This window comes from Cyanistes caeruleus, chromosome 1 (genome assembly GCF_971803275.1).
Source record: "Cyanistes caeruleus chromosome 1, bCyaCae1.hap1.1, whole genome shotgun sequence".
Classification (NCBI taxonomy): Eukaryota; Metazoa; Chordata; class Aves; order Passeriformes; family Paridae; genus Cyanistes; species Cyanistes caeruleus.
Genome location: NC_141701.1, coordinates 104,710,836 through 104,839,240, shown reverse-complemented (window position 1 = coordinate 104,839,240; position 128,405 = coordinate 104,710,836). Strand labels below are relative to the sequence as shown.

Sequence of the window (128,405 nt, the reverse complement as noted above, 5' to 3'; positions counted from 1 at the left end):
AGTGTCTCTTCAACCTTTCAGGTGATCAAACACCTCTACCAGCACCTTTGGATTATATAGATGAGTCAGGGGGCACATGAGGCTCCTATGGCTGGTGCTACAGAGCAGTCAGGAATTAAACAGGGGATTAATGGGGTTCCCATAATCTGTACAAACATGCAAGAATGTAAAACTGGCTTTCTCTGAGTGCTTTGTGCATTTTGATCTGTTACTAATTTTTCCATCTGCCTGCTCTACCCTCATGGGACCTCCAGCTCCCTGGCCCTTCTTCCTGCTGTACTGTTCTCTAGTTAAGCACTGATTTTTAGGCTGTGCCATGTGGGGTTGTGTCCACCATGAAATTGCAAGTGTTTGGGCCCAGCACCAGGGTAGGAAGGTGAGGACAGAGGAGGAGAGCAGGACAGAAGGTTGAGTTTCACTCCTGGCACTGGTGCAGATGCTGTGCCTCCAATGACACATTTTCTCCCTTGCCTTGCTGGGAGATGCTCAGCAGTGTTTCTGGGAAGGAAGATGTGGCTCCAGGGATGTCTGGGGCCCAGGATCCACGGGGAAAATGGGAACAATGGGGAAATGAACTGCAATTCCGGCAATGCTCAGTAGCAGCTCAAAAGCAGCAGATTTTCCTTTTCACACGGCTGCAGATACAATGTGTGCCTTTCCTTTTGCTAACTGTAAAACAAACAGGGAAAGAAACAAACATTGGGGATTTTACTGATTCTCAGTTCAACTCTGCATTTTCCAGTGGAAGCATATATAATTCCCAGAATTTGTAACCAGCTGTACTGCTGTCTACTATTTTCAATTTCCTTCCCATGATGTGGAGGTGCACCTTGCAGGTGTGCTTTCATCTATTCCTTAAAGTAGCTGAATATATCTCACTGTAAATTAGCCAGACTTTTTTCAATTTGTCTTTTGGAAATGATCTGTAGTCTTTTATGTGTGGCCCTTAGCTGCAAAACCCTCTTAAATCTCTGTCAAATAGGTAATAATGAAGATAATACATTTTTATGCAGCGTGGACCTTCTGACTGCAGCTCACAGTTATCTCTTACCCTCCCTTGTTCCTGCAGCACATTGAGCTGTCAATCATCAAATGACCTGAAGAGGAAAAAGGGAGACAAAGAAGCTGAGGAAAATTCTGGTACTTGGGTGAAAGTAGCTACATTTAGCCAAGAGACATCTAATAAACATTGCTGCAAAATGTGCTTAATGGCAAACTAAATTGGCAGTATATGCTTAATTTGCATCTACTAAAACTGATGTCTTCCAGAGACACAGCCCTGCATTGAAAACTTCACAGGCAGCAGAATGTCCCTTTTTTAGCTGTCTGGACAGGTGTGCAGCTACACCCTTATCCACTCATCCATCTCACAACCTCAGTGTCCCCTTGGACATGGTGGATGCTGTGGTGCCTGTGGAGAGCAGCCAGTGCACGTGCTCTGTGCACATCTCCACGGGGTCTGGGCACCTGTGCTGCCTTCACCTGATGTTGCAGCTGGGAGAGGCTCCAAAGGGGCTGTGTAGGACTCAACAGCTATGAGAGTAGAGTAATCATTGGTGTTGACCAGCTGGTGGCTGCTGAGGACTGCAGCTGCCAAAGTCAGCTGAGGGCTGCTGTGTGTGGGTGAGTTTTGGGGCTTTGACAAAAGCATGAGGCAGACAGACGCTGACAGAGATGATGAGAACAAGCATGGATGTGCCTGTTTCTGATAGAACATGGTTTTTCAGAGGTATTGCAACTGGGCTGCATTTCCAAGCACCAGACTCAAGACAGTCTTATCTTAGAGCTGTCCAAGAAGGACTTTTGCAGGACTTCCTTTGGCCAGTGAGTGAGGCAAGTGAGGGGTATTGCAACATCCGAGAACAGGTTGTTTGTTTTGGCTCAAGTTAAAGTTAAAGCCCTACTGTTAGTATGAAGGGTTACCCCACATCTTTCATGTCCTGTTGGGAATTTCACTGAAGAAGCTGTATTTCTGTGAAGATGAGCTGACCACAGAGCACTTCAGACCCTGTGTTGTGATGGATGCTCATTTTCTGAGTGTTCACAGGAGTTAAAGATCCTCTTCAAGCCCCACACAAGTCCTGTGTTGGAATTACCCTCTGTTATCTAAATCAACCTGAAGCTCTCTTGACAGGTTCCAGAAATAACTTGAAGTCCACATCTGGTCAGTGAAAATGAAGATCAGTAGTTTCAGTCTCTAGGTCTCTGTAAGATACACCAGTGAGACTTATATTTCTCTTCTCAAAGTGTCATATAAAATATTTTTCATTCATGTGCAATATTTAATATATAACTCACTCTTTGTACATATGCCAGTGACCCTTTAGGTTCCCAAAACTGAAATGTATCTTCTTTTTCTGACAATGTGTGCTGCTGTTGGTACCCTATTTTAGCATCGTAGGATTCTTCTGAAGGCTTGGGTCAGTGGAAAATCTGATTTCTGTGTTAAGAAATCACTTGAAATTAAGAAAGCAAGTGATGTGAAAGTGCACACATTATTTCATGGGCATGAAAACAGAGGAGGAAAATATTAGCTCACACTTTGAGCCTTGTAGAGCAGTCTGCCTGTGGTTTCCTTCTCTTTGCTCATGAACCTGACTCATCTGTGAGTACAAAGTTAATTACTGTCTTTATATGGACAAGCCTCAGATCAATCTCTCTGTAACAGACCCATCTGTTTGTGTCCAAATGAAATTTCAGCCTGTCTGGCATTTCCTCTCGATGTGTCACCCCCGGCTCCAGTTCAAGAAAGCTGAAACTCAGCTGTTCATCCTTCATCACAACTCTTAGCTGTTATCAACAATCTCTTTTGGGGCAGCTCTGCTGTTTGGTAGGTTGCCCGTGTCTTCTATTTTTCCAAATATTTTGAGTTTTCTGTTTGTTCTTTCCATCTTCACACTTAGAATATACTTCTTAAGCATCCAGAAAAGTGATCTTTAACCTTTTGTTGAATCTCCTAAAAAACCTCTTTTTTTAGGAGACCAAAAAAACATCTCAAAAAACCAACCAAACAACAAAAAGCAGTCAAGAACCTCATGAATAACTAAAATTTCTTGTGCTTGCTTTCCTAAGCTGATGGTCAGATTATTCAGATTTTTTTTCTGAAATTTGCTTATATTGCTATTTAAGCAAGAACCTGGCACTTGTAAAAGCAGTGTGATTTGGAATGGAGAACAATTCCATAATTTTCACTATAAATTTAACTACTGTTTAGATAGAAAGAGATTTATTCCTTCAAAGGCCTCTCATGGCAAAAATCCAAGGGCAACAAAAGCACAACATCAGAGTGGAGAAAACACCAGTCCCCCATCTGAAATCAGTCCTTCATTTATCCCTGCATTTATCTGTGATTTGGCATCCTTCTCTGGCTGGGCAAGGGAGCTCTGCAGTTGTATTAGATCTGTGTCGCGTGCCTCTGAATTTGTATGTTTTATCCTTGTATGGGGCTTTGTGGCCACAGCTACAATTTGCAAAGATCAGTGTTTTCTAATTCACTAATTTGCTTGTTGCTGTTTCCATGGTGCTCTCATTTGGCAGGCAGGGAGCCCCCTTAACAAGTGCACTGAAGTCAAGCTGGAATTAATTTCTGCTTCTCTCCGTTTCCTTTCCTTACCACTCCAGCGGTGAGGTGTGGAAAGGACCAGCAGAAGTATTTCTTCCAGTTTGATGGGAAGTAACTGAAGCTGGAACTGGGGCACTCCTGTCCTCAGCAGCACATCCTGTCCCCCATCCTGCAGCAAGCATGTCCTGGGGCAAGAAGGAGGGTGAACCTTCCCTCGCTGACCTAACCCTGATGGATGAACCCTGCTGATGGAGAGGGAAGGCACAGCAGAGGTGGCAAGAAATGCATCAGTTAGGCATGGCAGGAAGGTGTGATGTTGACCTGGGAAACAAAGAGGTGCTCCTGTGAGCACAGGCTCAGGGCAGGAAGAAGACACAAGCCCCTGCCACCAAGGTGTGTCACTGCATCTTCCAGGCCTGATGTGGTTCCCCATGAGCCTATGGAAAGGTAACCTGGTTAAGAAACCTGTTTCATTCCTACTCTTGGTGTCAGGGCATTTGCATACCCCTTGCAAAGGTTATTTTATTAAAACATGAACCGTTAAGCAGACTGCAACAGATCTAAATCCTTGTGGTTTCATCCCGACCACTATGTGTGCTTTTCCTCAAGTACTATTTGCTCTGTTTCCTCATCAACCTTTTTTTTTCCTTTTTTTTAAAACCTGAAAATACAATTTATTTTTTTCAATCAAACTTATAAATTCACTTCTGTGGTATACTGCCACAGTGTCCTCGCTCTCAAAACTTCAGGTATGGGCAGAATCTGGCTGGAATGCTGTCCAATGGAAAAGAATAGCAGAACCAAGGCAGTGATCATTCCCTTTCACTCAGCACTGGTGAGGCCTCACTTTGAATTCTGTATGCATTTCTGGGTCCTCACCACAAGAAAGATGCCGAAGTGCTGGAGCATGTCCAGAGGAGGGCAACAGAACTGGGGGAGAGTCTGGAGAAAAAGTCTGATGGGGAGTGGCTGAGAGAGCTGGGGTCGTTTAGCCTGGAGAAAAGGAAACTCAGGACAACCTTATTGCTCTCTGAAAATACTTGAAAGAAGGCAGTAGCGAGGTGAGGCTCTGTCTCTTCTCCCAAGTAACAAGCAACAAGACAACAGGACAGGCAGCTTGAGGAAATAGCCCAAGTTGCACCTGGTTAAGATTGGATATTAGGACAATTTTCTTCACTGAGAGGGTGCTCAGACATTGGAGCTAGCTGCCCAGGGAAGAGGTAGAATTGCCATCCCTGAAGGTGTTCAGTAAATGCCTAGCTGTGGTACTTAGGGACATGGTTTAGTGGTGGGTTAATGGTTGGCCTCGATGATCTTAGAGATCTTTTGCTACCTTAATAATTCTACAACTCTGTGATCTCTCAGCTTCATGTTGCTGCTTGCTGTCGGCACAGAATTCACAGCTGGTTTATCAAGTTTCTGTCCAGGTGACAAGTGTTCACATCCAAAGCAATTTGAACTGACTTTAACAGTGAGATTTTGTGACATGGTATTAGATGCTTTGCAAAATCACTGTATATTATAGTTTTTCTTCTGCCATATTTAATACAATTGTCTTTCATATTCCTTTGTATCGACTCTCTTCAGTATTCTGTTTGCCTTGTGTCTTCCTTTCTCTCCTTCCATTTTTCTGAGACTTGCCTTGTGGTTATTCTAAGTGTGGGATTCTCTGCCTCTCCCTTCTGCCTCCCTCACTTAAAAAAATCAAATAATAATGATTCATAATAATATTATGCTTCAACATATTTACTTGGTTAATAAATATATTAAGAAAATTTATTAAATACAGAGAACATGTTGCTAAGTCAACTCCACATCTTGTAGCACAATATTTAATTATGTAAATAATCACCCCACAAATAGTCCCTTTGGGTTCAACAGCAGTACATGGACAAGGGAGGATTTCTTATTAAACATTCAAAATTGGGTCCAATGCACAACATAATGAGACTATATTATGGTAATGATGCCTGCCAAGGTAAAAATAGGAGAGGCAGATGGTAGAGGAGAGAAAAATGCTGAATATTTATCCCATTAACAGTGTGAACCAGTTTGAGTCTTAAAATGAGGGCAGGGAGAGGCAGCATTGTAAATCCTTTTCCTTGGAGGATCAGTTTCAGCTCTCTTGGTCATTAATGATCATTAATTCCATTAGCAGCTGTATTTCCACTTCTGTTATGAATAATACCACATGAATACTTACTGTACAGGTTCCTATTTTCAGTTTAGTTCCTATGATTATTTCTATATTCTAATTCCATGCACTTCTATTTAAAAAAAACAAATGAACAGTGCAGGTAACTAAAGCCTCCCACTAAGAAGCTAGCAGTATAGCCCTTTCTCTTGTAAATTTGATTTTCTTGACAGCAATCTCCATTCTACAGCTCCTGTCTTGGACAGAATTCCTTTGGGAGGTGAAGAGTCAGAGAATGACAACTCTTCAGAATTTTCAGATCTTTTAAGATCTCACTGAAATGGGATTTGTGAAGTTTATGTGATCCTCACTTGATATTTTGGGTTTGTCAGTGTAACTCTGTGAGTAACATGGTCTGCCGTCTAGCCAAGGTAATTAGCTCTCTCTACAGGGAATGGATAGGAAACTTTGAAATCCAAGCTTTAAGCAGAGTGCAGGATCAGTGTGAAAAGGAGCAGTGGGGATATATTATTTCACTGGACTGTATTACTTCAGAAAGCATCAAATAAACTGATAGTGAAAAACACAAGACTGACAATTGGGTAACCTCATGGTATCCAGAGCTCAGATAGAGAAGCGCAAGAATATTGCCTTGTTTTCTTTCATGTCTTCATGACCACTCAAATTCTTGGTTCTTCTTCCTGTTATCCCTTTTAAAGTGAGTCTTCACCCACCCTTCTTCAAGAACTTCAGTGACCTGTGGTTATTGAAGGACTACATTGTCTTGTGCTGCAAAATGGGGAAAATCTTACCTCTTCTGGTTTCTACCCACCACTCCTGGTCAGCTCTTATCTTTCAGCAATCCAAGTGGCTGCACTGTGGCAGAAGCCTCTGACAGAACATCTTTCAGGTTTCCTTTCACAATGGGTTTATAACCCATTTCCAATGGGTCTATAACCTTTATAGATTTTGCTGAAGATTCAGCTGGTATAAGACCTGTTAAAGACAGGATATCCAATCCTGTGCTGTGCTTTAAATCACTCTTCTCAGGCAGTCACAATGCCTGAGAAGAGTCAGTGTGAAAATTTTACCAGGATTTTGTCTGAGCTGAAGAATGATAAATTGAAAGGGAGGATAGTTAATAGGTGTTAGGAGCATTGCAACAATAATTAGAAATACTAGAAGCCCTGTGCAATATAAATTAATTGACTCTACACAAAAGATTGCTTTTTAATCAAATTGCTTTTGATTCACTATGTTTAAAAATGTACTATGTAGCAAAAGGTGCGAATCTGATCATTGTAAAAGTACCATAAATATCTTTCATTCAGTTCTTGAAAGCCGATCAGTTTCCTTAAGTGTTCTCATCTTATCTCAGGAAGATAAGGGTTTCCATGTATTTTTTTATCTCTTGTTCTGTAAAATCTGTAGATTTTCTTTTCATTTATGCAGATGCAGTTCTACTGCAGTCAGAAAGGCTGCATTTTATTCATAAGTATAAAATAGTTGCATTAAATGCAATTGATAATAAATGAAAGCTTATTTCATGCCCTGTTTCCTTTAGCTTACACTCCCCTCTCTATGGTGAAATCATTTCTTGACTGCACACAGATTGTAAATATCTAATATATTCTGCACACACTTTCAGGGATGTAGTTGTTTTTTTCCAAAAGCATTTTAGGGAAAGCAGGAATGTAATTAGATGTCCAGTTTGATTGTGACTGAGTGACCTTAAGTGATCAAACTTTACAGCACCAAATGTCTGTAAAAGACTAACTAGACCTAAATTAGTCTTTCTCTGAGACCTTTTCTGCCAAGATTAGTCTTAGAGTGAGCATTCATTTGTTCCTCATCATGTGAAAACTTATGTGCTTTCTCCATAGAAGAGGCTGATAATGTTGTGGTCCACAACAAGGCATGAAGTTTGGCTCCCTGATAGGATCTGGGAAACTGGAGACTTGGAAACTTTGAGGTGAATTGCTGGTTTAGAATTTTTTTCAATGCCTTGGTCATTTGAGACATCACTTTGTCTCCCTTGTTTTTTTTTTTTTTTTAATTTCCTTTAGTCTCCCTCCCTTCTCTTACATAAAAGCAAAGGAGAAGGGTCAACAAAGGGATATGGCTCAGTTTCTCTATGAGGCAGGTTGGATTAACAGGAGAAATGAAAGAGCTTTGTTCCTTGTTCATCCTTTTCATAAACAGCAGAAAATTAAATCACACGTATTCTTGGTTTTCAATAGCCAAAGCTGAAATGATAGATTTCCATCAGGCTTAGTTTGTTTACTGGTGCACAGGCCACAGTGTTTGGAGGTCATGTTGCCAACAGACTTTGCCTTAAAACTGATGAATATCTCACACTCCTGCTTCTTTACGGTGAAGAGATGGAAAATCAGCATTTGAATTGAACAATGTCTTGTATTTCAAGTAACCCTACCCTGCAGAGAGTTTCTTGTCTGTATTTCAACAGCCAGCAGGGCTGATTATTATTACTGAAGGCTGCTGAGACAGCTAAGTGTTTGTGGATGTGCTCCTGCTTGTCAGAATGAAAGAAGAGGACCATGTTCAGCTCCCATTTATCTAGGCCTGTACTATGGCTCAGAGTGACAGGGATGCAACTGAGATACTTGGATTAATAAAATAAGAGGGTGCCAGCACCAAGTCACTGAGGATAGAAGACTATGATGCTGAACAAATTTAAACAAATGTTAAGATCTGAGGAGAGATGCAGGCAGGTTCTCATGATCCATGTATGACCCATGGCATGAGCTGAGCACATAAAGAAAATTCATGTTATAGATCCCAAATTCACTGTTTACTTAGTACATGGCAGCATGCTAAATGTTTATTTGTTGTTTCTATGCAAACATGGGATAGAGCACGCTGGTGCAAGCCCATATGATCCTAGTCTATTTGGAGTTAGTCCGGGGTCTCCAAGTACTATGAATAAAGCACGTTAAATACAATTTCTGTCTAATTTTTTTTGCTGTTGTCCCATGGTCTTTAATAGCATTAGACTAATTTGTGCTATCTCCTATAATGGACAATGAAGTGTATTTATGGGTAGAAAAGCAGTCCTAGTTTAACTTCCCTTCCCTGAATGCAGCATTCATTCTTCTTCCCTTTCAGGACTGAAGAACAAAGGGCTGGCAGCAGCTTCTTGCTGATGTCAGAGTTCACAATAGTTATGTCTGCAGCCCAGTGAGGCAAGTTTTTTGTTCCATTTGTACAACTGAAGAGAAATCCCAGCTACTAAGGAAAGGCAAGGTAATGTTTTAATTATTTTTATTTTATATTCAGAAACCCCTCAGTTAATAGAAACATCAGTGTAGGTACTGCAAACTGAGCTAATGTGATAAGGGAGATACAAGACATGATAAACATGGTAACTCACAATGATCTTGTTTCCAGTCATGTTTCAAAGATTTCTGTTTCTGTGAACCTGAAAAGACACCTATCCTTTCAGAGGCTTTGGGTAAAAGTCTGGTCATGATGCCATAAATGTGTGGGTGCTTCAGGGAACCAACACAATTCAAAGGACAGACATTAAAACACATTTTTAACTATGTGGGACCTGCTTCCCCATTCCCATATGTTTAGTAGATCAATATTAGCTCCTCTACAGTCAATAGAGCTTACTGATTTAAAACTGCTGTGTGCATGTTCTTAATGATTCATAGTTTTGAATCCTGGCCAGTTCTATAATTCAACCCTCACAAAGGCAAACAACCTCCTGCCAATCTGCCCTTTCTTCTCTCATCCTGTTGTTTGTTAGGCATCTGTAGCCCATTAGCTGGCTTACTATGGTATTAATAAGTGATATAATTATTCATAGCCAGATCTGCTGATAAGAAATCGAATGCTCTGGTAAACAACTGACTACTTTTTTTCCGTGACATCAACAACAAAGTCAGGGTACTGGAAAAAGGATAATTCCCAGGACCATGCTGAAAGATTGCTTAGTTATGTAGAAGATGAGAGAAGCTGCTTTCAAAACACTGATCAGGAATGTTCTGTGTCATTTCCAGCAGACACCTGCCACTGTGTCTTCTGCTCCCACCAGTGACATTTAAACTCATATGGCTGATCACTCCATGCCAGGTCTGGCCATCAAGGGAACCTGTCTTATCCCACCATCTTTTCCTCCATAAAACCAAACCAGTGCCTGAGGGTACAGAAAAGCACAAGTGGCTATTGGATTAATTTGTGGTACTTCCCTCCAACGCCAGTCTTGCAAGTGCTTGCTGCCCCTCCCTGGCTAGGAGAGTGCAATTTTGGGGAGCTTTTTGCATATTACAGGACTGGCTGAACAGGTGTCTGTCAGCACCCAGGGCTGCTTCTCACTGCTGCTGACTCATGTGCCAGTCACCTCGGCATGGGCACAATCCCCACAGTTAGAATATGTGTGGTTTGCAATATGTGTGTGGGTTATATTAGATGTGCTTTACATTACTGTGATTTCTCTGGCTCTGTTAGGGTTGCTCTGATGCCCTGTGTGGCATAAAACCCTTCCCCTCCTCCCCTTCCTCTCCCAGACTGTTTGACTATTAAGTGGTTTTGAGGCTGAGATCAACTGTGGTTAGAGAATTGAAAACTCTGGTTAATGATGTAAAAGCTTGGGCAGCTCTTCTTGACAAAATAAGTGTCATTTTTAATGCCTAAAATCATTTAAACTCCTTGTTCCTTTTTCCTCTTTGAATATTCTGAATAGAATACTTTGAATACCCTGAATACTTACAAGGGTACACCTCTCAGTGATTGAATTCCATTATATGTTCCAGGCTAATAACAATGATTTTCAATGATAATTCAGAGGTTAAGTTCTGACATGACCCTTATGCTGTCTTTCACATTTCCCTTGTTATTCCTTGCAGTGTTACTGCTTTTTTGAGGCTAGTAGCTTCTGTGCAGAATGAAGATAGTTTTCTAAGTCTTCTTTTTGTCAAACTCTATCATTCTTCTGGCATGTTGTCCAATCAATCAGTTACCCTTGCTCCTCAAAACATTTCAGAAAAATCTGAATTTTTCTCATCTTTTAGGTCTTGTTGCTTTTTATTTCTTTGGCTGAAAGAACTTGTCACTGGCCTTGCTTTCTGAAAGCAATGACAGCAGGTGAAAAAAATTACTCAGAAACAATCTTTTTGATGAGTTTCTGAGTAGCTGTCTTGCTGAAAGTAATTTTTGATGTGTCTGACATAATTTTTTTATGCCTTTTCCAGCACTAGGTTTTTCAGCACCTAAATTACGACTTGTTCTGTAGCTAGTATTCAACTTTTCTGTGTTGCCTGCACAGGTAACACAATCTCCCTTACAGCAAGTCACATATTTATTTTTAAAATGTCTTCTAGGATCTTTTATTAAATCCTTAGAACTTCCTGCTGAAACTTCTTTTGTGCTGGGTGGGAAACCTGTAGAACTTCTGCTCTTTTCAGTGAGTTCCAGGACGTGACTGTCCTGATCTGAAGGTCAGTGTCTAAAGGTCTGCCTGGCAGAGATCTTGTTTCTGTGGGCTGTCAGAACACAGCATGTTCAAATGGGTCTGTTTACAGGTGATTCACCTCCTTGTGAGTTTCTCTTGTCATGATTTTCCAAAATGATTAGAGCTGTATTTGCTTAGTGCTGAGATGGAACCTCAGCATCAACATTAGCAATTCTTAATACAACTTCCGTTGAACAGAGATACTCTGAAAACGTCTCTCTCCCAATCCTGACCATCCTAGATCTTAACCTGCTATCTTCAGCACAGAATTTTTATGTGTGTAACATAAAAATTGAAAATTAAAGAATAAGAGGAAATCTAGAATAGTGGCTTATATGCTTTAATTTGTTACATGGTTTTTTCTACCAGTTTCTGTTTTTCTGTCTTGTAATGCCAGCAAATGCATCCATTATTAGAAAACAAGAGAGAGTGTTTAGCAAAGAACAGTTTTTCACATTGTTGCACTAGAGTTCCTCCATAAACAGAGACAGGGATTTGATGGTGTCCTTGGGCTAGCACGCTTTTTTCTCAGAATGCATTTTCTCACACAAAAGTGACTTGGAAACTCGTTCTTCTCTAATGACAATCTATACAATACCACCCTCATTCTGGCTGTAACATCTTCTTGGGTGAGCATATATGAACTTCACTGGGTACAGGATGTTTTTCTTTAAGGAATACATATGAAGGCATTCACCTTAAACATTCTAATTATTAGCAGTGATGTTCCATTAATATATCTCTTCTTGTATTGAAATTTTTAAGTTTTTCCCAAAATGCATGGATCTCCATCTCTTCCTTCTATGCCTCTTCCATCACACCTGTTTTGAAAAATAAATTTCTTAATCTGTCTTGTTTAACCTGCTCTTTAATTCTTTTCAAACTTAAAAAAAAGGCAATGAGAGGTCAGATTCCATTCTCTGTGGGAGTCTTTCAAGACTCTCAAGTCATCAAGAGAAGCAGGATTAGGACCTGTTTGGTCTGAGCCATGAGCTTTTGCCAATTAAAACTTTTGCCTACACAGAACCCCAATGGCACCTCTGGGACTTGATTCAATGGGGATGAAGGCCATCATATTAAAATTAAGGATGGAGCACAAATATTTAATCTATTCCTCTGGGATTCTACTCTTCAGGATAACAGAGGCTACTGTCAGCATTCTTTCACTCCCAGTTGTTTCAAGAGTGATCAAAGCTGAAGTGCCATGTGCACTTGCTGAAACAAAGATGTAACCTGCTCTGTTGGCTTTCCTGCCATATTGATTTAACAGAAGATGTCTGTCAAGTGGGAGGGTGAGTGGGTGGGCCAACACAAGATGGCTTTCCTGGGCTCATGTATCCTGGCATTTCTGAGAAGGGTTTTAGCAGCTCATTTCTGAGTATGGAAAACAAGACAGAATAAAAGGGCAGGTAGCAGGCCCAGTGAAAGGCTAAGGATAACAAACAATACATGAGTTGCCTGGATTTAGGTTTCAATGTTGTGGCAATTTGGGCATGAAAGCTTACAGGCTCTTACAATAACATCTGATTATTTTTTTTTGCTAGAAGGATGTTTATGTTCTGGAAAAGCCATTATGAAGTTATTGTTTTATTTTAATTTAATTTTAAACCATCCACCCTTTTATAGCATCAGTCTCTGCATCTTACTACTGAGTGATAGTCATTTGGGGGAAAAAAAGAGGTCTGATAATTAATTTAGTTTTGTATGTTTATCTACAGAGCCTCTACAGCAGCATGAAATTTGAGAGGACTGCTCCTTCTCTTTGCTTGCCTTCCAATTGCCAAACATGTCATCTCTTCTGTTCCCCAAAGGAAGCAGCAGAGGTGGTAAGTCGTGCTCTTCTCAGCTTATGCACTGTGCTCTGCTTGTGTATTCCATTCAGTACGAAATACTGGAAGTAAAAAAAAAGTCTTTGCCTAAAAAATGGGCAAAGTTTGCACAAATATTTGTTAGTTGTAAGCAGTGCTTGAAGTCACATAATGCCCTAAGAAACCCCACCTGACAAATACTAAGCTCATAGGAAGAACATTGAAACAAATGTTCAAGTGAGATTATTCAGTAAAAAAACTCAAGAAAACAATCCATCAAAAACAACAGAAATAATTTATGCTGATACATGTACCACAGAGGGGGACAAAGCTGTACTGCAGCTTTCCTCCCAAAGGAAGGCATGTGGCTGGGCTTGGACCCACTACATGCAGAGCAAACAGGAGGTTTTCTGGGTGGGAGTGGGCTGTAGTGTGGAGACCTGAATCACAGGGGTGTTGCTGTGGGTGTTTGTCCTCACAGGATCCAGGTGGGCAGAGGTGGCTGGTGGTCTGACTGTTTGTCAGAAGACTGAAGACAAGTGGGTGCTGGAAAACATGCAAGGGTTTGGTTCTCAAGTACCAGCATACCTGCACTTGATAGCAGTTGGCCTCACACTGCACTTACAGCTATTTGACTCTTCCCTTAGGATATGAGAAACATAAAGCGTGTCCACAGCCCACTGCCAGGGGCTGCATGTCAGGCTGAAATTTATCCTGAGACATCTCATTTGTATGCTCCAGCCCTGTCTGTCTATTGAATTATTTATTCCTTTGGCTTTTCCCCTTTAATTTCACTTTTCAGAAGCTCAATTTTCTCTAGCTATCATTCTGTATCATGAGTCATGCCCCATATACTGAGCAGTAATAGTGCATGCAAAGAGAATTGTACCAGCAAAGATATCTGAAGAAAACAGTTTTTGGAAAGTGGAATCTGCCATGTTGCAGCAGAGTTAGTTTCAAGTTCCCAATCTTAATGAAATTGCTACCTGAACATTTTTTTTCCTAGATTTATTACCAGTTCATGAGAATGTGATCTGTGTGATTACAGCAGCCTTAAATGACATCAGAGATCATTGCAGAACAATTCCTCTCTGGAGCCAGCAGGACTGTAATTAGTATAATGTCCACTAAATGACAGGCAATGTGTGAACCTCAGTCACAGCTGCTTTGGGTGTTATCAGTCTTTCAAGACTTAGAATGAGTCAAGTCATGCATAAATGGTGTTTATCTTTGCATTGCAAATATGTCTGAGAGCTTATTATGAGCCTCTCCAATTTCCTCAGACTGATGGTGTAGATCAGCCTGGTTCTGCGTGCTCTAGCCCTGGAGCTGAGCAGGATATTTATGCAAAAAATGATTTGTGCACCAAATACTGAACTTTGAATAGAAGTCATCAATGATTTATCAAAATTGGCCTTTTATTCAACAGGAATTAAAAAGTCATGACTGGATTCTTCATGCATGTAGCAGAGGAATCTCTTGTCAGCTCCAAGAGTTGGGTGGACACCTTTTTATTAAGCCATCCATCACAACTCAAAGGGGATTCTTCCAGTTGCCTTTTTTTTTTTTTAAATGAATGTGAAAGGGAGAGTAATGACTGATTTATCTGGAAACCACCACTCCAGAACCAAAGTCTGCTCTAAGAGGTAACTTCCAAGAGGCCCTGATCTTTAATGGTTGCATGCCAGGATTCACTAAGAGATGAACATTTGGGGCCAGAGAAGTTGAAAGGTTAGTCTTCTGCCCTAGTTTAAAGACTGGGAGTTATTCAGTAATAGCATGGAGAGAAATTCTGACAATATGACTGTCTCTGAAATAAAATCTTAGTCCCTTTTCCTCCTTTCTTCTAGATACAAACCCTTCATAGTCAGCTGATGATATTTATGAATTTATAATAAATTTTCTTCCTGGAAACTTTTCCCTTTCTCAGGTTTCCTCTGAGATCAAAGGGTTTTTATGGCAGCTGCTCCAATGGCAAATTTGGATTGTGACAGCAGGATAGTGTGTTTTCCCTGTGTTGTACTAGACCTTGGCTGAAAACTCAAATAGTCTCAACAGGGAAGAGTAGCAGACCTTGGAAATAGACACCATATAACCCTGTAGCCCCTACATCATCTTTAAACATCAAAGTAGATAAGAAACAGCATCCACTGCCATATCAATTTTTTTTTCTAATGCTATTTTCTTATAGAAATGGCAATTTGTAGTAGCTGAAGTTGGGATTTTTTGAGCTTCCAACTCAGAATATGCCATCAGGAAAATTTTTGTATTTTGCATACATATGGTACATGAAATTTATGTTGTAGAGAATATACTGAGATTAATGAAGAGCTGAAAGTAACCCATGTGAAAACTGATTGCAGTTAAAATATTGAATGTTGATAAAGTCTTATTTCCCAAAGACTTTTATCAATGCAGCTGTTTTTTTTGCTGAACATGGTAAAAACCATTTCATCCCCAGTTGTTCTTAACATAAAACTTTTCAGAGGAAAGGCCTCACAGGAATCTGTTCAGTATTTTTAGATTGTGGGCAGGTTTTATTGTGTTGTGTTGGCTCTTCAAAGCAGTCTATTTCCTCAGTGCTTTTGGCACCTCCTTCAGAAAGGACATAAAAGCTGAAGGTGTTACAGTCATTTTGTCTGCCCAGTAGAAAACCTCTCTGCGTGTCTGCAGCAATTCTGGGAGAGGTGAGTGGTCAGCAGGAGCTTCCCAGTGAGTCCTTTACACAGAGGAAAGCTTGTGTGAAGAGAAGAATGGTGGAATTCTTGGCAGCTGTGCCAGAAGCACAGGATGAATAAAACCAGCAGAAGATAAAATGAGCTCACACAACTCAGCAGCTGCATCATTCCAGGATACATACCTGCAGTGTCTCTAGAGTCTAAATGGGAAAACTTTGTCACAGATGTGCACAATGAAATCATGGCCTGAAATGTTCTTTGGGAGCCTGAAAAGTGCTGTGGTTTGGCTCCCACTGCTTCATCTGTGTAGTACTGACACAGCTAACATAAGGAGGAAAGGCAGAGACAGAGGTCTCCAGCTGAATAATCTAAAACAATAAATAAACTGAGATTATCACTATAAAATTTTTCTCTATTCTTTCACTGTTTTTCCTTTTCACCTTATAACTAATTTTCTGCCTTCCATCTTTATCAGCTAAAATTTCTCACTCAATTTTTCTTAATAGCAGTCCAAATCTGTTGCCTATCACCTGCTACTTACTTTAGAATGAAGAATCTGTCCCCATTTTACTCATTTCAATTAATTGTCATGCTTTAATGATCTTCTCCAATCCTCTCTAACCCCAAGGCACCTCCTATCTGCTGTCTTGATAGGTGATTAATGACTTTCCATTCTTGGAACGAATGTGAAAGACAAAAGAGAAATAAGACAACCAAGAAAAGACTCTCTTTTTTAGCCTTTCTTTCACCTCAATCATTTCAGGAAGGAAGACAAGAAGGCTAATAAATGTTTCACTCTTCTTCAAGGAACATCAGCTCTGTCAGATCCCAGTGTCAATTACCTGAAAAACATTTTAATGAGGGAACACAGCTTAAAAAGATAAAGTTCTTTTCTCTTACCACTTCTGTGGCTGTTGACACTGTTAACACCACCTTCCTTTAAGCTGTTATGTTGCTCCTCAAAATTCAGACAAGCCTAAGAATAAGAGCAACACTTTTTGTGGATGTAACTTTAATTCAGTCTACAGTGATTTATAGGGCACCAATTGCTGCCCAGTGTCTGTTTTGTGGTAACCCTTTGAACGTAAGAGGTACAAGACTTAAAGTGCTTTACAGTCTGAACTCACCTTGTCCCATGTTTAATGGATTTTTATCACCCTTGTCCACTTGTTCTCAGCTGTGAGTAACATGGATGAATACAGATCCAGACTTCACACATAATACAACTGTTGTTGTGATATTCCATGCAGGAAGCAGGGGATTAAATTGATCCATAAAGTCTTCTTGCTTCCCTTCATCTTCTCCAGGGCAACACTGAGCACTCAAACACATCCTGCATATTTGAGTGATGAACTGTCATGCTGGGCACTTTTTCAAGGGCTTGACTGTGATTTGACTATCACTTGTGGCTTTTACACACTTGAAGGCTCCTTGTGCCATTCCCTCCATGGTGAGAGCCTTCATTCCTCAGTGCCACATAATCTGACCAGGTGAATGTCAGCTGGGCCCTCCTTTCTACAATAACCTCAAATCCATAGTTAACTAGATTATTCTCAGCCTGCAGCTCAGTAGAGACTCACCATTCTTCAGCAGCTCTGTGCAAAGCTGAGGATTCTGTTTTCAGAATAAGGGACTTGTAGTGACATAATTGATTTGAGACAGATTCTCAGGAAGCAGGAATGGCATATTTACTTTATTTCAGAGTCATTTATGCCCCTGTTTACAGTTCCTGCTGGAACTCACACCATTTGAGGGAAGACTTGAGTACAGCTTTGGCATCACCTAAGTTACTTGGTTTTACTTAAGTCAGTTCATTTAATATTAGTCTGTATCTGGTGTGCCAAGGGGTAGATCACATAAGCAGGTTAGGTAATAGAGCAATAAACCCTAAAAGTAACATCTGTCTCATCCTGCTCAGGCTCTCAGATGATAATTACATCACCTGCTACTTAGTTCATTAGCACTGTCAGCTCTTCCTTCCTTTGCTCCCAAGACAGTGGGGCTTGGGGAGGGCAAGGCACTTACCCCACCTGTGTTTGACTTTCCACTAAGCAGATGTTGAATCTTTATCTTTTCAGGGAGAGACTCAAAAGCTACAACATTGCATTAGATGCTACTCTATCTACTTGCCAGGACTTCGCTTGACTGGTTGGTCTGAGACCAAAGCCACAGTGATATTGCTTAAAAGGTGAAATCTGACCTGCAAAAGGGTGATGTCTTTAAAAGCTGGCTGTGAAAGTGGTATTACTCAGCAGGGCATCATCCTGTGCAAAGACCACTACCTGGTGATGCCTGCCTTCAGAACCGACCTTTAGGGGCTGAGGATGTGGCTTAGTCTGGAGGTGGAACCTGGAATCCTTTTACAAGAAGGAGAGCAAAAGTGATGCTGATCCAGCAGGCAGAAGAGCTCACTCACAGAGACAGTGCTGAAGGCAGGAGGCTCCTTTGATGCCTCTGGCCTGCTGCAGATTGTTTCATTAATTGCTATCATTAAATGTGACTTAGTGAGCTGACTCTATGAGGGGTGTAATTGGAGCACTGAAGCAGGAAGACTTCTTAAAGAGCACTTAAAACTCAAGAAATTAAGGTGCTTCCTTCTCAATTATCAGACCTCATGTAAGTGAAGTCTGAGGGGTGAGTACAGTGCAGTCAGATGAAGAAATGTATGTCTGCTCCAGCATCTGGTCTCAGCTCATGTTTTGTGGTGATTGGGTTTGTGTCTTGGGGGCTGCATTATGCAGAGAAGCAGACTGTATTTTTAGAGCCTTTACTAATGTCACATGAGCCAACATAAAGGCCACAGGGATTTTTGCAAAAACAAGCTATGGCATCATGACTGTGCATACAATATGGACAACCCAGGTGCTGCCTGACCCCAGACTCTGAAGTGGTGCTCTCTGCACAACTAACATTTACCCTACACTCCAGCCCTACTGCAGGGTAGCTGAGACCTAGCCTAAGAAAAAAGCTTCATTGTCTGCATGAAGCATTCTGTAGGTACAGGAATGAGCAGCCTTTTATTTGAACAAAGTGCATGTAAGTGTGCAGGATACAGAAGCTGTCCCTGTTAACACTTCATGCAGGCTTGCCTGTCCCACTGCTGTCCTGGCACCTGGGTGGACGATCAGCGCAGGTTCTTTGTGGTGTCTCTGGTGTCTTTAGAGAGCAGAGCCTTGCAAGTGATGTGGAGGATAGCACTGCTCTTGGTGCTGAAGTCTCCAGGAAGAAATGTCTCCCAGTCTGGGTATGTGGGAACTTCTGCACTCCTAAGGAAAACTCTAATAAATGCCTCAGTGTCAACAAAGATTTATGTAATAGGAGTTAAACAAATGTTCTGTTCTTTCCATGAAGCACCTGTGAGTTAGTTTCAGGATGTCACTAAAGCAGACTTGCCTGCCAGTTGTACTAATAATGTGTATTGCAGTAAGTTCTAGAAGCCACAGGACTGTATGTATCTACAGAAAAACTATAGCAGGCTGTTTAAAAGCTGCAGGTATAGGATGAGGAGTAAGAGTAAGCTATTAATTTTGTCTTGGAACCATTTAGTGTATTTACCATTCTATTCACATGGTAAAATGCTACATACTGTATAAATACCAATAACACCACTAGGGATATGATCATAATCCCCCAAATTAAATAATTCAGCTTCCCAGTACTCAACTAGAGTCTACTTATGTTTAGGTGGTGTACTGTGGAGTGTTAGAAAGCCCACACGACACTATGCTGCCTTGCAGAGGGATGAATTGCAAACCAGGTGGCTGTGCTGGCCATATTCAGCCCTGGCTGAGATACAGGTGCAACAGTGGGGCTGGATGATGTAGCTTGGATAATATACACAGAAAGCACCACCTGTGGTAGGAGGGGAAAAACCCAGGTGGGGAGACCTTTGCAAGACTGAGATGAAAGACAAGGCAACAGCTGATTAGGTTGTGGACGTGAGTTAAAGAGCATGCAAGAAAGGTTTTTATTCACTTTGCATTCCTTGAGCCAAGATGTGGCAATACAGAGTGATAAAGAATGTGGTTGGGCTAGAACCAGAAGTTATTTTTTCATGTTTAGTATGGCTCATGCAGTACTTGGGCTTAGAGACACAGACTTGTTCCAAAGGCTCAAAATTAAGATAATTTTCCCTGTTCCATCCTTCATCACATGGAAGTAGACCATGTCCATCCCCTGTGCTAGTGGGGATGGGGCTCACAGCAGGCCCAAAGCCCTTTGTAAGAGGCTTTTTCAAGCAGTTCACAGATGGGAAAACTGCTGAGCCAGGACAATGCCAGACTTGCCCTTTTTGGGACAACTAGCTTGACAGAAAACATTTAACAGAGCAGATGCATTGGATGGGCCTGAAAGGCTTCTCCTGGCAGGACAGAGTGAGACTCAGTGGGTGTAAAATGAGGATGGCTGGTAAGAAAAGTGCTGCAAGCTGCCCCGACAGAGAAGGACCAGGAGCAGAAGAGGTGAGTGACCCCTCTCAGGGAGGCACAAAGAACCACCATGTTTTGCAGTGCAGTTTGCAACACTGTTGGGGCATGCAAGAAGGCCAGACTCCAAGGCTTTGGGCTGAAATATGGAGTGGCTGGCTCTGCTGGCATGGAGTAGGCAGTCTGGAAAGAACCCAAAGGTCTTCTTTGCAGTTGTGCCCACGTTCCTGCAGTGCTGCCCTTGGAAAAGAGCAAGGGGTGGCATCTGCTGCCATGGCCACCCAAACTGGGCCTGCTAGGGGAAGAGGGCTACATGGAACAGAAAACACACACTGAAGGGTTTGCTTCTGTAGCACTGCCGCACTACTTCTGTTAAACATTGAATTTTACCCACAGCTAAGTCTCTTTTTTTCCTGTTTGTGATGCAAAGCTGAAACAACCCCCACGGTCTCTCAGTTTTGTGTTGTCAGCCTCTGACCCTGTCAGCTGGCAAACTGTTGGTAGCATAGTAATTATCCAGACATTGATTTACTTCATTCTAATTAAGGTAGGTTTAGGTGTGCTTCTCATGGTGTGCATGTGTGACTGATTAGCACTTTTTAAAGCCTCCTGGCTTCCTCTCCTTCAGGTGTCCCAGGAGAAGTTATTCTTTACTTTCAATATCTCATTATTGTGAGGCGCTGGGTCAAAGCAGTATGATTTACATGATGTTCTGACAGTGTTTTCAGGCTGCCAATTTGTATGTGCCATGCAGTCCTCTCTTTGCCTGATGAGCAACGTGCACTTCAGAGCGGTGGGCATCTAGACTCTGCTCCATGTATTGTGTTATTTCCACTTCAGCTGTTGCAATTCTGGCTTTATATATTATATACATTGTCTAATACAGACAAAACTTTTAGACTTTGTCCATCTAGCTGCCTGTCTCAGTACTTATTGGGCACCATCCACTACTGTAACTCAGTGCTGAGCACAGTAAGATAAGGAAAAGTTCAGTCATGGCAGACTTTTTAAGAGCATGTACTATTGCAATTGGATTGGTGTTAATCTATGTAAGATATACCTACATATTTATGCATGTGTTTCTTGTATGTACATGAACAAAATGAGAAATTAATTTAAGCTCATTTGATTGAAAAAAGGATATTAATGTAGGCAAGTGCTGTGCAGAGTTTCTTGGGCCACTCAAGAGATGGATGTACATGATGACCTGCAGAAGTCCTACTAAAGTTTTCCTGGGCCTCTTTTGTACCAACTGTGCCAAGTGTTCGTTCTCCAGGCACATAACAGTTTTCTATATAAAGGATGGTTTTAAAAATAACTCTCATGTACCTCTTAGATCCAGATGCTCTTTTTAGCCGTGGAAAACTCAACATTGTGATGACATGTATTCCCACTGGGGAAAATATTTATTCTCCTTGCATTGCAAAATGTAGTGTGCAAAATCTGGATGATAATTTGGGACCACATTTATTATGAAATGCCTCAAATATGAAATTAAACACTTGTATTGGTCTGATCCTATTTGTAGTAGAGCAAAGTACAGAAGGAGTATACATGGGAATATCATTCACACTCCTTCCTCCTTATATTTTATGTGTTCTATTTAGGAAGTGACCCTTACCCACCAGCCAGTAAAGGAAATTCTATGAAAAGCGGAAAAAATGCACCTCTTTTCTCATTTCTAATAATAATCATGAGCAGTACCTTCAGAGGTATGGTAAAAAGGTACAAGATGTGGTAGTCAGGTGTTATCTGGTACAGATATAAATAGATCAGACAAATGACATCATAGGTTTTTTGGGAGAACAGTAACACTGACGAGCCTTTTGCATTTTACTGATGAACTTTAGTCCCTATGGCATTCAAGGGTTCTTTTGAACTTTGGATTTAAATGGGATAAGATTGATATGGCATACTGCATTTATTCAGCATCCTTTATGGAAAGAAAGATGTCTTTTAAATGCTCAATAAATCAGACTTGTCTGCACATATTTAAAATAAATGAGTTGGGTTCATTTTACAAAGACATCTGTCTAGTTCCATTTTAGAAAACCTACATGGTCTCCAGTGGCTTCTTTAGGAGGTTGCAGCTCTTCCAAATCCCTCATGACACTTTCTGGCAACCCTGTGCATGTTCCTCTGATGACACTGAGTGCTATATTTAGTCAATTGAATGTTGACAAATAATTAGAAAAAAGGGCTGTAAGCAATTCTAAGGTATCTAATGTTTGTAGCCGTAAGTGAAGTAATTTCCCCGGGGCAATGAAGCTCAACAGCGTTGTGCTGCAGCACTCTTCTCCAGATGGAGCCACTGAGTCAAAATGGCCAAGTGCAGGAAGAGGTCATAATAAACTGTGATATTGTGTTATTTACTGATGGGAGAATATTATGATTTTGGCAGCTCATAATTCATGTTGGTCAGCTCTTGCTAGCACAGAGGAAAATATTCTATAGGCAGTTTTATGCTGTGATGAGATGTTGAATGGCTAAAACTACTTTCTGATATGCCAGAAACAAGTGTTCAGTGTGGCCCCACCACAAAACTTCCCCCTGAGTCTACGTGTTACATACAATGCAGAAACACGTTTGGTTTGATAAGTGTGGCAAATGCAAATGCTGTAAATTTTAAATGGAAATGCTCAGTAACATCTGTTGCTGATGGATTTAGTGACTCTTCTTCAAGGTGGGTAACCAAAAATTCCATAGTCTTATGCAAAAAGCCATGACACATACACTTCTCTTCTCCTTCCAACCATCACATAGTCTTTATTAAGCAGAATATTAAATTAAATCTGAGCAGCATTTATCTTCTAAAATTCAATTTTTCTGAACATATGTCAGATAAAATCCATTCCATCTTCTGTCTGATTTTTAACTGCTTGCTAACACAGTACCTATTGCAAACTGCATATGGTAGTAAAAAAAGTGATGAGATACTTGTCTGGATTCAGAGTAAGGCATCCAAAATAAATTTGAGTAAAATGACCTTAATTTAGCAAAGTACTTCAGCTTTAAGCATGGAAATAGCCAATGAATCACATGCTTAAAGTAAGACTCATGTACGATATGTACCTCTTGCTAAATTAGGCATAAATTACATCTACATATTGAATGGCAGCAAAAGCCCAGTAAAAAGACAAAACCAACCAACCAACCAACCAAAACCACAAAGAAAAGATAAACATGAAAGCTTTGGTTCAGAAGCAATAGTTTCTCAGATGTAATGCAGTCCACATAAGGCCTGTTTTGTTTTTACTCAGTCACTTTATTATTTATTGCTCAGTATCAAAAGGAATAAAACTGACATTGATTAAAGGCCATTGTGATTTGTAGGTAATATTCATATAATTCTTTGAATAATATGATGCACATTGTAAGGATAAATCAAAGTCATAGCAGGTGGAAAAAGGGGGGAATCACAGTATGATGCAATCATGTAAACAATAGCACATATATATAGATTAATAGAGATTTCCTTTTGTCCACTTGACAGGCCTGATCAAAAGTAGCAAATATTTTAGTTGTAACAAACAGTCGAGTTTTTCCTTTGAATGGGTGAATATATATTAAAAAAATAATCTTATAAAGCAGAGTGGATTAATATGTCTCTACTACTTTTCCTCTTGATCCTTAAGGATTATCAGAATCCTCTCCCACTGAGTTTATTGTTAACTTATGAAAATGAGCTGAACAAATGTTGTTTGAAGTGGGAAAAAAACCCCTGCTAATATTCCCACAGAAGATATGAAATCAGATACTTTTGATCAGCCAGGAGTTGTTAATAATCAGTATGGACTGGTTGCATTACAAAGGTCCATGTTTCAGCATCTGGCAGCCCTGCAACTTCCTCTGCAACTAAATGATGCAAAAGAGCTGCAAAATATGTATCTGAGAGGCTGAAGACCAATCTTCTCTGAGAACTTCTGGCCAAGTGTAGAGTTCACTTGGATTTTACAGTGCTTTGAGCAAGATCAGCTTTTCAAATAGGGCAACTCAGCTACTGAGACCTGGGCTATGCAGCACAGATTCAACCTGACTCAATATATGGGAACAGGACCAGTAGCTGCTTTTTTAAGAAAGGGCATCAGCTTTGCAAAGGCCTATACTAGCCTGGCATGCAGTATCAGGATTTAGGACACCAATTTGTGGTTAGTCACAGAAAAGACAGGCATTCAGTTTCAAGCTAGTCAAAGAAGGCATGAATTCAGCAGGGAGCTTTAGGATAGGGCTTAATCTCTATGTCATAATACATGCTAAGCTGTTTAAGTGTATTTGGTGCAATTACATCCAATTAAATACTTGGAAATTAGGTTCTCTGTCTTCAAATATCATAGGGCTCCTGCTCTACAACATAATTGGCACTGACTGACTTGTGTAATTCAGTCAGGACTCACAGGTCCCACAGAGTGCTCCCCAGTACTGCAAGGTTCTTGTGCCCAGAACACATTTGAAGATGGAGGCTTATAAGGACAAAACATGGATGTTTGCACAGTCTCACTAGCATGGAAAAGACACAAAGGATGATCATGGTGGTTTATGCCAAGGCAAAATTTACATCGGTGTATCTACTGCTGAATCTGCAAAACTTCTATTTAGAAAATGGAGAAGAGAGCTTTGGTGTGTGAATACACCATGAGGCTACTCAGTGCCTTTCTGTCATGAGTTCTGCATTGTGATAATTACAGACCTCAGTCCTGTGTGCAGCCTGTCCTTTCCTAACATTTTCAGCCTTCCAGTGGGTTATATAACTGTTTTATTTTTTATAAATAGGATTAATATATAAAATGTTTTAAGTGCAATAAACACAGAAAAAATATAAAATGTTTCAAGCCTGTGGCTGTCTCCCAGCACTTTACCCATTTTCTGTATCATCAGATAAGGGTGAAGGAAACACAGGGTGATGCTTCCAAGCAGACTTGTGAATCCAAGTACCAGAAATTTTTGACCTTTGAGAGCAGCCAAAACACACCCAACATACGCTGAGAGCTTTTGTTCATATACAGAGGAAACAAAGGACACACAAATTCGCTACTCTTTCCTATGGGAAGATTGCACAGAAAGAGAAAGTTGCCAGCTTCCAGGGCACAGTGCATTTCTCGAACTGACATTCACACGGTGTCTCCAAACTGATTTGTTATGAGACTAAACAACAGGACTAAATGATTAAACTCGGTTGGTATTGGGGACAAAACTGTAGAACCACAGCCACACTTTACTACAAGCATTGGACTGTAGTACAAGGACAGTTTGAACGGTATTTTCCCCCCACCCCCAAAACACACACTTCAAACAAGAAAGCAGTCCAACAGTTTTCTAAGACACAAGAACAGGATGCCAGTTTAGTCCTTCAGAACAAGCTGTCTGTCTCCATCAGGGCTGTAGCAGCCATCTTGCGCCCGAAATCAGCCCAGGCTTTGTTTTTCTCCCTCCCTTACCTTATTCCTGTTCGAATCCGAGGACCTTTCATTTCCCAGGTGGTTTCTGACTACATTTTCTTTCAAACATTCAACTTTTCATATTTTTTGTGTTGCTGTGGCAGTCTAAATGTCTTTTTCTTCATGTTGTTGCAGTTTTCTCACTATTTCCCTGAACATCTGCAAGACAGCCCATCTGGGTTGACACAGTGTGAGATGAGGCAGACAGGCATTGCCAACAAAGGGCTCCCACTGCAGTGAGTGGGCTGTTGGAATCAGATGTTTTCTAAGACATCTGTGGGGACAAAGCCTTTCTTCTTCCCGCTGTATACCTTGATAAAGCCATCGTGTTCCTTTTCAGAAGTCACACAAATCTGAATATAAAAAAGGTATGAAAACGTTAAACTCTTTGCCGTGATCAAAGAGACAAATTATGCCAGGGTATTTATCAGGCAGGTTAGACATCCTGCTGGTTACTTCCATAAGTAGAACAATCCCTATTGGACTCTCACTGCTTTGATAAGAATCTCAAACTCACACATTTAGAGAGTTATCTTTCCCCCATCTCCCTGAAGCGCCACATAAGCATGAGAGATATCAAAATTGTTAAGAACTTTGTGGTGGATAAAAGATTCTGAAACTTGAGTTTTGACTTCAGTGTACTGTAATGATCAGTGTAGCTGTCTCTGCATGAGAGAAATGGGTATTTCAGATCACAAGCTATCTGACTCCCTCAACGCCTGGTGATGAAAAATAATTGTGAGTCACTTGTAGCAGCTGACCCTAATGCAAGCATATTCTCTTTTGCTTGTTAAGGAGCCTGGGTACTTCTGAGACAGGCAGTGGATTATGTTATTTACTCAGCCCTCGCACCTGCAGATGTCTGTTTTGGATACCAAAATGTGTGACCCGAATCCAGCTCTCTGAAAGTGTTTCCATAACACCTACTCCATAAGGAAGCAGTCGTGAAATCATGTGGTCTTTATAATAGCACAAACATTAGATTGTGGTAAAGGTTTTCATTTCCTCCTGACCTTTGTGTCTCAGGTATTTCCACTTTAAGGAAACATCTTCTTAAGGAATCATCTTCTTGAAACATCTGGAAAAGGCCGAGCCATTTGAAAGCCTAGTAGCACAGGCACTTTAGACTGGGCACAGCACCACACCAAATAAAGACTTGTTTTCAAAAGTCTGTGCCAAAGAACTATATATTTCCTACTAGTCAAACAATGTTAAAATATGGCTGGAAAACTGACGGTCCTATTGAGACCACTCCACGGACTGATTTCTCATGATGTCAGTGCCAGCCCTCTATCTGAACTAACACTCATCTCTGTCTGATAAGTATTTACAATGTTTATTTACAATAATTCAGAGAATATGAAATGAACAAAAATAGCTCTAAAGTGTTCCTGGATAAATCCATTTCAGCATGACTATTATGGGTGACACCTAAATACCACTTCTTAATTCCAGGCCAGCTTGTCCTGCTGTTGCATACATAAAATTTATTAGCAGCACTGATGCTGCCAGAAGGAAATGAAAGGTTATGAGAAGGAGGTGAAGCTGCTTAATATTTACCACCTCTAGTATTTGGAAATAGGGTGGTGCACTGTACCTGCAAACAAAATCTTGGAAAGTAAATGGACTCATTAATTTTCTTACTTATCCTGCCTACTCAACACTAACTGAATTGGATCCCTGGGGCAGAATGGCTGAGCACACCAACAGGGCTGACATGCAATTAGAAAGAATAATGTATTATTGTTTGGGCTAAATCACATGGTAAGCGTGGGAGAGGTCTAGAATTGATGCTGTCTGGTTCAATTGATGCTGTTGAAAAACAGCCAAGCTCATTTATATAATGAATCCCCAGCGCAGCATCAGCTTCCTCCACTGTCATATCACCGTTCAAAACAGAGAGGTGCAAAGCATGTGGACAGAAAAAGGTGTTTCTAACTACTGTTACATGTTGGTCTCTGAGAAAGAAATGATGAGAGAAAAAGCCTACAAGGAAACCAAGACTAAGGGTAGTCAAGTATGGAAGACAATCCAAGTCTGGGAAATAGCATTAGCTAAAAGTTCCCCTTCTCAGCTGATCCCTACTGCCATGAGCCTTTGCAGCTTTCCATAACTAGTTGGTTAAAAGGTGTGATTCACTACATCATTGTGTTTTTCTCCTGAAGATGATGAAGGCTGAAGATGTCTGAAAGACATCTAGCTTTTTGATAGGACGCCTAAAATAATTACGTATCCAGCAGGTCTACATTTCTCACTAACCCTGACACATTTTTTTTCCTTGAATCTTCCAGTGCTGTGCAGATCATATTGGAAGAACAGAGTGGTTTTCCCTGTTGTCTTGTATTGTCAGCAGAATGATTTGTGGATAAAAGAAAAATACTGAGTTTTCTGAGCACTGTTTGTTTTTGGAGTGAAAAATATGGTGGATTTCTTCTTTTTTCAGTGGTGTGGGGTATTATTTTTCTTGTTCTTTTGAGTGCTCCTTGATAACAGTGAGAGTGCTCTGCTACAGCAATAACTTTAGATCTTCTCTGGGCATGAAGAGTACAATGCGTTATGTGAGAACTCTCACTCTACCAATATATAGATCTGAATTCTCCCAAATTCCCGCTGAAATTCTCTCATACTAAGACACTAAGCCTTGAATGTGCGACACCCCACATGGCAGAGTTCTTTCCCACTAACTTCCAAGGAAGGGTAGGTCTCAGGAACAGGGTAAGCTTGGCCACAATATGCCACACTTTGATAATCCTGTGTGACTCAGGAGGTCTCCTGGGTCTGTGGCAGCTGCTGGAACTTTGCAAAACCCTGGAGCTGCTTCAAATTCTGCAGTTTTCAGAGAAGACTGAATAAAACACCGGCCACTTTTGCTCTCATCTATTTCCACTTTTGCTCTCATATCCTTTTATTTATGCTGCCAAGGATTTCACCCACAAGTTGTAGCCAGGAGATTCAGCTCTTGATTTTCTTGCATGGGTGTAATTTCAGAGTAATCCCAGATGAGGACATGGTAGCATCCAGAGCTTTGGATTTCACCCAATGAATCAGGTGTTGTTGAGGATTAGCCCTGATGAGAGATGGCAAAGATTAAGGTTGTGAAGGCATGAGGAGCCACAGGGACAGACAGGTGGCCATGGTGGTTTTCTGGATAAAGCTGGAAACTGTTTAAAGTGTCAACTACTCAGGCTGGGATGTTTTGAGTGGCAGGCTGCTGGCCAGACTAGAAAAGTGAGCCAGAGAAACCACTCTCCAGTGAATTTGGTAGGAACACAAAGGGGGACAGTTGAGATTTTCCCCCTGCACTCTGGCTCAAGAGATTAGTAGTGAGTAAGCCACAGGACAAGAAACCACATCTCAGGCTATTTCTCACTCAACAAGTTATCTTCAGAATTATCTGAAAGTAGGATCTATCATTATAAAGTTACTTCCCCATTCTTTCATCTCATTTTCTTTAAAAAATAGTCAAAACACTAAAAAACTCAAACATTCAGATTGTGACTGTTGTCTGAACTTGACAATGGCCGCCCTGAGAATTTTTTATCTGTCAGTCAGCCCTGAGCAGGTGGGGGAGATGAGCAATTAGGAAATTGTCCTTTGACCTGCATGGTCTTTCCTGTTCTTCTAAATCCTATGCTTTGAATTTGGGCTTAAATGGCCAGTTCTCTTTGGGAGTAATTTTGAACTTCCTGCAACTTTTTGCAGCTGTCTTCTCTTCTTTCTTCCACATAATTAACCCATCTGACAGCCACAGACTGGTTCTGATGAAGTCGGACTTTGGTTATGAGGGCAGTACAGTTTCAAGAGCTGTCTGGGGGCCCACAGAGAGTGCCAGGTCAAGAGGTCTGCAAGTTCAAGCCTTGTGTTTGCAAGAATGACAGCACAGGGATACTGTGAGCTTCTACATCTGCTGCTGCCAGTGCACTGAGGTCCTTGCCTACGTGAACCTTGTGGATGGAAATGCTAAGCAGTTCAGTTTCCATAACCATATAGTTGTAGTGTAAATGATGATGAAGGGCTTATATCAGTTGTTTCACTAACTTTTGGACTGAGATCACTGTCTTGTTTTACCTATATCACTTAAGGTTTTAAAGAAGACCTGGACTAGATTGGATGCATAATGACCTGTGCCCTTGTTTTGGACTCTGGAAAATCTTTTGTGCCACTCAGCACACCTGAATGAATGGGGACACCCATCCCTTTTCAGCAAGGCTGACGTCAATGGAAATCAGAGAGAGCTGGAAAGCGACCCTGTTCTCTTTCAGCCTAGCTGTGAAGTGCATCACTTAGAGCTGGGGACCACATGAGGAACTGCAACATCACTTTCAGTGATGAGTTTGCCTTTGAAGTGATTTAATTTGAATGCATAAGTCACTGTGATGAAACCGATTTCCAAAGGCAGCTGAGTCATGCTCTTAGGAGCTCAGCTTCGTTTACAGCATCCTAAAAATATGGGGGCATAAAGTAACTCCAAAGAAATGAGGTGAAAAGCCAGGTAGCAATAGAGCATCCAGGCTAATCAGAAGACCTGAGAGAGGTGGATTTCCTCTTGGTCTGCAGACCTGTCCTCCAAGCCTGCCTTATTAAGCCTAGCCTTGTGGATATGTGACGTTTGTAAAACACCCAACAGAAAATGGGTTTGTTGCACTGACTTGTGTGTAAACTCACAGTGCAATCTGGACGAGGCAAAGAGATTCTGATCCTCAGTTTGTTACAAATGTCACAGTTTGGGATAATTTCTGTTGCCCAAGATCACTTGTGCAACTTAAAATCAATTGTGGTATTTAATTACAAAAAGCCCAGTTCTAAAGTAATTTGTATTAGTGTGACTGTAGGTGTCAGAGGCAGCCAGGCAAGGGTGTGAGTAGGATCTTTTTCAAAGTAAAAGCAGACATTCAAACAGATTATTTTGACTTTAAAAATAAGGATGATCTAATATCTTAAAGACATTTTAAGATATGTTTTTCCAAATATTGATGATACATTAGATATTGAAATTGTTTTTTATTTTGTGAATAGAGGTAAAATCAGAGTCTGTTGTCATGCAAAGAAGTATTTGTATAATGTTTGGTAATGAATTTGGGTAGCCTAGGGCAGAAGTTACACACTGGAGAAAATTTTATATATACAAGTGATGGAACAGTCAATCAGAGTTGGAAATTATGCAGTTCATATTGTTTGTGAGAGCAGCTTACAAGTGTGGGGAGCCACTGAAATTGGCCAGGTTTGGTTTTCTTATGGATAATCTTGCTTTACTGATGCCAGGGTCTATGCCTGCCTACTTCCTACAGATCTCTGACTGAGCCCCGTGGTGCCCAGTCATCTTCTGAAGTGGCTTTAAGACTCAAAAATCTGTCAGTGAACCCTAAACACCAAGATGTCGGCATCTCTGAAGCAGTACACTTTTTCTCCTCCAGCCTGGGTTTCATATTGCATAGTGAAATTTTCAAGGGATCCTTGTGAAGACTAGTTTGTGCATGTTGCTCAAGATGGGTGAACAAATTGTGTGGTTATTCTTCAGTCCTCTCCCTGAATACTGGCTTTCCCATAGAGGTTTGCATGAAGCTGAAACTCTAAATGTTATTTCTGAGGCATGAAACTGCCAAATGGTTCCAGAAGAAGTCTTACTCACTGTGCCTCAAACTTTGAAAAATCTCTGTTTGCCTAAAATGGCTTTTCTTAGGGTAGCCACTTGGCATTGTTGATCTGAATTTATTTTGCCTTACAAGAGTAGACTTTTTACTCAGCAAAATTCATGTAGGGCATGAGGGGACAGAGACCTGAAGGATAAATCATTGAAAGTATCAAGCAATCTAAATAAAATTCATATTATTGTCACTTGATAAGTTTTTCTGTTAATATATCATCCTTGCCTTTGTTGTCAGAATGGTTCTGTACTCTTGTTAGACCACATGGAAAGTGACTCAGTGAAGTAACTTTGCCATACTATAGTCTCAGGAATTTATTAGACCAGTTAATTAGTTTTTCTAGCTAAAGTGAGACTTGACAGGGATTTGTAGTGATGAATAATCTCCCTTACTTGGTAAATCAGTGCTTTGCACATTGTACATCTATTGCAGTCACAGCGCTCTGCACACTGTGCCCAGAGACAGGTAACATGGCTGATGACATCCCACAGAAATTCCCAATAGAACAAAAGACAAACAAATAAATTCTCCCAAAGTTTTCCCCCCAAGTCCCATTCAGATGACTTTTTTTCCTTCATGCCTTCCCCTATTGCATCTCTCTCTCTCTCTCTCTGCTTCACATGGAAAACAATGGAGAAATAAAAACAAAAAACAAATGGCTGAAGAAAGAAGAAATTGGACTTTGGAAATACAAAATAAACTTTTAAAGTAAAAAATTCCCAATAACAATTAAAATGTTTTTCACTGTAATAGTTTTTCCACAGTGAAGGCAGAGTTGTTCTTCTGTTAAAAAAATACAGAAAATTGTTCTCTGTATGGAGCAACAGAGGGAAGCAGATGAGTGTCCATGACCTCACTGTGGCTGTCCCACCTGGAAATTACCCAAAATGGCCTTCAAGCTACTTAAATGTCTCCCTTTTGCATAATCTGTGTGAGAGTGGAGCAGGATATGTTTGCTGTGCTCCTTTCTTCTCATGTCTCTGCATTCATGTGTTTGTGCAGCCTGATCTCTGCCCCCTGTTTCACAACAAATATTTATTTCTTTCTTCCTCTGGAGCCTCTCCCACATGGAGCGAGCACCCAGCAGCATTCATATTCAGCCTCAGCATTTGTGTGGGTTTGAGATAGAGCTGAAAAAGTTTTCTAAAAAAAAAAGGAGGTAGTACAGAGACAGGATAGATTCATCCCTTTCTTTACCTCCTGCCTTGCCAGAGATGATGAGACACCCCTGACTCCCAGCTCCCTTTGGGATGCTATGATGAAATAGGGACAATATGAAGGCTGTTGTGTTTAGATGAAGCTGCCAGAGCTGCCCACTTGGAAACTGTGGTTTTGTGAGGACTGAGGCAAGCAACTGGGCTCTCAGTGCTTGCAGCAGTAGCCATGCTGACAGAGGTGATCTGGTACGCCCACTAATGAGAAGTGATGCAGATCTTGACCATTCCCTCATGCTGACATGCCATGTTCCAACACAACCATTTCCTGCCTTTGCCCTTGTGTATTGCTTATTTTAGAACACAAAGCCTCCAAAAGTTCTTGTTCTACTCTAGTAATATTTCTTTTGTCTGTGTGCACAGACAGAAAAAAATTAAGAGATGTGTAAAAAGAATGTAAGAACTTTCTTTCTAGAAACTGCAGAGCTGCACAAGGTAGTTAAAATATATTCTGGTCATGGTATCTCTGTGCCTTCCTTAGAAAGCTGTGTGCACCCAAGGATTGTTAGCACTTCTATGTTTTGCTGTGTTGCAAATCATCATCAACCAAGCTGTAAGTTAATCTTATCCACCAGTGGAAGGAAGTGTAAAAGAAGTCCTGCATAGAAAAATTTATGGCCCTGAAATCCACACTGGTTCTGACTTCTTCTCCATTTTATTAAAATCAGTGGCTGTTCAGGCTGTAGGGAAAAACATTTCTAATGTGACACAGTTGCCATAGGAAAGGAAAGACCTAATGAAGCAGAAGAGCATTGGGCTTCACGAGGTACAGTGAGAAAAATCTACCTTTTTATTACATCCAGATATCAGAGAACACCAGCTGTGTATCACCCTTAGTATGTCATCCTCCTGTTTACATGAGTTTATGTCACAAACCTGTCCCTTAATGCAGGTTTTGAGTCATGGTGTGTGCCTAGTGAACCCACCTGCAGGACACAAACTAGAAGGAGCTGCTGAAAATGCACCAGGGTGAATGGACCCTGTAAGTCCTCACTGTATGGAGTGTACTGGAGCTCGCAGAAGCACTTATAACTTAAAATGTATTACAGCCTGTAGAGAAGGTATTTAAGTGGTGACACAAAAAAAAAAAAAAAAAATAGGGGTTAAATATACCTTGCAACTGGTGAACAAGTGTTATATTTAGGATTTACAGCTTTGTGTGATGCTGTCTTAACTCTGTTCCTGTTGAAGCAAAGACAATGCACAGTGCTTAGATCTTTAGGTAAGTTAAGGTCTGTGGAGAACTAATCTTTTATTAGATTAGTCCTAATGGTGAGGAGAAAATCAGATCATTTTTCAGGTACACAAGATCTACTTCTAAGACTCTGTGCTCATCCCTCTCAAATCAGTAAGAGGATGAGAAATGTGTAAAGCACCACTCTGAATGTCTGTGAGACTGAAAATTCAGGCTGTGTTAGGCACTGAGTATGTGTTTGCACAAGACAAACACTGCTCTTAACTGGCTACTAGACACTGTTACCATACAAATAATAAATCTTGTAAAATTGCAGTGAAAAAGTCTGCCTGTCCTCATCTTGCAAAATTTTCCTGTCACTCATTGGTAACACTGCTGGATGCTCTACTCCAGTGAGGGTTCAGCACAGAGGATATTACCTGGTTCTCTTTCAGAGTTATCTGTCCCTGTTCCTTGCAGCCAATGAATGTCCTGATACACCTGTAAATCTTCTCATTTTGTTGCACTCTCTGAACAAAGTTAGCAGGAAAATATCCAGTTCTGTCATCAATTCTCCCCTATGAAAGAAACATATTGACAGTAGAAGACTGTTAACTTTAAGTAGCAGCTTTAACATGAATTCAGTATTGAAAACAAGATTTTTTTTTTCCTTTTGGAAAGAAAACAGATATAAACTGACTAGCACATACCTTCCACCAGTCTTCATTAGAGTCTTCCAGAAGGGTGATCATATCCCCTGGCCTGTGATTAGAAGAGAAATAGTATGTAAGATGACTCTTAATTGTCATGTTGAATCAGCTTCCACAATTCCCTTCTAATAGGAAGGTGGTCCTTCCATGATTATTTTTTCTGAGCATTCACTGAAGATAGACTCAATAAAGTGGCCAGGTTTTCTTCAGTCACATATGCTAATGTAGGAAGAGAGTGTCTGTATCTTGGGGCTAGATCTTTGTTTTGAGACAATGTCTGTGAACTGGAAGTTTTGCTTCCTGTTTATTAAGGAACTGTTTAAAATACAGCCCCCCTTTGTTAAATGCATTATCGCTTTACTTTAAGACATTTCACACTGTTGGGACACACTAATTCATCATCTGTGTTTTCAAGCTGTGATTGCAGAAGGAAGGCAGCAGGAAAATAGTTCTATTTTACTGACAAAGGCAATTAGTCAGCAGGGATATAATTCTGCCCAAGAATGTCTTTTTGATTTGAATGGGACATATTTACCTTTATAGCGTGTGGTGCTGAGTTGTAATTGCTAACTATCAGCATCCAACTGACTAGTTCCAAAGCAGAGCTAGGAAAAGAATTTGTCTGGAAACACTAATAACAAAATTTTCTAAGCTGAATTTGTGAAGGTAGTTGAACAGCTATTTGACCTTCCCCCCCCGCCCCCACCATTAAGTGGTGACACTTAATCAACATTCCTACATGATTATAATAGTGGTATGTTGTAGAAAGTAAGTGGGAGACCTTTCCAAAGGGATTAACTCCAGAAAGCTCTGTTTGCTGGATTAGAGACATTTCTTGATCTAAATAAAATTAATTGTGACCCCTCATTATTCAGCTTTCCCTGTTAGGCTCACTGTGTTGTTGAGGTATCAGCACAAGAGCCTGCAAACACATCTGGAGCATCTCTTATGATGGATAACAGGTCCAATTTAACAGGTGTCTTCAGAACCAGCATAGGAAACGTGGACCTGTCCAGGATGCAGCTGGAGGTGTGGTCAGTGGTGGGCCTCTTTGGTCCACTTCCCAATTGGTTATCATTGCTGCTGACAACTGGAAAAACAGGCATTTAGTCTTCTAATGCTGTGCAATCCAAAACAGAATTTTCCTCAAGCCCTCCTCAAGAACCTGTCTCAATATGTTTGGAATAATTTAATGTTGCTGAGGTGAGGAAGGAAACCAGACAAAATGGATAACTTGGTATCCCAGTGATAAAAGATTTTTTCAATGGGAATGAATATCTGAGTCCTTTACTACAGTTAATATTTTATATTAAATACTCAAAGGGTTTTTTATGGAACCCATAACTTCAAAGTGAATAGTGTGGGGCCAACACCACTGGAGCCCTTACACTGAAAGGAAAAACACTTTCAACAAGAAGGATTTAGAGGGCCTTGTCAACCCAGTTGTCTTCAGCCACTGTTAGAAAAATAACCCAGAAAATATAAATTTGTTTGGCTGTCAGAGAAAGATGGCAATTGAACCTAAAGTTTCTCCCTTGTCATTTATCTGAGCTCAGAGAATTTTAGGTTGAAGGCCTGCTGATTTTGTTAATTTGTTAATTTTTGTTAATTTGTTTTTTTTTCCCTAGAAGAGAGCTATTATGGATGTCTTTAATCTCCAAAAAGGATTCAAAATAGAAATCCCATCTGGACCTGTTATTTTTGCATCCTACATTTAGGCTGCTAATTTCTGATAGGGGGCAACCCGCTTGGTTCTTACTACTGGTTGAAATAAGTCAGGTCTCATCTTTTTTTCTGTAAATTACAACCCTGGATAAGTTGTCTTCTCTACCTCAGTGATATGGATTTCAGGAGGTGGCAAAATAAGCATTTGTGTAGGTCCCTTCCAACTATTCTAATTTCTATTCTATTCTATTCTATTCTATTCTATTCTATTCTATTCTATTCTATTCTATCCTATTCTCTATTCCTATTCCCATTCCATTCTATTCTCTGCAGTGTCTGGAACATGGGGTTGCTTGTCTTCAGGATTCACTCTTGTAAAGCTATCTCTTAGAATAAGTGTATTACTGCAATGTCCTACTATTTTACTTATGCCAGAGCACTGGAAAATCTGACTGACTGCTCCTGCTGTTAGGGAAGAAATTCAGGCTGTAATAACTTCTAATTTCAGCTGAAGTCAGGGCTACACATCTTCACTGCAGTAATCTGCCCCTCACTGTATCCTCTCAGAGATGAGCTGTGAACTCCAGAAATCTGCCCTAACTCTTCCTCTCAGTTCTTCCCCTGCTATTTTTCTTTTTTGTGATGGAGCTGATGAGCGCCTGGCTGGTTCCTAACTCGGGTTCCCAGGACAGTGCTTGTCAGTCTTGACAACATTGCTCTGCCCAACCCACCTCCAGCCCCTCACTATGCTAAATGGGAATTCATGCAACTGAGTTGGATCCTGCCTGGTTTTGCAGTAACAAAACAGCATTTCCAACTACTGGGCATTCCTTATGGAGCAATGTTAACACATATATTACTGAATTTCTGACAGAGGGACAAACAGCACTGCTGTGGTTGAGTACCAATAGTCTAAAACCTATCTGGTATCCTTGGAAAGAGCCTGGTGTCCCCTGAAAGAGCACATTTCAGACCACAGGCTGGTTTTCCCTCTAAAATGTGGAACAGGAGGATTTTGAAGGTTGATGTATTTTCTGGATTTCTGTGTTTGGATGAGGATGGTAGTCCAGTGCAGGCTTGCCTGAGAGATGTTCTATGTCATAGAAGAAAGGCATAAGATGGAATACACTCCTCAAGAGCAGGATGCAAAGGGGGATCTCTCAAGCAGAATAGCTGGCAAGTTTCACTAAAGGTTCTCATATACTGAGGTTATTTTCTGAAGAGCTGACATTCCTAAAATAATGATCAGGAAATTCCAGTAAAGCAGAATGATAGGAAAACTTGTAATTTCTCCATTACATCCTGCCTTTTAGTTCCAGAGCAGTGAGAAGGCACAACTGGGAACAGGAAAAAGGCTTTCAGTGTTGAGGTGCTGAGGAGAGGGGCATTTCTCTGTCAGTTCCTTAAATTCTGTGGCACATGCATGATTATTTTGGTATAGGGATACCTTGAAGACAGGTGACATGTTTCACAGTAAGATCTCTAGCAAGACTCATGCAAAATGTGAGTAGCATGAACAAAATAATTTCAATGAAAGAAAAGTTGTTTTTCCTTCAGTGGGCTTGGATTAAGCCTTGTAATGCAAGCAACTGATGCAGAGGAAATAAGTGCTAAAAATAGCAATTAACAAGGTTATTTTGCAAAGTTCTCATGTGAAAACACTGCCATTCAGCAGCTGGACACCATTCTCTTTTTTCAGACATGACTGAATAAGAGAGAGGATCAAACAGGACTGGTAAAATTTTTAGCATTAGCATGAGATCTGGTGGAGAATTCCTAGCTGAAAACTTCTGACTGAAAAACAAAGCAACTAAGAACATTTTATTGCTGAAAGCTGTCTTGCTCCTAAAGTGATATAAGTATTTTTGAAACTTTTAATCTATTGTATCCTTGCCAAAAGAATTGGCCATCTATTCTTTTTAACAGCGAGAACATCTTTGTATCTAGATGGTTGCCTCTATAAAAAATGTCTGTTAAAAATGTCAGAAGAAACTCTCCCTTCCTCAAAGTCACATGTAACCATATGACCATCAGTGCAAATGTGTCAAATCAACTAACAAATATTTTGGAGTTTACCTCATCTCCAAGTCTTCATTTTCTTGTGGTACAAATTTGTACAAGGCAACATAGGTGTTCATTTGTAACGTGCTTTTATAAAATGATCCCTTTAAAAAAAAAAGAGAAAGAGAAAATTTAAATATCTGCTCTGTAAAGGAATTTGGCTTGCTTTGTTACAGACAGAGGAAACAGATCCTGGTATTACAATAAATTAGCCAGAATCATCTTTCTGTTCTCACAGCTTGGAGGACTATGGCCCAGGTACATTGCAGGCCATTAAGGCAGTAACTATCTTAATTTAGAAAGAAGATTACTTGAACTCCAGGATCAAATTCCAGGCTTCCAAAGAATACAAGCAGAAATTTGCACTGGCTGGTCTTTGGGACAATTCTTAAAAATGAGTGTGCATTTTTTTCTCTCTGTAGCATATATTATAACTCTTATGAGCCCAGAAGTGTATTATTGGCATTATATAATGTGTCTAGTCTAGACTCCTCATTATGGACAGAGATAGAATTGTACAGTGCACAGGTCCAAATTCAGAGCAGGAAAATCACTTTTTAAAAGTGATTTTAATGTGTGAAAGGTTTTTGTATTGGGTTTTCAACAGAGAAGACTAGCTATTCTCTCTTCTTGCTTTTTCCACTGTTATTCTGAGGGGAAAAAAGCAGCTAGAACAAACATTTAATAATTTTCAAAATCAAATTGTGATTTTTACATTATGGCAGTTCTATTGTAATTACATGGACTGCACACTGGGTCTTTTGTATTCCCAAATCAATTTGCAGTAAGCAGAAAAACACAGTGATGACAAAGGAAAAACCAAAAAGCCATTCAGGAATGTATATTGCTTCCAGCCATGGCCAGAGGCCCAGAAATGGTGTAAGAACAGGACAGTCAGAAATCAGTGACCCATCAGACCTAGTCAAGGTCCTCAGACAGCCATAAAAACAGGAGTTTTACATGAGTTCCCATTACCATTGCATCATCACAAAATCTATGTTCATACCGGGGAATGTATACTTTTTGGTTCTTCTCCAAAGTGTTCTGTGCCGTTTTCAGAGTATGTAAACACTGAAATAAAGAAAACACATGACATTTTAGGAGTAGTTTAAGACTCTTCACCTTAACAAGATCACCTCCATTCCTTCACTTGCCCATCCTTTTCTTCACAAACACATATTTCTGGGACTAGTTTACATGGTAGTTGACAACCTAACAGGTTGAGAATTGGAGAAGCTTTATGAGGGAAACAGTAAGGTTGCTTGATAGCAGAGAGTTGTACTTGGATATTGAAAAACATGACAGTGTTCTTGTAACAGATAAAAGACAAGCTAAACGGCAGCCACAACATGTACGAGAAAGATTTTGTGCAAGGTGACAGGCATTTATAAGCACTTCTCTGACAAAATGTAAGACAATGCTGCAGCCATAAAGTTCAATCTGTGAATGTGAAGGGAGCATGAGAGATGATACCTGCCACACTTAACATGAAAATGCCACAAGTTGTGTCAGGCTGTCCTGACTGCAGCAGACCTGGGGCCTCAATATGCTCCTCACTAAGTCCTGTTGCAAAGGGACTCTGACCCTGCAGACCATCACAGGTATCAGAAGGAAAACCTTAGAAATAAACCTAATTTCCTGTATCATTAATATAGGGGGATATATATATATATATGTCTGGCATCTGTAGAAAGGAGTTTAAAGTGTTGCTATTACAATTTGACAGTGTTTAAGTCCTATTAAAATCGCTATGCTTTGTTTTTCATATTCAGAAGAACAGGAGTTAGGAGGCAAATTGAAGATGTTCTGGTGAATACTGAGTTGGGTAACCTAGAGCCTTTTGGACTTGCATAAAGTCATTCACCAGATGAAGTAAAAGTATTTCAGCACCATGTTTGAAGTAATTCCTGTTTGGTGACAGAAAATAAAGCAAGTTACTAAAGCACAGCCTCATGAACTGTGGAGCTGACCCAGCACATGGGGAGGGAGCTGAACTGTATCCTTTTGATGGCTGAGAAGTGCTCACCAAAACTGGCTTTGCAGGGAGGACATCCCATATTTGATTCAAGGGGAAAATGCTCAAATCACTGTTGATAACAGGCTCACAGATGTCACTTAAAATACAGTATGGCTTTTGGGACTTCTGTTACAGACAGCAGTTCACAGCAGTGAGAGTGTAACTGATTTAGAGGAGGCTGAAGAGCTGGAAATTAGGTATGCCATCATCTCACTGTGATCCCCAGATGTAAACTGGGGAGCTTTGCTTCATAAGATTTATGCCAGGGCCTGAATGAAAGAATCTCCCCTTGAAGCTGTTGTCATAGGAGTTCTACAAGGAAAATTGCATGGCCACACATGTGCTGGGTCCTTTTACCAGGTCCTTTTACCTTTTCTGGAGGCTGTCTTTTCTGCTGTTTCCCTTTACCAAAGAGCATCAAATGTACATTTTCCTAAATACTTATTTACAGAATGGTATTTTAATAGGAAAAAAACCAAACAACACAAACTCAACCAGAATGGACCTGAGTCATCCAGGCATTAATGTGGAACTTCCTGATAAAGAGGCAGTGGACAACTGAGGAAAAAGGAGTCATGAGTCACTTTGCAAAACCATTTTTAATGTACTTAAATTTTTAATCTATGTTTAATTCTTGGTCTCTGGATGTTAATAGAAGGCACTTCAAGAAGGCCATAGAGGTATGTTGCTCATATCTCCACCCAACAGAAATCAATCTATTTTCATATTTGTTTGCCCTAGCATCAGCAGACAAAAGAAAATAAAAAAAATTTAAAAAAATTAAAAAAAAAAAAAAAAAAGGAAAAAAAACCCAGGGATTTTTGCACTCTGAAAATGATTTTACCATTTCCATAGCTTGTGGAAACAGTGCAGGCAGTTTATTAAAACTCTACCAAGAGAAAATTTTTGGAATGACTGATGCATAATTTATATTCTGAGCCTCTAAAGGATGGATTGTAAAAAAGCCAGTGCTGATCAAAGGAATTGTTAATGTGTCGTGGAAGTTATTTGGAGGTTTGACACATGCTGAGTTTTTAAACTAATCTCTTTAAGTATGTTCCTTGAATGCTTTTCTGTGCATTCAGTGAATACTATCTCAAAGAAAAAAAAAAGTTTCTCAAGGTTTCAGAAATGAAAGTATTGACTTGCAAAGGAATAAAAAGTCATCTGAACATTCAAACAGGGTTGATTTAATCTCAGGTGGGCAGGATTAAACAATGTGGTGCAGACTAAATTCTCTAACCAGGTCAGGTCAACTTGCCCTTGCAAGACAGAAAATTTAAAAATTTTAGGAGAAATCAGATAATATGGATGAGACATTCACAAAACAAGAGGAAGGAAATGACAACACAGTGAGGAGAGGTGATAGGATCAAGAGGGGAGGAAAGGAATAAAGAGGTGGTGTAATATAGAAACAGACAGCTGAAGCTGGCCTTTTACCTACATGAATTGGTAGCAGTATGTAAGGAGCACTGGGGGTACCATGAAGAAAAAAGTTATGCTCATTGTGGTTTGTTTCTGTTCTGTACATCTTGTGAGATTCAGCAAAGGAGATTTCAGGTGCTGCTAGAGAAGTTGTCCTGATGGTTTGAGCCTGAAATTGTGCTGATCAATAACTCTTTTTGCTTATGACTTCCACCATCATGACTGAATTCAAGAACAGGGTCACAAACACCAACTCTTGGTGGATGAGATTTCATTACTAAACTTTTGACGCTATGCTGCTTTTCAAATCTCATCAAGCCAATGATGTAAAAAAATGTTACTTTTGTACTGCAAATCAAATGAAGGAATTGGGCCATTAATATTTCTGAGCACATACTACAGTTGTACTGAGCAGCTGCAATTATAATCAAAATTCACTGCATTCTGTATTTTACAGATGTGAAGATCTGTTATGATTCATTTTCTGTCCCAAAGAGGTTGTGATATACAAAATCATGCAGAAAAATCAAACGTATGGAAAAGAAAGTATTTTTTTGGTTCTGTTTTGCCAGCGTGGAAGTGAAGCATGTTAAGTCTACAGTCATGATTATGAAGTAAAGATGTGATAGGCAATGGACCTGAACCTTGTCCAGTAGCAGTTTTGGACACACCACATTAAGGAAAGTGGTGGCTTCAATTTCATCTGAATGGCAAAAAAAGCATTCCTCAAATCCTTGTACCAACTCACCTCCTGCTCTGAAAACCAGAACACCGCTAAACCTGGACATGCCATGACCCCCCACCTGAAACAGGCTGCACATGGGGCTTTACACCTGAAGGTGCTGTCCTGGCCTGGGGGCACTCACCGCTGTTGCTGCGTTTTCTGCTTATGTCAAGGGTGCCTGCAGAGCTATTGGCTTCCTCCGGAACTTCTACCAGGTCAGCTGTCTGCAGGGACAGAAACAGCAAATGAGACGGGTTAAGCCAGAAAAATGGACTGATGGAATGAAATAAAACCACAGCAAGGGTCTTTGGGAAATTCAGTACTTGAGTGGTGTCAGAGGAGAGCAGAGTCAGCCTAATGGGATGGAAGGAAACATTGGATGTGGTGATGCACAACACATACCTACTGCACAGAGAGCAGTGAAAGCCCAGAAAAAAAATTCCAGACCAAGTTTGCAGTCTGGAGCACAAAAGTTTTCTGCAGTATAAAATAAAATGAAAGTTAAGGAACAAAGGATTATGTTAAACAATGAGTTTCTCTGTACAAAATAGAAAGGGCATGAGGGAATTTACAGATTCTGCAGGTATACTAAATAGTTATCATCCAGGGAGACTGAACATTAGTTGAAACTACTGAGTTTTAATTTATCAGCCCCGAATATATTATTCAGTAAAATAACTGAATATTATATTATAATATTATTCAGTAATGTAAAGGTCATTTTAATTCTGTTAAAATGCTGTAAAAGAAAGAGCTAGAGTGCAATGGAGTGGATGAAGTCAGTCTTTAAATATCTGCCCTCACTTTCTTTTAAAACAGCCATCTGGCCAGTATGGTTAGGGAAATTGAAACCTAAGTGCTGCTTTTAGAATTACTATGATTTCTTCTTTGTACCATATTAATGTCAGTCATGATTAGGGACCCAGTGTTCCAGGATGTAAGAAAACATGAGATGACATAATCTCAAGCCTCAGAAGTATACTCTGCATATGGCACCAGATTCCTTGGTTGGGTAGTCAGCTTCTCCTAGTATAGCCCAGCAGGAATGAGGAGCTGCTCCAAACAACTCTGTGCAACTTAACAAAACCTCAGTCATTGAACTCTTTACATCTTTCATAACCAGAAGAAACCCAAAGACTGAACTTGAGTCAGGTGCTTTTGGTAATCTGAATAAATGTAAATACTTACATTGTTCCTAAGTTTAGTTTGTTTCTAGCTCACAAATTTTAAGTCACAAGAAGGATTTAATGTTATTGCATGACACTTTACAATTGCACTGTACACACAGCTTGCTCTATTGCTTTTCAGTCCAGGGCCTGCATCACAGGAACACTCCTGTTTTTGTTTAGGGAGCAGAATCTGAATTGCTTTATAGATTTCACATAGTTTCTTTCCCTTTTACTGGTGTTGACAGCAAAGCTTTCTTTAGAAAGTACTTTCACAATTTTATTTCTCCTATCTAGTACTTTCCTAGCTACTTCTCCATGAAGGAAACCAATAAACAAAGGGGTTGAAAGGAGACTTATGCCACAGGTGTCTTGTTTTCCTTGCTATTTTAAGAATATATACTTTGCTGTTCTGTTGCTCCTTGTTTTTAGACTCAGCCTTTTGCAGCAGGTCATATTGTCTTGCATCTTGCCCAAATAGGTCACCAGAGGATGAGAAGGCACTGCAATAATAAAATTTACACAGGTCCAGTGTAAAGCATATCTATGGATTCTGATTGCTGGGTGGAGAAGAGAAAGACTGGCTTTGTTGAAAGACTAAGTCCCAGCTGTTTTTCAGTTCAGTGTTACAGCATATTCCTCAATTTTCATAGACTATCTTCATTATTGCTGCTTAGCAATTAATGTTATTTTGTTAAGTTCTAGTGCATATGGGATGTGTGGTGACTGTCTATTCAGTATATTGCTCATCCAAATCCTTCTGAGGCAACCTCATTTACCTTTAATGATTTTTCACTGAATGACTACATGACAAATGGTCTAATAGAAATGATAGAGGTGCAAAGCTGCTTTTGAGAGGAGCTAATCCACAAAAAAACTAACAAGAACTGGATTCACATTTACATCACCTCAAGTGCCTTTTTGTATAAATGTGGGTTGCAGAAGCACAGTTTTGAAGCAAGCAGTAGGTAGTAAATCTGGAGCATATGGCCTCTTTCTTTTATGGGAAATGCAGAATCCGGGCGGAAAAATCAGTGAGTACGTCCACACAGCTCAGTCATGTTAAAAATACTTTGGCTAGTTTAGAGGAAGGTGGTTGTCTCTACTCTCTGCAGAGACATGAACTGCTTGCAGTATGGAAGCTTCATGGCTGTAGGGGCAAGGTACAGCCCCTAGGCCAGTCACCTTTGCTTTTCACCACCTTCAGCAGGAGCAGCTCTGCTGACCCAGAGAGAGGCATTGGACAGCTTGGACACCACCTGCAAGGTGAAGCAGTGTCCCAGGTGTCTCCATGTCCCTGGTGCCCCTAGTTTGGTGACATGGCAGAACCTTGAGGCACGTTCCTTCTCCCGGGGACTCAGCACAGCCTCACAGCTGAATTGCTGCTTCTGCTTGGAGAGGAGCAGAGCAGCCCAGAGGTGACTATCTCTGGGGAAAGGTCATAGTCCCTCTGAGTTACTAACAACACGTGCTTCTAAAGGCTCTGTGCCACATCCCTGCTGCAGTCACTGGTCCGTTCTCCCAGGTCACACATCACTTTTAAAGGTCCGCCGTTCCTTCATCTTGTTCAGGGTTGTGTCTACCCTGTTTTTTTATCCTTGTCTCAATCCACAAGCTTGTGCTGGCAAAATGTATGGTTTCTCAGGTCTGTTTATTCAATTCTCTAAAGTGTTCTATTTCCTGTATGCTGACACATGCTACAATCTCTCTCAGCTTCAATACCCTGGAGAAATTCCTGTAATGAACTTGTGTTCCTAATTCTACACCCACACCCCACCTAGTTATGATCAGCTCCCTAGAGTAAGCTGACACAGCATTAGTCATTTCTACGCTTGAGTCTTCATTTATAATTCAACATAAACGTTATTGATTTAGAAAGCAATAATTACATTTATAGAAATTTTGTTTCAAAGGAAATTAAATAATTGAAAGAAAGAAATGTAATAATGCGACAGAAGGTAGAGTCACTCTGGGTTTAAAAAAAAGAAAAGAGAATTAGCAAATTCCTTTTAAAGCACAAATGGGGGTGGATAGAGGACATGTCCCTTAATAAACTCCTTGCAGACTTCACTTAATTCTTTCTTTAATTAGTTTGTCTTTCCTGTCTGACATGAATTAATGTCTGCTTAGAGTCCACCTATACCATCTGAGATTACAGGTCAGCTGTGTGAGTGACCATGCATTTAAAAACCAGGGAAATGTAACAAAGATATTACAGATATTAAACAGACAAACATATATTAGCATGGCTTGGTATTAAACACATAAGTATTTGCTTTGAGACTGAGAGACCAACTCTCATCATGTCTCTGTGCCCAGTGATTTGTCTTATGAGATGTGCTCAGAAGAGATTGTCATATAATGTGGGTCTGATTTCTGAAGATGACAACCAGCTTTAGCCTCCAGTGGATTCAGGTGTGGTGGTTTTTTTTATTTTTTTGTTTGTTTTTGTTTTTTGTTGCTGTTTTTTTCTGGTGGGGAGGCTCTCTTTGGAATGGAAGAAGACCTCAAACATTAGGTGTAAGCGCCTGTTTATGAGAGGCTGAGAGGGTAGGAAATGTTCCTTTAACACCACGAAGGACCTTCTGATCTCATGGATCCCAATACTGGGATAAATAACCATTTCTGCAAGGAAGAAATTGCCAATGTTACTGTTGAACAAGGTATGGGTGTAGCAAAGACAGGGCCAAGGGGACTATCCATTCCCTTGTTCTCCACCTCTTCTACCATGGTCCTGAAGAAAGTGACTTTTATGATTGGAGAGAGTGAATGACAAACATTATCATTAAGGCCAAAACCTCCCTGTCTGGATACAACAACCTGAGCACACCTGTCTATATTCAGGGTTTGGAGAGAGAAGGATCTGTAATGCCTCCCTTAGGATTCTGCAGCGGACAGAGGTGGAGGTCCCAGTCCCTTACTTTGTTGCAGTAGCAATGTCTTAATTTTGTCTGGGCTTATACTGGGGTCATGTACTTTTAAATCTAGGTTTTGAGGACTCCAACTCATCATTATCACTTGTATGAAGGGCAAATATCACTATGCATCTACTTCAGCCTGACAGTTCAACATCTCTGTTACACTTCTGTGTGGACATGCAAAATAAAAACATTAATATTTCCTTTTCCAATCTGATAAAAACTGTTCACTAATTTAATTAGTACTTTTCTCTTTTTCTCAGCAGTCATCTAAAAGATACATAAAATTTGCAAAAATAACTAGTTTTCTGGTCTCAATACAGAACACGAGAATAAGATTTTAGGGTTTTTTTGCATTTTGAAATACAAGTTTTGTGAACTCCAGCAGAAGCTCATGTGAATGAATATTTGTTGTTCCAGAAAGAAAATGGAAGAAAGATGTGGGATACTTACAGAGTTTCTGTTAGGAGAATCAGACCCACTTCCAGAACTTCCCTTTTTGGTTTTCTGGGCTAAAGAAGTCCCAAAGCGGAGAGTTTCGTACACAGGGTCAACCTTATTTCCACAGGCTGCAACAGAAGGAACAAAACATGTATCAATCAATACCTTGAGAATATTTCTGATCATGTTCCTGCTTAACTTGGAGCAACACCTGCCTCTACCAAGAGGTTGAGCTGTATGCCCAGAAACAATTTGAGAGAATATCCTGGTCAAAAGTGAGTGTTGAACTTAATGGAATTGCTGTCAATATTCTGCTGCCTCTCTACTCCCATGAAGATCATCCTCTTATAATGGCTCTTCAGTTCTTGGCCATTGCCTTGTCTCTCTTCACCTGATATTCTCCTTCTCTAATCATCACTGGTGCTGCCTGTGTGGAGGTAAGGAAGACAAAATACTGGGAGGTTCTAATCCATGTTTGTCTCTACCAGTGACTTCTTAGATCACTCTCAACAGCAGCTCTCCCTCTTAGCTAGCCACAAAAATCAACTCCTATGCAAGAGAAATGGATGTCTTCACTGGGAACAAGAAAATTCAGTTCAAACTCTCTTCTACATATTGTATTTTTGGACCTCAACTTCCCTTGTGATACAAGGCCGTGGGCATGAAGATTATGACACGTTTGTAGCACTATGCAGAAGGAAGGAAATTTTAGCCAAAGTACTGAGAAAATACAATAGATTTTGGATTTTGGTAATAGCAAATCACATCTCATATTTTTAGCCAAAGTTTATTGAAAGTGCTTATATTACTTCTGATAAAAATGGTAGGTGTTTTTTAGAAAGAGAAACTCAGATGAAATCCTTGTAATTTTTGTTTTTTTAAACTGCTGACAGTAACAATGCAAATGTCATCAGACAAGTAGTTTTAAACTGACTACCAGTTTTAGCTCTTATTTTTTTGCACTTCCAGGTCTGCCTGGTTAGGAAAAATATTTTCCAGAATAAACTTAGCTTCTCCATTTCAAAATGTTTCTCTTTAGAAATTTGGTATTACAGGGAGGAAAAAGTGGTCTTTTAAGAACTCAGACAACATGTAGATATAATCAGTAAACAATATGAGGAAAGTAAGAAATATGGATGAAAAAGCATCCCTCAAAAGCTGGACCAGTGATTTGAATGCCTCCTGCTGTTCTGATCCCCCTCTTTTTAATCTATTCTTTCCCAGTCTCACACCCTTATCTCCATATTTCAGTGTTTCTTCACTTCTGAGTTCCTACCTTGATCTCAGGTAGTCATTGTTATAAACAGTCTAATTGCTAAGAGGTATGCATACAGGGTTTTGAGTGAAACACACAATGAACACACCCTCTCCTCTTCCAGCTTTGTATCTTTGAAGTGGTCCTTTCCTGAGATGGCAGAAGGGCATCCAGTCACCGAAAGGAGCTGGACGGCTGCTGAGGGTAAATACCATGGCTGGAAGTCTGCCGCTGCTGTTGCAGAGCATTGCCAAAGGAAGACTGAATGGAAAAGCAGTCAAAACCTACCAATAGGCATCACTTCTTTGATGCAGCCAAACTGTTCGTGGATGAGCAGTGGTGAGCTGTAGTACCGTCGAAATCCCTTTGGCTGGGGGGAGAAAAAGCAAAAACAAGTGAAGTGCATTGCCTGCCTTGACTGCTGAAGTAGAAATAGCCTCAGCTCTTTGGTTAATGGTGGAACATTGTGGTGAGGCTGGAAATTTGCCTCCTGTTGTTCAGTCACTGTGAGGTTTAGAGATCAGATGTTTGATTTTTCTCCTAGAAAAAAATCAGTTTCATATATTTATGTACAAGCTGGGGCTCATTTTCAGCTTTCCTTTCTCTTTTGACTTTCACAAAAGCAGCACTACTTAATTGCAGCAGAATTGCTGAATCATTAGAGGTTCTAGGAAGTTTCCCTATCTTATATAATGTGAATTTGCATTGTGTTGTATTTGTTAAACATATGACTATCCTTCTTCATCCTAACTCCAAATCCTGATGTCCCACATATGCACATGTGAAACCCAAGGAATTTAGAACCTTTCTACAGGTTTTTCTAAGGTTTACTACTGACTGACTGCAGCTTCCACTTCTGGTTTGATTTTTTGTGGTTTTTTTTTTTTTCTTTTCTCTTGTAAGGTCAAAAAGCTCTCCAACCTGTTACCAGGTATTCTCAGTATCCCCCTGTAGAGAAATGCACCATAACAATTCAAGTTATTATTAAAGAATACCATAATATGGAAAAAAATGGTGCCTATTCCACTCTAAAAAATGTATCTCAATTCAGGCAAATGCTTAGTACTCCAAATTAATGCTTTCAAGGCACTGGAATTTCACAAATGGTCTCTGATTTCCAATGTCTGCAGTCTGTGAGAACTTCTAGTCACAGTGAGAAGTGAGGAAGATTCGCATAGATGTGCATATATTCCATATCCTCTGTTCAGTGTACCTCAAAACCTGATAGACAACTAGTTCTTTAGGTACTGAGCTGCAGAAAAGACTGAAAAAGACTGAAGGGACTGATAATCTTGGAGTTTTAGAGGAATAAATTCCAGATTCTTCAGCCTTTATTTACCCCCAAGCTAGATTCAGACAGAGCATCAGCATGAACTCACAAAACTCCTGTGACTATGCTGACAACTTCCTGACGTAAATTTGGTCTCTATTTCTTTGTTTTTGTAAACTGATAATGACAAGACCTGAGGCTGGAATCAAGAAATGCATGAATCAATTAACATGGGATAATATTTGCCTTGTCCAGGGATTGTCATTGAGCCCTTCACAGACCAACTTCCTGTACCACAATGCCTCATACTAGAACTATGGTCATGGTTTAGATACATAAAGACTTGCCTCAGGGATGTAAGCAACAATAGCTTTCAGTGAACACTCTTGTGTGGAAAAGATCTTTCCAGTGCAAGGTAGGGTTTGTAGCACTTTTGAAGTTAGTGCTTGCATTTTCCCATCACTTAACACAGTAAAACTTGTTTGCTTTTAGCTCATAGTTGTCTCAAGTGCCTTCAAGTTGCAACAAATCAGAGAACATCCGAAACATGAATCTATGTATTTGCCTTTCATATTCTAATTGGTTTTTTTACAAGTTCTTTTGCCAAAAGTAACCAAAAGGAACCATATTCCTGTAAAAGTGAACAAGGTGGGTTAGAATTATCTCATACATGGTGTACTGTCATTGCCAGGCATGAGATTTTGCTGCTCAGAAGACAACCCAGGCACTAAAGTGATGTGTCCATATAGAGGCAAGCTCCTCCCAGGCTCTCCTGCTGAGAGCTTGCTTCAAATTCTGTAGTGTCTTACTGTGAAATATCCTTTGGGGTTTTTTTTAAGGTGAATTATTCTTTTTTATTCAATCTCTAACAGCAGAGAAAACAATAAAACATAATTTGAAGGATTTTTCATTTGTTAAGCCCTACTGAAATATTATGATTAATTTATAGCATTCTTTGAGAGGTTTACACTACAGCAAGCACAGCTGAAATCAATGTAATTAATTTTGTTAGCTAGCTAAATTTGTATTCTGTAACTGTATTTTCACATCCACAAAGAAGATCAGATTTGTGCTTTGGTTTTGTTTGCATTCTTGTGCAGCAGCAGTTGCCCAAATTGACAACAGGGCACCACCTGGCTTCATTTTTCCCACCTCAATAAAGTGATCTGGCGTGGGTTCTGTTAATGCAGCAGCTAAATGCACACCTGGGGTTCAGGCACACAAAGAAAGTGGCTCCAGCACAAGCTGCCCTGGGCTGCTCACTTACCAGCTTGCCCATGCAGCGCTGCTGTCCGATGCTGTCTGCGCACTTGTGGTGGATGCTCATCTTACAAGCCTTACAGCGCAGTCCGTGCTTAGCGTTTGTCCCTGTGAAATGCATGGCAAAGATTGAATTAGACAAAATCAATAGTTTCCATCCACTGAAACAAGTGACCTGAAAGAACTGACGGGTCAGTTGCAGTAGAGCAGATATTGACAGCATTCTTTGCCTTGCCTACTTTTAAAAACGTGCGTTCGTGCACCCATTGTCTCTCCATTTTAGGCAATTTCCCTCCAGTCTCCTTCCCAAGCTGCTGCCTTTAGATATATATTGGACTATACTCTGCTATATGATAATCTGACCAACAGTGTCTCTGCCTCTTGAACACCAAGCAAAACTCTTTGTTATTTTGGGAGGTCTTGGCATGGCTGTGCATGGCTGAGGGAGCCACTGAAGGAGCACCTGGGCTCTGGAGCAGCTCTGGGGAGTTGGGCCACCAGTAGAGGCCCAGGTTTTGTGGGTGAGAGGTACCTCCAGGCACATGTGAAAGGGTTAACCCAGCTCCCTTGCCATTGCTCACCCATAGGCAAACACATTCCTATTTGTATGGTTGCTTTTCCCTGCGTGGTTGCACTGGATAAGTGTGCTGTGAAGATTTTTTTTTTTGAGTTGTAGTTTCTTTTCAATTACACATGCTCAGAGCAATACTGACAATTTCTCCCAGGGACTGCTGCTCTCACCATCTTGGGCCAGAGCTCAGAGGGGGCAGGAAGGGCTCTTTGCATGTCCCTGAGTGGAGCAGTGAGGGTGCCACAAGTTTGACAGTGCTCTCCTCCCTTGACAGTGGAAAAGTTATATGTCACATCTAGGGGAGCTACAGAAGAAATTTTGCTTTAAGAAGTAGAATTCTCCCACTAGGCCAACAGTAGCTCTGCATTAGCTTCAGTGAGGCCCTATGTTTAAATTACAGACCCAAGTCTGCCTGCTTCCAGGCAAGAACAGTCACTTTTATTCATACAACCATAACACTTCCTAAACTATGCAGGAGCAGTGATGCTGCAGCAACTCTTTTATTCCTGCAGGACTGCATAAACAGAACAAGTAAACAATGTATCTGTTCATTATATCTACTGTGAGAGTAAGTATGAAATGAGGTAATAAAAAACCCTAAAAACTCTTGACATTTTAACCGGCCCTCATTAGTCAGACATGATAAATATTAGTCAGAAGGATCCTGCATCTGAAAGTACTCATTAAGTTTGTTGGTTATTTGAATAGTCAAAGCCATGTACCTGCTGCCAGTGAAGTGACCTCAGAAAGAAGCACTTCAGGGAAGGTTTCATCAAGTGGGTGCCAAAGCCTTGTGTTCACTTTCAGAGGACGAGGTGTCTGAAGTGGCCACTTTTCCAAGCCAGATGAGGCAGGCTGAGGTAGCCATGGGCTGTTGCGGTGAGCCAGGCTCAGATGTTTCACCTGTCAGCTCCCTTTAGGACAGGGAACCCAGATCCTCCCCACCTTCCTACAGAGACTGCTGGAGAGATAGGGACTGAATGGGGTTGAGTGTGCGGAGTGTCCAAGGGACTTCAAGGGAGTGGGGTCAGCTCCTGGTCCCCACTCATTGCCCCTTTCAACCCCCTTTCAGTGTGTCCAGACATCCTTTCCTTCTCTTTTCTTTTCTGGGGTATTTTTTCCTAGCAAACTCAGGATTTCTTAGAAGAACACGTCTGTTTGGTTTCTTCTTCCTGCATGGTTGCACTTGGATTAGTGTGCTGTGAGGATTTTTTCAGTTACAGCTTCTTTTCAATTACACATGCCCAAACCAATATTGACTTCTGTGGCTTTGTGCTTTTATTACTGATGATGGAATGCTGAATCACCCTTCCTGATGATCAACAATTGGCACTGAGAAAAGAGTGGTTCCCTCACAGTTTTTCATTATATTTATAGGGCAGAATGCAAAAAGGAAAATGACATCACAGTTGACCTATGCAACACATCAGTACTTACACTGGGTCTAATTCTCCTCTCATGCTGGTATGTACCAAGTTACTCTTATACCAAGTTACTCCTAAGATTTAGCTGTGAAAAGGCAGATAGTCTTGCAGACAGTCCTTCCTGCTGGCTATTATGCTCTTCCAGCCATTTTAGTGTTAACTTTGCAAGGTGGATATTGGTCCTTACATGTTATAACCATGTGATCACAGAAGATACACATTTGTCAAAACAACTGTGCTCCCAAATGATGTGCAAAATGAATTTGAAGCATCTGTTGCTCTCAAAAATCAAACCCTGACTCTTTCAGAACAGAAATCTGTGGTCATGTGAAAATGAGTAAGAAAATTACAAAAGAACAGCCCTGTATTTTCCATTGCTGAGTGCCATATTTTTATATCTGAGTAGCTAAGTAGTGGCTTCAAAGAGAAGAAAAGTAGTTCAGTCACACACTTGAGTCTACAAGAAGTCTTTGTAAATCAAAATGAAATCCCTGTAACTACCAAAAGCTCCAATCTTCAACCCATTTTCAGTTGTAACTACTTGGTTTACAGTGGGGCTACCTTGGAAAAAATTTCCCTGCATCTCTCCGCCTCCCACTGAGGAATAACTACAGAGCTTGGAGAAGAAGCATTTATGTGGTATTTATGCTTAACCACCATATCTCGAGCTCTGAAAATGGCATTTCTACAAGACACATATTTTTTCCCCCACAGAATAATTCTTTCTTCAGTTTCTCTTCCCCATTACACTAAATCACTCAGAGAACCATTGCTAAGCTGTTTCAAAAATAGTGCATGCCAGGAATCAGATAAATACATACCGGCAATGTACCTGACCCAGAACTTCCTGAGATTCAGAAATTAGGCACAATCACAGTCACATCACAGAGAAGAGATTGCATTCAGTACAGGTGTAAATGAGACCAGGGTTTGACTCATTGCATCAATTCCTGGCCTCCCATTTTTGCAAACATTTTGACCTTGCAGACGCCTGAATGGGGCAGATTTTAGGAGATATCTGGTTTGAAATAGGTAAAAAGCAGACAGAACATGGGTCTTGCAAGGAAGTTATTTAAGGAAAAGTGAGTACAGTGAGAGTTCTACAGTCATGCATCAGTATAAGAAAGTTATTTCCTTATGCCTAAAGTAATGGCACAGGATATAGGAAAGTGTTGAACCATTATTTTCCAATAAATTCCCCTGGAAATCACAAGAAAGTTAGGAATATGTCTGAACATATATTAAATAATAGAATAAGTGGTATTAATAAACCATAAAAGTAAAAAAAAAAATTAAAATTGACAAAAATAGTAACAATAATAGCAATAGCTATGAGAACAAAATAGGGCAGACTATTTGAGGATAATTTTCTTTCACTGCCATAGGGTACTAGGTCTTGTTCAAAGTTTAATGCCTCTCTGTGGCATGGTTATTCCCACTGGGTTAATCTTCCTGTCGATTGAAGCATGGGGCAGAGAGAGTTCACATTTGAGCTGGTTCCGGTTAGTGAAGTCTTGGACACTAACACAGTCTCCTCAGGGACATCTACTGAACATTGGTTGATGATCTTCAAGCCTGACCATCACCACTAGGTTGATTCCTGTCCCACTAAATAGGTGATGGCCTGATTGCAGCCTACTGTTTACTCCCACCAGCAGATATTCCCCTATACCACCGTTTAAGCAAAGCTGGAAGTAGTCACTGCTATGTCTTAGCCCACCTGGAATAATTTCAATCAGAGGTGAATCAGAAGTACAGGAACAAAAGGCTTAACAATTAAGCTCCATTTGGAGGAACCCGAGTACTTTTTACTCTGGTTTTCATTCAAAGGGGGAGTAGACTAACAGCTTTGATAGCTTTTCTATTACCTTCAAAAAGCAATCATCCCTCCTGCTTTCTTTTCCAAAGACCCTTATTAAGGTTACTTAAGCTGATTGCTAAATACTGATCAGGACAGAACAAAATTCTACTCAGTTGCTTTTTGGTAGCTGTCTGGGGATGTGATTTTCACTATTTTTATTCAAGGCACACTACTTCATTCACCAAACAGGTCAGACAGCGTTTGATTAATGGGCAGTTCTATTCAACATTTATTTTTCACTTTCCTCAGTCAGTGTGTGTCTTTAAGCATCATCTCTTGAGTAACGTGTTAGCCTCATTCCGAATACAAAGTGATTAATGGCCTAGTGAGTTTTCTCATGGGCTCGCTGTCTTTGTCTCTTGCCAAAACTTGTATGAGATGGCTCTCATTTAGGGGACTAAGGGGTAAAACTGTCAGAGGTTGCACTAATATTATTTTGGCCCACTTGCATGTTTAAGTAGTAAAAACTGCAAACTTTAAAACAGTGGGTTTAGAATAGAAAGTACTAGACATGTTTATCTGACTTATAGTGTCCATGAACACTTAACATGTCCTCTTCAGTGAATGAAGCAGTGTCAGTGTAGTCATGAAATTCATACAGGGAAAAAGACACACAGAAGTTTGAACAAATGTCCTCTGTGTCCTATTCATTAATGTATCAACTATCTCCAGGTCTGTATAGGCTAGTATTCCTTTTTCAAAGAACAACAACAACAAAAAAAGGCAAAACTGATGAAAGAAACAGTATTTCACTGGAAAAAATGAGGAAATATCAGGTCAGAATACTGAGTAGCTCTTAAGTAATCTTACAAATGAGGTTCTGCCCAGTCATTTTCTTCACATATCAGCTAATATATCCAGGCACCTAGGTCTGGAAGGATGCATTGTTTTGAAAAGCAGGTCAAATTTAATAACACCTTGCTAGAAATACTCTGTGACTGGGTCAGCTCCCATTTGAATATCTAAACCAGTGTCCAGGTTTTCCAGAACAGTCACGGAAAATTGAATCTTAAACTGTTCTGATAATATGACCTTAAGTACCACTAAAAGAACACACTGCATCACTTTTGTGAATTTATATATTTTTTGGAGGAAACCTAAATGGAAACAGCACAATATAGGTGAATGGAAATATTTGGAGTAAGAGAAAGACAGAGGAAGCAGGGCAGAATTTGATTCTAACTTTTTGTCTGTGTTTCCTACAAAAGCAGTTTAGTAACTACTGTGCATTTCTGGAAAGTCACATTTTTTCCTAAAGAATGCAAATGAAAATCTGCTTGTTACACACACACACACACACACACACACACACACACACACACACACAAACACACACACCAAGGGAACCTGTATCATCCTCTTGGCCAGCACAGCTACAGCCACAGCACAGTTGGCTGATGCTTTTTGCCTGTTGTTCCAAGTCTCAACACAAGATTAATGGCTGGAGAGGGAGAACAAACCCTACAGCCTGGAGAAATTTCCAAGAAAACAGAAAATGTTGGTAACAACATGATGTTACGCTGACTGTATAAACATAACTATATTAGGCACTTATGCCAAAGTGGGGAAAAAAACAAAAAGGAAAGGATAAAAATGTTCACGTCTATAAAAGAAAGAAAGAGAAAGGGAAAGAGACACAGAGAGACTGTCACCTCCAGCTAATCCAGCTATGACCCAACCACTACATTTTATCATTCCAGCTGAGAGCAAAATACCAACCAGAAATTGTTTTAAAACTTTCAAAAATAAATACATTAAAAATGACATAATTTCTATAGAACTTCAACTTCTGCTGTGGGAGGCTGATAAAAATAATTAACGTCTTGCCCCTTTCTCCCTAAATGCATTTACAGTTGTCACCAGAAAGCTTCGTCCATGCCAACATTTATGAGAAATGGAGAATTTTAAACAAGCTGGGCCAGTATTGCAGCAGTGAAGGGTTTAAGATGCCACTGTTAAAAGAGGAAACCCCCAAAATGGGATTGGTGCCTCTGCAGTTATCTCTAAGGTTTTGTCCACTCTACTCTCATACCCCCTTCTTAGTTTTAATTTAATTGGTTTTGCATAAAAGCTCTGATGTTGAAAGAAATTCCTATTTTTAAAATTCCTCTGAAGCTGCTTCCTGCCCCTGTGGCTGTCTGCTGCTGGACAAGCGCTTCTCCTTCTCTATTTCAATTAAGAGCTGTGAGGAGATCAGAGAATGGCATTTTCTACACGAGACATCCATATCTTTAAAGTTAAAAACCCTGAGCCTAATTCATTTAAACCATTAGGTTTGTAAGAATGAGCTGGGAAGTCCTTTCCTCACCCCTCCTCAGCCTCCAGCCACCTTACAAACTATGCTCTGTCCCAGTGCCTGGCACCCTTCTGATTATTTTTTTAACTGATGCTGCCCCAGCACTTTTCCCAGCTGACATTTTGAAGAGTACAGAGGCACAGATCCTCATCTATTCATCAGGTGGGCCACAGACCAAAGACTGAACACAGAGTTCCCCAGCCACCCCAGAGGGCTGAACACTGGAAGTCATTGCTGCACGATACCTGATTGAGAATTCAAATTGATGGCTACTCTTTAGTAATGAGGTTTTTTTCTTTATTAAGTTGTGGGTCGGATTTTTTTAATAGTTATATCTGCCAGTTCAAAATGTACAGAGGTTTAGGTGTGTTAAATTTATAATTTCTTGGGATGAGGTACACTGTACAGGGATATTCAACAACATGTTTGAGCTAAAGGAGGAACCTCTGAACTCGGAAGCAAGCTGCCAGGTGTTGACATGATGCCTTGACTGCCCAAAGTGTCCTGTTTCCCTGACACCTTGTGTCACTCCAAACCAAATGGGATGTGGAGAGAGACTGGATGTTGTATATTTACATTCTGTAGAGTAGGACTTGATGTCCAGTTAAATGACAAATGAATTTCCTGAAAAATGAATAAATTTTATATTACATGTCACTGAGAGGTGTGGGTCCATTTGAATCCCTATCCCAGTTTCTCCATAACAATATCCAATGTTTAAATAGCAAGAAAAGTTGCTTTGCATGTAGGCAGGCTACAAAACAGTGCATAAAATTAGAACTGACTTCCTAGTGACATAGTTTTCTTTAGAAATGACATGCTGAGAAAAAAATGAGGCAGTAATAGGCAGGTTTTTCTGCAAGACTTTTACAGAGATGAAAAATATCCCTTCTAAAATAAAGTCTTTTAAAAATTTGGCCATAAGAATTTTTTTTTTTTTTTTCAAAATGCACTTTTCACATATTCAGCAGCTTTGCTATAAAAGGCTATCCCTGAACGGAAATATCCACCTCCACAATTCTTAAAATATCATCTCAGGTTTTTGATCATCTAAATGTTAATTAGGATGCTGGAACGCCATGGTAAATAAACTAACAGCTATTATTGAAAGAAAATGTCCCCGTCCCCTAAACACTAAACATGCTAAATCACATCTAACATTCTTTGCTATGAACAAACTGGCACTGATCTATTGATACCTACTTTTGTGGATAATTTTCAAGACTGATGAGACTGTGCTTATAGGTCTTTCAACTGGGCTGCTTTGCTGAGGAAGAAAATATTTCAGAGAAGAAAGGCATAGACCTGCCTGTGGGACATGATGGTGCCAGAGCTGAACAGGACAAGGGAACGTGGAGAAGTTAAGCCTGATGTGTTATCTCAAATGAGGACAAGCAGAGATGAATGGCTGATTTTGGTCTCAGTAGTATTAGTAAATGTAGCATTTAAGTAACTCTTCTTGAGGTGAAGATGATGAAAGTCAGATTTCGAACAAGATCTCCATTTTGACAGACTCAGCTTATTTGCACCTGTGGTCTTGCATGTTTTGAAATGAAAAGTCATCAGTTTCAGCCTTTTTTCCCTGTATTTTGAAATGCTTTGAAAAAGCAGTTGAATTTTGTGGGGTCGTTCACATGTGCCAAAACCTTTATCTTCCAAGGGCCTTGTACCATTACAGAGGAGTTGGAAAACAGAAACCAGAAATTTGAACAAAAACTATGATGTGAAATGAAGACCAGGACTGTGAACTTGCTGAAAATGTGGGAAATGAATTACAAAACAAAAGAACAGTCTGTCCTCAGCAAAGGGATTTAATGTCCTCTCTTCTCTTCAAATGGATTTTTAATATAGCCTGTTTGTTATGTGGCTCCATCATCATCAATGGGCTTGAAATGAGAGACTGCCATTTGCCAGAAGATCAGGAAAATCAATTAGAACTATAAAATGTTTAATTAAAAAAAATCCCAAAAACCCACAAAATCCTATTTTATATATACATACGTATACATATACATATACATATACATATACATATACATATACATATACATATACATATACATATACACATACACATACACATACACATACACATACACATACACATACACATACACATACACATACACATACACATATATACACATATATACACATATATACACATATATACACATATATACACATATAGCCAGTTGTTCACTGGCCTTCTGCTGTTTCAGACTTCTGAGCGTTTGGGCTCTTTCCTTCTGCAGTAAAACCACTCCCTCAGCAATGCAAGCTCCCAGTGTTGTTGTTGCAGGTCTGTGTTAGCACAAGCTGAGTGGCAGTGCCTGCAGTGATGGGCCTTGCATGCAAAATGCTGGTGGGACTTAGCAGGACCACAATTCCTCTTTCTCCCTCCTTTTTCCATTTTACAGTAGCTAGTGATTGAGATGGGAAGTGGAGCAACAAAATATAACTACATGTGACTAAAAATCTAATGCTTGGTCAGGATCTGGCCACAGGCACAGATTTCTGTTCCAAAGCCATTTCTTCCCTTGGATGACACATAGCTAAGGAGGATTTCATTAGAAGCTACAGGTGCAATTGCCAGCATGATTTGTTTGGACTAGAGGGAATTCAGGGCACCACCATAAATAACTGGGTGGTTACACCACTTTGGTGGGATCTGTTTTCAGGGAAGGTATTTCTACAGGTAGTCAGAATGTGCTTCTACTTTTCAGAATTTTACAATCACATTTTTTAGCAAAACATGTTTCAGTTTCTTTTCCAATATATACAATCACAGAATCAATTAGTTTGGGAAAGACCTCTGAGATCATTGATCCAACCTATGGCCTAACAACACCTTGTCAACCAGACCATGACACTGCATGCTATATCCAGTCTTTCCTTAAACACTTCCAGGAATCGTAACTCCACCAGTTCCCTGGGCAGCCCCTTCCAGTATATTTTCTTGTTTTCTGTGAATTCCTCCTGATTTCCAACCAATGGAAAAACATCCAAGTGAAACCTTTCACACCAAGTGCAGGTTGGGGGAGGTGGGGGGGTGGGGGTGTTGGTAATTTTTTTCCAGAAATAGTTACTGATTTCAGTGAAATCACACACTCTGGGAAGTAAAAACACTTCATTTACAACTGTCATCTGCTCAAAGAGGCAATCTCAGCCTTCACTCTTATAACCTGAGAGAATCCTTTACTTGACACATAGCAGTACTGGCCTAAAGCACATCTACAGGTATACTTCCATGTGGCACCAATTACTAATTAAATGAATAAGAAAAACTTCTGTCAAATGATGGACATGGACAACTCCCTGCATGTTATAAAGGAAACTACAATGAAATCACAATTTTCAACTACATGTCATCTTTTACTGAGCATGTCTTCAGAATTAAAAGTCAGGACCCATGTGCTTGCAGCACCCTTCAATGTACGAGGTAAATGTATGTCAAAGAGGAAAACAGCTCTGGATTTTGTATACCTGGAAAACTAAAATTTTGGCAGTTCAGAGAAGAGCACTGGAGAAGTTGTGGTAACTTGCATTCCTGTTACCAAAGCAGGAAAGCACGCGATGATCCATGTGAGCCACAAGGATCACTGCTCTCTGAGACATCTTTCTATATTAAGGACAGCAACAAGCAAACGTGGGTAGGCATTTTACTCTACATGATGGCACTGTGCTATTTCTTGCAAAAGCATTTAAGTGCCTCATTTTAAGATTTCTGCAACTCAGAGTAAGGTAAAGCTTCTAATAATTCTGCTTCTAGATAATGCTTTTGTCAGCTATTCAGCATTGTAATTATCCACATAACAGTCATGCTCTGGTAGATAAGGACTCTAAAGAGAAAAATAATGTTTTTGCAAGAAGGTCAGCTTTCGAGAAGATGCACTTAATTTGCTTATCTGTAAACACCCAATATCCCATGTGAGCCCTGGAAAAAGTACATAGCAGGACATAAAAAATAAAAAACCCCACTTGCATTCTGCTTCATCCCTTGGCCTTTAAAAAACCTTGAGCTTGCCATTATGTTCTTCAATAGAACTAATACGAGGAACAATGGTACCAGGAGCCTACTCACTACTGAGTAGGGTGTTTGGTGGTTTTTAATGTACTTTTTGGTTAAAAATCACCATGGTTAGCATAATATTAAAGTATTAATTGTAGATGTTCTAGAAATGCTTATTGTTTTCTATCTAATTAAACAGCAAATGTTGGTCAACATTCTTTAAAGTCTCTTTTGACTGAGGATTAACTGCAGTTTCATATTAATAGCAATTTCCCCCAAATTAAAGTGAGCTTGAAAATTATCTAGTAACAATTGTGAAACATGTCTGATGCTGCTCAAGGACAAATTAGAATTTAAAATATATTTCCACCCTCTTTTCTCAGCTAAGCAGTTCCTGATTATCCAATTTACTGATAACATTCTTGCTTCATCTCAGAGGAGGAAGCCCTCCTGGAGGATAAACAAACTAAATATTTTCTTCTCAATATTTCTTGAAAGTATGTTTAACTCTTTGTTAACAAAGAAAAATAATAATTTAATGCAGGAATATGATGTGGCTCCCTGTAGCTTTTCTACAAATGTGGGACTGTATGACTTGGATACATTCTGCCATGTTTATCAAAAAATGGGAGTAGAAGTAAGTGGAGCACACCTATACTGCTCACACCAAATGTGTTTCTATATCTTTCCTTCTGTTTATTCCCACTGTATTTATTGTAACAGACAAAGTATCCACTGTTGGGAAATTTTGAAGAGTAGAGATGATATTACCTATACCTAACTGGTCTATAACTAACAGTTCAATGCATATGGTACAGTTAGGGTAAATTAATACTTCATATTTCCAGAAGTCTTTTGTTTGGCCCTTCTTACAGGGCTCCACTCAGAAGTGGGGAGGTCTATGCTTATGGAGAATTATTAATTCAAGAAAGAGATTATAGGATAAGCATTTATAATTTCAATCTAATAGGGTAAAATAATTATTTTACACCAATTTTTAGCAGATGCATGTTAAAAAATATAATGTTTCTGTTAACCTTAGTACAGCAGAGAGAGATGATTTAAGCAATTCTCACTCATGCTGACTCTCAAAAGCACTAGAAGATTTAGGTGCCCAGAGCCATTCATTGCCATCAAGTGAAACAAAGTGTCTTAAATCCAGGAGTAAATTTAGTGGAGGGAAGGAGGAGGTAGAGGCAGGGATTGTAGATCATTTAGTAATATATTGGATGGTACCTGGTACCACTTATTGAAAAGATTACACAACAGCCCTTTTTCAATGAGTCACAGAGTGACTGGGTCTGGAAATGACATCTGGAGACCATTAGGTCCAATCCCCCTCTGAATCATGTTCTACTAGAACAGGTTGCACTGGATAATGGCCAGATGGGCTTTGAAAGTCTCTGTAACATGAAACTATGTAACCTGTCTGGACAACCTGTTCCTGTGCTCTGTAACTCTCACAGTAAATAAGTTCTTCCTCATTTTCAGATGGATCTTCCTGTTTCAGTTTGTGCCTGCTGTCCCTTGTCCTCTCCCAGGGCACCACTGAGCCTGGCTTCATCCCCTTGCAAACCCCGCTTCAGGTACTTACAGACACTGATGAGATCCCTTCTGTTGTCTTTACTCCAGGCTGAACAACCACAGCTCCCTTAGCCTGTCTTCTAAGTGAGGTGCTCCAGACACCCAATCGTCTTTGTAGCCCTCCACTGGATCTGCCCCAGGAGCTCCATGCATCTCTTGCCCAGGAATCCCACAACTGCACACTGCACTCCAGATGTGTCTGAGTAGAGGGGCAGGATCACCTCCCTCAGAGTGCTGGCAAAGCTCTTCCTAATGCACCTCAGGATACCTTTGGCCTTCTTGGTCACAAGGACACTGCTGGCTCTTGGACAGCCTGTTGTCCACTGGGACCTGCGGAGCTGCTTTCCAGCAGGTCAGCTCCCAGCGTGTACTGGTGCCTGGGATTGTTCCTCCCCAGGTGTAGAGCCCTGCATGTGCCTCTGTTGAATTTCTGGAGCTTCCCCTCCATACAACTCTCCAGGCTGTCCAGGTCTCACTGGATGTCAGCAGAGGACTCTGGGGTATCGGTCACTCCTCCTGGTTTTGTAATGCCTGTGAACTTGCTGAGGGTGCATCCATCCCCTCATACAGGTCCTTGGTGGACGCACAAGACTGGACCTGGTACCAACCCCTGGGGAACACCACTAGCAATGAACCTCCAACTGGACTCTGTTTCTGCCATTCAACCAGTTCTCAATCCCTGTCATTGTCCACTCATCCAGCACTTCCTGAGTTTTTCTACAAGGACGTTATGGGAGACCATGCCAAAAGCCTTGCTGAAGTCAAGGTAGTCAACATCTACCACTCCTCCCTCAATTAACCAGCCATTCATGCCATCACAGAAGGCTATCAGATTGGTCAGGCATGATTTCACGATTCTTCCTCATGAACAAAACAAAAGGAGTCCGAATTCAGCTGCTTTTGAAATCTTTCTGTAGGGAAACACTTAATAATAAACAAAACAAATTTATACTGTAGTAGTAATAGTGTCTCTGGAAAATAGATGAGGGAAGGCTCGGCTGTGGCTACACAAGCCCTGCTCCAGGGGTATGTCCTCCCTGCTGGAAGCTCTTTACCCTTCTCTACAGCAGACAACTCTCCTTCTGATGAAGTGGCAACTCTTCCCTCAAGGTCATCTGTGTTGGGAGATGCTAGAGAGGCTAGGAAGAGTGGAGGGCAGAACTGAATGAATAACATTATTTTTTTCTTTCATCCTGCAAGATAAGTAAAAATGCCTTTTTTTTTGGTTTTGTTTTTTCCAATATCTCTGTCCAAAGAGTCTTCCAAACTACCATAGCCTTGGAAAAAGTCAGTTACAGTCATGCTTCCAGGAATATTTCTACTTTGTCTTGTTGCCAAGAAGTGGGGATCAATCTGTGACCGTTTACTGTGGCTTTGTCTACCTGGAAAATGCTGGATAGAGGCAGGTTTGGAGCAAGCCAGAATGCCTACTTCATGAAATGAGGCAGCAAGCTTAAAAAAAAAGTCAAGCATATTTTTTAGGAGAGAGCTGATCAGACTGGAGGCAGAAAGCACTGTGTCATAGTTCCTGTGAAATTTTTCTATATTTAATAAACATCCACATAAATTACAGTTATATAAACACTTCCTCTAACCATGGAGTTTTTCCAGTACTTATTAGTCGCAGTTACTGATAGTCTAAGAGAAGAAGTTCAAATGCAGGATCTAACAGAAAATCTAACAGAAAAACCAGAGCTTCAGTCTAGATCTCTTTCTTTCCTTTATTCCTGCATTTGAAAAGCTTGGCCAATTTATCAACTTTGAGGCTTTCTGGAGGATTTTACAATACAGCTTTGGGGATAAAGGGGTTGAAAGTTCTAGCGGCCACAACTGCACACTGAAATAAAGTAATGCAGGCTGCTTTTAAAAGATGAAGTGAGAAAGAATTATTCATGGTACTTTTTTGGCTGTCTGAACCTCCAGAATGACTGGCTAAACCAGAACAGACGGTGGTAGGAGTGAGTCAATTCTGAAGGGATAACACAATTTCACTGCTTAAGCATTATTGATTAATAGACTGAAAGGAAGCTATGCTACAGCTATGTTTTGGTTTTATCTTTTTTGCTTGTTTATTTGTTTTCCACAGGTTTCTCTAACTGCAATCTGGTTAGTTCCCTGAGAAGACAGGTACTGAGTTATTTACCTCCAGAGGTGCAAAAGTCCAGAGACTCTGCATCCAAACCAGAAACCCAGTTGCCCTGAGAACATCTATAGATGCAAAGATTTCAACTACCTAAGCCAGGGTTGGCATGACCCAGAAGGACCTGGTTTTGACTGTTACTGGACATTGTAGACCATAATTTTTTCTGGTCTTCCTGCAGGTTTGTTCCAGACAAACATGCTCTAACAGGCATGCCAAAAAAATGGGTGTTTGATTAAAATTCTGTGCCATGGTTAAGGTTAAGAATGGAGTGAAACAGTTAAGTACACTTTGAAAACACAAAGAAAGACAGGATATAAACAAGCAGATATTTCTTTAAAACACAGCTTTGAAAGATTCACTTTAAAGTAATATAATTTTAAAAGCAAAGCTCCTGACTTTTTGCTGAATTACTTATATTTGATTTAGATGGGAATACATTAATTGCATGTAATATGCTTGGAATATGTGGAAAATAACCTTTTTTTTTTCCATGTGAATCAGCACAGGAAATGATCTGCAAATGAGTAAAACGCTGAGAATTCTACAGATGGAGGTTTTTCTTAAAAAGTACACAATATTTTTCAACTGTAGAGTACTGACATCATGTTTTCTTCAACAGTGAGGTGTCACAGAGATGATTGATGACACACCAGAGACTGAAGAGGAGCAAGAACTTGCTTCTGATCAGAATAGTTTAAGGCTGTAATATGATGTAACATTAATCTAACAATATCTATCTTTGCTGGTGATAGGCGGTTTTGCCTCCCGTAATTTGCCGCTGCCAAAGCTTACCGTTCTTGCTAAACACAGAAAATAGCAGATAACACCATGCAAACTCAACAGGTATCTGACTTGGTTTTCTTTTCACTGTGATGTAAAATAAAAAACTCATAAAACCAGTGTCTCCTAAATGATGATCGAGTAATACATTCCACAAGACACTTTGATTTTCAAATTTTCCCTTGCTGGGGTTAGATATTAAAATAGTAATAAATACTACTACTAAAACCAGCAAATTAATGGTTTTCTAAGAGATGTACTGTGAGAGGATGTTCAAGGGTGGATATGTTTAGGAAAATATGTAGCCCTCCACGAGCTGAAACCTCAGTCCTAAACTAACCGATGTTAGGCACTCACAGCAGCAAAACAGTGAGTGGGAGAAAGAAGTACAGAGTCTGCTCCAACGCACTATTGACTTGCTCTGAAATTATGTGAATTATTACTGTTGAATTCATGATTAGAAATGATGATTTTATTGGAGAATTAGATGCTGTAAGAAGGCCCCATTAATGTAAAATGGATTCTGCATGCACTCTTCAAAGCTCCCTCAAATGTGAAATTTCCTCCATTATTTCATTTGACAGAAAGTTACTGCTTCTGTATCAAATTTTCCTTCTGTTTACTGAGGTGGAACTTGAGTCCCAGTCTAGTGCAATTAGTAGGAACATTCCAGCTCCTGCCTTTAAAGTGAGGTATGAAGCACACTATTAATACTCTTTTTTTTTCATTTCTGAAATCTAACCAATAAACAGATTTTCTTTTAAATATGTTTCATTGCACTCTGGGATGCATGAAAAACATTTGAAAGAGTAAGTTTATTGGTACATATATACTGATTGCACTGCATCCCAATGGCAATATTTGGCTCACAGTGCCCAGGAATCAAAGAGAGATGATGCATGTATTTTCTCCTAGTAAGATATTATTTCAAGTTAATTTTGCTGTGAAAAGAGCAGCACAGAGAACCTTCCCTCTGCTCCATGTGTCCTGTTCGCTCTGAAGCTCCAGACGGATTCTGCCACATGAGTGAGACTGAAGCAGTCGCTGCACGTTCATGCTGTGCACTGTTCATTACACTGCCGTGTACCAAACAGAGCTGCTCAGTTCATAGTTCAGAGTGCCATTTAAGGTGAACCTGGTGGCAAAATTGGAACCATCTAAAGTCAAGACACAATTTTCCTGGAATCTTTCCTCCAGTCATAAAAACATGTATCATGTCTTTGCCTTTATTGTCATCAATGAGGAATTTAAAGACATAGACTCATTACTCTTAAATGTCACTGCCTGTGAAAAATGCAAATACAGAGAACAAATAGGCTCCATGTTTCGAGAATAAATTCAGAGTCCCTGAACAGAAATTAGGCTTTTTCAGTCTGTCTTTGAGAGCAGGCTTGACCGGGTTTCCTGAAAGCTGCCTGTTTTGCCTCTCTACTCCTATAATCCACAGTTGTACAACCTATATGGATTAATTGAACGTCAAATAGCAACATCGAGATCTACCACGCTGCTTAAAATACAATACAGCAAAACTAGGCATGACTGCAGTAAGGATCAAAGTGAGAAGATGGCAGGAACAGAGATGTTTTTCTATTAAAATTAGGGCATCTATACTCTAGGGCATCTTAAGGTAAAACCCTCAACATCTTTTCTGCCTAACCTCCAAGCAAAGATGAGCTGGAGGAGGTCAGAGCAATTCACCTGAGTCAGACTGCTACCAGACAAAATAGGTCACATTAGTTTCTTCAGCAATTATAAAAGGCTTCTTTAGCTAATGAAGTGGCTAAGATAGAGAACAGAAAAATGAAACCCTGAGCAGAGAGAACAGAAAAAAGTTCAGAAAGCACGGGGGCGGTTAAAGCTGATGTTTTGAAGCTTAAAGCTGTGCTTCAGGACTTTCCTATTCCAGGCAGACTCAGAGTGCCCAGCAAAGGAGAAGGGCAGGAGTGTTTATGAACTGGATTTACTCTCTGCAAAGTTTGCTGCCAGCAATAATCTGTCATGAGCAGCAGTATTTTGAAACACTGCTGCTGAGTCATGCAGATTTGTGATGATATTTATCTCCATACAACTTCACAAGAAGCCAGAAATTCAAGGAACTTATATCTGCAGTATATGTTTCTGAAAATAAGCTTTGATAGGTCATCCATCCACATTACTGAAGGAGACAAATTCTGAGTCTTTTCCCTATATAAAGTTATTTCAATTAACTACTCTTCCAGACTTACTGTCAATTTCTGGAACTTCCCTGATACTGATACTTTTCTGCTTCTCTCTTTCATTTATTTTACCACTTCAAGTAAAAAAAAAAAAAAAAAAAAAGTCTTTAAAAGACTGGAAAATGACACCAAAAAAATGTGATTAAAATTCCTTAGTTTCCTTGGATTTAGTACAGCTGTGGTGAAGCGAGAATATAAGTTAATTTATGGAACCAAGATGGTCTTGCATCAGTTTTAATGTTCTGTAGACAGCTGCCTTTTCCAAAGACCACAAATTCCTCACACAAGTGGGGAACACTGAGCACTCTCATTTGAAAAATGATCAGTTCTATCAACATCTTTCAAGAACTTACCATACTGTTACCTAAAAGGCAGTGACTTCCATGCCAAGGGACATAAGCTTCTGACAGTAAGCTATACAAATTACAGACAATACTTTGTACTCAAAGACCTGTACTACTTCTACATGAAGCTAATTCAGTATTTAACTCCTTGTTCTACCTAAAAGGTGAAAATTGTGTCACTCACACTGGCAAATTGCCACTGAATTTACTCCTGCTCTACTGTGCTGGGACAAGTAGAAGGAAGACCAAACTGTGTGCACTAGCCACAAGGATGTGAATTTCCCAGATCAGATTTCTGAATAGCAGCTCCTGCAGCTTCCCACTGAGGTGACCTTGCAGGTTCTACACCTCCAGGCACTTGTACTTCCCTCTTGACCTCTCCTTGCACAGCCCTATGGATGATCTGCATGAAGGCTGGCTTTTTAGGTCTTCACACTGCACTGAAAATTACCTTACAAGCAGGGTTCAGCAGGGAATTTTTTTTCTGCACACTAGAGACAATAACAAAATTATCTCCTGTCTGTAAGTCAGTCAGTTCCTGGCCAGAACTTACATACTCATGGACAGCTTCAGAGAGCAGATAGGCCTGGCTTTCAGAGGTATAAATTAGTAGGAGGTTTTGTGCATATGAGGGATCAGGCTGAAGAAACCCAAGAAAGTCCGCAGTGTAAATTAGGCTGTTGTATTTGGTTTTTGACCTGGTCTCCCAAAATATTCATCCTAGACAGCCAACACCCACACCCACACAAGCAGATAAGAGCCTACCACCCAGCAGATGCTACTTCTTGTCCCTTAAGTGACATTTGGGACAGCTGGGGGAGGTAAGTATGGTCACTGTGGAAGGGAACTGGGGCAATGCAGGATGTGAGGGCAGACAAGAGAGATAAAATTACTGCCGATTAGGCATCAGTGGAAAAGAGTGAGGATAGTGGCCACATTTGCAATATGGGTTTCTGCTGCTCCTAGTGTAGCATACAACTTGTGCTTTGTGCTCTGTATAACATGAATGACAGACGAGTTTGATTCCAGCTGAATCCTTCACCTGTTATTTCTCATAACAGTATGTGTCTACAAGGCAAGATATCTGTCAACAAACGTAGAATTTGTGTTATCCTGTGGCAGATATGACATAAATCCAGAACCTCTCTGTGTGAATATTCTCAAGCAGACATCTGGGCTCACAGAAGTTAGAGAAAGATCATCCTGCAAGTTCTAGCACGGACACACAATGAGATTTTAAATAAAATGTTTCTTACCGACAATCATATGGTTGCAGACATCACAGAAGGTTGGTTTTTTGAAGATGTGCTCCTGGAAGATGTGAGTCTTGTTGTTTTCTGACAGCTGTTGGGCTCTGGTGGGCGAAGATGCCTGGCTTTCTGAGTTGGGGAGCTGCCCAGTGCTTGTGCTCACCTCAGGCATCAAGTCTACTTGCAGTTTCACATCACTATTAGTCCTCTGGAAGAAATTGTCTGCACTTTTACTCCGCAAGCTTTTTGTCTTGAAGGAGAGAGATCGTTTCAGCTTCTGCAGCTGCAACAAATAAACCAGTTATAATTACTATTTTTTCTACTGTGAAAGAAATGCGAGGCTCTTGATTTTGGGGTGTGCTGTTGCCAAGTGAACCTGGGAGCTACTGTCAGACCTTGAATCACCTGAACAATAAAACTGACTTTAAGATTTAACCATCAATTTCTGAGCAAAGAAAGCAGATCCCAATCAGAAAACAACTTACCCTACACATGTTTTCTGATGGCAGAAATAACTTGATAGTTCTAATGAATGCTTCTTCTGGTCTTTATTTGCATGTACAACAAAAAAGAAGTATTGCTGAAAGTTATAGGCATTGGAGAATATACTCTTTGTATTCAAGCATGAGGGAGTTTAGAGCATTATTCATCCTCTAAGAGTACTTAATCAGCTTGTAAAGCCATTACAGGAATAGCTGTTAAATGGTAGTACATGACAAGTGAATTCAGTAAATATATTTGATATACTTAAGTTTCTTGAATTTGGCAGAAACAAAGATTATAGGCATTTTATATTATATGTATTTTAGATTATATGCATTTAATTAGCTTTGACTAAGAAATTCTACTTTTATTTATTTTTTTGAAGGACAGAAGTCTTAACAGCAGTAAGAGGGTAATTAGCCGGCCAATTGATTGTTAATTAATACTAGTTAGCACACATTCACGTATGTTCTTGTACATTGTGTGTTGATTGTCAGACTATCAAGCACCATAATAAGGCATTACTAAATTAGAGTGGTTAACTCAAACTCTGTAAATGCTCTTGTGCCATATCAGCCATCCTCTTGTTTTTCATCCTCTTCCCCAATTTTGTGAACTTGGTTGGGAAGGGTACTGGAAAAGGCACCAAAATGATCAGGAAATTAGCCACACAAATTTGTGGGTTTGTCAGCTCCAACATCCCACAAGGAGAGACCAGGTAAAAGGAAAGCCAGCTCAGAGTCTGCTTTGTGTTTGCCCTTTGTGAAGTGCAATAATTCTGTATCACCTTTCACTCGGCATTATTCAAACCACTGCAAAATAATTTCAATCACGGCTGCTATTCTCTGGGTGAATGTGATGTAACAACTGAAATTTTCCATGCCACTCAGGCTGTCTGTGGTAACCAGCAGGAATGGTTTATATTAGAAACTGTTTATGTTAGAAACAATGATTATTTGGAATCATAATTCACACTAATATAGAGGGAGGGAGTTTACATGCTTTCCCAAAAAAAGCATAGACCTGGTACGTCACACTGACTCAGTGGCCTCTGAGTATTTGCTCTCCCTAGGTTCTGTTCCTGATCCATCTGATTTCTTTATGATGTGGCTGACAGCACACTGTCAGAGAGGAGAGTCAAGACACTCTGGGGGGAACCGTCTCTTCCACTTTCAGAAACAAAAAAAGGAGAGGGAGACACCAGCTCTCTACCCAATGCTTCACAATAAAATCCCAGAGTCATAGAAATGGACAAGGAGCTGCTGTTGGCTCCAGTTAACAGTGTTTAGGATTACTAAATGGAAGCAAACTGCATTCTGCTTCCTGAGCTGTTCCTCTACAGGGGCTTTGGTAGTAGGGAGGCATCAGAGCCTGGAGCCCACCCCACATTCACTCTCTCACCCAACAACTCATTCTGGGAGGAGCCCAGGATCCAAAAGAGGGAAATACCTATCTGCAAGAAACTCTCAGTCTCTAAGGGAAGGTGAAAATAAGAGCAATTAAGTAATTAAATGCCAACTATGAGGTAAATGCAGTTTATGGTTTCTGACGCTCTTTCAGCTGAAGACTAAGTCATGGACTGATTGAGCCTAAAACTCAATGTAAACTGCTCCATCAGAATGTGAGATCTTGCCTCTTCCTCTTGGATGTTAAGTTACAGGGTCTTGAAATCACTGAGGTTATTCAGCTCTGAGATTACTTCATCTCACCAGTGACAGCCAAGATGTCAACAATAATTCACCTCCTTGCTCCTGAAACCTTTCTCACTGAAGTCAGACCTAATTAGTGTAGCAAAACACAGAGAATTACACCACCACAAGGTGACTGAAATGGCATCCATCATTGATTTGCCATCCATTCCTACAGTGCCATATGAAGCTAATTAAATTCCAAAAACACTGTTCCTGACAGAAAAGGAAACCTAAGCTGTGTGATACAGTATTTGTTTTATCGTGAAACAGCAGTCCTGCTTGTTTGGACAATGTATGCAGAACATTACTATCCTTATCCCATTCTTCTGTGCACAGCTATTTACCAGCCGAGGAGGGATCTACCAGCAGTTTTATCTCCACCAAGCAGAAAAGTCAAGTTTTCCAAAGAAGACTAGTCCAGCATTCAGGCTACACCTCCCCAAACTTACAGATAAACATTCAGTAGCATGGAACTGCATATTCTGTGCATTCCCTCTCAGAAAGTTCAGAGGACACATACCCAGGAATGAATTGAGCAAGTTACCTTCATATATTTGACAGGTATCTCTGCACAAGCTGATAGTCCTTTCTGAAATTCACTGAGCACCGTCCTGTGTTCATGTGGGTAAATAATTCCCAGCCAAGATGGGCATTCTTGTCAGTAGCCAAATACAAATTTCATGCCCATTTTCATTCAGACTGGAAGACACCTACATGTTTGGCTTGTGTTGTATACCTAAAACACCAGTGGAAGTCTGGGACTATTACATCCCAAACAGGTTATATGTGTAGATAAGTGACTCTGAGAAAATGAAGAATATTGCCAAAATTTAGGACATTGCACAACTAATTACACATTTTAATGTTAAAAATACCTCTCAGATCTGCAGGTTTTATTTTACTTCATGAGTAAGAGGGAGTATACAGGGCCATAGAAGATTGGCATCAGGTTTTAAAATCAGATCCAACTTTCCTTTCTCATATTAGGCTCATGAGAGAATTTGAAGTAGGGCAATGGTATGTGATTGTTTACTTAGGAAAAGTTGGCCCAAGCAAGGGCAAGGGCTGGTTGTTATACATGTATAAACTATAAAACCATAAAAGCTTAAGTAATTATTAGACTGCAGTTGAGTAAGCATCACTTCCCTTACTTAAATATCACCATCTCCTCATTTTGAAATTTGCTGTGGATTATCCTCATAATTTTATTGCAAGATTTCAAATGTAATTAAATACAAGTATATAATAAATGTCTGATTTTAGTCTGCTGTAAACTGAGTTAATGCACTTGTGCTGTCACAGCTGCTATAACATTTACCTGAGGTGGGAATCAAATCTTTTAATAGAGAGAAACTTATGAAACTTTATTATTTATACTTTATTTCTGCAGAGTGAATGAGTCCAAAGTTAAAGCTTATGAAGAAATACTACAAAACCTTGGGAAAAAACCCTGCAGCTAGGGTTGTTCTACACTCAATACTTAACTGTTCCGTGAAAAATCATGTATTGAGACTGAAACAACCCCTTGACCAAGCCCAAAAAGGCTTTAAGAAACAAATTTGAAATAAATCTCCTAAGACTTTCACATTTTCTCTATTGTGAACAAGGCTGCAATTTAGCTTTCATTTAAATAAAAAACCCATTCCCAAAAGTACAGGAGGTTTTCTAGACTTGTGTTAGCATCACAAGACTTCACAATGTTGACACTTCAGAAACATGAGCCCTTGATATTAAAGCCAGGAAGGTCCTGTGGTTTGAAATTAGAGTAAGAGAAAAATCTTTGATTCTAGTTAAAAGCTTTTCATCAGTCACACAGATTCTCAGTGACTGCACATACTAACCCCACAGGCAAGATAGAGACAAGTGCAATAGCTCAACCTCAGATCTTGATTATCCTTTTTTTTCCTGTATCTTGCAGCACAATCTCAAATTTCCTCCAAGTCACTGAATGTTCAAGCTTCAAGGGATCAGGAAGCTCTGTTATCAGCACTCCTCCATTCCTAATTCCCCTATACAATAATTCTTTAGCTGCTATAAGCAGAAAACAGGAGGCAGAAAAAGAACAGCTATTCAGATTCATTGCAAGTATTAGCTATGTGCCACTGCTTTTACTGTGAATGGGAATTGCACCTGCCCGCACCAGGACTTTATTTGATGTAATTGTTGGAAAAACCCAGCGTTTTTCTACAATCCTCATTTAAGAAGTTCCCATGAAAATCGGAAAGATGTAAGTGATTTGAGCTGTTTTATAATCCCTAGCTTTGCAATTACAAAGATATGCGTCCACCCTGCAGAGTACTTTATTCAGGCTCCTAAGTGCTCCCTGATATCTAGGAACAATTTTGCCCTTGATTCTCCAGCTTGTCTACATTAGCAGCCAGCAGGGCTTGGTAGAAGCAGATGGGAAGAATGAGGCAGGGGTTGTTGAACACCCAGCATGCACCCATCAGGTTATTTCCCAACACACTTGGTCTTGTTGCCTTCTCAGTCTCTGCTAAACATCCCTGCCAGCAGCAGAGGCTCCTGTGCAGTGTGGGGCCAACGGGGAGATTGTTTTGTACATTTCCACTCAACTATTTTCCAGGAGATATGAATAAATGAGTCCCACTTATCAGCCCTAATTCACTGACTGACCATAAAACCAAGCCCTTATTTTCATATATCAACTGTTTGCTGTATTGTGACTGGACTAGAAATAAACAAAATAATATTGCTTACTGTTATCTATCGCTTTCTTTACACTGATGTTAACAGTATCATTAGATCCACTACAAGTAATTCAGGGTATTACCAGAGTTGCAATGAGCTATCAAGCCAGTTAGAATCCTGCAAGCCTTATAAAATGTAGCTATTTGTTTAGTATGTAGACTAAAAATGCTCTGTCAACAGATTTCACTCTGCTGTGAGATAAACATCCACCTTCTGTGAGGAACCATTTCTTCTTCCTCGCAGCTTCTTAGAGCAAATTTCCAAGTTATTTGACTCTCACATTGTTATAAAAGAAAGGCTTCGACACACATGACTCAGATGATGTTGTGTAGATTTGCTAGAGAGAATGTCAGGTACAGGGTCTGTTACCAAAAGGGACTCAGACCAAAAGCATTTCAAATAAGGGAGAGAACAAATCCTTGATGAATGGCATCTCCTCTACTGAGTACAGTCCAATTTCTGGGTCAAGGAACATTCAATTTGTATTAGCAACTCTCAGAACGTACTTCAGTTGTTTACTTGCATTGTTGAAGGGCTGGATGTTACCAGGGTGTAAGCTACCCTGGCAGCATTTCTGGGCTCCAGCTAGCTGTGCTGATCCACAGCCAACAGGGAACCAGCTCAAATAGGAGTGCTTACTTTTTATGAGCATGAAGGCTAATGATTTTCTTCTTAAAACTCAGATACAAAAGCAAGTGATTTTTGCGGACAGACAAGAGTGGGTTTTTTTACTGATTTTGAGTTGAAAATTCTCTGCCTTGGCATTTTAATGAGCAAAAATAAGATTATAACATGCCTAAAGGCAGTATGCAATTTCGTCAACAATATGTATGTTTGCCGGCTGATGAGAGGAGTATTAACAAGATAAAAGGATATTTCTAATACTTAAGAGGTTGTATTGTTTATTGGCAAAGCACCCATGATAAAACTTGTAAGCAAAGCTGATTTCTTTTCTACCATGTTCTTTCTAAATAATAAATTGTTGGAATGCTCTGCTAGTACAATTAGCTAAACTGACTTCAATTTTAGATGATTTATACACTCTGAGAATCTGGCCCTATCATGTAGATGTGTTTGCTCTAGCCAGCTGTCTTGGAAGCTGCATCCTTTTAATCCACTACAGACAAAGAGGGAGTGTTCATTATTGCAGAATCTGCTACATATTATATTTGTGTATTTTCCCAAACAGATTGCATAGCTGTTGTTAGAACAAATATGTTTGTTAGTCTTGTAAAAAGTAAACAATTCAAACTTTCTGCTTGAATATTGTATTGAAATAGTCAAAGAGGAGACTTTTTCCATAATACCTACCAATAATATTATTAGTGATTCATCGGGTACCTTCAACTACTCTGTTTGGCTCTCGCAGCTCTGATCATCGTCCTCGGATTCCCCTCCCTTTCTTACATTAGTTTTTAAATCCACTCACGGATCCTCAGACCTATTTAGAATACAATCCTTCCTAGGCAGGGCTCTTTCTGTGATTTTGTTCCACACACAGAGTCCTAAACTACAATGAAATGCTCTGATTGACACGACAGAGCGTAGCAGCAAAAATCCTTGAAAGATTCTCAGGGTTTGAAAGCATGAAATCTGAAGGGATGCCCAGGTGTCACTGCCCCCACAAAAGCATCTGTGAATCCCATGTCCTCAGCCCTCTCCTGATGTACTACATCCATGCCAGCTGTGAGTTTCCATCTCCAGTTAGCAGACCTCTGAATTATCAAGAGGTCAGCCTGCACAGCCAAACAGGAGGTTTGCTTAGCAGAGCTGTTCATTCTCTATGACTCTGCTTTGGTTTATGCCAAGCTAAAAATTCACCTGGTTCTCCACAATTGCTCCTGCACTTGGTTTGAACTTAATCCTGCATTTTAATGTGTGTCATCTTTTAACTCTGCGAGGAAGGAGGATTGGCAAATATGTGAGCTAAACATGAAATAAGGTTCATGATGTTTTAAGGCCTGAAAAGATGTGATCCAAATTCTTTTATATATCTTCAAAATTCAGCACCAGATGTGACAAAATAAAGTAATACAGTCCAGTGAGTGATAGATTTGAGGAAACTCAATTTATTAAGTGTATAAATTTCCATCAAACCTCAAGAAAATCCTTTTCTCTCTCTGTTATGTTCAGATCTGTCTACTTAGTCCTGAGCCATAAAAAAGATAGACACTCTATTAGATTTTCTGCAATTGTGACGTACCCTAAGCTCATGTTACCTTCCCTACTAAATTATGTTTTCATTGTAACTTCAAAAGTCTCACAGTAATTTTAAAAGTTTAAAATAGTTTATAAAAAGAAAGAAACATTTGCAAAATTAATACTTGTATGAATAAAAATGAAGAAAAATGTAAGGTTTATTTTTTATCAAAAACTGAGTAAAATTCACACCCAAACTCCGAATTTTATATCTTACATCATTTTTGCTTCTGTGTTTTTGAACAGCTCTCTTTTGTTGTACTCCTTTAATTTCTTTTAACCAAGCTGTATTAGAAAAAGTAATCTAGAAAGAAAAGAGTACATATGATATTATCTTCATGAGATCTAGTGTCTATCAATATTTCTTTGAACTTCCTAACAGGTTTGATTTAAGTTTGTAGGGAAAATGCTTGCAATGACCCTCAACTGTGGTTTGCATTCGGCCTGTTTCTAGCAGAGAATATTTCTCAAATTTGCAGTACTTCAAGATAAGGTCAGAATATCTTTCAGAGAATCTGTACTGTAGCTTTCCGAAGTTTGTAATCCAATTGACAAAAATCAGATTAACAGTCCCAGAGTAAAATATACTGAGTTCACTCTGTTGAGCTCAATGATCATCAATTCTCCCTCCTTTGTCAACATGTTCATAAATCAAAACACTTTTCAAATCAAACTAAAGAACCCTTCAGTCATTATCAAACATCAGGGTTGCAAAATATTTTGTCTCTTGGATCTCCCCTACTGACTCACCTAACAAAAGAGAGGCAAAAGACTCTGCTTGCAGGAGCAGAGGCAAAGACTACAAACCCTGTAGCTATATCCAGGATTCTATTCTCCCTGCTGCTAAATAACTGTTCCCACATGGGTGGCACCAGCTGCAGGACATCCTTTATAATTCAGGTTACAAACAAAAGGTGTCTGGTGCAGACCTCTATGTAACTCCTGCCTCCCTTTCATAGACTGACTACAAGAATTTTTCCTCCTGATGCCACAATGAAAGCTCATGAAGAAAGCGAGAGATTGTTAGGAATAGTTCTTCTATTAAAAAAAAAATAAAAAAAAAATCAGCCTGTACTTTCAATTTCAAGAAAGTAGGTGTTTACAACATCTTATTTTGTACTTTGGGGTTCACCTCAGGTGTCTGGTTGCTAAGCAGCCGGTCATCTCCATACTTTCTCTCTATCAGGATGTTATCTCTTGCCTCTTGAGGTAGAAGGCTTTTGGACTGTTATCTCTGAGGTCTCTTCTGGGAACCCCATATTTTGCATCTCTTTTTGGATAGCTCATTTCCATTTCAGCTTCTAAATGGAACACTGATTTCCCTTTGGTAACTCCTGCTTCAGTCATATATTAATCTTTGCTGTGGTGGATGTGGCACAATGAAATTTGGAGATTAAAAGGCTGGGTTTCAGAGTGATGTAAATCCAGACAGCCCTGCTGAGGTGAAAGAAGATACCTGGCAACTACCTGCTGAGAGCCTACCAGATTGATAATAATAGGACCTGAGTTGTGATCTTTTTCCTTCTCATGAATAATCTGGAGAAAATGTGATTGTGAATGCAAGATTAATCATCCTTGACTGTATCTCATGTCTGTACCTCTATGAAATGTGAATTTCCCCTATTGGTCTTATGTCTCAGTATGACACCCTTGGGCCTCTTAAAAAGACCCCTAAATCACAACTAAAAAAGTTTTTCTGCTAGAAAATGCTGGGTTACCTATAGCAATAGTTTCCACTAATATATTTTACCCATTTTATTTTTTAAATTTTATTTTTCTTAACAGATCTGTTTTATAATACTTTATATAGTAGTATATCTCAAAGAAAATATCTAGCAGAGAGGCTGATACTAACGGAGGGCAAATTAACATGAACACCACAACCCACATATTGAATTATCACATTTGTGTCATCTTAAAACAAAAAAGATGTCCGAGACCTGCTGGGAGTTGTTCTAGTTAATACTCTGTCAGTGTTTCCACTCTTACTTCTGGAGCTCAAAACTTGCACTGCTAAAATTGCTTTGCAATGACAACATGTAAGTGCTCTAAAACAAATTAATTGTCACTGGGCCAAATCTTAAGGTCTTTGCTTACTGCTGACTCCCACTGACTTCAGTGGGCATGTGTCCTGAGTAAGGGCTCAGAGCTTGGATGGATTATTGGAGGGATTTTTTGTTGTTTGCATGTTTTGAAATGAAACCTTTTTCATTTTTTTAATGTTTTATATATTAAAAAGGATTTCTGCATGCAGCATGAAAAGACACCAGGCCACATTTGACATTCTATTACCTGGCTTACTTTATCTGACTTTTCAATTCCCTCCTCATTTTCTTCAACTGGTCTTTTCTAAACTGTGATGCTCCACAACCAAATATAGACCCAGGTGACATTATGCTTCTGCTTCTTCTGTCTTTCCTAGACATTTGTATCAATTCATACTTTATGTGAATATATTCTCTCCAATTCTTGCTTACCTACTGTGCTTTAACTTTGAGATTATTTTATCTTTTTTTTTCAGTCAAAGAAAGATCTAGAACACATTGACAGAAATTGGGTTCTGTATGGACTATTGGCTTAAATGAAGCCCACAGGCCAATATTTTGTCTTATTGATCCCACAAGTTTCTTCACTCCCTTTCTTCCTGCCTGCTCACAAACAGAGATTCAGATCCAAATTTTACAATTTCCATGTTGCCATTTCAAACCCTTCTCAGTGAGAGATGGCATATTAACTTATACCTTACAGAATATTAGCAGTGTTTGTTGGTGCCCTTCCAATTTTTCTTTTTCATGGTTCCTTTCCTCTTGCAAATATTTTTGCAATCTGGTAGAAAATTTTCTGCCTTCTATCTTCTTTTTTCCCTTCCTGAAGACTAACAATGTCTCATCGTGTGAACTCTTGATGTTCTCATCCTTCTGCCAGCCACTCAGGAGACCAGGGCATTTGGCCACCCTGGAAGTGCTGGTTCAGACACCACAAATCTGACAGGATCCATACAGTCCTGGTGCACATTGCTGCCCTGAAACCGCTCTGGCATGAGGTCCTGGATCTGGGGTAGAGCTGATAGCACATGAAGACTAAAGCTAGTTACTGCTCTGGGCTTCTCCATGCTTTACCTGGGTACCCACAAGGTTTCCTTCATCTTGTATTTTTAGTTCTTAAGTCCTATAGCAGCTACCACATACATAACAAATGCTGTGTCAACTAAATTTATTTTCTACCTTGATAAAATTTACCTTGTCATTTGTCCTGCATCAAGTTATCTTACTGTCCACCATGACCAAGATATGTTTATTTTCAGATCCAGTCCAGATCTGGTATATTTTCCATTAAAGCTCTTCTCAAAGTGTAACTTACAGTATGCATTTATCCCTTTAAACACATCTACTCTAGTAACTCTCTAAAGTTCAAAAAGCATTTCCAAATATTTTTGGGAAAATTATGCTTGTAGTACCAAGCAATTCAATTCCAGTGAATCTGTTACTGCTACAGAAAGTTTCCATCTCACTCTGTCTTTAGTCTTTTTGTTATGACTTTTTAGTCATGCCCAGCAAAAACTGCATTCCATGTCCTGCATAAAGAATAGGCCAATTCTCCACATGGAAAATCTGTTTGACTTGATGATGATATTGTCATACAGATGACACACAGTTACTTGGCACTTTATGGAGACATTTGGAGGCCTAAACACTGCTTCAAGAAGTTGACAATGTAAACACGTATATTTGGAGATGTTAATTAGCAGGAGTTGTTAAGTATGAGATTTATGATCTATCTTTGACTCCTTTTGCCTCAGGCTAATCCATTTCTTTTATATTTTTTCCTAAACCTCCAAGCTGCTGAACATATCTTTAGCCAGCTACTGTTTCAAGATCAACCCTGCAAAACAAAAGCATTTTATTTTTATCCTCACCAGCTGCACAATTTTCTTTCTCAAATTACCTCTATCAAAATTTCAAGATTATGACTGAACTGTAAAAATGTGGTTTCATGCTCAGATAGCCGGTTTTGTGTAAAAAGATAGTTACATACACATACAGAATACCATATGCAGAAAGGTAGAGAATTTAAGACTATAAATCTTTCCGACGAACTACATTTTTTTTCCTGACTTTTAAGACTTCATTTTAAAGTTCCTTAGAACTCTCCAAAGTTAAGCTGTTGCTAATGAAATCGTGGACACAAACATCTAATAATTGTAATAACGTTTTTGAAAATAAAAGCTTGTAACACTGTCACAATGTTGTGTTCACCTAATAAATGAAGCTTCATAATTTTGGTGTTGCAAGAGCAAAGAGGTGTTATCATTGACATAAGTTACCAATTATTTAATTTAATAAGACTTACTGCTTTGATGGGAAAGTCAGGGATCTTGAACCAGTAAAACTGTGAAGCCTTGTCTGACAGAAATAATGCCTGTGACTTCAAGAGGAACAGCATATTGCAAGGGGCTGTATGAGTGATTCATGCAGGTAGGAAAGCAGGGATGTAGAAGGAGAAGAAAGTCAAGCTATTGTAGGAGTTTTAAAGAATGTGAATATGAATCCTATGAAATATAGGGTTTTTTTCATGAAGAGCTTCTCTTTGTCTCATCTATTCTACTGTTAAAGTAGGTGCAATTCTTAGATTCTTGATATTAGCTGAGTAACACGGACCTACAAGGCATGTGAAATATTGCAGCAGAAATACAGTTACTGTCTACTACTAAACTAAAGAGCAAGTGCAATGCTAAATTCTGAGATTTATATCAATTTTCTCCCATCAGTTGCTTTTCTTTATATGCAGCAAAGTCTATGTGTGGGACTGTGTTGAAAGGATATTAACTCATGGAAAGGTGATTTTTTTTCCTAGAATTCAGCAGCTGGTAGTAAAGATAAAATGACATTACCTCTATTGCTACTCTGGGAATATTGTATTTATTACAGTGTGTTCCCTACAATGCCAGGAAAAAAAAAAAAATAGGCTAGCTTTCTCATCTTGTTTAAAAAAGAACTGATGTTTTTTTGACCAGACTGAGTGGCTACTTCTTATGGCCAGCATCTAGTCATAGCTGTATTCTTCTCTGAGGAAAATCACTCTATTAAGATTTTTCATTTAAGGTTTGACTGTCATTTTTTTTGATCTTTATGAAATGTTTTTCATTTTTCTACATTCTAGCAGGATTCAGGTAGGTCTATTATAGCTGTTGGCATTCATGTTAGCTTTGATAATCTTTAAGGAAGATGTCCAGTGCATTTTTCTTGGATGCCAGGCAGGTACTGTTAAAAATCCCAGTGCTGTTGAAGGGCAGAACTGCAGCCTGAGGAAGTCTGTGGGAACCTAAGCTTCTGGGAGAAGAAAGAGCTCAAAAGAACATCAACAGCAGTGCACTTGAAAAGTTCAATTTTGGGTAGCACTGGTCCTCAGCTACCAAAAGAAGGCTATGTGATGGAAAAGCTTGGAAGAGGGCTTTATTTCTTCTCCATAAGGAATGTTTTGTATTACCTCATTATTCAGGTTTTAAATTTGTGTATGGTTTCCTGCATCGACATCCAAAGACACGATGAGGTTACATCAAGGGATAAATAGGTATCTGCACACAAGAAACAGGCTATGCAAAACCAGAAAATGTGAGGAAATTAAATGCAACTGAAGGCATTCCTCTGTGAATAATGCAAGTACAGGTGTTTAATGAGTATAGGTGAAAGGGAAAGTACAAACTGTGGGGTTTGCTTTTTTCTCAAGCACACTTATGGCATGAGCATCAGCACCCACACAGTGTTTATGAAAGGCCCTTTTCCTTAACAGAAGAACCACCATCCTTTTTCTTAACAGAAATCTTGGCTAAGCCTGGAAACATGGAAGTTTCTCCTGTAAAGACTCGTATCAGAGAGCCTGGTCATGGTTTAATGCATTAGTGTGAGAATAGGAACAGAGAGGAAAGAAAGAAACATTGAAAGGCAGAGTGTGAGTGGGCGAAGTAGAAAAAAAGTTAACTGTTTTCTGGATCTTTAATGGTCAGGAGGATGAAATCCATTTGTCACTACAACTAACTACAGGAATCTACAGATCTAACAGCTGTGAACCTGCCAAAGACTCCTGTGTGCCCATACTTCCTGAAACTGGTACATGATTCATCTTGTGGCTACAGCCTAACAGCAGCACTTTCCATCCTGGAGCCTGGGTAGGCTCACACTTTTCTCTCCTTTTCCCATAGGTGCAGAACTTCCCATTGTAGGACTATCTGGAAACAGCAGTTCTGCTTAGCAAAAATTTTCAAAGTTCGAATGATTTTGTTCCGCGTTGGCGTAAAAAATACCAACTGCATCTTATCAGAACGTTTTTGAGAGACCTGTGGGCAGGAGCAGGGAAAGTCAGACAGACTAGCCATGCAGGGGAACAGACAGCTCACCAGTCTTTGTAGGCAAGGTTCAAGACCTCGCTCTGACAGAATCTCAGTGGTGCTCATCTTACTTAAATTTGAGCTTTTAACTCAGCTGTAGCTGCCCACTCTGGTCAATGGAAAAAAGATTTCTTCTCAGAGAGACTAATTCAGATCACACAAAGGAGGCTTTTCCTCTAAATCACCTTTGATAAAAGAGTTTTGATCTGTGTTCCATTTATAACATAGGGGGACCGAACTACTAACTTACCTGCCTGTAGCTGGTGTCAAATTACAGGTGAGACCGTACAATGTAACCCAGGATGCATTTTTTCCCCTCCTCTTTTGTCTGGAAACTTCACTTGCAATCAGGAAAGCTCCCAAGCAAAAGTTTACGCAATTAAGAAACTCAACAATTCCTCAAGAACAGATGTTTTGACATTGAAAAAAAGCAAGTGCTTTTTTTTTTAAAGCACTCAACAAGCACGCATTTCACTTGAATGCTCATTATCAGAAATATTTGGCAAATTATTACAAGTCACCTAATGTTTATTTGTAAATTATTTCTTAATTAGATAATTTAAATTAAAAGAGGATGTGTGAACATGAGTGAAAAATTATCTAATATCACTTATAAATACTATAAATAAGTACACTAAGAGAGACAACAAAAATTGTATCTGCCAGGTCCTTGACTTTACTGATACTAGCTGATAAGAGTAGGTGCATTTTAAAAATGCATATGAACCTGAAACATCTTAACAACTGGTTTCTCAATTTAACTGCACAGAAGTCAAGGATGCTGACAAGTTTACCATGCTAAATGTTTTGTTTACTTGTGAGAGATGCCCATTCCAAGGCCATTTCTCACTGTATACAAAGGCAATAGAGGCTGGGTCAGGGTTTTTGGGCTTTCATTTCAGTCTCAAGATATTTTGAGTTTGGGAACCACAGCATTAAAACTGGCAGGGAAAACACTGGCAAGTCAATGTTGAATAGTACACCTATACAAGTGACATTTTAAAAGGCAACTTGTTTGCATCACACAAGAAATCTGACCCTTGGCTGACAAAAGCTGATGTCTCCCTCCACTATGAATGAGCAATATTTGAAAAAAAAAAAAAAGTAAAAAAAAAAAAGTCGAATATTGAGGCAATGGCGTTTGTCTGTAAGATCACATTTAACAGTTTTTGCTATAACAATCTGTCAGGTTGATTTTGCCCTCTCACCTGTAGCTGTGCCTCCACAGCAGACATTTCTTTATCTTACTCTGATGATTAAGTGAAAAAAAAATTCTAAATGCAGATTTTAATAGCTCTGTGAATACCAGTCTATAGTATTTTTCTCCTTTCTTAGTTAAACCTAATCATCAGTTACTGTAGGTCAGCTTCTATTTCCTTTTCTATTCAGAATACTAGACTGCTAAAATGATCTTTATTAATAAAGCAGTGCATGTGTGGCATTTTAATAAACCTTTTAAATGGCACTCAGAGATGGAGCATATAATGTCTACAAAAAAATAAAAGCATTAAAGTTCTTGCTGTAACTGCCTAAAGGAGAGTCAAATTCCATATTGAACTTGCAGCCTCCTGTGGCTGGGAAATACCTGTGTCTTTCAATTATTCATGCTTATGGTATTTTTAACACCACTGCAGCCCCTAAACAGCAACACTTTAATTTGACAGTACTTAGCAAACTACTCTCATCACTTAAAAACAGGCCAGCTAAGAAATGCTGACCTGTCAGGGAGAAAAATTCTATGAGCTTCTAGTATGTTTGTGTGAGACTACAGACATGAAACTTATTTAATTTTAATAAAAAAAGAAGATGGGCAAGCCATTTGTCACATTTAACTGCTGATGTCAGAAACATAAGAAATCTGTTTCTCAGCCATCCATTGTAAATATGTTTTTTAGGGTTCCTGAGTTAAATTCCCTGACAGGGAGCATTTACTCTCTCAATTGGTCTACTGAATCAAAGGGAGTTTCCTCCAACAGAGGCATATGTCAAAGGAAAACAAAGTCAAGATATTTCAGTCACTCACACATAGATTTCTCATTTTCACAGCTGGTCCTATTTGCTAAGGAACATGCAAAGTTTGCTTATACTTCAGCACTTTCCTGGGAAGTGCTCATTTAACACTGACTGTGACTGCTTGCCTATGCAACTGCAAGTTGTGCAGGACTGAGTACTGTGTTAAGAATATTCAACTCACGCTCACAACTGAAAGCCAAGTCCTCTGCTGGACCAACATGAGTATAAATTTATCAAATATGCAATCTTATACCCATCAGTAGTATGCAACAATGGCTCCTAGGCAATAGGTGAAATGCTTGTCATACAAAGAATTAGTTTTCTATCAAGTGGGTATGACTTGCATTTAAATTAAATAAAGTGCATAGGAAAAATGAACCTCTAAGCCATGTTTTGGATTTCAAAAATCCAAAATTGATGTGCTCCATTACTCTGAAGAAATTTCAGGTCTTCAGCACTCTCAGATACCTAGAGGTATATTTTAGACCACATCAATCTGAGGAGTGTGACACAGAAGGACCTGAACTAGTAATTTTAGGAAGATATGAATGTCTCAGCAGTGGTCTGGAAAGCAGCAGAGCTGTCTTGAACCTGCTTGGATGTGTAAGAGACATATAATTTCTTCAAAGCTGTTAATACTAATACTAATGTTATAAAATGAAGATAAATAAAAAGACTCTGTGAATATGTGCTCTTGGAAAACTGCATGAAAATAATTACTTCAAAAAGGAAATCTGACCTAAGAGTCTACAAAGAAGATCGGGAGGGGAACAAGAGAAAGAAAAGAAGTAAAACAAAGGGTGTGAAAATAAAACTGGACCTTTCAAGCACTGGTCCTTAAGTCAAAGAATATTAATTGTCAAGAAAAGCTGAGTGAGTCCTTTGAAAATGTATTTTAGGAAATGTCAATGGACAGATTTGGGCTAGGGAAAGAAAAAGAAGGAAGAGGCTGTGGTACAGTAAGGACAGGATAAAAGGCTGGTTTGGACCTTCAGCAAACACTTCAGCTTACCTTCTTCCCAGAACCATGATCCTGGGGAAAAACAACAGGAATAATAGGGAAGAGATTACAGAAATTTATGGCACAACATTGAAAAAGCAATTTAATGTGTCAGTTGAGTTGAAAGGAGAAAAGAAACTAGTTAAAGTCTGTTATAAAATTTTACTTTGAAAGTCTAGAAACAAGCTTCCTTAACAAGCTTTATCAAGACAGAAATGATGTAAAGTGAAATGGAGGTCTCTCTTGAGAGGCAGAAAATGTGATCCTAGCAAATATAGATTTGTAGACTTGACCTCAACAGAATTTGACAAAACCAAATCAAAATGAAGCAATAAAAAAAAAAATACAAATCCTCCTAGATCAGCTGTAATGAATAAGATGAACAATTTTCTAGACAATTTTCTAGAAAATGTTTTAGGTCAAAGTAGATTGTGTCTACTTGGATTTCATTTAAATTATTGAATATGCTTCTGAAAGGGAATCTATCAACCAAGACAGAAAAGATGGAAAGTTGTAAATAAATTTTATGGAAAGTTCAGTGGGAGATGGTTACTGTTGAAAGGAGAGGTTGAGGGTTGGACACTGGTAGAGCTGTTCAAAGAACAGAACTGACATAGTCTTAGGGTCAATATTGCTCTCTCTACTTTCATTACTGGATTTTTTGCAAAGATTACACATGTTATAAGGCCATTTCCCTCTGGCATCGTTGAGGAATACATTTAGTGCAGACAGCTCTGTGTGCAGCTGCAGATTGAGCTCTGGGTGGCAGGACCCCAGGCGAGACTGTGAACTGCTGCCCTTTGCATAATAAAGGAGACCTGTGGCACAGCCTGGTGGCCAGACCCTCGGCAGGACATGAGGACTCCAGACTTTCCCATGCTTACCTGTAAAGGTGTAAACCCCCAGGGTTCCCTTGGTTTGGGGTCCCTCCTTGGAGGCAGCCACCTCAAGCTGTTATTTTGCTATCATTTTAAGGATTGAAAGATCTGAGAATGTGCTATGGGAAATCTGGGATCAAGGAAACACTGGTGAGACTGTGAGTGTGGGATGTAGGCTAGGTAGGGGCCTTGGTCCCAGGTTGGGTGGTCCAAGAGTGATTGTGCCAGAGTGGCTCCTGGATGGTCAGATGGTTTCCTTAACATGAGGTGGGAGGCATTGTCATGTGTGGGGAGGCCTGGATCTTGAGGGATGAAGTCAGGGAAATGTGATGAAGCTCAGCCCTGGGAATCCAAACTTCTGTGCCTGAGACCTGATTCAAACCAGTGCAGATGAGGACAGACAAATGTAACCTTCCTGGATCCCCTGGAAATTCCAGAAAAGTAGGATGGAGACCTCTGGTTTGCCAGGGGGTGATTAGGAGACACAAACATTAGAAGCAAGTTTTCTGGCAGTTAATGATACTGTACAAGTTCTCATAGAGAATACCATGCACAAACTCAGTCACTCTTTTTCAAGAAAGATTATTGAATATTGAAATGAAGGCACTGCTCTGCTACCAGAATGAGATGAAGAATGGAGAGTTTATTTTGGGTCATCCCAGATTATTTACTATAAAAAATAAAAGGCTGGTAAGAGAGATGATGGAACATCCTGCAACAAGAATGGAAAGGAGATGTTTAAACTAAAGTAATATTATTAAAATTACAATGCCACACAAGATGGCAAAAAATAAATGTAGAATGGAATTAGAAGAGGATGAAACATAGAGGGCATCCCTTAGCAATTATTAGACCATACAGGTGTTGGCAGAGCTTTTTAAAAATAGTGGTAAAAGCTGAATTCAAAACAGAATTATTTTATGAAGAAGAATACAGTGTAAGAGACTGAGACAGTGGACTGAACTCTCTTCCAGCTGTGTAAACAACTTGTTTTGTTTCAGTAAAAATGTGCATTATGTAAAAAATTTTTTTTTTTTTTTTTTTTTTTTTTTTTTTTTTTTTTTTACCACACCAGATTTCAGTCAAGTCATTTTTAGTTTTTGGAAGGTAATAGATGGCTTCTCTATTTTGGCACCATTGAAAGTGTGGATCAAAGAGAATGAACTGATCACATTTATATCTTGTCTTAGATATCTCAAAGTGCCTAGAAACTTATCTGACATATACACCAAAGCAAAAACAATACCAGAGAGTTTCAATCAGAACAAGAGTAAGAAAGAAATGTCAAAGTAAGTGTAAGTACAAGAATGAGGCTGAGGAGACATTGATAGGCTAGAGTATTACTTTCCTGCTTTAATGAAACTTTCCTTCACATAATTTGTTGCAAAACACAAATACTTTATCTAATTTCTTTCCCTTAGTCTTACCTTCACAGTAGGTACTCACCATTTTACACAGAGGCAGAAGTAACACTGAGAAGGAAAACTGTTCTTTCTCCCCCTTTCACAGGATGTCTCTAAGCTATTTGGTATTCCTTTGAAGACTACAGCAGTAGTTTACATGCTGGATATTTATCACTGGTGTGGAGGGTGAAACACTAACCGCACACCATACTCCCTGCCCTTTTAAAATATTGATGAGTAACCATCTATGGAGCCTCATAAAGTATTAACTCTTTAAGTGGGGAAGATGTCTGCTTAACAGCATAGCACAAGTTCTATGTGATTTAAATCCCACACAATCCAAAGAGTTTCAAGCTGTTTTTGAAACCTTCTCACCTGGTTTTGAAACCTCAAGTAGGCAATATTGCTCTATTGATCCAGCAGGACAGGTATGTAAGTTCAATCTTCGTGATCAATGTGGGGATACTCATAAATGAAGTCTACATCTGGAACTTCAATGCTTAAATCCTTTTATTGGCTTCCTACTCTTTTCAGCTTCCATTTTATGTACTGCTTATCAGGTTAGCTCATGTTGGAAAAACTGTTGCATCTCCTGAATTGCCATACCTGAACTTGAAGATAATGGTCTGCATTTCCCTGAATATTTTCCACTAGGTAGTCAGTGTGTGAAAGTGTCAGACTGAGACGGACTCATTTATTATTTGAAATACATAGTCCAGATACCATATTTATTTGGAGATACAATTTATCTTTTCATCTTCAATTTTTTTTAGCTGTTCAAATTACCTAGCTGAACTGAGTGTAAGCAATTTCTTTGACCCATGAGTTTGTGGTTCAGAGAAAAATTTTGAATCCTTCCAAAGATGTGTGATTACAGTACAACACAATTACAGATGTATTTTATCAAATAAAGTAGATGAAATGGGAAAACTGTGGGGGAAAAAAATTGTCTTAAAAGAAATCCATCAGTATTTTCAAATAAGTAACTTTTGCATGACAGATTGTCTGCAATGGCAGGGGCAGGACTTGGTACCCCTTCTGAGGTATATGAGAAAGCCTGAAAGACTTTAAACATATTGACATGGAACTGTAATAGCTTGAAGATCAGCAATGCTAATCCACTCTAGTGGCACTAGCTCAAACATTGTGGATGCTCAGGTGTCCCGTAAAACTTAAAAATGCTAAGAGAATCTTCAAAGATAACCATGGTCTAGGAATACCTCAGCCATTGCTCACAGAAAAGCGATAACAACTTGATTCATGCCTAAAGAAATGAGCAGATGGGTTCTTTCCTCTCCTTATACAAATGTCAGTGAGACAAAACAAGAATAAAGTTAACAGAATTATGTGCCAGCTATGCCAAAACATAAAGAAAGCATGCCATGTGTAGGATTCCTATCTTTGAACACATATTCATTCAAATTTTAGTTTTCTTTACTAAATTCCAAGGTATGTTTAGATAAAAGACATCAGAAATATGATCTCTGCTGCCACTAGATTTCTGCTTATATTGCTAAGTTGGTGATTCAACAAGTGTACAATATGTCTTTAATTGCTACCACCCAGAAGAAGTTTTCCCTCAGGATTCATTAACTAATGAATTCCTCCCTTGCTGAGTTGTAAATTTTCAAAAGACCTTGGCAAACTAGTAATTTGCCTTCTTGGAAACCAGATGTAAATGTCCCAAAGAGGTGGGAACCAGAACTACAAGCACATGAAAGTAATAAATTTAGCAATTGTATGTATTTGTGTGGTACCTTCCTAAAGTTATTCTCCTGCTAAATTTTAAAGTATCTACTCAAGTCATACTGAGGCATGAAGTAAATATTTTCAAGAGCAAATAAATTAGTTTAATAAATTAATTATTAGTTTTGCAAGACTCTTAGCCACTCAGGCTCTAGGATTTTTAGCTCAGTTGCAGTACATATAGTATTAGAGGATGGCTCTTTCAACAGCCAGAGTGTGCTCACCTCCAACTATGCTCCTAATCCATAGGAAAAGGTGCTGGGAGGCTTTAGTAGGCGTTTAAGAGTGAGCTGCTTTCCTGCCACACAGGTGTGTGACTAACCCATGGAAGTCATCCTTTCAAATTTCAGCTACTTGGTTGCAGCCTGAAGTTCTGCCTCTCAAACTCAGTGCTAGTCAGAAGTTGCAGTACCTGCTCCCTGTCATCTTCTAAGTCTGGAGGGTGTGAAATAAAACTGTTTTCTGGACTTTAATATGACAAGGGATTATGTGCCACCAATGTCTATGATTACACTGGACTGGAAGGAAGCTTTCAGCTATTAGTTCTACATTATTTTTTTCAAAATTGCTTTTCTGCTGAAGTGTTTTCAAAGGCATTTAAAAGGTTGCTATTATCCATGTTGGTTCTGCTCATATATTTGGAATCATAATAAGTGGGGTGTTTTGCCACAGAAAAAGATTGTCAAGTTTGGAGTGTTTTGACACAGAAAGAAAAGTCTTTGTGGGCTAATTAGATATTGCACAAACTGTTCTGCACTAAATGCAGCAGACATGAACTTGTTAACCCAGGGAGCAGAGAGTACCTGAAGAAAGCTTAGTATTCTATGAATGACAGGATAGCTCCCTCAGCATGGGACACCACAGGATAAAAACACTGATCTATGTTTCTTTCAGACTCTAGATTTTGCAGTACATCAATTACAATAGAAAATAAAAAAAAACCCAAGAATAAAGAACATCTTTATGAAATCAGAGAATTTTTTCCATCTTCCTGTTTCCTTGGACCAAAAAAAGAAAGCTTATTACCTCAGTGATCAGAAGTCTCTTTTGACTCTGCCTATTGAAATAACAGTGCATCATGCTAGTTGACCATATTTGCAGCTCTAAAATGTGAATACACAGATTATTTGTTTACTTAGATTATCTCTATCCAAGTAATGGCATCAGCTGCATGGTCATAGCTTTTGCCTATTCCAGTGTATTGCTTCAAAAGCTTAAAAGACTGAAAACAATTGATGATGATAATGTTTGATTATAATCTAAGTTTGCAGCCTATTTGTTCTCTAGCCAGATGTGCCTAATTCCTGTTGTCATCCTTGGAAGCACGTGGGTGCACAAACAGCAAGAAGGAACCCTCTGTACAGCTCTTCACTTTCCCAGAGTTTTGGATCCATGCCAGGCTGTTTTGGGAACAGCATTCCGTGACCCAGTGGGAAAGTCCCTCAAGCACCATTGTTATCAAGTGGCAAATGGAGCTCCTTAACCATTCTGGCACAGGGTGAGGATCACAGCTGGGATCACGGGGAGCACACAGCCCACCAGGCCCCATGCACAGCCCAGAACACTGGAGCAGCTGGTGCTGGCAGTGCAGTGAAGGCTGCAGTTACTTTTGGGACCTCACTAGGGGCAAAGCTCCCCACTGCCCATATAACACTTCAGTAATTCCAGAGAAGTGGACTCAGGGGGGTGGGATTTAGGTATCGAATCCTTTTAGAGCCTGGGTTTATACCAATAATCCACTTACTTTTCATTTTCCATGAACCAGGGAGACTCCAGTAGAGCTAAATATGCACAGTGAATATTGTATTCTACTGTTACTGTAAAAGCTCTTTTCTTTTGAAGAGGTTGTATTACACAGGGAATAGCTCAGCTCTCCTCCTTGGAGTATGGCTTCTATATAAATATATAAAATAAAGAAGCCCAAACCCCGCGTCAAAACTCTACCCACACAGACAGATAATTTGAACTCGCTCTCCAGACAGCGGAGAGCTATAACTGCAGAATAATGTAGCAGTCTTTCTACATCAGCCCCAGGCAGCCACTGCCTTTAAACTCAGGCCAGCACAGACCTTCCCAGTCAAGCAGCTGTTTTGCTCACACAGTACCTCCTGCTTTACCCACCTGTGAGCTCCTAGTGACAAGAACCTCCCTATTTTTACATGTTTACACAGCATCACTATGAAGTCCACAGAAAGATCTGTCAGGTGCTATCATGGTATCAATCATAAGTAACAGAGGATCAGTAAAAGAATATTATCCAAGTCAGCTGCAAGGAACTTTCATTATGTAAGGGTACTACTTTACCTTTTACCTCTCTGTCTTCCAAGTGACACCCTGGCAGTCAGAAAAACTTTTCACATTCAAGTCAATTAAAAATTCAGAGGCCATGCCAATTCAGCTGCAAGTTAATTTTCAGAAAGGTAAATTGAATGATATTGGAAAACTCACAAACAGAAAAAAGGCTGTGAAAACAAAAATAGTTTTCTGTGTGGTGTACATAAGGTTCATTATGATAAAGCTGTAACTTATCTCCTATTTCAACAGACTCATTAAACAGTAAAAGTTCACTGACGAGTCTGCCAGAGAAGTAAAGTCAGGTGAAATACCCCAAGCCTCCAGACAAAATTATTTTCTCTGAACCTTTGAGAAAAATCAATCTTTCCAACAAAAACCCTTTAAGTGATCTGATACTTGGTGTGAAAATAGCAAAAGATGTCCATGGACAGCGATCCCCTCCCTGAGCCCCATCACTACCCCAGGATGTTACTGTAATAAGGAGGAGAGAACACAGGTTAAGATCCACAATCCCGAAGGTCTCAGAAGGCAGGTATTTTCCCAGCTCAGGCTCCTGAGGTAACAGGGAGAATTCAGAAGCAGGAGTGTCGGAGCAGGCACCGCAGTCAGAGGTGGCTCTTAGCACTCTGACGCTGATCCTGGCACAGGGCTCCAAATGAAAATCAAAGCAATACATCTCTTTTCAAAACAAAGAAAGAGGGGGGGGAAAAAAAAATTAAAAATCTCATTCTCTGAGTACCTTTGATTCCTGGCTGGTAGTTGATGCTGGAGAGGGGGGCTGCTCTGTGCTCTCCACTTCATTCTCCTTCTCCACACTATCCACGCTGACTTCAGTCGTGCTGCTCGGAGGAATCATTTTACCTCTAAAACACTGCTAGTATCAGGAAAAAAAAAAAAAAAAAAAAAAAAAGCTACAGATGGTTCTTGCTTTTTTTCATTTAAAGTCCTCTTTCTTCTCTGCTCTTCTGGAGCAAATGAACTCCGACCGCTTGGTTTCACTATATTTGCCAGACTAGAATTCTCTGGATTTTCCTTTTTTCCCCCCCCCTCTTCTCCTCCTCCTTCCCCTCCTTCCTCCCTCCCCTTTGCTATGCGATTGTGCTGCGAGGGAGTAAGTTATCGATGTTGTGTAGGTCAGTTGTGTGCCTGCTTTCCCCCGATACTCCTCCCCTCCCTATGAAGCCTGGAGGTGTGGAGCAGCGTCGTGACCGCCAGCCCCACCATCAGAGGGGAGTGAGCTGAAACAGCGAGCCCAAGCCACGCACACAGACACAGACACACAGACACACAGACACACAGACACACAGAAACGCACACACACGGCACTGGAGGGAGGAGTTGTGTTTCTAATGCCGTGAATAGCTCTGGAGGAGCATGTGCTGTAATAGTAGTGAAAGAAAGTAACGCGTGCATGCACACATACACACACGCAGGCAGGAGGTGGATATGAGGTGTGGAAGCATTTTACCTTTTAACAGGCTGGAGAAGACAGAGTTGAAGGGTGCCCTTATGTTCTTTCATGTCTTTTACTGATGAAAAAGAAGCCCAGCGAAAGAGCTTTAGAAAAAGAGGAGAAAAATTGCTGTTTCCTTGTCCCAGATAAGAGTGTTTAAAATCCTAGTTAGTGTCTCGAAGGCTGCCAGCCTGCCCCTGCTCCAAACTTGCTAGCAAATGACAGGACAGAGCCAGGGGAGAGTTACCTGTGGATCCACGTGTTCCTCGCTCCCCTCCCAGGCAGGGTAGCCCAGCTCTGAGCCGTGCACACGCAATCTGGGTCATCCGGAGCTCCCGCTATCGTGCACATACTATACCTGTAGGTTGTCATAGTGATAACACTCCATCAGGCAGCAGCAGAGCAGAGGCAGCCATTGGGAAGAGCCTGTTGGCTTCCCCCGGTGCCGTCATACCTGAGGATGCAGCACCCGAAGTCACGCTTGGGTCTGCAGTACTACCGGCAGAAGGTCAGCGTGACTTTGCTGTCTGGCTCAGATTGCTTTATATTGCTCGAGGTTTTGCCTCTGATTTAAATCTGCTGCAAAGGTGCCTGTCAGCTCTCCTCCCTGCTGAATCAAGGTCTGTATTGTGAAAGGTTGAATGGATGTGCTTCCCACCAGATACGCTTTGCTGAGAGGGAACCACTCCATATGGCTGGGGGAGATGACCTTTTCATTTAAAGAAAACAGAAAAAAGCAACCCAAATATGTTTCTAATAGCAATACTTACATCCTGGAAAGTGAGAAGAAAATAAAAAAAATAGTTGTTTAGTGGATCTATACAGGTGTTTGGAGGCGATTTGATGGGGTCTAAGTCAGAGATGATCTTTAGTACCTTGTAGGTCTGGGAGAGGATTCCCCTCTAGCCCCATCCCTTATAAACACAACTGCTACTTGGAGCTGCCTTGAAGGCCCCCTTCACCTCAAATAATCATTGTGTGAAAGCAAAAGCAAGTTTATAAGATAGTAGGGGTTATACAGATGAAAGCCAGAGCAGAAATTGCCCTGCAGCCTCTGTATTCTTAATAACTATGCAGAAGCCAGAAAAAAAAAGAATCAGCTTCTCTTTGAATCCCCAGTGAATCCTCAGGACTAGAACTTAGATGAGAAAAAGATCTTTATGTTTTTGAAACAGAGCATATAAGATACCAAAATCTTTAGCAGACAATAAGGATGAAATGCTGCAATGCTATTTGTACAGCTACTTCAGAGCAAAAGAGTGTCTTAAGGGTCTGCCTGCAGAACCTATTATTTGGCCTGTAGTCACTAACACGATTACAGGGATCAAAAAGAGAACACTGTTTGCTCTTGAGGCAATGGCAGTGACAACTGAGATTGAAGCAAGGAAATAAAGAGCTCAGAGGGGCAGATTTGGCAGGTAAGTAGAAGAATTTATTTCTAAGGGCTTGCTTTCTAAAATGCAGCAGTGTCTTAGACCATTCCCTTCAGTGCTGGAGAAATTCTCCAGGTACAAATGTAATTTCTTCTCTCAGCAAGTCAGATTTGGGCTTTGCTGTAAAATCATCCTCTTAGCAATGAGCAGTGTTTCGTCAGAGCCACAGTTTTGGAGAATTAGGGCAGCTGTGGGCAATGGAGATCTTGGCAGGGCAACAGCAACTGAGTGCTCCAGCTCTGGCAGTAGCATCCTTCCCTGATGATCCAGCCTAGAACAGGCAAGCCATGGCCAGCACATGGGGTCTGCTCCCTGAAAGGACTGTTCTGTGTGCCCAGCAACCTGACAGGTGAGAAACATAGAACTAAATTCTGCCTGGTTCCCTACAAGTGTTGTGATCTGGTCTTTCCTATCAAGAGGCTCAAAAACATCTTATGGTGAACTTGCAGGTCACCTTTGAAATGGATGTGGAGTGGCTGGTTAATAGTTAATTATCTCAGTGTTGTAAAATCCTGCACACATTTTATATGAAGGGCTTGTAACGTCATGGCTGTGTAAGTGACTATCATACCACTCTTTACTCTGATTGTTTTACCAAATTAGTACTAACACCTGCCGCACTCCTTCTCTTCCCCCAATTACTCACTTGTCAACCACGATGGATTTGTCAGTTTCTTGACAATTAGCTTGGGAAAGATGAGTCAAACATAAAATTTTACCAAAAAGGAAAAGAAACCGGATTTGTTAAATTTTTATTTCCTTCCACGGGATCTGGCTACTGAAGATCTAATATACAGTATAACAAAACAGACTGATCAAGTTAGATGAACCTACATCTCTCACCCACGCTTCACTCCTGAGAGGTTGGACTTGTGATTACCGCCGATCAGTCTCTTCGTGAAGGTACTTGGAGGAAATGGGAGCACTGCAGCACAGTGCTAAACAAGAGGAAATTGAACAGCTTCTGTAGTGTAGAAAGAAGTGTAGATTTCTGGAGTGGGGAAAAGCAATTTGGATGAATAAAACATGAGCGCCAATTCCCAGCCCCCAGCTGAAGTTGTTTCGCTGTGTAAAGTCTGTTGTGTGTTGCCTGGAGTCCCTGCCGAGCGTTCCTCTGCTGGTGGCCTGATGCTGGCTGGGTGGGTGCCATGTCTTGTCTGCCCTCCTTCACTCCCACCCTCTGGTCCCACACACAAAGGTGACAGGGTGTGGTGTGGCACAGCCCTCCACACTGGGCTCCAGTAGATCTTCCTAAGCTCTGGCTGAAGCCAGCCTGGTAAGAGCATATCCAAGGCTCCTGACTCCAGGAATATATAAATACACACTTGTATTTGGGAGCTGTGCTCCCAAGTCCTACCTGCTGGAGACCTCCACAGTGGCAAGATTAAGCTGGTGGGATCTAGCCCATGCCATAGTTTTTGCCTCCCTTTTTGTTGCTTTTTTGGTATGGACATTCCTTTAAAATATTTGAGCACCTCTCTGCCAATGATATACAGGCACTGTGCTGGATTTCACTAAAGGAATGATAAGAAACCAGTACTTATCAAATATTTTATTTCTGTTTAGACTCCCATGTTAGTAAAGAAAGAATAACAAGGGAAAAGGAAAGAGGGAGATATATTTGTCAGTATTCAGAGCTTGGTGCATGAACCATCCCATGCTTCTGAGCAAAGAGGGTCTAAGGGACAGAGATGATATTGCTTGCAGATGGCACTGGTTTACTGTGTACCACTCTCTAGAAGTGTACAAAGAAGTGAGGAATCAGTCTGGTTGCTGCAGCCTGGATTCCTCTAAAGCAGACACTTGAAGGAAAGCAGAATCAAGCCCACTGAGTTCAGCTTCCAAGAGGACACAGAGAGCCACAGAAAACCATTAGACACAGAAAAAATATTGTTGTCCTAGAACTTGCAGTGAAACTTGATCAGCTTCACCCCAAGTCCCTCAGTCCAATTTATGAGCATTCCAGGTGAGAAACATCTCTCTTTCTCTAGTATTCCAGGTGAGAAGTAGTTCTGTTTCTTCATCAAATAGATTTTGTCATTGTGGAAGCTGGCAACAGGATACCTTGTACCATCTGTGATGAGAATTTCACTTTTGGCATGGTGCTTTTGGCCAGATCTACTGGTCCATATCTTCATTTACCCACAGCTGGCGACTAGACTGCAAGGACCATTGCTCAGAGTAGCTTTCTGTGCTTCCAAGGGACAGGCTAGCAGGCTCTTCTCTCCAGCAAACACTGTAGCCAAGAGAAAATAAGATTAAAATAGTATCAAGTGGCTGGGGTTTTTGTTTATAATCACCCCTACCCCCCCTTTTTTTTTTTTTTTTGTTTGCTTACTATACAATCTTGGCAGTTCATTGAGCATCTAGCATACTAACAAATCCCTGTGGATTCTGCTTATCTAAATGCCATCTGAGGTCTACAATCATCAGCTCATCAAGCTGGAAGCAAAAGCTGGTCAATGCTCTGAAAGCATTTCTAGTATTAATGGAACACTGGTGGCTTGCATTTTGACTAAATAATCTCAAAGTATTTTTTAGAGATAAAGTATTAAGCCTCCCACTGCTCCAGGGAGTGTAGAGAATGAGTAACTGTGGAGGAAGCCAAACCAACAGATTTGTGCTTATACTTAAGCAGGGAAAAAAACCAGAACCTCTGCCTGAGTATTAATTTCAAAGCCCTCTTTCTCTCCATCCCCAACAATGCCACAGGGAGTGGTGCATCTTGGACAACTTGAATATATCTTTTAGGGAGGTCATGATGAGATTGAAACACTGCTACACAGACCCCTAGACCAGGAAAATGAAGAGTGCTGCATCCTCTTGTGACAGCAAGAAATGTTTGAGAAGGGGAGAAGAGAATGTAATTATAAAAGATGGAATTTAGCCAAGATACAGCATGTAATATGTTCAGTCTTACAAAAAGCATGGCAATACCTTTAAATAACCAGCGACAGTCCCGACCTGATTTTACATCTCTGCTGGCAATAAGATTCCTTCTCACTTTTTATAGGAATGTGATATAAAAAGAAGAATCAGTAGCAACATTTCCTGTAACTTACAGATGCTCCTAGAAATTCCTGCCTTTTAATAGCCGTATACTCATTTGGTCCAACATGACTGTAACAGGAATGACCTGAACCTGTTCAATGGGTTGCTGAAGTGCTGATTTAGCCATGTACTAAATCCTTTCAAGATACCCATGCCACAAAAAATGTAAAGAGATATTAGAATTATGATAGATAACGTAATCTCTTCTGCTCTTTCTAGACTCTTCTTCCTTTCTGTTTCCTTGGATAGTGATTAAGACTCTTCCTGGTGACTCTCAGTAGCAGTCAGAATGGTCTCACATTATCACACCATCTCAGCCAGGTCCATCTCTTTTATCCTCAGCATTTTCCAGGATATGGCGGGAGGAAGCCCCAACAGGGCAACCATGCTGGATCTCAGGCTTTTCTTTTCTGAAAGATTTTTGATAGAAGGGGTCTTCAATCACTTCTTTCTTCCCTAGACCTTTCCTGACCTGAATTGCTCCTTAAATTCCTTTGTCTGGTTGTTAGCTTTTTCAGGCGTGAGCTGGGTATTACAGCTTGCAGAGCTTTACTGGATTGGTTTCAGGTTCCTGTTCTTTCCATTTCATTTCCATCTTACCATACCACTCTGGTATTGAATACCGTCATCACGAGCTATTTCTTAACTAATGTCAGTGAAAATGCATTGAGAGCAATGTTTTGCTTAGACTGTAAATAGAATCCAAAATAAGATCTGGCAAACATTCCCAGCATAACTGGTGGTGAACACAAGTATAAATATATATATATGTGTGTCTGTATGTGTGTGTGTGTGTGTGTATATATATATGATTTGCTTTTTTTTTCTTTAGATATCTTATGGGTATGCACCAGTTTTTAACAGGCTGTGCATGCACAGTATTTCCTGTCTTAGGTGGTTACAGCATGCTTGACACTGTAATATTTAGGCACAAACATGCAGGCTGAATGCAAAATGAAACTCACTGTTGACTGCAAACCTGCAACTGCTGTACTAATGTATTTTGCTTTGGAAGAAAAAAAGATTTCTCATTGTACTAATGACATTGGTCAAGAAAAGGGGTTTTTCTACAGGGTTTGTAGAACTCAGTAGTGCACGGCAAATCTTTTAAATGCCTTTGGACATTAAAGAATGAAAAGCTTTGTAGAAATAGCAGAAATTATTATCAAGATTAACATTTCACTCTATCAGATTAGTGCATGTGTCAACTGGAATAGAAGTGTGTATGATGAGGGTTGCCCGCAATTATGTAATTTAGTATAAAGATCTATCACTGCTCTCAAAAAATAATCAAGAAAGTAATTGTTCAGCCCTTTATAAATGGCATGAAAAAGTGAATATCTTGAAGATCAAATATATTCAGTTTACTCCTTGGTTCTTGATAAGATGTAAAGCTTGAAAGATACTGATGGTAGCTGGGTTGTTAGTTCTCCACATATTTACCAACTCAAAATAGAAATGGAAATAAAATTTTAATTGAGAAAAAAGTAAACTTTAAAAGCACTGCAAGAGTTATCTATAATGATTTGTATTGTTTTATTTGAAACAATAAAAAGCCTTAGAGCTCAGTGAAAAATGCTAATAGGAAAGTAAGTTTGTGTTCTTAATAAAGACAAGACTATCACAATCCTATGAGCCTACGAAATATACCATTTTATAGCATTCAGGTCAATTTGTATAGAAAAAATTAGATCTTACTATTAAAAATACAAACATTGTTTAAACCACTAAGCATTGAGAACCTTCAAAACCTGGTTTCTTCATAGAAATAACACTAACTCTTATTGTGCTTCATTTCATACAGTTGTTTTATCTATGATGACTGATGTCCATTTGAAATCTCAACACAGAGCATCCTGGACTCACTGCTTCTTTTGAGAGTTACACATGATGGCCTCTTATTATTCAAAGGGATCAAGCTCAGCTACAAGAGAAGATGATTTTACTAGCAAAGATATTCAAGATTTTAGAAGTGTAAATGTCATAAAAGAGGAGAAATAAAAGAAAAATGAGGGGGAAATTGTCCAAAGTATGAGTGCCTTTACTTTCCTCATTCATAACTTTTTTTTTTCTTCATTGGAATCAAGAAAGAATCACTCAAGGTTTCCTTATGTTTGTTAGTCATACCACCTGCTGTAAAACCACTCAATAATTGTCATTCTGATGTCTCAGAATCTGTCTGAATTCTTCAGGCAGGACGGGACTACACACTGGACACAGTAAGAGCTGGATCTTTCCTGCTATTTCCATGACAGGGGTATCTCAAATTCACATGCCTTATTACTGAGCTCTGTGATTTCAGACTTTGAATAAGCTGGGTACTGAAGTATGTTGGAGATTTATCCATGTAATTGGTCACAACGGCTTCGGTGAGACAACTGAGACAGCTAAAGTTACATGAATAATGATTTACGTAATAGATCTCTATAATTTCAAAATTCTATTTTAATTTTGTAGTCCATAACACTTCTGTATCTTATTAGCCTTTTTACCTGGACCACAAGGAAAGAAAAGACTAGTGAGCAATGAGCATCAGGATGGTTGAAATTTAGCCAAAAGCAGAACCAACATAACTGAGTGCTGGTGGTTGGACATATGTAAACACAGTAGACCAACAATTAAAAAAACCAGAAGTTTATAGCAGAAGAGATACCCATCATCTCCTAATGTAAGGGAGATGTTTCAAACTAGGGCATTGCTCTGGAAGGCCAGATACAAGGAAATCCAGATGACTGCAGCCCACTTTCAACATTCAAGAGATGAGACATTAGGAAAAGATAATTTCTGTCAGAAAAAGACTTTGATTCACAGGAAAATATGAAAAGGAAAGTTCTAGCAATCAAACTGGGATAGAGAGGAGGTTGTCTTCACAAAGGGATGTGATCAGCCTTCTAATATGAACTTCTGCAAACATAGAAAATTTGTATGTAAATTGTGAGCTCCTCAAGCCAGGTATTGTTCTAATTTGAGCTTGTACAGAAAAAAGCAGATAGTTGAGGATTCTGTCTGGTCTTAAATATTGCAGGAAAGAATTGATCTTTTAAAAAGTGTGTATTTGTCTATTCAATCCCAGTGGCACTGTAAATCTAACTTGTGAAATAAAATGACTGTGTTCAAAAAATTTATCACCAAAAATTTTCCCTTTTCTGCTCCCCTCCTCAGTTTGTTATGATAAACAGAATGCTGTTCTTCACTGACTACTAGAAACTGGAGGAAGAAGTATGAAAGCATTTTTCTTCTTAGAAAAAAGCACAGTGTTTTCAAACCTGATAGTTTAAGCAAAGACATTGAAATAAAAAAGGTAGAATCTAAACAGTAACTATATATACACACACACTTCCATGTATGTTCACATGCTGCATATTTAGCACAGCAGTGGCTTCATGTGTTGTAGGCAAGTTGAAAGATAAGGAGCTGTGCTCAGGAGAGATGGGGGGAAAAAAATCACTGCACTAAGAACTCTGTACATCAAAAGTAGTAGTGTAGAGGATGACCTGATTTAGAAAAAAAAATTCTGCTCTGTATTTGTTGACCCTCTAATGTGAGCTTTGTGTAGGAATTCTGTTTTTATCTCCCACATAGAAGAGCAAAGAATATGGAGTAACGTGAATGATATGCTTTAACTGTGGAGACTGGGTAAAGGTTTTGAATTCTTTGTGATTTATTTTTTTAATCCATTGCACCCAGTGGAATTATAAGGATTCTTGGAACATGTCTTAACAGTGGTTTTTCCATGAACTATAATACAGTGTTCTTAGATCATCCTGTGATTTTTCAAAAATGCTTGATGGATCTTTCTCTTATGCCACAGATGTGAAATCTGCTTCCTGTGGCCTAGACTGAAAATCTGAACCATAATCAAGCACTCAGGTGAAAATCCTAACACCACTTTGGTCCAAAACACTTCCTATTTTATATTTCCAACACAGCCTATTTTTCTGGTTGCTATTTTTTTTTTTTTAGTTATTAGCCAGCTAAAAATTCCTCCTGGACCCCACGCTCAGAAACAAAAATAAAAAGTAATATGGTGCTGACTCCACTCACCTCATAGCCATATTTTTTTTACTTTTGAAAAAATGAGGAGTGAAAATCTTATTTTAGTGAACCAAAACTTTATCTGATCTAATTGCAAAAAATAAGTTGTAAGTAGCATAAAAGACATGGTGACAATCAGCTGAAAACATTTTTTCCAGTCCTTTATTGTCAGGTGGTGTTTATTTAGCAGTTGGTAAATAGGCTATTAAAAAAGTCTTGGGGACAAGATGTGAATGACACTCAAGTCCTGAACTTTGGTTAACAATAGACAGATAAAGCTAATATTTTAGTTTAAAGAGAATACATCTCCCTCCTACCCAGAGAGGCACATTTTGAAAATTACAGTAAAAGCTTCTGTGACAATTCTAAGAAACATCTCTGAGCATTACAGCTTTACATATTGAAGTTTCAGTCCTATTATTCTATTGACATGGGGGAGACATTCAAATTCAACTATCAAAAAAAAAAAAATTGAAAAAATATTATCTTAAAAGGAAATTTTGAGGATGTATGCAAAATCCTGGGACCACTGAAATCAGTAAAAGTCACAGAATTTCATCTTTTCAAACAAATTGAAGTGGCTCCAGTTAGGCATGTACTGCTATGTATGGGATTAAGATTATTCCAAAAAACCAGGTCATAACAGTTATCTGGCAAACAGGTCAGACAGTGCTATTATAGTCAGCATGCAAGCCATTTTCCCTGTTAATTATATGCGTCTAATGTCAGAGATCTAATTATCCAAGAAAAATTAAAATTCCTAAAAGAGCACAGAACTGAAAAAAACCTGGAATACAGCCAAACATCCCTGAAGTATTAACTCATTGAAATGTTAACCAGAGAGATCAGCATCAGTTCTGATAATTCTTTAACTATGATGCATTTTTTTTTTCAAGTGGAATGAAAAAATAGAAAAAAAAAAGAAAAATCTTTGGATTTATCACTCTCAAGTGCTTACTTCTTTCCAGTGCTTTTTGTACCATCTTATTGTTTCAAATTATGCTGATTAATTTTTTTCTTTCCATCATTGCATCATTTCCATCAAGCATCTCCTGAAATATACAAAATTATTTTGTGAAACAGTTTTACACCAATGTTCATTTTATCTCTGAGAAGACTACTCAAAAATTCCCAAAGGCATGAAAGAATACAAATAACTGCTTTGTTGAATAGTTAAGGTCATCAGTTGTGATTAAAATTTAAAATAGAAATTAAAGTTTTGGTGAAATTTCCTCCTGAAAGTATAAGTTTTCTCTACACAGCTGTCCAGCCTGTTTCAAGAAATGAGTTAGATATTCTGATGATGAGTTAAATATTCTGATGATGGTCTTCTTTCCATCTTCTGCCTAGAGGCTCCCTGGGTCGAGGACCAGGCCTCTTGGGAAACGCTATCCATGTCAACAGCACGTTTGTATTTGGCAGCTTTGTCTCACTGTCTCCAGCTGAAATACCTTGTCCTCCTCTTTAATCAAGATGCTGTTGGGACTGTGCCGTTCACATGGAAAATGGGGGGAAAAAAGTGAAAAGAAGAAGAGGCAAAACTCTCTGAAATGTCCAGGTATTGGGTTGGTCCCCCAATGGAAAGAGGGGAGCCATAACCCAACTTGCTTTTGAAGAGATATGTGGAAGTTTCATTTCTTTAGATATTAATTTTTTTTAACTCAAGCCCAAAGTCTCTGTTGTCAAGTTTCAGCTTCTCCACTAGCAGAGGGTATAATACAAGCTGAGGGCAAGTTTGTAAAAGAATTCACCCGAAGGAGGAACAAGTATTAACTTGACATTACAGAAACTATATTAACTATATCACCTGGGACCCCAGATGAGATACAAATTAATGGAATCATTGCTCTCATTTTGTAAGAATCTATCCACAAGGGAGCAACTTGATAAAATATCAGTTTCTGTTTTAAATGATAAAGCCAAACCAATTTGTTTTAGCTGACAGACATTCCAGTAGAGAAAGTTCCTGTTTTTGGCACACACATTCCTATTTTCTCTATTTTTCTGTATAGTCTATCTCACAAAGAAGTGTAACTATTCCAGTGCATTTCAGCACAGTTTAAAAGCCATGTCCCTATTTCAGCCTCAGGGGTTCCTATTAATTCCATTCAAATGTTATATGTTAATTCAGGAAGCAAAGGTTTTCTGCTTTAATTAGTCACCTTAGTTATCAGCTCATATTCTACTCTCTGTCCTAAACATGTAAATGTTTTATACATTCCCCACAACAGTAGCTGTGATACTGGGACCTGATCTAACAAATGGTTTTCCAGGTCTCTCCAACAAAATTACCCTACTATTTTTTCACTCAGATTATTCTACAGCACTATCATCCCTATTGGTATTTATTGGTAGATGTGAAGAAGTGTGGTTGACAGCTTAGGTAGCACTGTAACCTGCTGGATGATTGGAGCTTTCCCAATGTGGAGGAGGTGAATTGCTGCTCAGTGAGAGCATGGCTGGTGTCCTGGCCCTTGTTAAAGACTCACTGGAGATCTGGAAGAAAGCTGTGAGCTGTAAGCCTTCTTGGAGGACATTTTCTAAAAGCATGTGAGCATGTCCCTGTCAGCTGCTGCTTGAGGATTTTCCCCTCTTTCTGCAGGTGGGGAAGGAAAGACCATGGAGTTATAGAGTGATTTGTCTGTCAATGTATTTGATGGAATCTATGTGCCTGTGTTCACACCACGTGGACTCAGGAACAGACTGCAGGCAGATTTCAAAATGTATTCAGGAGAAAGCTTGGGTTTGGTCAGTGATTAGCTGATGGAGATGAGAGGAAAAACTGCTTCCCATTTATTAAGAGTGAACACCTATGCACCACTCATTGGCTGTTCAGCTTGATGCTAGCATGAAGGTCTGTTATTCAAAATGAAAAGAAAGAGGTGGTTTTTTATTCCTTGAAATTCTAATTCAACAGTGCAAAGTATCCTGTCAGGGGCTGTTGAGCTTTCCCTAAGCCCAGCTTTTCAGGTCTAATGCCTAAGGCCATGAATGCATGAAGACTAATACCTACATTACTTATTGAGGCACCAAACATAGCTCCTAACTCCCTCACTCTTAAACCAGTACAAACTACCCTCTCCCACCCACTCTACCTCAGCCTTTGACTGCAATAGTGCACAATTTAGCTCATCTCTTCAGACAAATCTCTCCAGTGTTTAACATTTATGATGTGGACAAGTCCTTTCAAACCTGTGAGTCACTATGTCTTGGTGAAGCCATGTGGGTGCATGAAAGGAGGGAGTGTGCTTGTAGAAACACTGATTTCTTATCTGTCATGTGTCTGAAGTAAGACTTTTTCTAGACAACTACTCATGAGCAGTGGTCTTTCTATAAAAGGAGGTAATGCACTGTGCATACTGTGTTCAAATGAGCTTTTAATTCTGAATGCAAAATTCTTCTTGGATGTCAGCTGTACATACCAATGTATATTTGAAATGGAAAATGGATCAAATGTTGCTCAGTGCTGCAGCTGTAACATCTTCCTTCTCTTCCAAAATGAAAAAAATTAATTTATTTTTTTAATCCCTTAAGAATAAAAAAAAGGTAAAAGAGCAGAATATTAAGAACTCAGTTTCTGAAAAGGAATGTGGGGTTTGCTTTTGCTGAGTCAGATACATGGATGGTGGATTTACTGCAGTGCTTTCAGAGCTAATGGCAGCACTCTAAATTTGCACAGCAGAACATCAGATTATGAAACACTCACATGCAATCAAATGAAACTGCAAAAAGTGTCTCTGATTTTGATGTAAATCTGTCAGGTGGTTCATCTGTTTTAGAGGAACATGATTTCTTCAAATTTTGATGCACTTGACGTTAACTATTACTTAACCGTAGCAGAACTTGAACCAAGTAGGGCACTCGATAGTTTTAGGTTTAGAGATATTTAGAGACATTTTCATTACAATGTTCAACAAAAAGCAACATTTACCCATATTAAATTCACAGCCCATATTAAACAGCACAGCCTTCCTGTGACTGCTCATCAAAGTCAATGGGTAACTTGAAGTCTGTAATGTAAGAGCTACGGTTTCTATGAGAATAGAGCAATTTCACATTTAGGAGAGTTCAAAATCCAATTTGAAATACATATTTTTATATATATGTTGCAAATGCTGCAAATGCTGGAAATGCTGCAAATGCTTTTCTAGGCATGGTGTGCTGCAGTAATAACTTTGATAACAAAAATTACAGCCAACAGAGAATTAGCTCCTGGGCCACCACTATGGAGTGAATAAATCTCATTAATCTAAACATCTCTAAGTTTCAGATGTAAAAGATGAACCAATGTCTGAATTCTGCTTCATACCATTCAGCCTCCTGCTCTCCCCTGTATTCCTCTTGGTCTTGCAGCACAGAAGTCAGGCAACTTGTTCCAGGCACAGCCCTGTCTCATCCTTCTTGTTGCTCCAGTGCAACTCATCATCAGCCTCCGCATGTGTTTTCATGATACTTCTACTAGAAAAATCTATTTCTTATGCAACACTGGAAGCTGCGTGGTCCTAAGCAAATGTCTCTGGCCCTGGAGGGGAATTGCATGGGATCACTGAGTTATGAAAGGGCTGCAAGAATTGCAGCCTGAAACTATATCAGCTGTAGGCTCACAGCCCCTGAAACAAGTACAGTGAGCTTTTTGTTTATAGCCTCTACAAAACAGATTTTAAAGCAATCTGGGATGGCAAAACTACCTTTGGAAAATGAGTTTAATCAGCCTGCACTAATCTCCATGTTTAGATCTCTGTTTTGTGAATGTCTGTCCAAATCCTTAATTTTTGAACTCTGTGGCTTTTTTCTCTTGCTGTAGCCACACTTAAAACTAAGACCTCTTTGTATTTGTAGCATAGCTCACCCACATCATGTCAGCAGGATAGGTTTTACTTCCTCAGCATTACACTGGTCATGCATCTTTGCTTCAAGCTGGCAAAGTGGCTCACAAAGGGCCTGAGCAAAGGTTCATTTAACACAAAAAAAAGAAGTTAGAAATAAGGACACTGAGCCAAGCACACCTCTCAATCAGGTTGGCTCGGTGCTGTGAACCAATCAGCCTAATTAGACAGATGTGATGAGGAGCTACTGACCTCTCTAGAAATACACAACTGTGCACAGAGCTGGCAACAGTAATCAGTGTTTTGTTGGAGACAAGAAACAAAACACTAGCACCACAATTACCATGGACTGACACCTAGGTGCAGAACCTTGTCTATCTGTGTGTGTGGCACTGGGGCATTTTTCGGTTGGGGTAAAACTCTGCTCCAGTAGCTAGATTTACAGAGAAATAAAAGAAAAAGAAGAATGAAGGATGTATATTAAGTTCTAGCAGAATTAATTGAAAACTGTGAGATGTTGAAAAAAAAAAACCTCCAAAAGAGGCAATTATATACCTGCAGTTTTATGAAGTTATTTCAATGTTGATACAAAAAGAATTGAGCAAAACTTATTTTAAAATGTTGAAATGAGACAGAATTTCTTTTCATGCTGTTGTACCTGCACACTTTTTTGAAAAATTATAGTTTCCAGTCCTTATGATTATGACTATAATTTGGAAAACATTAATTGGAAGGCTATACAGAGTAGAAGTGGCTTCTGTTACTGCCTGAAACAATAGTTTGGATAGATATGAATTAGCTCATCTTAGAATATATTAACTCTGAAGACATACAAGAACAATACAATTACCATTTTACTACTATTCATTTAATTTGAAATACTTAGCTAAAGCACATATCTCAAAAACTCTAAGCATAAAACCAAGCATTGTCTTTATGCATAAAACCCTCCTGACTATATTATGTGTAATCAAGCATGAACACGCATTTTTCTTCCAACCTGTTGGTTTTTTGGAGTTCCTCTGACAGAAATGTTTTCTTCAGGCAGATAGTTTCTTTCAGTGCCTTTAAAAGGGTCCATTTTCAACAAAACATGAACTTTCAATAAAGCTGAAACACTTTTTCTAGAGTTAAAGTTGACAAAGTCTGAATTGGAAGAGGCAATTCCATTCATATTTAGGTTACATTCCTTGCCTGAGACTCCAAGGACCTAGAAAGCTGTGGGTCATTTTTGTAAAATAGGTTTTATTTAAGCTTTGCTTTAAATGGTCTTTAAGTTCCTTCAGGATCTGGCTAACCTAGTTACAAGCTGCACCACATTAGACAATAGCCAGAAAACAGAAATGCCAGAAAATTTTTCACATTTTTTTCTCCCAGTAAAAGAAGGAACCAAAGTGAAAGACTTTGTTTTCTTCCAGTCTAATTCCTCTTACATCTTATCTACTAACTATTGTTAGTTTTTTTTTTTTTCCCCTCACTTAACATTTTCTTTCAGCTGCAGATCTGGAAAGTAGTTCCCTGTTTCTAAATTTGTGTCACAGGCACAATGAGCCAGTGGGAGATGAAGGCAGCGGAATTCCACAGGCCCCCCAAGGACTCCAATTAAAATGAGGGCCAGAAAGCAATTACTCTGTGAAAGTATATATATCTGCAGCCACCCGGGAGGGGTGCCATTAATAAAGAGTTTTAATGCTGTTGCCTAATTAGGAGGAGGAGAACTAAGGTTAGCAGTTTCGCATGTTGCAGTGATTCAAAAAATGACAAAGAGCAGTGAGAAATTGTACTCCTAAGGTAAAGAAGGCTTCATTTTCAAGCTCGAGTTATAACTGCCCTTTCATCTGATATCTGTATGACAGATGGATGGAAAGGGTGTCTAAGGATAACAGAATTTCCTAAGTTGGAAAAGACCCTTAAGATCATCTAGTGAACTGTTAAGGGTGTGTTACAGATTTTGGAAAGCTGCATCTTCAAGAAAGAGGAAATTCACCCCCATTACTCCTATTAGGAAAAGAGTAAATTAATGTTTCTTTTGAACCACACTGCTACCCCATAATACTCTTCCTCCCTCCTCATGTCTCATACTTGGGCAAATGCCAGCTTAGTGAGGCTGATTCTTTGAACTCTGGGTGATTTTTAAATTTGCTGGTGCTTTTGCTCCTTTCATCATTAAGTAGCAAGAAGTTCAGGGGCTGAAACATCTTTGTTAATCTTATCTGGACCACTGTAAATTAATTTAAAAGCGATCATCATCCTACTCTGGATGGTCAGCTCTCCCTCCCTGCACTCACAGAGTGAACTTGATTAGTTGCCTGCCAGGCCAGTCTCCATCCCCTCCTCTCAGTGACACCTGTATGAAAAGCCAGGCCCTCACCTCTTCTAGAGGAGGTCAAAGGAGGGTTAGAAACCAACTGTTCAGCCAAACTGAGCTGTGGTACAGGGTTTACGAGGAAACTTTTTCTAAGGGTGCTGTGCTGCCTCCTCTGCCAAACTAGACTACTTTTTCCTGTGTGACAAACTGGTCTGTACCAGTTCACACAGGTGGGTTCTCTGGATCATGTTCAGTCTGACTGGAAGAAGAACTTGAGACAGACATTTCTGCAGTCATCCTTACTAGAATGGCTAGGACACTCCACTCTCATGTCAGGGCATGAGACCATGTCCTGCCTGCTGCTCTTCAGAGCCTTTGTTTTGAGTTTTATTAATCTGGCAGTACATCCAGAGGGAGAGAATCCCCTACAGATAATTTAATCATTGATGATTTTGAGGTAGAAGCACAACTATAAAATCATCTCTTCCTCCAAAGCTCCAGATTTCCAGCCACTTAGCAACCACTCTTACCCTATCTGTATTATTGGAATTTTTGAGACCATGGCCCCATGGACTATACGTGCTCCTTAAACATACAGATCCAATAGCTTAATATTGGACAAACTGGCACTGCAGGCTGTTTATTAGCAGAAATAACTACTTCTCATGTGCTAATTATTTACTTTGTTACTGGGAAACATGCCACCCTAATATCAACATAGAGCAGACACCACATAACATTTACACTGAACCTTGAGTCATTTCAGGTACTGCCAGAATATTTAAGAATGGCAATCTTAGAAACAACTATTATTTTCTAATATATTTAGAGTATGACCAGAACAAGTTCAGTTGCTCTCAAATGCTAGGATATCCTTATATATGGTCAGCAGGGTTAAAGGTGATGAAGGTGTATATATATATGTATATATATATATATATTTTTTTTTCCTCCTTTGCTGCACAATTAAAACAATGTATACTGATATTACAGTAAGACTGTACAAGTTTTTCTCCCCAGGGCTAATATCAATTGGAAAGATATATGCTCAAGTGCTATTATGCCTCTGTACTACCAACTAAAAGAAGAAAAACCACCACATCCACCTTGCTGACATCTCTCAACTGCACAGATTTCCTTCCTGAACCAGCCAGCTGGGGAGGTCAGATAAGAGCAGTCCCTATATTTTAGGTGATTCAGAAACTATGCTTTCACTGTTACTGTCATGAAGGGGAAGCAGGAATCTTACAAGAAGTCTGGAGAAGTGACAGGGCTTTCTTCCCTCTTCACCACCCACACAACAGGTCCACACACAGGACAAGGAGAGTGCTTCTGATGGAGATTAAAAGCTTGCTTTCCCACTGCCTGTGAGGAATTAGACTCTAGGGCTCTGGCTTAAAAGCCACCATCAAGTCCACAGGCTCCCAAGTGCATGCCAAGATTCCTGTTGCTATGAAAAGCCCTCTCATTAAGTTCAGCTGGAGCTCGGCATGTTTTACCTGTGCTACTCTGGAGAGAACTCCTATAGCCAATAGTTTGGGTTAGAAACAAAAGGGGACAGAAAGAAAACAGTGTGACTTTAAATAAATTAAAACAAAAAAAAGTCTTACTGAAGTCAGAAAGATAGTGTGTGGATAGAATGAAAGCATATTAAATGGTGAGTCATTCTGAGAGGTTTTCTATTGTGTGGACCTGGATGATACCAGGGGAGCCCTGAGCCAGTACAGGGTGTCAATCTGCCATGAGATAGTAGAGAATGGTAGTGCTGAGCAGCTTGTGCTTTTTTTTTTTTTTTTACATTATACTCTGAAGTGTGGAAGATTTTATGATAAAATAACAATGCTACATCTACTCAGCACGCGTCTGCACCATGCAATGGTTGATTTAGCTCTATTCTACCTGGCTTATTTTAGCTTGAGGCAAATGTTTCACTTCAGTTTTGACTCCATTTTGAAATGCTTGCCTTCTGTGCTGCTCTTGCTGCTTGATAATTGTCTCCTGAGTAGCAGACTTCTTACAGTGTTTCTGTGAGGATGTCACTACAGAAGCATTCCTGACACATGGCTGTTAATGTCGCCTATAAGAATGAAAGGAAGGGGTCCTGAATGTGCCAGAGACTATAAAGAAACAGAGCAAAGTTTCTAACAGGGCACATAAGACAAGCTGATTATTAAGGGGAAAAAAGGAACAATGGAAAGGAATTAGTGATTTCAAAATTATCTCTTTAATTTGCTGAAAAAGGGAAAAAAAATGGTGCTCAGTTCTGGTCTTAAGTCTCCTAATTGAATTTTCTACATTTCCTCTCCATTTCTCCAGTCCACATTTTTTACCAGCTTCATACAGGACGTTTTAAATGCTTGATGGAGAACTTTTCTTAATGCCACCACTTTGTGGAAATAATACATTTCCTCAATACACAACTGAAACCTTCCCCTCTGTAAGTGGAATTGAAGAACCATTCTCTCAATTTTTATCTTAAGGTTGGCATAATACCCATGGGTCTCTCAGGAAATGCTGCAAACCACATTAGGCTGTGGTGCATCATGCTTGGAAAGAAGTGAGTCATTATCTCCAGCCAGCATCGGTACTTGCACAGTTCTCCTTGCCCATGTAGCCCACTACCAGAACCCTTTTGGCCTATGAACCCTACTGCAAACTCAATCCAGCACCTTGGGCATGGCTGATGTTAAAACCCTGCCCTACAGGGATGAGTTAGAGACCCATATGACCTTGCAGGCCAGCCTCACTGCTTCTGTATCCACTGAGCACCAGCAACTATTTAGCACAAAGCAGAATGTTTGCAGAGGGAAGGGGACTTTGAAGACGAAATGAAAAGATAGGAAGCAGAAGGGGGTGACTTGGTTACACAACAGTATTGATTGTTGCTCATTACCAATAGGCACTTACTCCTTTATGTAGCTTTATAATAGAATGACAAGGCCTGGAAAAAAAGCTGGCTGTGCCTTTACTTACAAATAAAAGATATCAAAAATCACCGGAACCTCAAGGAATTGAAAATGCCATCAAACAAATCCAACCAGTGCTGGCCTCCAATTAAACTAGAAGTGAAAATGCACTTGCCTGAACATTGTTTTGGATTGAAAAGTTTTACTCAAATTCTGAAAAGTAAAATCTAGAAAACTTGATAACAAAGGCAGTTAAATTTTCTCTGTTGGCAGAATACACAGGATTTGCAATTCTGTATTAGTGATAAGAAGAATTGGCTTTTCACCAAATATATTGAACAATCAATCCAGGAATATTTGCAGTGCCGTTTCCATGAATGAATGTCTTCAAATATAGGATGATTTCTCAAATTCTCTCTTCTCTTACCACATAACTTTTCTTTTTGTACGTTGTTTTGAAAACTAGAGCACTCTCAGCATCTTAGTGCTCTATCATTCATGGTGGAATTTTAGTGTTTACACAGTCCAGCTTCTTGAGCTCTTTTGAAAATCCAGCCTCTTAGCCTGGTGCCTAAACACTTTGAATTAAACTAATTTGCAGAATCTGGCATGGAATATGAGGACTAACTTGTGCTCAGATATGTTTATAACACTCCTAACTTGTGCTCAGATTAGATTCACAAACATCTGAAGATCCACTAAAACAGGCAAGAGATACAAGCACATTAAAAACTAATTTCTATGTCATTAGACCAATAAAAGGAAAAAAACCCTAAACCCAGTTTTGCTGGCGTATCAGGGAAGACCATAATGATTAAACATTTCTCTAGCTCTTTGCCAGAAGCAAAGCTGTTTGAAACTAATACAACTCTGTGGTTTGGGGTCTGCTGATAAGGATGAGAAGGGCAAGGTTCAGGTGTCCCACGTGGATGTGGCATGTTTGTTCTGTGGTGAGGGCAGTAGGAAAGGTGCCTGCAAAAGGCACAGCTCTAGCAGAAAAGCTGGTGTTGCCACAGCCCCAGGGATGCCCAGTAAGGCAAAGGGTGGTCAGAGGACACGGTTGGTGCTTCATGGATGTGCTCCAGGAGTGCATGGCCCTAGGTGGGAGGAGAATCACAAATCAAGGAACAATCCAAGTTTGAAGGGATCCACAAGAATGATCAGGGGCCTTTCACATCTCTCTTCAGCCACGCTGATCTCACCAGTTCCTATTGCCGGCACAACAGGGGCAGGAGCACTAAAAGCATCCTCTGTGGATTCCCAGCACGCCAGGTGATGTGCCTGCATGACAGAATTTCACAGCAGGCAGACAGGTGAGGTGGTGGGCCTTGAACTTGCTGCTGGGGATGTCTTCACAGGACTGTGTAGACACTGTCACTCCCATGAAATGTCAAAGCAATTTTCACTTCTACAGATTCACAGCCACAAGATTATAAACAGCTAAATCCCAGATAAACTCTTTTTGTGTTCTATTTTTTTTTCCTGGTGCCAGCAAAAAAGCACATTATGTTTTTTTCCTGTTGGTTGGAGTTTGTTTGCTAGTTTGTTTGTTTGTGGGGTTTTTTTGGTTTTCTTTGGTTTTGTTTTTTTTCTTTCTTTTGTTTTTAATCTGACAGCTGATTTCTGAATAGGTTGACAAGGAAATTATATGATGAACTCCTGTTACTGATTTTTTTCTCTGTCTTCTTTTCAGTAGCCAAAACAATGTATTTAGAGAAAAACACGAAAAGAAGATTAAAGAAACAGACTTTCTATTATAGTATTTTTTATCACTTCAGAATCAAGAAAACTTTCTAAAATGGCTTCTCTTTTCCTGAAGAATGTGATAAAACACACAGAATAATTAACCTGAATTTCCTGCCAAAAACCCCAACATAAAACAACCTAACACTTTATATTTTTCCCTACAGCTGACTCTTCTTGGGAGAAGCAGGCAGGAGGAGATTCTTTTTGCTTAAATGAAACAAGTTTATCAAAGGTGGTAGAATCTTAAAAGTTGTGAAGCTTGGGAATTAGTTATAGCAGGATGAGGCCTTTTGAATATTTCTCTGAAGGTCTTGCAATGTTTTGGGTTTGGGATGGGTGGTGGTTTCTTTGGTTATTTTTAGAGGGGGAATTTTAAATTTTTTAATTTTTTTTTTTTAATTTTTAAAATTCTCTGTGTCTAGCAAAAATAAATAATCTCATGAGTTTCTTAGACACATCCTTCTAATTCCATACTTAAAAGCATGACATTAAGCTTTCCTCCTGCTATTTTCCAAATTCTGTGTGATCATAGAAGACAATACTTGCAGGAATAATTATTGAAAGACTTAAATATGTTAAACTATTTTTCATCATCGCTCTTAGAAAGATGGAACTTCAGAAAAAATAATTATTTTGGGCTAGTGACTGAAACCATAAACCAGCCAGCAACAAATAAAATGTAGTTTGCATAAACTATAGTTTATTAACAACAAATAAAACAGCACATAAATTGTAGTTTGCTCCTCCAACTAGATTAATCACTAGATTAAAGAAAATGCATAACCATTTTGGTTTTTTTTCCGAATTTAAAGCTGCACTTTTCTATTAGAGCTGGTATCTCTTTTTTAAATTCTGATTTTGTTTATCATGATATAAAACGAGGATCTGATGAGAAAATGCTTTCACTTTGAAAATGCTGCGAGAAATATGAAAAAGAATATTATAAGATCCTCTTTTTTCCTGAAGGATTTTTTTTTCTGAACTTAGTTCCCCACTGGGAGATTGTTTAGGTCATGAAAAAATTGATTTTCCAGCTAGTGAACAATGTGACTGAAAAGTTTTTCTTTAATCTAATATTCCATCCAGTTTTATCTCAAACAGTTCAGCAGTCCTAACCTCATTTCATAGGTTACTTTCCAGATCTCCTAACATTTACTTAAAGATAGGTAAAATCAGATATGCCATTCAATCAAGTAGTAATTGCGTATTCAACTAAACCATATGTTTTTCAGTAACCACACATTTGTAAGAAGTATATGAAAAGCTTTGGTCTTTTCTGATTGCACATTCCCTCGAATTTACTAGCACCCACTATGAATTAACACACTGGGCCCTTGGGGTCCCTCTAAATGTAATCATATCATATCATATGTAAAAAATGTGTAATCATGGAAGACAAAAAACCCCACATTTCTCCCTGCACAGTAAAGTACTAATAAAATATGCTTACAGATAAATGCCCACATTTAGTGTTCTGTGCACTTAAAAAATATGACAGTGTCAGTTAGGGACATTTTAAGAAGATCTAAAGAATACCAGGATACACACACAAAAAATTACATCTACAAAAGTGCAGTGCTGGAAAAGATTGCAAAACAACCTGTATGTAACAATGTAGAAAAATGCAGCTGATTAATAGAAAAATTAGGAACATGGTAGATAGTCCCACTATGGCTGGAAGAGTAGGAAAAATCATTAGGAACACAAAATGGAGAAGTAATTTGTAAGAAAATTTTTTGAGGGATCTAAAGAAGAGAGGATAAAAGGATTATAAAAGTTCATGTCCTGGCTCCGTGCTTTATGGCAGGTACACCATAATGTGTTTCTCCTGAGAAAAACACATACACATATAAACAGATAATTAAATAGAATGACATTTTTCTGCCTTTACCAGAAACTCACAGATGAAGCTGAAGAACAATGGTGTGTAGCAGAAATTCAAATGCTCTACCATAGTCTTGGGGCCTATTAAGATTTTTTTTGATGTAAATCATAGCAGTCCCCTAGCCAGGAGAACAACTTTATTTTATTTTATTTGCCCATTTGGAGGTGCCAACAATCTCATTCAAACTGACTAGGTTGTGGCTGATATTACCAACTCATGGAGGTAGTGCAAAAGAATCTTGTTTTGGAGGGGCAATTTCTCATTTGCCTCAATTATGGCAACTTATATGCTGCAGATATAGGAGGCAGTACAAGCAGAAAATACCACATGACACCATGTCTGAAATACACCCCCAGGTCATGGTCATCAGGGCCAGTGCTGATTGCTGGGAATTAAAGAAGATCTGAATGCTTCCCAGGAGGTGTGAGGGTCCCATCTTTGCTCTGCCAAACTCTGAGTGGCAGAGAAGGCTGAAGGCTTGCATTTCCTGGGAGCAGCACAGGAGAGCTTTGCAGCACAGGAGAACTGCAGCTCAGCACCCCAAAGCACAGCCAACAGCTTCAGCTGCTTGATGAGAAGCTGCTCAGAGGCAGCTCTTGTCCTTGCTCTCTGTCTTGGGTTTGCAGTATCTAGCCAAATTAGAATTCTGCTTCTACCAGCCTTGGGTTTATAGCTTCTTAAGTCATAAATTTAACTGTGACTGGGGCTATTGTTTTCCCTTTGTAGCACATCTCGGTGTGATTCACGGTTTGAAATGATTCATTTACAAACGCAGGGACATTCGCAAGGAATTATTTTTGGAAAAGGTCAAATATCCAAGCATTGCAACAGCATCCTGAGGAGTTACTTATCCTAAGGCAGAGGAGATGGCTGGGGGATCATAAGCAGCTGAACCCAGAGCTCTGCTACAAGCTACAAGCGAGGAAGTGCTCCTATGTGCATGTCCATTTGTCTGCTAATAAGAAACTGGAAAAGGTGGTAAACAAAGCAGTAACAGGACTCGTTAAGACCACCAAATTATTTTCTTCACCATCCTAATACTTATCTATTATATTTTCAACATTTTTTTTTTTTTATTTTGTGACTAAATTTTTTTTAAATAATAAGGAGTGTTAGAGAACAGACATGGCTTTTTGATTTGAAAGGATTTTTAATTGAATTTCCCTCAAGGGAAATAATTCTCTCTAACTGTTCCCTAACTAGAAACTCCCACAAAACCCACTAGTGATCCATGCTGTTGGAGGTGGAAAAGAGCCCTGTCAATAGAAAGGGAACAAACCTTTTATTTCAAAGGGATACAACTCAACAGCCCTCCCTGGGTGCAATGGATCAGTGCAGTAGAGTATGTTCAATGCAACATCACCTCAGGCAGACAAATCCTGCATTTAAGGAGAGGAATGATCTTCTTTCCCAGTTCCCCACAGTGGAAATTCATTCAAAAAGTGAATGGGGACAGCAGTAAGTGTAGGAGTAGTCCTGTTTTCTCTCTCTTGTCAATAGAAGAGAAATAGGTGTTGGCAGCAGAAAAAGGAAGACCACCAGCTTGTGAAATAACCACCCTCTGTCTAGACTGAAAGAGAGTTTCTCACATTCATCTCTTGATTTTAGGGCCTTCTCGATATTTTTTTTTAACCCTGGGAAGAAGCTGTGCAAAATTACAGTATTTTCTTTACAGGCTACTTTGCAATCAAAAGGACAATGCCTCCCCATGAAACTCTCCTCAGGTAACCTACCTGAGCTTTGCTATAACCCTGAGTGTGAGCTGATACCAACCATGGAGATGCAGGAGTCTCCAGAAGAACAAAATCTCATGAAGACTAATTCGTGCCCTGAAGAGGAGGAAGAATAAAATAAGATGAATTTTCTCTATGTTCCCTGGTAATAAAGAAACACATGACAAGTAAGAAAAGAAGTTTGAAAGGCTCTGGAATAAAATCTGGCTCTCTGTATAAAAACAGTTTCAGAGTGGAGTGTTTTTTGTTTATATTCAGTTTCTGCAGCTAATCTTTTGAATCTTGGATTCTCAAAAAGTTGCATTTTCTCACAACCTTATTTTCTATACATATCAACCTTCCGTGTAGGAAATCCATTCTCACGTGGCAGGGCACATCCTTCTACATCAGCAGCTCCTGTCAGTGAATAATGTGACTTTCTGAAAATGGATTCTTTCTGGTTTCTTTCTTTCTGGCATGGGTCTGGACTCTTTTGATGTTACACAAATAGCAGTTTTATACTCCTGGTGATTATGATTCTCTCACACTGAGTTTAGGAGTTACTGACTCTCATGCAGTCTGTCCACTCTCTATATTTAGATTCATAAAACTAATATCCTTCTCTCAGGAAATATCACATTCAGATCTGTCTTTTCATCCTCTGAGAATTTCACCACTCTGCAATCATACAAAAAAGACAGAAAGGTTTAGTTTTCCCCTATATTTAGTCATGGGACAATATCATAGTCTGAGATCTCATTTTTTACCTAAAAATTGCAGCTTTCAGTAAGTGACTCAGCTGCTTTGCCTCGGTCCCACTGGAAATTTTGCTGCTGATTTTAGTACAGGAAGAACAGTTCAACATGTTACATGTAAATTTGATCAAAAATGAATTATCTTTAGGATACCACAGTGTTATTAACTTTGTGTCATTATCTTTTTTTCCACCACTGGTCAGTAGTTTGATGTAAAATACAAAAATTTAATATTATGTCATTTGAAAAATGCCTTTCTGAGGTACTGAATTTTAGAACTTTCATGGCATATTGATATTTATCTAATGCAACTGAGCATTCTTGTTATCAGCTGAGATGGAACATCAATAATAAGTAGTATTATTTTGCAGTGATGAGACTGTATTTTCATTCTGGAGAAGAGTGCAGTATTACTCTCCACTAATTGTTTTCTGGGGTGCATAACACTTGCTGGAAGTTTCAATCAGAACCTAATAGAGTATTGCCTAGGGTTAAATGAGAGTACAGATAATTAAGTGCAACATTTATTTTCATGGTTTTAAGTACAAGTTTGGTGATTTCATGTTTTTCATCAGACTGGCTGCTTAGCCTATTACAAAGCATGGAATATCCTCTCTGAACACAGGTATAAAAAGGTCATCACAAAAAGTGAAACTCAGCTACAATAAAACTTGAGACAGCTATACATCGTGCCTGGAAGAGAAATCTTATCTAACAAAAAGAAAGGCAAACCATGGAGGAAGATGATCAAGCAAAAGAGATATTTAACTTGAAAGATGCTCCTTAAAATCAGATATAGGATAATATCCAAGGCATGGATTACAAAAGCTACATGCAAAAGAGAGAGATGTGTGTATTATATCAGGGTTCTTTCTTAAGCAAATGAGAAGGTTATTTATGGATGACTTCTATGCATAGTGTAAGTACATAACCTATTTTTACACATGCACACAGATGGAAAAGTACCTGAAGTAAAAAGAGCATGAGCTTTCTTCTCATCATGTACTTTATGTGACTCAGGCGGTTCTTCCAAATCTAAATTTCATGGGAAGAGTACGCTGAACACTCAAGTTTTCACTCAAATAAAAAGAGTCTTCTATGACTTAGGAGGCTTGGCTTTGAAATCAGTGTATGTTCACAAATTGCAAATCTTTATGTCCAGAAAGGACAATACTCTGATTTCCTGTTTATGCCTCTGTAGAACAAGGCTACTGATTTAAATGGGTGAGAGCTCACAAGAAAGAAAGGCAAGGCTGGATATTGGAGGCGAGATACTGAAAAGGTTTCTGGGAAAACTAAAATTGGAACATAAAAAGATGCAACATTACAATCATATCTCTACAAGAACCAAACTGAAGCACAATTTCTGATGCATTCCCACTGTGCCTGGTCCCAGTTGTGATCTTTTCAATCCAAAAGGGTAGCAATCCCTTTGCACATCTGGAAAAGGACCATACCCAGAGAGATGTATTTGAATGGTTTTATACATGAAAGTAAGAAGAGCTGCATTTTTATTATGCTAAAAAAAAAATAGAATTCCTGCACCTGTAGTAAATGAACAATCACAAAACATGTGTTTGTAGGAATTGCTAAGTGCCTAAGTTGTTGGCAGCAAGGAAAAATCACAAAGAAAATAAACACATTTAAACTGAGAACTCTGAACAGCAGTAGGGAGAAAAGAATTACTAGACGACCACTTTGAAAACAGTGAGCTGCATTTATCTGTTATTTTACTCTGAGTTTAATCTGAAATATGAAAACACACACACACTAAAAGTTGCAATAAAAGCAGTGAAAAATGGACTGGTGATTGCTTTGTCATACCTCACCTGTTGAGACCTGATTTCTAGCAGATCTGCATCTGAATTGTGTTAAATGTGGTAACAGAGGGCAGACTCACCACCTCCCAGGGTGACACAATCTTGAGATTGTCTGTGACCCTCTGTCACACAGCTTGTTGTCATGAAAAGAAGTTCCATGTTTCTGGCAGGTTTGGTTAAGATTGGCTAATGATATCACAAGTACCAGAGACAAGTGAAGGAGAGGATTGGTAGCCAGACTTTTTTTGTCCACACTTTGTTGGCCTAGGAAATACAGCAAAAAGAAAAAAAAAAAGCTCTGGGAAATTGTTTTCCAACACCATTTAACAGAGTTAAGCTTTAAGTTTAGCATTGCTTGGGCTGAGTTTATCCTCTGGACCAACCAAAGTGACGGCAGAGAGGAGTTTGCTGCAGCTCCAAATAAGGATTCAATAGTAGTTTCACAGGACATTTGACATCTTGGTCCAATTCTGCTTGCTTAGCCAACACTGGAACTGTCACACCAGCAAAAATTATCTCTGAAGAAGTTCTGTCAGCTCTACTATCTCACTGTTGACTCTCTGTTTGGTAAGTATTGGTCAAGTAAGCATTAGCTGAGAAAACAGGGCAGAAATTGGATAAGTAGGCAAATGCAAAACAAAATGTAGTTTTGTTTTCAGCAAAGTGGAATTACAGAGAGGGCATCTCAGAGAATAAAAGCAGCAGAGTCAAGTGATTTGTAAGTATGTATGAGACCCCACTATCAACTTTAATTAAAATGCTTCTTCAAAACACCTTATAATGCGTTTTGACTGTTCAGAAATAGGCAGACATAAGAAAGTAAAATGCATTTTTCTAGAATATTGCAAATAGAAGTGAGGAAAAAACTCCTAACACTTAGAAATATTTTGATGCTCCTGTTTCCATGTCATTATAGGTCCAAATATAACAAAGTAGGGCAATTTAAACCCTAAATGCCTAAACATTAATCAATTTTATTGGAGCATTCCTGTTTTCCGATGAAATTATTTGGTAAAAATCTCAATTAAAATGCAGATCATTAAACTGTAATTATAAAAATTTCTTTCTATATTTTTCCCCTTGCTGTCATGCAGGAAGCTGTAAACAAATATTTATAAAACATACCATGCCTGTAATTAAAGCCATCACAGTGTTGGTAGTGAGAGGACTGAATGAGTTTGCATCAAAGTGCTCCTCTCAGAGCCCTTATTAATTTAAGATGTTAAGCTGTTCATATTTTTTTTCCCAGTATTTTAGCAAATCTTTAAGTGCTAGGAAATGAGATTAAAGGTTCTTTCTTGCCCCTAGGCCTAAAATGCTGCAAATACAGAAGTTTTATTAGTTCAGTTAACAATTAATATGAGTTATAATAACCATTAATATTTCCAGACAGGAGTTTAAGTGAACCCTTTGTGTGCTTCATCTTTGGTGTGAAACTTGACTTTGGTTCTTTTAGCTCTGCCCAAAATCTGGCAATTTATTTGTAGCTCAAGGATTGAAAAGCTGCTTAAGGAAATCTCCCCTTTTTGTGCCCAGGTAGAGAGCTTTGATATTGAACTTTGGTCTTGAATAAAGACAGAAGATTTTTGCAATGCAAAATGATCACCTCTTTACCACTACACAGGGCACAAGGGGTCAGTTGGACCTGTATTGCAATGGGACTGTTCCAAACCCATAGTTTTTCCTACAGAATGAAGGTGAAAATGATAGTATGTTGTGTAACAACTTTAAATGCCGTACAAATATGCTTAAGAACTGGCTACTTGAATGCAGTAAGTTAAACTAAACATCTCATCAGCCTCTCAGACTAAATGTCCCATTCCCAGGCTGCCTTGCCTTTGAAATCAGTATGAGAAAATGTCCCTAAGCAGGGCAGCCAATGAATATAAAATATGTGGGAGAACACCACCCACGACAAAAATGACAACTTAAAGTACCCACATAGACTTACTTGTGTGCTATGAAGATAAGGAAGATTACCTTAAAATCCTTAAAATACATCCACATACTGCATGGAGAGGGTGCCAAAGGTTTGCCCTGTTTCTGTGTAGAATGCAAGCTGAGGCTAGAAACTTGCAGCTAAACTGTGTGAGTCACTTGCCAAAGCTGAGAACTCAACCTGGTGGCATTTTAACTTTAGATTAGAAGAAGATATTTTTCTGTCTTCCATCCCTTTGCTGTGCTTTCCACGGAAATGGGAGCTGGGTGTGTCACAGCCAGACTGCAGAGCACCTCACTAGTCAAATAGCCACACCACAGCCTAACTGCTAAACCTTCCTTTTCTGTATCTCATTTGCCCCAGACTCCTGCCTGATATAGCTGAGCTACAGCTGCAGCAATGTGCTATGCAAATCACAAGAGAAATTGCTTTAATATTCCCTTTTCATGGGCTCTTTTAAGTACTGAGTCTCATTTAAGTACTGAGGTCTCATTTTCCCAGTTTCAGGAAATGTGCTGCTTGGGTTTTTGTTTTTTAGGCTCAATGTTAGATGTCCACAAGTGAAAAAACAACCGATCTTTTCTTTGTCCGCCTTTTCCTTAATGTGACACGAGAAAGAAAAATTAAGAAAAATAAACATTTTGACTGACTTACTTGAGGCTTGTTCTTTTCTGCCTGCTGCAAACAATGTTGTAATGAGTTCATTTTAGTTCATTCCCATTTTAGGGGTATTATGAGTTGTAGCACCATCTCTGCACTTAAAATGGAGCACACTCTCTGGATCTGGCAAAGACACTGCAAACATTAAAACCTTCATTTCATGTGTCCATTATATTTTGTATTTATATTACTTAATAAGAACCAGTGAGGAAATTTTGACTTGAATAACTCGACAGAAATTTTAGCAGGAGTGGAATCAAGGGTTTTCCAATATGAATAAAACTTGTTTTGCATTCAGAAGACAAACTATTGTGGTTTGTGCCTGTTCAACCAAGAATATTTCAGTTTATCCAGTTCATCAGGAAGCATTAAGTACATATCATGTTTGATAAAACCTTATGCTGTTCCTCATAATACAACGTAGACTTGAGAAAAATGAGTGTAAGGTCTGTTTTTTTCCCCCATGGTGGTGCATTTCCTAGAAATGTTATTCTTTCAGGGTAAGGCTTTACAATACTTTCTCTTCTGTAGCAAAAAATGATAGAAGATATTCCACATCTGCCTGTTTTTGTCCTCCACCTCCAATGCCATTCACTTAGAGATCACACGCTAGCCTGGGTCATTGGCCTGGGTAAGGCTGTGTACTGGAGCCCTGTTTTTAATCTGGTTTACACTGTGGTCCCCAAAGTCTTCACCAACACAGAGGTGTGGAAAGAACAGGACCAGAGCATCTCAGCTGGGCTTTAGCCCTAAGTGCAGCACACCCTCAGACTGTTCTTGTGCGATGCAGCCATCCATCTAGTTTCTGATTCACAAACACAAGTGCCATGGTTTTAAACCAATAACTAAGAAAATTACTTATTTTTTGCTGTGAGATATGGATTAGAACAAGAGCAAAACAGGCATACAACTTAAAGGGGGAAAAAAAGAAAGTTTATTGACAAACTACAACAATAAGAACACCAGAATAAACTTCCAGAAAAAACCTTTTCATCCCCTATCTACCCACTATTCTCTTGTTCACATGACAACAGAGACAAAAACTTTGGAACTTTGATGGTTAAAACAGTCCCAATTCCTGCTACAGTCTTTTCATTCGTCTTTGTAGGGAAACAGAAGTTTCTTCCTGTTAATTTATGGAGTTTCTCACAAGAAAACTATTTTTGTTATAGTTTTCCATTTCCCTAATGTTAGCTGCCCAGAGCTGCTATTATTAGAGTTCACTCCTCCCATTTTCACATCACTCTGAGGTGTGTATGGGCCATGAGTCTAGAGATAGCATTTTTAAGGATAAGTTATTCAAAGGCAAAAAAAGTCTTCTTCATCTATTTCTGTGAGCTTCACCAGAAAACAGTTTTCTCATTGCCTCTCAGGGCTTCAAATCTCCCAACAGTTTTCTCATTGCCTCTCAAGGCTTCAAATCTCTCAGCACTTCACTATACCATAATTACTCTACTTTTTACTCAAATTTACACTTTGAACACTATTCCTCTCTAGATCCTATATCATGAATTAAAGGAGTTCTTTTCAGGACTTCATTGTCCATCTCCATAGTTTTAACAGGGAGATATTTCAGCTTAATTAAAGCATCTTCTTAATTCTCTACCTTTTCTGAAGGTTCTTTTCTTTCCTGTCACTGGTAGTTTATAAAGTCTCTTTTCATGTTGTTCTCTCTCTTTTTCTCTCTCTGGATAAAAAGTATCTCTGGATACTTTTCTATGAGATAGGAAACCTTTGGGTACTTATTTCAATATCATCAGATGTCATTAAAGAAATATATTATTTAACTTTGTGTATTTTTATAAAGTTGGATAAATACTCAAGGAGTATAATAAAATAAGCTGCATCTGAAATAATTTAAGGCAATTTAGCATATTCAAGGATTGGACTCAGAACTTCAGTTCTGTTTTGATTAGACCTTCCAGCCTTTTAGGGGGTATAGGGAGATCTCTAGAAAATGTAGTGGTTTAGATTCTTCTTCTTCTCCAAACATCAATGAATGTGAGACCACCACACAAACAAAGACATTAAAAAAAAATAAATCTCAGATTTCATTGAACAAAGTTAATTGTTTTCAACGTGACAGTCACAGCAAAATATATTTAACATGAGGTGTTATCAGTTTGTTTTTCTCAGCAGTTCAGCAGAGTAAAGAGGTGTGAAAAATGAATTTGGGCAAGTCAAAAATACAAAATTTTTTGAGGTTTAAAATAATTTAGGTTTCTTTTCCCCTTTTCTACTCCAGCTACTATTTGGTGATCAGTGCACATGGCTGATGCAGCGCAGATGTTGATGATTCACCAGTAACAATGAAAGATAGAAATGGAAAACACTTGCCATACTCAGTGATGCTGGATAATTGTCCCTGGTTCATATTATTGCAATACATTAATCTTATAATGGCAGAAGAATAAGTTTGGATTCCTGCTGGGGATGTCAAAAGGATTATAGTTCTACTCTTTCCTTTCTTCACTGTGTTAGTATAGAGGAGGAGTAAGCTTGACTATAAATCATCTTTTGCATACATAAGCTTAGAAAATTCATCAGGTTTTGACATAATATGTCCCTGGGCATCAAAAGAAAATTTCAGAGAGAACTGACTATATTACATTAGAAAAACTAATTACCTAAAGCACAATCCAATTAAGATAGGGCATTTAGGGGACAGGATCCCAAAGCTAGGATTGCTAGGGGACTCTTAGTAACAGGGAGCTTCTGTGAAGCATCATATCTCCTCTATACTCCACATTAAACCAGTGCCATTTTCTAACAATACTCCTGAGAAATGATTTCACTGCTTGAGGTCTTATATGCAATGCAATTTCATTGTATAACATAATTACTTTAAAATACGTGTATTAAGCATAATGTATGGTTTCCATTTCTACATCCTGAGGACCTATGTCCTTCTGTTAAAGGTAATATAAGCCATGAGCATGGATATAATACAAATAGTCTGTAAAAAGCCAGTCTGGGTAAGTAAATAATGATACTTTTCAATTACTCTTTAATAGCTTTCAAAGAACCAGCGAAGTCTTGGAAGAAAAAAGAAAGAAATGAGCCATTTATCACACTTAATTTGCAATAATTTATAAAAAGCTTGGACATTATCTTTTCTAAAGCTTACTGCACTCTATGGTCTCCAGCTAGATACCCAAGTAAACAAGAATCTCACTCTTTATAAATAACCATACATCAAAATTGCTCTTTACATAATTTAAAAGAAATAAAATAAATTGAAAGAAGCAAGCAATTAAATCCGTCAGTATTATTTATTTTTTATTTTTAACTTGGGTGGAGATGAGAAAAACGTGAGAAAACTTGTTCAAAATCTCAAAGAATGTTTCTGTCTAATTTCTATACTGTGTTTTTAGCCATTGAATTGCCCCCTCTGATAGCCTTGATACATGAAAAACCACCATGTAATGTTTGTCATCAAGTTGTGGTCTCACTGAATAAGTTGTTCAAAAAGTTAGCAGAAATTAGTATATTTTATGATAAAGGGTAGAGGGCATGAATTCTAGCACTTGCAGGAAGATATACTTAATTAATTATTGAATAAATTATTAAGGAATGCCATTTCTTTAATGACTAAACCAAGACATGTCGCAAAGATAGCAATTTTGCTATTCATTTAGAATGTAGCTTAGAGATTAAAAAAAAAAAAAAAAGAAAAAGAAAAAAGGAAAAAAGAAAAGAAAAAAATTAGAGAAATGTGGCTAGAAATGTAAAAAAAACCCCAATGTAAATTATCCATTAAGCAATGACTGAAAAATACATTATCAGGATATTTCTCCTGGTTTTCCCAGGGTTTGGTGGTTTGATTGTATAGTTCCTTTGGGACTGATTTACTGTGTGTCTGCACTTTGAATATGTTGAGCATGGGAAGATGAGGAAGACTGTACCCATCCCTGCATCCCTATCAAAATTTTTAATGCAAATTTTGGACACACAGTTTTAGAAAAGTCTTGAAGTTGGCCTATGCTGTGGCAAGGTCAGTCTCCAGCCAAGAAGAGAATCACAGAGCTGTCAACAGCATCTCTGCTGCTTTTGTAGTTGTTGACAGAGGATATTTGGTTCATGCCAGAGAAACTGGCTCAAGTAATTAAACAACAAAATACCCCAAAACCACCAAACAACTTGGGAGGGGAAGCTGTGGTGAGAAACTAAAGAAAGAGGGGAAAAAATGCACCTGGAGACTGATATTACCATTTAAAGCAGTTTATAGATTAAACATTACGCATCTATTATGCATCAGATACTTTAATGGTAAAACTGAAATACACATCAGACTGCACAGCTAACTTTAATAATGGTGTAAAATAATAGAAAACCAAAAATATTTCAGGCTTATGCCAACAATTTAGCATAAGCCATTGTAGTCAAGGAGAACACTCTACTGATTTTTTAAAAGTAATTGTCCTAATGTTGCTGATATATACCCAAATCTTATCCTGAGATATTCTTCCCTGGGGTCACACATAGTACTTTGTGTAACTACTTTAATAGTCTCTCAAACTTTTTCTGCTCAGAGAAAACTTTTTATGCCACTCTTAATGCTGCAGTTTTTTCTTACATGTTAATTCATTATTTGCACTGGAGAAACTATGACAGATGAGCTCAGAATGGGCATCTGTATACTGGAAATCATTATTTTTTTCCTGTGGAAATATGCAATATAAATGATATTTTGCATGCTAATGAGGTTTTGCTGAAGTTTCAAATGTACTGAGATATGAGATTTATTACCATGATGACCTAGCAGCTACATAGTTTCCATGACATTTTTACAAGTGGGCTGAACCAAAAATTTTGTGTGCAAGCAAGAGAGCTTATTTTTAGAAAATAATAAACTAAAAGCAAAGTTTTATCATAGGGTGCAGCTACACCTTTGTTCTACTTCAAATTAAGCCTACTTGGAGTAATGACTGTTGAATGAAACTCCTGCTGCCAGAACAAAGCCCCAGAATCTTGACCAATTAAATTGGTAATTCAAATATCCATATCCCTTGCCCAGAGAAGTACAATCTTGATGTGTTCCTAGTGAGAATTCCCAAATGATGCCCTTATTTTTTTCCTAGCTTATATAATTTACTTTGACATCTTCTCTTTCTTTGTGATACTTCATTATGGTATGGCCCTGTGACAACAGGAAAAATTATTTCTCTTGTTTTCAGTCAGCTCTTTCCCAGCGCATTCCTGCACAAGCCTTCATCTCAATTTTTTTACAAAGGGAAGGATTTAACTTAGCCTGCATTGCTGGCTTTCACTGCTCCCCTGGTAAATATGAAAATGATCTTACTGTGTACTTTCTGCTATTCTACATCTGAGGGTTGGGGAAGAGCAGCCTATTAATAACTGCAATATTGCATTCTTATCCACATCCACTGACTTCCCTAAAACCCTTACTTCAAAGGTTACAAAAAGACATCTATTAGTGTCCATTCCTCTCCTGTTTCCTACATATTCACAACTAATCTTGACTAGTAGGCCACAGATATGCTAAATGCATCATCATCCAAGTATTTCTTTGCATCTTTAAAATTGTCTTTATCTGTCTTGAATTTCCATCTTAAATTCTGGGGGAAAAATCTTTCTACCTACTTGTATAGCATATGAAATAAGGTGAGCCTTAACCATACCTTGAAGTCCTAGCCACATGGGTTATAAGTAATATTCTTTGATCATGAAATCTCTTCCTACACTTAAAGTAACAACTGCAACAACCTCTTTTACACAGTGCTTAAAGCATCTGAAATCTGAGCTTTCCATGTATTTCATAGCTATTCAGCAGCATCCTATATAATGAAGAAATGGCAAAACCCAAAGGCTAACAAGCACACTTGTTATAGCAACAGTGATAAAGAAGTATGAGATTATACTGTAGGGGGCTGTTGGTGACAACCTGCTGTTGACTCTGGCTAGCTCCCACATTAGCTCATTGATGCCTCTGGGAGATACTCTGTGAACAAAGTCAGCCATGCACCTTCTCTCAGCAAAGGTTTCCTCTTTTCATTTCAATACTGAAGTGAAACTCATGCAGATTTTATTAATTCTTTATGATTCTTTGCTTAATTGATCATCTAAACAGGAAAGATTTTAGCAGACATAACTGGGGATTAATTTATTCA

At 39.3% G+C, this 128,405-nt stretch overlaps 1 protein-coding gene across 1 annotated transcript; it reads right to left on the bottom strand.

Moving 5' to 3' along the window:
- Positions 1-22,822: 22,822 nt before the first annotated feature.
- STAC (SH3 and cysteine rich domain) lies at positions 22,823-92,801 on the bottom strand. Its single transcript, XM_023919458.2, has 11 exons — positions 92,485-92,801; positions 68,950-69,226; positions 50,470-50,570; positions 48,221-48,302; positions 46,690-46,805; positions 42,295-42,376; positions 38,993-39,057; positions 38,002-38,090; positions 34,261-34,312; positions 33,991-34,128; positions 22,823-25,870 (listed from the first exon to the last, which is right to left on the bottom strand). The coding sequence occupies exons 1-11, from the start codon at positions 92,599-92,601 to the stop codon at positions 25,772-25,774; spliced, it is 1,218 nt and encodes a 405-aa protein (XP_023775226.1). The 5' UTR covers positions 92,602-92,801; the 3' UTR covers positions 22,823-25,771.
- Positions 92,802-128,405: the final 35,604 nt, after the last annotated feature.

Bases quoted from the DNA above. Each gene is read 5' to 3' on its own strand.
- STAC (XM_023919458.2), bottom strand. From the start codon at position 92,601: ATGATTCCTCCGAGCAGCACGACTGAAGTCAGCGTGGATAGTGTGGAG. The intron at 50,571-68,949 runs GTAAGAAACATT...TGCATTTCACAG, and splicing joins CTGCAACCATATGATTGTCG to GGACAAACGCTAAGCACGGA. The intron at 48,303-50,469 runs GTAAGTGAGCAG...TTCTCCCCCCAG, and splicing joins AGCGCTGCATGGGCAAGCTG to CCAAAGGGATTTCGACGGTA.